This window comes from Phyllostomus discolor, chromosome 13 (genome assembly GCF_004126475.2).
Source record: "Phyllostomus discolor isolate MPI-MPIP mPhyDis1 chromosome 13, mPhyDis1.pri.v3, whole genome shotgun sequence".
Lineage (NCBI taxonomy): Eukaryota > Metazoa > Chordata > Mammalia > Chiroptera > Phyllostomidae > Phyllostomus > Phyllostomus discolor.
The window spans coordinates 1,024,737-1,167,460 of NC_040915.2; the positions used below are offsets into that span (position 1 = coordinate 1,024,737).

A 142,724-nucleotide genomic window follows, 5' to 3' on the forward strand; every position below is an offset into this window, starting at 1 on the left:
CATGCCTGGGCTCTAGCTGTCTTGGCTTCCTGAATTTGCCCCCATACTGCTTATTTTAAAAGACTCCCAAATTAGGCCTGGGCTAAAAAGAGAGAGCTCCTCCTGACCGAGGGGGCCTGACTCAGAGAGTAAAGGAAGAGTTGGGGTGGGGGTTTGAGGGAAGAGGGCTGTTGGGGAGCACTGGTGGCCCTGCGGGCACAGGGCGGTATGTCCCAAATGGGGAAGGCTTGGCTGCAAGTATCAGATGTCACACCCGCTGTGGGGGAGAATTCACTTGGTCAGTTATGAAAAGTCTAGGGTTGGGCTAACCCCAAGCACAAGAGAATCTAGAAGGTCAAACGACGCCCCAGAGCTGGGCCTCCTCTCATCCCCTCTCAACACTACTGTCTTCTCAGTCACCTTCGCTCTCCTCGGCAGGCTCATCCTCGGTGGGCACCCACACCCCAAGTGTGGGTGCGAGGGGACCTCCAGCAGGGCCGGGGAGCACATTCTGTTCTCTCAGAGGCCAGAGGGTGCAGCAGGAGAGCAGGACTCTCTGACCTGTGGTCCGAGGCTCATTGGTTTGTGTCACGGCCCTGAGCCAACTGCTGGTGTTGGTGGGCAAAACACCCTGACTGGCCAGACCTCCCCGCAGATTTGCCCCTGGAGGCAGACGGGCCCCCTGACCCAGCCCCATGGACTGAGAATGGAGGGTGCATATAATAAAAAATAAAGATCCTCTGGTCTCAGTCCCTGGATCCTGGCACACAGCTTCAGAAACCGTTGGCACTTGTGGAGTGATCGAGCATCTCTTGTACTCTCAGGAGACAAGGTGGCGGAGGGCCCCTCAGTAGCTTCAGGATGGGGGCTGATTGCCGGCAAGACCAGGCCTTGATTAGAGGGCTGAAGCTTTCAGCCCCACCTGTTCACCTCCAGCCTTCAGGGAGGAGATGAATTTAATCACCCGTGGTCAAGATTTCATGTCCATGTATTGGAGCCATCATGAACCCCCAAAACACCAGGGCTTGGAGAGCTCCCAGGCCAATGAACACACCCAGGTGCCGGGCAGGTGGTGCTTGCAGAGGGTGTGGATGCTCTGCACACCCGCCCTGGGCCTTTGCCCAGGTATCTCCTCCACGTGGCTGTTCCCGAGTTATGGCCTTTTGATAGTGATTGTGAGTAGTGTTTTCCTGAGTCTTCCGAAGCATTCTACCAGAATACTGAACCTGAAGACAGGGTTGTGGGCAACCCTGACTTTGTCACGGGGTTGGACAGATGTGTCCTGGGATCTGGTCCTTGTGACTGGCATTTGCAGTGGGGCAGACCTGTGGGACTGCGGGGTCCTGCGCTAAAGCCAGGTTGTTAGTGTCAGGTTAAGTTGGATTGTAGGATGGACACCCTATTGGTGTCAGAATTGGTTGGTGTCCGGAGAGTTGAAGAACTCATTGGTTGTTAATGTGAAAAACAGAAGCTGTGACAGAGGGTTTTCCCAAGGATGCTGACAGGTACAGGAGGCAGATCTGGGCAGCGACAGTAACAGATGCACCTGGAAGCAGTTCTCCAGCACCGGCCTGGGGCCAGGTGGCTCCTGGAACATGTCCAAGGGTGGTTCAGGCTGTGGCTCAGTCAGGATGCTTTGGGCTGCAGGTAACAGTAGCCCTGACCTCCATGGCTCGCTTGAGGAGGAAACCCAGGGGAAGGAGGCTGCAGGCAGGCCCTGCTTCCAGGGTCTCTTCTGTTGCAGGTGGATGCCAGCAAGTAGCTAGAGCAGAGTATTTCCTTGCTCCTATTGGGTGGGGGCATCTTCTCAACTGCAGAACAAAAATCCTCGTTGTCAGCCCACTGTGAGGACCTGCCCCGCCTGCCCTGGACATATAGGGCCAGGAGGGCTGACTGGCTCAGGGCCCCGATGGAGAAGGGGTAGGACCTCTTTGTCACTCATACTCACATCAGGGAGGATGGGTGGGGCTGGGGAGACAAGCTCAGTGCGGAGTCGGAGCTGTGCCCCCTGATGCTGCCCTGACCCCCTCGCCTTCCCTCCTCTCGCCTCCTCCTCAGCTGCCCCTTCTGTGTTCCTCCCTGTTGCACCCTCTCCCCACCACTCTGTCTCTCCGCTCCCTGTTTCCTTATTGCCTTTCCTGCCTTCCGACTCCATTCTGCACACCTGTTCCAGGAGCGAATTTTAATACTATTTTTACTCCAGCATCGGCTAATGGGTTTTGGTAGGTGACCACACCTCTGTAAGCCTCAAGCTTTTTTATCTTTAAAGTGGGAATGAATATTGATCTCACATGGTAAATGAGAACATTTAAAAAATATATTTATGGGCTCTGACTTCCAGACAAGATGGAAGCATAGGTAGATACACTGTGCCTCCTCACACAACCAAAAGAAGGACAACAACAACTTAGAAACAAAAAACAACCAGAACTGCCAGAAAATTGAACTGTATGGAAGTCTGACAACCAAGGAGTTACAGAAGAAACACTCACCCAGACCTGTAGGAAGGGCAGAGTCAGGTAGCTGGGTGGAGAGGACTCCGTGAGGGGCAGCTGGAGGACCGGGAGGTCCCATATTCACATGCAGATAAACTGGGAGGAACAACTGGGGAGCGACACAGACCCACAACCCAGGGTCCCAGAAGGGAAATAAAGCCTCAAACCTCTGACTGAAAATACCTGTGGGGGTTAAGGCCCAGGGAGAGACTCCCAGCCTCACAGGAAAGTCTGTTGGAGGGACCCACAGGGTCCTAGAATGTACACAAGCCCACCCACCCAGGAATCAGCACCAAAAGGGCCCACTTTGCTTGTGGGAAACAGGGGAAGTGACTGAAATCCAGCAGAGAGCTGAGCAAGCACCATTGCTCCCTCTTGGACCCCTGCCCCACATACAGCGTCACAACGCAGCCATATGGGTTGCCCCACCCTGGTGAATACCTAAGGCTCCGCCCCTCACTACGTAACAGGCACGACAAAACAACAACAACAAAAAAATGGTGTAAATGAAAGACCAGATCAAAGCTCCAGGAAAAATACAACTAAGCAATGAAGAGATAGCCAACCTATCAAATGCATAGTTCAAAACACTGGTAATCAGGATGCTCACAGAATTGGCTGAATATGGTTGCCAGTTAGATGGAAAAATGAAGGCTATGAAAAGTGAAATAAAGGTAAATGCACGAGAGTGAAGAGAAGGAAACTGGGACTCAAATCAATGGTGTGGACTAGAAGGAAGGAAGAAATATTCAACCAGAACAGAATGAAGAAATGAGAATTCAAACAAATGAGGAGAGGCTTAGGAAATTCCAGGACATCTTTAAACATTCCAACATCTGAATCATAGGGGTCCCAGAAGGAGAAGAGTCAGAACAAGAAGTTGAAAACTTATTTGAACAAATAATGAAGGAGAACTTCTCCCATTTGGCAAAGGAAATAGACTTCTAGGAAGCCCAAGAAGCTCAGCGAGCCCCGAAGAAGTTGGATGCAAGGAGGAACACACCAAGGCACATCATAATTACATTAGACAAAATTAAAGAGAAGGAGAGTATTTTAAAAACAGCAAGAGGAAAGGAGACAGTTACCTACAAAGGAGTGTCCATTAGACTGTCAACTAATTTCTCAAAAGACACCTCGCAGGCAAGAAGGGGCTGGAAAGAAGTATTCCAGGTCATGAAAGGCAAGGAGGAAAGCTTTCATTTAAAATGGAAGGGCAGATAAAGTGCTTCCCAGATAAGGCCAAGTTAAAGGAGTTCATCATCACCAAGCCCTTATTATGTGAAATGTTAAAGAAACTTATCTAAGAAAAAGAAGATAAAAAATATGAACAGTAAAATGACAACAAACTCAGTTATTAACAACCAAACCTAAAAACAAAAACAAACTAAGCAAACAACTAGAACAGGAACAGAATCACAGAAATGGAGATCATGTGGAGGGTTATCAGTGGGGCACTGGGAAGGGGAGGGGGAAGGTACAGGGAATAAGCAGCACAGATGGTAGGTAGGAAATAGAGCGGGGAGGTTAAGAATAGTATGGGAAATGTAGAAGCAAAGAACTTACATGTATGACCCATGGACATGAACTGAAGGGGGGGAATGCAGGTGGGAGGGGGTGTGCAGGGCAGAGAGGGATAAAGGGGGGGGAATGGGACAATCCTAATAGCATAATCAATAAAATATATCTTTAAAAATGCCGCTAACGGGCCTGCCAGCCTGGCTGTTCCACAGCGTCTCTCAGCAGCAGCAGGAGCTGTCCCCTCGTCATCCTGTCTATAGCTGACATTTTCTACTTTCCCAGTTCTTGACGCTTGCGTAGAAAGTGGTTTTTCACCTTGGTTTCCACGTACTTTCTCCTGATGTTTTAGGTTTCCTTCATGAAGGTGTCACTCTTCCAGGACTCATGTTTTTGCCATCTGCCTCTTCTGCTCACTGTTAAGTGGTGTTCTCTTATCTTTATACTGCTGATTTACAGATGCTTGCTGCGGAATCTAGGCATTGGGCCCTTGTGAATTTCAGGCTTCACAGATATTTTCTCCCAGTCCATTATCTGCCCACCGACTTTGCCATTGTCTACTTCTTTGAACGGAAATCCTTAATTTTATGCAGTCAAATTCAATGATTTTTTTTTTGCTGCATCCATTTAATTTCTATAGAGTTAAAAAATACAGCACAGCAGGATACACACACAATATTTTAGTCTCATTACAGTGAAAAAAAAAAACCTGGGCCACTTCCTGCTGGCCTCTCCCCCTAGTCCCATGTTATCAGTAGGAGAAAGGCTGAATAATACGTCAAGGGACACCCAGACTTGGTGTCATACAGCCATTTAAAAAGAAGAGTGAGACATACATGGATCTATTGCATTAACAGAAAAGAGCCAGTTGTAATATGCACAATAAGATCCAGTTTTGGGCCTTGGCTGGTGAGGCTCAGTGGATTGAGTGCCGGCCTTTGAACCAAAGGGTCACCAGTTCAATTCCCAGTCAGGGCACATGCCTGGGTTGCAGGCCAGGTCCACAGTGGAGGGGGCACATGAGAGGCAACCACACACTGATATTTTTCTCCCTCTCTTTCTCCATCCCTTCCCCTCTCTCTAAAAATAAATAAATAAAATCTTTAAAAAAATCTAAATTTGGTTTAAAACTCCTTTACCACTATCTTTTCATCTATATATGTTTATAAGAACAAGGAGAAAGATGAAAAAGGATACCTAGCAGGCTGTTAATATTGATTAACGAGGATATAAATGGGGTACACATGTAGGAGCAGAAGGGGTAGGCAGTCCTGGGAGGCTGTGTGTCAGAGCCCTGGGCTGCAGCACATGACTCCTACACATGCAGGTGGTCCCCAAGTCCTGTGCAGCCTACTTCCTTAACACTTTCTGTTCCCATCACTTTGCCCCATCTGTTCAACCATCCCTCTTTCTCTGCCTCCATTTCTCCCTCCCATCTTCCCTCCCTCCATCCATCTATCCATTCACTCATCCACCCATCCGTCTACCTGGATAAGCTTTGCCTCTAACTCTTTACTCACTGCCTCTTTTCCTTGATGGCCTGTCTACCTCCAGTGGTTCCCTCTTTCCCAACTGGCGGACTGACCACAGGGAAAAGAACGTGACCCTGTCAGGGACCATGACTCTTCAATGGCTTCCAAGGACCTAGAGAGTAAGTCAAAATCCTCTTCGTGCATTAGCCACCTACTTTGCCTTTCACCCCCTCATTCTTGCACCTATCGTTTAGTCACAAGAGCCTTCCCAGAGCTCGGCCTGGTCTTCTCGGCTGGTCTCTGCCACTCTGGGTCCTCACCCTGCTGGGGTGAGGGCGGCCGGGGTTTCTATGTCCTCTGACTGAAGCACCTAAGGCCGAGTTTCCACCCTACGAATGTGGGGGCCCGTGGAGAAAGGGGGCCCCAACCACTCATCTTGTACTTACTCAGGATTTACCTTTGGCCAGAAGGAGAGAGGGGGGTGGGCACTGAGACATGCTTGCACCTGTTCCTCTGGGGGAGACAGGGAGCCTTGTCTGGGCCTGCAGTGGCGGGGTGGGTGGCCCTGTGTGCTTGGCTGCACCTGCCTGGGGCACAGCCTCTGTCACTTGGAGGTGAGAGCCAAGAGTGGGAGAGTGGGCCATCCAGTCTGAGCTTTACTATATTTTCTTAATATTTCCTTCATTTACTCTGTGCTCCTAAGACAATCTCCAGAAGCTGTTTCTTTTTCAATCATTGTCAACCCTTACGCTTGTGTTGCTGGGAGCGTGTGGAGCTCCTCCTGCCTCCACTCTGAGGTTTCTGCTCCCAGTGCCTGCAGAGGCCCTGCATGGCCACTGCCCTGAGACACGTCCTTGTCCCTCCCCTGCTTGTGCCCCACCCACCCACCGTGTGCTGGGGTCACACTGATTTGGAAGCAGGCACCTTTGAGGGGTACATCACCTTCAGCGGCCCCTGCGCTTGCCTGTCACCTGGCTTGCCACGCTGGGTGCTGGACCTCCTGTGAAGCCACAGGCCCTCTTGGGTGCGGGAGCCCAGCCTGCCGCCCACAGCGATTCACTGCGATTTTTTGTTGTATGTTGGTTGCTTGAATGAAATTTTATGATTTGGCTTTAAAAGTTACTCTTTTAAATATTTTTTAAAGATTTTATTCATCCATTTTTAGGGAGGGAAGGGGGGAGAGAGAGAGAGAGAGAAACATCAATGTGCGGTTGCTGGGGGTTATGGCCTGCAACCCGGGAATGTACCCTGGCTGGGAATCGAACCTGGGACACATTAGTTCCCAGCCGGCGCTCAATCCACTGAGCTACGCCAGCCAGGGCTAAAAGTTACTTTTAAAGCCAGAGAATTGCTTGGAAATGATTTATAGTGTTAAAGGGCTTATAACAAATCCAGCCATTCCCTGTTTCCCTGCCCCTCCTGTGCTCCGTACCCGGGGCACCCTGGTCGGAACCCCAGGCTCTGCCCCTGCAGCCGCCCCCTGCCCCCACCCCAGGCCTGCCTCCCGCTCCCTGCAGTCTGCCCCGTCCACCCCTCCCCCACCCCCCAGGGTGTGCCTGTTCCTGCCCAGTGACACAGGCTGGGATTTCTGACCTCCGTCATCTTTCCTGACTTATGTCCTCATCTTGGCACATGCACCTCGCAGCAAGAACATGTCCTGATGACACTAAGTGCTGTCAAGGACCTGGAGGCCCCTGAACCCCGCTGGCGGGCACCTAGGCTGGCGCCAGCACTCTCTGGAGCAATATCCTGTGAAGCTCAGAGTATGCAGACCTTGTCTGGTCACCCATGCCAGGGAAGCCTCCCACAGCTGGAAACTGGCCGCAGTTTTCTCTCCCCTCAGATTCTGAGAGGTGTGTGTGTGTTAAATTTTAATTCACTAATTCAAATAGGTAATACATGGTATGATTCAAAAGCAGAAAGTCTTTCTCCATCCACCCAGTGCACATTTCGCAAATGTTCACTATCATGATTAGGCTTCTGTGTATTTTTTAATGTTTTAGTTTTGAAGAGATTTTTAATGTAACACAAGTGAGTGCAAATGCCCCTTCTTTCCTGTTCCTCTCACACCGATGCGCACGCACCTGCGGCGTGTCACAGACACGGTCCCTCATCTCAGCGGCGGTGCCCGTGCGCAGGGCTGCGGTGATGGGCTAATCCTGCTCCCTGCTTGCCGGCCCTGGCCCTGGGGGACGGTGACGGCATCAGTTTCATGGGGTTTGCTGGGCCAGGGCTGGGCTGGGCACTCACGACGGAGAGCTGCGTTTAGGGGCGAAACGGAGCTTCCAGCTGAGTGGCCCTGTGGCCGTGGCTCTTGGCCGTCGATGGGCTCATCAGCCGAGAGTTTGAGCCTGGGGAGGGCATTGCTGGCAGTGCTGTGGCGGGGGAGACCCTCGAGGACTGCGGATAAGTCCTGCAACAGGGTGGGATACAGAGGCCTGAGAGACCTGAGGGGCAGGGGCCCTGCTGGTGCTGTCCCCGAGTTGTCAGGGGCAGGGTCTGTGGCGTTGTGGGGACAACTTTGGCCACCTCTTTGAGGACTGCCCTGGGGTCACTTGGAGTCCTGCCCAGAGGTTTTCTGTGCAGAAGGGTCAGGCTTTCCCAGAGGCCTGGCTATGGCTGGGTTCCAGGGATTAGCCACTGGTCATAATGAGACACCTTCCCAGGGACCTGAAGGGCATGGGGGATGGCAGGCTTTGGGGGGGCTCTCCAAGGATGCCACAATGTGGGGCAGGGTCTCGAGGACCCCCAGTCACCCATGTGAGAAGAATCGATTCTGAACCCCAGCCAGGTCTGAGGCCTCTGAGACGAATCCCAGTTGGGAGGTCTTCCTGGCCCCACCCACCTGTTCCCTTCCCAGGAGGGGCTCAGAAGAAAGTGCCAGGCAGGAAGGAGAGGCCCCAGCCACAGCCCTTTCCTGGCCTCCTGGGCACAGCTGGGCTGCCAGCCAGCCTGTAGCCCTGAGGCCAGAGCACCTGCTGCATGGCCAAGTGGCAGCTTCACACTGGGGAGTGTGCTGGGCTCGTGTCCTCTGGCACTGAGCCGGGCCTCAGGGACATCAGTCTGGGGCCCTGCCTGTGTCTGCTCCAAAGTGTAGGCCCTGCTCGCTGGAGCCCCTGTGGGCCATCTGAGGTCTGAGCAGGATGGTGGAAGGATAGAGGGCCTCTGCCAGGAAGGGCCCTGAGTCCTGGATGTGGCTAAGGAACCACCTGTGTGGCTGTGAGTGGGGTACCACCTCCTCTGGCCTCCGAGACTGCACCCAGAGAAAGGGCACCCAGCCAGGGGCTGCTGAGCAGGTCCTCGGAGGGAAGGCCCTCCTCCTGGCTGCCCTGGGGCCTGGCACCTCATGGCTGTTCAGAGAGGTGGACAGCCTACCCAGGGCCCTTGCATAAACCTGAGACACAACTGTACTCAGTCCCTGTCACCCGACCCTGCCCCTGGACAGGGCTGGTCATACCCTCCCCCCATACTAGGGCTGAGCCCAGGCCTCCCCTCACCACCCCTGACACCCACCATCTGTGCCAGGCCACGCAGGGGCTGGTGGGAGCATGTCAGGACTCCTTCCCCAGTGGCTGGAGCTCCAACCAGATCCACAAAGTGGGGAACAACATGCCAGGCCGTGGGAAGAGCAGTGCAGCAGGAAATAGGAAAGGGCATTTCCTTGCTGTGGGGCCTGTAGGCCTGGGGCAGCGGTGCCGCCGCACCCTCTATTAGCACTGACAAGTGGGACTGACTGGCTGCCCTGGAGTTTCAGGTGCAGGCCCTGCACCTGTTTCCCCAGCATCCTTTCCCAGAGCTCCTCACAGCTGGGAGGAGGCTGCTGTGATCTCCTGCAGACTCAGCCGGCCGAGCTGGGCCTCGGCTGCAGGGAGCACGGCTGTGGGAGGCACCTGGGGGCTGGCCTTGGGGAAAGAGAGCTGTGATCCTGGGCCCGGGTGGGGGATTAGGGGAGGCAGGAAGGGACAGCTGCCATCTCCGGAGCTCAGCCTTCTGGGGTCTCCTCACAGGCCCTTGCACTTAGTTCCTCAGGAGTAAGAAAATGGGGCCAGGAGGTAGGTGACGCCTGGGCCCTTGGTGTGGGCTGGGAGGCTCCTTCTGAATGTCCCATCTCCTGGGGCTGGGGCAGAGTACAGCTCCCTCTGGAGGGGACTGTGTGGTGGGCAGGCCTCCCAGAGCCCAAGGCCCCCAGCCCTGCAGCTGCCACTGTGTGTCTGCAAGGCCACTCACCCTGCTCCTGAGAGGCCCCACTCAGTGTGACCAGGAGGCAGACAGTCCCTGCTGACGTAGCCCCAGGAAAGGCCAGACCCCGACAGTGCACGCTGGGTGGGGCTGAGGGGATGAGGGGTTTCTAGCCACCTCCAGGGACCCCCAGGACACTTCAGATTTGGCCCAAGGGCCTTGCCCAGGCCCCTGTCAGCAGCTAGATGCAGCTGAAGCCTGGTACCCGCTCTGCCGCCCATTCCCTGTAGACTTGGCTTCTCTGAGGTCTCAGCTGGAGCAGGGGGGCTGGTCAGGGCACAGAGCAGCCCCGTCTTCTTCCTTACATGCAGTGCCCCTCGCCTCTGCCAGGCTGCTGGCCCTCTGGGAATCTTGTCAAGGTCCCGAGGTCACCCTGTTGCCCAGATAGCTGAGCCTGGTCCTGGGTAGGGCCCAAGGTGGCTGGGAGCTGGCCAGGCTGTGTCAGTTCAGCCCTGACACACACTTCTCTGCCCGGGAATGGTGGTGTACAGCACACCCCTGGGCTTCCTGGCTGGGGAGCCTGGCCACACGCCAGGTGAGGGCTCAGCAGCCCCACAGCCTATCTGCTCCCGGGCCTAGAAGCTTGGCTCAGTGTGTACGGGGCTGTGTGGGAGCCCCATGGCTGGAGTCTCATGGTGGGTTGGGGGTGCCTCCCAGCTTCAGACTCCCCCTGCCACCCCACCCACGACAGAGAGGCACCTGGCTGTGCAAAGGGCTGTGGAATCTGCTTGTCCAAGGTTTGTCGAGCACTCACTTGGCAGCAGGCCCTGTCAGTCGGCACGGCCTGAGGGCCCTGGGGTGGAAGTGGCCCCCACGCCCGCACCTGCCCATGGTCACAGTGTTCCCTGGCCCGTGTGCCGGCAGATGCCCTTGGTGAGAGACGTGACATGGACATGGGGACGCATGGTGTGTGAATGTGTTTATACCAGTTCAACAGTTTACAAGGTGCTGTACAGGTTGCTAACTCTGTGACTCAAATCTGTCCTGCTGACCAGAGTCCCAGCTGTCACCAGAAAGCCCTCCCCTGACACCAAAAAGATCCAGAAAGGGGGTGCCCAGGGCTGCAGAAACCAGTCCATCTCAAGGGGCAGGGGAGGGGCCCTCTGTAGAGTGCGCCCCCCCACAGCACCCCTCTCACAGCACGCCAGTCTCTCAGGCCCCTGGCAGCAGAGCGGCGTCGGCCTCCACTCTGGAGTCTCCTGGTGAGAGTGGGTCCTCGTGGAGGATGGACAGACTGCTTGGCAATGTGGCCACCATGGTCCCACGGTCAGGGCCCCCGAGGCACGTGCTGCCCATGAGTCTGGAGGTCCTGGGCCCTGCCAGGGTCGAGGTCCCACCAAAGGAGGAGAAAAGTCTCCTGAGCCACGTGGTCAGCATGTCGGGCACCAGGTCACCGGGTCACTGTGTGCAGAGCAGTGAGGCACCCAGGCCTCCCCGACCTCTGGACCAGCCACGTCAGGGCTGCAGAGGGCTTCCTCTCCTCCTCCTCCTCCTCCTCCTCCTCCAGCTCCCCGATCCTCACGTCTTCCCCAAAATAGAAGACCTACAGATTTAAACAGGCCCGGCCCTTGGTTATTCTTCTCTTCAGTGTGTGACCTCCTCAGCAGGTGGCCTCCCACCCCAGGCGGCCTTGTGCCATGTCCTTGGCTCAGGCCCACCAATGTCGGTCACTTCAGCCTGCCACTTGGCTGTGCCAATGGGCTGAACAAGCAGGAGGTGGTACATGCCTCACTTCTGGCACAAGGATGGGGGCTAGGGGTTCTAAGCCCTGGGGACATACGTCTTGATCGCCTCCAGGGGCAGCCACCAGCCATGGTGAGGTCATGGTCCCAGCCTCCTTTTCTATCCAGCCCTTGAGTTCCACCCTCAACCCAGGGTCATGGCCTGATCTGCGCTCTGTCCTCAAGAGCTGGGGGCTCCCAGGAGGTGGATGAGCCAGGCCTGATGAAGCCTGGGAGCCCTGTCCAGGCTCCAAGCACCCACCCCCTCCCCCAGCCCACCCCCACTCCTGCCGGGGCACACAGACTCACCTGAGAGATTTCCACCTCTCTTTTTCTGTGTGGTTCTCTGGGCTCTCACTTTCATAAGAAGCCAAATAAAGACCTAGCCAGAAAATGAAGTGAAATTACCCAATTATGGTTGATGATAATAACCTGTTCTACATGGAGAGTGTTACAATTAAATTTGCGTTGGGAGATAATTGTGGACTCGCAGGCAGTTGTAGGAAGTAACACAGAGCCATGCACTGGGTGCCCAGTGTCTCAGAATGACAATCACTTGCAAAACCTCAGGGCAGGATGGCTGGGGGAGCTGACACCGACGCCCCCAAACCCCACCCACAGCAGAGCGTGCCTCCCACCAGGAGCCCTCCTGCGCCCTTTATAGCTGCGCCCACCTCCCTCCCATTTCCCTTTCCTAACCCCTGGCAACCACTAATCTGTCCTCTCCGTCCTTTCAACAATGTGACAGATGGAGTCGGACAGTATGTAACCTTTTGGGACTGGCTCTTCTAGAAGAATTCTCGGGAGCTTTGGACGTCGGCCACTGCCCCGTGCTGCGCAGCGCTCCGCTCGGCGGTGTGGGCGCCAGCGGCTGCCCGACCACCCCTTCGGTTTTGGGGGGTGGGGGGTCGTCCGCGCTGCTCCCGGGTCGGTGGACAAGCCGCGTCTGGGCTTATGTGTGAGCATAAGGATTGCTTTCTCTGGGATAAGTGTGCAAGAGTGCAGCTGCTGAGTCATGTTTAGTTGTGTATTTAGTGTTATAAGAAATTTTGTTTAGTTCTACATCCTAAAGATTTTCTCTGCTTTTTTCATAGTTTTACATTTGAGTCCGTGATCCTTTTGAGTTGATTTTTGTTTAAGTGTGACCCTTAGGTCAGGGTTCATTTTTGGGCCCGCGGAAGTCTAAACGCCCCGCACCGGGGGTTGGGAAGGCTGTCTTCCCCGGCCTGATCCGCTTTTTCGGCCCTGTCAACCCCGGGCCCGTCCTGCGGCTCTGTCGCGGTTCCCGCATCTGTCCTGCCACCGCCGCACTGTCTCTGTCGCTGTGGCCAGAGGATTTTGGCCTTGACACTGGGTAGAGTGATCCTTCCCACTTTATTCTTCCCCCCTCCAAAATTGTTTCATCTATTCTAGGTCTTTTGTTGCTTCATATAAATTTTAGAATAAACTTGTCTCTGTCTACAAAGATATCTTTCTGGGATTTTGGTACGAATTGCATGAAACCTGTGCTTAAATCTGAGAAGAAGAATTCGTATCTTTGCTACGTTCAGTCTTTCAATCCACGAAGAGCACATCTTTCCGTACATTCAGCTCTTCTCTGATTTTTCTCATCAGGATTGTGTCATTTTTAGTGTATGAATCTCATACATGTTTTCGTTAGATTCACGCCTACTTCATTTTTTGGAGCAATTATGAATGGTACTGTATTTTTAATTTTGGTGTCTTCATAGGTAGGCATTGCCAGCACACAGAAATACAGTAGACTTCTGCACTTTTATCTTGTATTCTACAACTTTTGCTGAACTCACTAAGCTCCAGGAGTTTTTGTAGATTCCTTGGGATACTTTTACTTCTGCAAATAGGGATGATGTTAATTCTTCCTTTCTGAGCTGTATGTCTTTTAAAAACTTTTATTGAATGTATTGGGGTGACATTAGCTAATAAAATTATATAGTCAGGTGTACGATTCTATAATGTATCATCCGATTATTGTAGTGTGTGTTTACCACCCCAAGTCTCCTTCCGTCACCATTTATCCCTACTTTACCATCTTCTGTCTCTCGCCCTCCCCTCCCCCCAGTCATCACCATACTATTGTCTGTGTTTCCCTTTCTTGCCTTACTTCCTTGTCTTTCCTTATTGTACACACTAGGTCTTCCATTACTATGTGGAATGATAGTGATGAGAGTAGATGTCCTTGCCTGTACTGATCCTAGTGAGAAGCATTCAGTCCTTCTCAACCGAATATAATGTTAGCTGAAGCAATTCTGCGGATGCAGTTTATTAAGTTGATCCATTTCCTTCTAGTCTTATTTTTCTGAGAGTTTTGTCCAGGCACGCATAATGGAAGTTGTGAAATGTGCCCTGTTTGGTGTGGCTCAGCTGCTGGAGCGTCGTCCCACAAACCAAAAGGTCACCAGTTTGATTCCGAGGTCAGGGCACATGCCTGGTTTGTGGGTTTGGTCCCCATTGGGGGCGTGTGAGAGAAAACCAATGGATGTTTCTATTGCACACTGATGTTTCTCTCCCTCTCCTCCCTCCCTTCCCCTCTCTCTAAAAATAAAGAAATAAAATAAAAAAAATCTGCGAAATGTTTTTCTATGATTGATATAATCAAGTGGTTCTCCTTCAGCTTGTTAATATGGTAGATTACACTGATGATTTTCAAATACCAAATAGCCTTGCATCTCTGGAAAAAACCCACTTTGTCATGATGATAATTATTTTTATATATTGCTAAATTATATATGCTAATATTTTATTAAGGAATGTTTCTACCTGTATTCATGAGGGGTATTGGTTTCTATTATTATTTTTATACAGTCTTTATCTGGTTTGGTATCAGGGTAACACTGACTTCATGAAATGGATTGGGAAGTTGCCTCTTCTATATTTTTAAAAGAGATTGTGCACAATTGGTATTAACTCTTCTTTAAGTGTTTAATAGAATTCTCCAGGGATTTCATTTTTGGCCATTTTGAAATTACAAGTTCAATTTCCTCCATAGTTACAGGGCTATTCAAATGATGCATTTCATGTCGAGCTGTGGTAGTGTGTGTTTTTCAAGGTGACCCGTTTCACTTCACCAGTCACATGTGTGTGCACGGCACTGTGCACAGCGCTGTTCATGGTGCTGCCCCACTAGCCTGTCAGTGTTGGCGGCATCTGCAGTGGTGCCCCGTTCATTCTTGATATTCGCAACTTCTGTCTTCTTTTTTTCTCTGTCAAGACGTTCTTTGCTAGAGGATGGCAATTTTACCCTTCTTTTCAAAGAACCAGCTCTTCGTTTAATTGACTTTCTTTATCGCTGTTTTGTTTCCGTTTTACTGACTTCTGCTCTCCTGTGCTCTCATTTCCTTCCTTCTGCTGGCTCTGGGTTCATTTCGCTCCTCTTTTTCTAGGTGCTAGAGATGGGAACGCGGATGATTGATTTGAGACTTCCCCTCTTTTTCCTAATATATGCATTCACTGCTGTCGACTTCCCTCTCAGTCCTGCATTAGCTGGGTTCACAAATTTTGACTGCATTTTCACTTAGTTCAATTTTTTTTATTTTTCTGGAAGCTTATTTGATGCATGGATTATTTAGAAATGTGCTGTTTAGATTCTACGTGTTTGGAGATTTTTCTGTTACATTATTTATTTCTAGTTTGATTCCACTGTGATCTGAGAACAAACTTTTTATGATTTCAATTATTTTAATTTGTTGTTTATTTTATGTACTCAGGATATGGCCTATCTTAGTATATGTCCTGTGCGCAATTGAAAAAAAATGTGTATTCTGTAAATGTATAGTATGGAATATTCTATAAATGTCAGTTATGTTATTTGATGTCATTGGTGAGCCCTTTGTTGATTTTCTGTCCAGCCGTTCCATCGATTGTTGAGAGGGGCACTGAAGTCTCCAACTGTAACTGTGCACTGTTTGTATCTCCTTTAGTTCTATCAGCGTTTGCTTCATAAATTTGCGACTCTGTTGTTTGGCAGATACACAGTTAGAATTGCAATGTCTTCTTGGCAGGTTGACCCTCTAAATAATACCCCTCTTTGTCTCTGGAAATTTTCTTTCCTCTGAAGTATACTTTATCTGATATTAATATTGCTATTCCTGCTTCCCTTTGGTTGCTTCTTCATTTTTAACCTTTTAACCTGTCCATATCATTATATTTGAAATGAACTTCTTGTAGGCAGCATAGCTGGGTCATGCTTTTTGATTTACTCTGCTGATCTCTGTGTTTTGCTTGGTGTAGTTAGACCATTTACATTTAGTATAATTACTGATCTGTTAAAGCTTGAGTTTGCTAGCTTATTTATTGTTTTGTTTTCTGTTTGTTCTCTTTGTGTTTTGTTTTCATCTTTGTCTTCCTGTGGGTTACCTGGCAATCTTGTAAAATTCCATCTTGATCTATCTATAGTAAATTCCTGAACAGCATTCCCACTGGACACAGGATTCTGGCTTGCTGGTTATTTTCTTTCAGCACTTGCACTTGAAAACTGTGCCACTGCCTCTGGCCATAGCCGTTTCTGACAAGGAATCTGATGTCATTTGGATTGTTTTCCCTTATGGTGAAATGTCATGTCTCTCCCAGTGCTATAGGATTTGTTTCTTTTTCTTAAGTTTCTGGAAATTTGGCTACAGTGTGTCTTGGCATGGTTTCTTTGGGTTTATCCTCTTTGGGTTTACTCAGCTTCTTGAATCTGTACGTTTATGACTTTTCCAAATCTGGGCAATTTCCAGCCATTATCTCTTCAAGTACTTTCCCACACCGTCCTCTTGTCCCCATGCCCCCAGACGCTGTGACAGGAGTGGCAGGTGCTCGGTTGCAGCCCCACGGGCCCCTGAGGCTGTGTTTCGTAATTTCCATGGTTTTACCTTCTCGCTCACTGATTCTTTCCTCTGTGCTCTTCATTCCGGAGTCGAGCCCATCCACCCGGGTTTTTATTGCACTTACTGTATTTCTCAGCCGTCAAATTTCCCTTTGGCTCTTATATTTTCTGTTTCTTTCCTGAGATTTTTTATATTTTCGTTTGTGTCAGAGAGCCTCAAGGCTGACTGGATTGCTAGGCAGCCCTGCCCGGGGAGGCTAGGAGCTGAAGGCAGGCAGAGCTTTTCTCAGAGGCTTTGCCCGACCCAGCTGGGGCTGAGTACCACTGAGTTCCCTTCTCTCGCTCTTCTTCACTTTTGTGGTACGGGAGGCACAGGAGAAAGAGAGGGTCAGAGGGAAGGTGCCACTTTTGTAAGGGAGCTTTAGGAGGCCCAGGCTCTTATCTGTGTGTTCACAGCCAAATCACTACCTGGCACGTAGCAGCCTCTCTAGAAACTCTGTTGTCTCCAGGAATGAATGGCATGCCCCTCCCTCACTCTCCTCCCTGCCCCTAGACCCCTCCTGCTCCTCTCCGAATGTGCCTTTGACATGCTCGCTTGCCCACTGTCTGCTGGCTGATGGCGACAATCACCATAATCACTGGTGTTGTAGGTGGAATACCGGCCCCCAGAGACTCCCAGGGGCTCATCCCCAAAACCTGTGAATATGTTCCCTTCTATGGCAAAAAGGGACTTCACAGGTGTGATTAAGGTAAGAATTGGGCACTGGCCTCATGGTTCGGTTAGTTAGAGTGTCGGCTCAATATGCTAAGGTTGTGGGTTCGCTCTGCCATCAGGGTGCACATAGGAATCAACTAATGAATGCACAGATAAGTGGAACAACAAATTCAATGTCTCTGTCTCTTTCAAAAAATGCAATAAATGAAAGAATCTGGAGATGGAAAGATAATCATGGATCATCACAAATGTCCTTCAAGAAGGAGACCGAGGGAGCCGTGGCCACAGGGGAGAGGAGACGGTGTGCTGGGGGAGGTTGGAGTGATGTGCCCTGTGGGTGGAGGAAGGGGTGTGAGCCCGGGGCCACAGGCAGCACTGGAGGCTGTAGGCGGCCAGGAGACAACTCTCCTCCCAGAGCCTCCACAAATAACCGATTCTGCCGACACCTTGATTTTTGCCCAGTGGAACCGATTTTGGACTTCTAACTTCCAGAACTGTATGAGGATCACCCTGTGCAGATCTGAGCCACCAGCTCTGTGGGGATTTGTTTCAGTGCCAACAGGAAACTGATACAGTCAGTGTCAGTGGATCGTGGTCCTATGGGCTTTGCTGTGCCAACTCAAGAAAATCTCCCAGTGGCCCCGGGAAGGATGTTCTCACATGACCCCACTTAATAGATGCAGCAGAAGAGGCTCAGAGAAGGTGAGGGATCTGCCCAGGGTCACAGAGCTTGCTGGGGTGGGAGCAGCCCAGTCTGGTTCACCCACCAGGCTATTGAGCTTCTTGTGTGAAGGGACTCCAAAAAGTTACTAGCTCCAAAATGTAAAAAAATAAAATGGCAAAGTGGAAAGTATTAACAATTAAAAAGCAAAGTCACTAAAAATTCCTTCTTTCTGATTTTTTGTTTTTGATAGAACATTTTCTCTGGGGCACAAGTGCTGAGCAGGAGGCTCCCAAGAGGGTTCACAGGTCCTGGATCCAGGGAGCATCTCACCATGGGGTCGCACCACCCCACCAGGAGGGGCAGCTCAGGCCCCGATGGCCACGTGGTTCTCTTCAGCACTTTCTCTTCCTGAACCAGGGAGTTCCTGGAGTTCCCTCACTGAGCAAACTCTCCCCCAAATCTGTTGTATCTAACAAATGACCAGGCAGGAATGCTGATTTTCTGGAGGGGACAGACATTTACAGCACTCTGGAGAAAAGATGTCTCTTCTGGTGCTGGTGTGTATCACACCCACACCCACACATGCATACCAGCTGCAGAACGACATCTTCACATGGGCCCTGGGAAGGCAGTTCTTATCGTCACTCCCAGTTTTCTGGTGTGTAAGTGGGTCAGACACAAGGTACTCCAGGCTTGTGGTGCCCAACTGCCCTCAAACTGTCTCCAGGGAGAAGCCTGGACCTGGGGAGTCCAGCCTGCAGCTCCTTGGCCCTGGCCAGTGCTCTGAGAGTGGCCAGCGCCCAGCCGGGGAGGAGGGCAGCCTTCTTGTTCCCTCCCAGATCCAGCAATGTGGGCATGGCGTGCTGTGCTCAGAGCAGGGGTCCTGACTGACAGTGTGACCCAGAGGCCACACAAGAGTCCCATTGCCCAGGAGTTGTAGGGCAGGGGCCACCTTACCGTCCTCGCTGAAGACAGGGGCAGTGTACAGGTAGTGGGTGATGCTGGGGTCTTGCTCGAAGGGACACTCCACTTGTTTCCATGTAATGAACTCCCCAACCTGCTTGGCCAGCTCCAGAAACTTCTGCCCGGGTCACAGAGACGAGATGGTTGCACTCCACTCCCAGGGACTCGGCAGCACCGGGGAGAGTGGGGCCGGCCCTGGCAGGCTTCACCGGTCCCCTCGGGGCGAGCAGGATGGGACAAGGGCAATAAATGGCAGCATCACGGGGCAGTAAGCTGGGTGTGTGTCACCTCTGCTCATGCCCTCCGAGGGATCAGCAGTGCCTGACACCGGGGACTCGCCACGTGTCGCAGAGACAGGGTGGGTCAGGTCACTGCCCTCAGCAGGCAGCGCCTCTAGCTACTTCAGCCTCATTCTGTTTGTGGATGTGGCTGTCCTACTGATGCCACTTTTGTTTGTTTAAAGAGCATGAAAATCAATTTAAATAAATGTATTTAAGGAAAATTTAAGTAAATGCATGGAAGTAAAATTTGTAAGAGAAATTTAAATACATTTATTTAGGTTGAAAAAAAGTAAGATTTTTAAATGAATAGCAGCATCTATTCATGACTGGGTGGAAGCCCCATTCCTGGCCTCCTCTGATGGGCCCTGGGCCGGCCCCGCCCCCTCTGAATCTCGCTGTATGGGCACCTTGCTGTCTTGCCTCTAGCCCCCAGCCTCAGGAAGGCAAAAAGGAAAATGCTCCCACATCTGGTGTGGCGGGGAGCTGGGGGGCTGCCTGGAGCTCCAGGCGCTGGAACCCCTGCAGCCTCTCTCAAGCCCCGCCTATTCCACGACACACCCAGCCTGGATGCTGCAGCTGGACTGCAAGTCCCCGCTGGCGCTCGGGGAGCCAGGCCTGCAGGGGTGGTTGTGTGAGGCAGAGGGGCCCAGGTGTCTGCTGGGCGCCCATCACCAGAGAACACCTGCAGAGCCCTTTCTGGACTCCCAGCACACCCACCTAGCTCCCTCATTCTACCGGTCCGGCTCTGGTCTCACAGGGACGGCCCAGGGTCAACTGCCTCAGGAGCTGGGGGTTAGGGGGCCTGTGGGTTGGGGCAGCTCTGCTGCAGGGTGAGTTCCCTCAGTGTGACTTCAGGTCGCCTGCCATCTGGGTCGCATGCCCTCGCCACTTGGAGCCCCAGGTGCTGGCTGGGTCCAGGAGCAGGTGGGGAGACAGAGCAGCACAGTCGCCTGGCTTCTGAGGAGCTGGGGACTGGAGCGCTGGGACCCAGGATGCCCAGCCTCTCGTGTGAGGGCCTCCCTCCGCCTGGGGGGTCGGGGGGGCTTCTGGGAGGAGAGGACCCTGCGCTGACAGAGGTGAGTTGTGGCTCAGGGAGATGTCGTTTTCCCGAGTGCCCACTTTGCCCTTTGTCCCACTGCTTCCTCCTGCTGCTCGGGTCCCTCCTTGGAGGGGCCTCCCCGACCACGCACGGCGCCCCTGGGCAGCGGCACGGCACCTGCCAGCTGTCGGCCTGGTGCCTGTCAAGGGCTGCACGTCACTCTGCTGCACCTGCGCTGGTGTGGAGACCCCGGAAGCCCGCCCTGTTCGCCTGGCAGTCAGCCCGCCCCCTGCCCTGGGGGCTGTGGTGCCGGCCTGCCCGCTGTGGCCCTACCTCAAAGTTGATGTGCCCGTTGGGGAGGCGGTTGGCACAGCCCTCGTTCAGGAAGTAGATGTCTTTGATGAGCAGGCTGAAGAAGGGGATGACGATCTGGAAGGGACAGGGTGCAGGTCAGCCCTGGCCAGTGGCACCAGCCCGGGGATGTCAGGTGCATCCTTAGGACACAGAGGCAGGAGAGGATTCCTGGGCACAGCTGGCCGGCCACACGGGGTCCCGGCTACGTGGTGTGTCCCACAGGGACAACATGGACGTCACATGGCCAGAGGCCCAGGCCCGCTCACTGGGCCCAGCCTGCTTCGCCAGCCCCTGCAGTGCCCCCCCCCACCCCTCTCGATGGCTGAGCCCCCACCACCAATGCTGCTCCACCCCAGGCTGGCGGAGTGGAAGGTGCACAGCCCCAATGCCCCTGAACCCTCCCTCCATTGCCTGTCGGGAGGGACAGTGCACGCGTTAAGTCCGAGTGCCATGGGGGCACCTGCTGTGACATTCTGCGGCCTCCTCTTTAACATACATTTAACAACTTATCATTTTCTGTCTTTTCTGATGCTGAAGACCCGAGCCTGCTGCACTGTGATGTGGCCAAGTGCTCCCTGCGCGGGCTCTTGAAGGGCCGGTGGCGGCGGGTAGAGCCCACGCTTCCGCCGGGGTCCTGCCTCTCCCTCCCTGCTCTGCCCGCCCTGGGGGTCTGAGAACACCACTCCAGCTCAGACCGCTCTGGGGAACCAGCTGGCCACACCCCGCGGTTGTGGGGTGAACTGTATCCCCCCCAACCCAACAGGTACATCGACGTCCCAAGCCCCGGTGCCCGTCAGTGGGACCGTATTTGGAGAGAGTTAAGATAAGGTCATGCTGGCGATGCTGGGTCCAGTCCAGGGACTAATGTCCTTGCAAAGAGAGGGGGATTTGCACACACATAGGAAAGACGGCCATGTGAAGACAGAGGCAGAGGTGGCAGCAATGTGGCCATTGGCTAGGGAACTCCTGAGCCACCAGAAGCCGGAAAGGCAAGGAAGGGTCGTCCCTGAGAGCCTCTGGAGGGAGTACAGGCCTGCCTGCCTTGCCCATGGCCTTGAGCGCTGAAAGAGGACACCCTTCTCTAAGCCACCCAGCTGCATGCTCAGCCCTAGCATGCTAGCGCGCCGGTCCACCACCAGGCACTAGGCCCTCACACTGTGGTTGGTGCAGTGCTGAGCCTTCCCCCGCCCCTGCTGCCACGTCCCAGGCCCACGTTGGTGTGTGAAGGCTGAGCTGGGCCCTGTGGGCAAAAACACTGGGACAGGGAGTGGGTTAAGGGCAGAGGGACTCTGAGGACACCAAGGGCTCCCTGAGGCCTTGATCCAGGCTTCCTGGAGGCACCAGGGCTGGTCCTCAGGGTGGCAGAGCTGTCCACAAGCGAGCACTTCTCACCACTCCCGCCTGTCCACGTGGGCCCGGGCCCACCCTACCCAGCTCTAATGTCCCAGCTGGTCTCCCTGCCTGGACTGCACTATAATCACACTGCCCTTGCTTTCTGAAGCTCAGCAGCTGCACCAGAAGCCCACTGAGCCTGCAGGTCACCCAGAGAAGTTGAGCAGAGAGGACCTGTGATGGAGACAGGAATGGGGGAGGTGGGGACAGGGCAGTGCAGACAGGAGCTGGCCACGGGCAGGAAGAAAGCACAGAGTGACTGCCGAGGCCTCCGAGCCTTAAGCTGCAGCTGCAGAGGCACTGGGAAGGGCTGTGAGAACATCTTGCAACCAACCTACCTTCCTTCCTTCCTTCCTTCCTTCCTCACTTCTTCCTTCCCAACATCATTCCTTCTCTCTATCCATCCCTCTGTCCTTCCTTCCATCCACTCCTCTACCTATGCATCCACACCTCTGTCCACTCTCCAGCTTTCCATCCATCTGGGAAGCACCTTCTGTGGGCCCCGTCCACAGTCTGCCCCTCTCCAAAGGTTAGAGGTGAATGCAGTGAGACTGAACACATGGCTCTGTAAGTCAGCCACCTCTAACACCAGACCTCAACGCACAGAGTCTCAGTGCCCCACCCAGAGCTAGAACAGGAGGTCCCAGTGCATCTGCTAGGCCAAGGCCACCGGCCTTGGTGCAGACTGAAGAGAAGCAGTGCAGAGCACAGTCTCAACTGATGCCGTGGATGCAAGGCTGCAGCCACCTCCCAGGCCCTGTGGCTACCTTGCGGAGCCTGTGCCCTGGGAATAGGAGGCACTGGTGCTGCGCAAAGACCACACAACTGGGAGCCGGAGCCACACAGATTAGAGTCTGGTGCCTGGCCCTGCTGCCTATCGCCTCATGACTGTGCTCCTCTCAGGGAAGTGGTGACGCTGAAATCTACCCCACAGAACAGTTGTTGGAATTAATGGGGCTGGGGGCCTGCAGCTCTCCTGGAATCGGTGCTCCGTGAAGTGAGGTTCCTGGTCCTGCTGCCCATTTCCGGCTTCCTGGCTGGGGGTAGGGGGTGGGCACAGGCTCCCTGTCCTGGGGTTGGGGCCCCCACCTGCTCAACTCTCCTGGGTCCATGCTGGTGAGTGCGCGCAGCTTGAGCAGGAAGGGCCAGTCGGCCGGGAGCGTGTGTGTCTTGGCCAGCACCCCAAGCCTGTCTACTTGTGTCCGCCCCATGCAGTTCCAGAGTGGCCGCGAATTCCGAGAATGGCAGCTTGTCCTATGGCCCCCCGGGGCTGGAAGCGGACCTCCACAAACCCTGCAGGGACCTGGCCCTGCCAGAGTTCTCACAGCCGGCCAGACCCCAGCCCCTGCCGGCGCTGGTGTGTGCTGTGCACAGCAATGAGCAAGGCTGGTCACCGGCTGGTGACAGGCTTTAACCCAGAGGATCCCCACAGTCCCAAGGCCTGTGGGTGGCTTCTTGTATCAGAGGCTACAGGAGAATTTGGAGCAACTGAATTGATCTGTGAAGAGGCTGTTTCAGCAGGAAGCTCAGGCCAGTCATGGCCAGAAATGCCGCTGGGACCTGAGGCTACATCTCTGAAGGTACTGAGGTTAGAATTAGGCGGTGTGAGACCCTAAGGACTTGGCACCACATTTTGATCGGAAACAGAAGAGACTCCAAGCAACAGAGCTGTTCAGGCCCCTGACCTACCTTCTCCCGGCTGCTGTGAGCGGTCAGTGAGCGGTGGGCGGCTCCGCGCAGGGCCGTCCTGTAGTTGCAGAAATTCCCAGTGGGATCCATCTGGTGCTGGAAGGAGACAGGGGCACAGTGGGTGGTTGTATCTGAGGGCAGCCAGTGTTTACGGGCTGCTCAGCAGCCTTACTTACCTCCAGGATGAAAAACTTGGCAGTCTTCACTTTGGCCCAGGTCTTCTTCAGCCTAGACACGGGGCTCATGTTCATGCCGGCTGGAGGAGGAAGGGCCACGCTGGGGAGGGCCGCACAGCCCAGGCGGAGCCTGGGCAGGAGGCCTCCGTGGGCCCCAGGTGGCCCAGCCCCTGGAGCTGCACCCTGACCGGGGCTGAGGTCTGCAGCGGCCTCAGCCGTCAGACAGCAGGGAGATGCTGTGCTGGGGTGGGCCTGGCTTCTGTGTGCGCAGGCCCTTGTCCCAGGCCCCAGCACGCTGGCCCCACTTGGTGGCCAGGTCCTGCTCTGGGCCCCTCTTCTCCCTGGATCTGGGGACATGCTGCCAAACCCTCTCCAAGCACCCTAAGGGGGCTGAGCTTGTCTCGACACGGGCACCTTCCCTGGACCTCTGGTGCTCACCTTCTGCACATAGGAGCACCCTGGTTTGCATCCCGCCTACCTCCCAGGAGCCCACCACTCACAGACGATGGCCATGAGAGAGTTGAAGTTGCCGATGTTGAAGCACTCTCGGGCCACATCGATGAGGAACTCGATCACCTGGGCTCTCCGCTTCTTCTTGGATGGCTGGGGACAGAGCACCTGAGCCTCAGTGATGACGGGTCCCCTTCCAACCCTGACCCTGACAATGCTCCCTGTTCCCCCAGCCAGTCCCCCCTAATGGCTGAGATGTGTGATCTGGCCAGCCTGTGGCCTGAGGGCGCAGGGTCTCAAGCACACCCTGGGCGAGCCAGCACCAGCGGGCACTGGGGGTGGGGCCACAGGAGCCATCTCCACAGGGAGGTCCCTCTCCCCCAGGCTCAGCTCCAGTGCCCCCTCCAGAAGTAGAGAGTACGCTCCTAGCCTTTCCTCCCTGCAAGGGGCCGGCTGTCCACAGGCAGGGCTGTGGGCGGGGCTTCACTCAGGTAAGCCCGCTGGGCTGGCTCGGGAACGCCAGGCCCCACATTGTGCTCTTCCCAAACTGACAGGAGCAGAAGTGGCCTGCCTCCCAGACACGCCCAACCCCTTCGGAGAGCCGCCTTTGCCCCACTCTGTCCTTCTCAGGGCAGCAGGGTGACAGTGCTGTTGGCCTTGGTGTGGGCCCTGGGACAGGAAACTGCCACAGGCAGAGGCATCACAGGACTTCACCTCCGACTAGTTCTGCCCCTGCCCTGTCCTCCGGGACAGGTGTTCACCCCATAAATACCTTGCACCCCAGGCTCTGTCGCAGCACCTGGTTCTGGAGAGCCCAGCCCAGCACATGTGCCACCTCCAATCCTCCCCTAGGAAAAACGGCCCCTGGGCTTCCCCTGATGGTGAAGATGGGGCTTGGAGGAGGGTCCCTCCACTGTACGGGACAGAAGAGGGCATGCAGGGCTGGCTGGAGGGACCAGCTACGTGACATGCATGACCAGTTCAGACTGGCCAGGTCTTCCTCCTTCCCAGAAGCCAGAGGCCTGGACTTTGATGGTGCAATCTCCCAGTTCTTACAGGTTGGGTTGTTTCTAATGCTAGACCCCGAGTGAGCCCAGCAGGACGGGCTGCGGCCCAGGCAGCCCAGGCACAGATCGGGGAGCAGAGAGGCCCTGAGCTCCTTCAGGGAGTGGTCTCCAACATCCTCTGTCAGAGACCAGCAGACCTGTGCCAGGCTCTGCCCAGAGGGGAAATGTCACTGTAGGCAAGCCAGGTGACACCTGGCATCCCAGAGGGGTGCCCAGCCTGGCCCTGGACTTTGGGATGGACGGGCTCCAGAAGCCCTTCTGGTCCCCCCAGCCCTGGCCATGCGCCACGCCACCTCATGCTGGGTCTCCACGCACCATGCAGATCTCGGTCGCCACGAGGTAGCACAGTCTGTTGAACCATTTCACGTACGCCTCCAGGTTCTTGGTCTTGTCGCTGAAGCAGGGCTGGGAAGACAGAAGGACTAGGTTCAGCCGCCTTGTCAGGGATTTTTGGGACATGAAATCAGTTCATGACCCTTGTAGGCAATTTGGAAAATGTTGAAACCCAAAATCATCCACCAATACAAATGATTTGATGGATATCTTCTAGTCTTTTTTCTGTGCACTCAAAGATGTAACTTAATATGACGTATTAATATGATATGTAATTGTCCATCCTCATCATCCACAGATTCTGTGTTTGTGAGTCTATCTGCTCCTTAAAAACTCTTTTGTAACCCCCAGATAACACTCGCCTTGTATCCACTGTCACTCATGGCCACATGCAGAGTGGCACCAAGTCTGAGTCACCCGACCCATGCTGACAGTAAGCTCAAAGACACCCTGCCTTCCTACTTCAGCACCCACACTGAAAACAAGAATCCTCTCGGCCACGCATGAGGTGCCGTGGAGGTCTCCCTGCCCTGGGGGGGCCTGTGCAGCGCCCAGGGCTGTCTCTGCATCCCTGTGCCCAGGAAGAGTGTGGTGTGCCCTAAGGAAGCACACGGGTGAGTGAGTTTTGTCCAGACGGGAGTCACAGTGCTGCTGACGATGAGCGCGACGTCATTGAATGACAAGGTTTATTAATTAAAGTGTCTTTACACAGAAACATGAGAGAGCAAGGCTGTGTGTTGACTGGCCGATGAAAACGTTGGTCTGCCCTTCAGAGCAAGGGTACATGCTGATTCCTTGCTCCCAGTGGGTTTCTGGGACACGGCTGTCACTATGAATGATGGGAATCAGCTGTGTTTTTCTATATCTAAACAGGATCTGGTAGAAGTAATGCCTGCCTGAGTGTGGCTGGTAGGGCAATAATATGTGTGTGATACTGTCTAGTTTCAGTTTGAACATTTCACCTAAAGTGTCATGCAATGTGCTTGGGTGTGATAGTGTTATGTTACAGAATTGCATCCTTATGCTTTTGTAATAAAGGGTTTGTAATAAAAAAGAGGCGTTCTTTGCGTCAGACACTGTGTGACTATATACGTACACAGTTACACAGGGTACCCTACAGCAGCAGTTCTTGGGGTGTAATGGGGTCCCCAAGGGCAAAGCTGGTTCCCCCTTTACTCAGGTACTTCACTAAGTGCCCCGCAGTAATGGTATTCCTTGACTGTCTGTATAGCCCTGCAGAGCCAGCGACTGTGTATCATGCACCTTCCCTTTTGTTGTCACAAATGGCCACATGCTCTTTGTCACTGACAATGCATATTGGTGATTATCCCATACTTACAGGTGCTTTTATTCTTTTATAATAGTTGCATAACATTTTACATATGGATATATTAAAATTTTTAGTCCAGTGCTTATGAACGATAAGGTAGTTTGCTTCTAGCCTTAGGACATAATAAACACTATCCCAATTCTTTGTGCATACATCTTTGTGCGCATGGGTGTGCATACATGTAGAATGAAGTATTAAGTACAGAAAGTTGGGGTCCAGGATGTTGATGCTATTGCCACACTGCCCTCCAAAGTGGCTGTGCCAATTTCCCCTGGCATGCAGGTATCCCTTCCCTAAACAGATACAATATTTAACCTTTGCTAATCCGAGAGGGGAAAATGCAAACTCCTGTTTAGTTTGCACTTCTTTTGTTAGGTTCAGGCCGAAGACACAATATTTCCAGTTCTGGCTAGCATATGACCCCACTGATCAGCACCAGGCGCCCTGCTGGCTGGGCTCTGAGAGGGGAGGGGTGGCCCCCCCGAATCGGTGTGCGGACTGTGTAGGGAGCGCTTGGCCCAGAGGCCACTCCAACCTCAGAGGAAAGAGCAAGCGGCTTGACCTTCCCAGAGCAGCACGCACCAGCTGCACTTCCCCGAGTGACCGCTGGAGGGCACCCGTGTCCACCGCAACGCACCAGACAGGCAAGTGGGGTCCTTCAGCAGCAGGGGGTGGAGGGCGCCCTCCACCCTCCTTCCCACCCAGGGCCTCTGCTAACGGCTCCTCCGCCTTCGCTGGGTGAGTGAGTCGGCCGGGCACACCCCACCCTCTAAAGCTTCTGGGGGACTCAGGGCTGTCGCTGTCTAGAGTCTTCCCGCTGGGGCATGGGTGGAGCATCCAAGACTGTTGCCTGCCCTGGGTCCCTGGGAAGCTGGCCCAGCTGATGCTTGGGGATCTACCAGAGGGGCTAGTGGGTCCCAGCTGTTCGAGGGCCTTCTACCTTTGTGCTGGCCAGAGGGTCCTTGTTCACAAAAGCCTGGACAAACTCCTCAGGCCCTATGTGTCGCAGCCGCGCCTGTACAGGGAGGGAGAAGAGGAGTTGGGAGAAGTTATGGGGAGAGGTGTGACCACTGGGGGGCCTGGCATGGTGCTCCTTTGGGCCCCCTGCATCCCAGCCCACCTCAGGAGGGCCCCGGGCACCCGCCCTTCTCCCTGGAGCTCTACAGCCCTGCTCTGGGCGTCACGGATCTCTGAGCGAGGCAGTCCTCCTGTCCCATGCCCAGGGGCTGCCAGCTCACAGGGAGTGCTTGTGGGAGGTGGTACCCCAGAAAGCCAGGCTCGAAATCAGGTGATTGGTGACCCACGCCCCCTCAGGGGTGGCCTGGTGTTTCAGAGTTGGGGTCAGAGTTGAATTCTGGCTCTGTCCCTTCTGCTGTGTGACTTCTGACATGCCCTTAACCTCTCTGGGCCTCAGTCTCCTCATCTGTGTTAAAGGGAGTAATAATAGCACCTGCCTGGCAGATGATGGGAAGAAGAAATGAGAGTGCATGCAAGCGTGGAGTACAGTGCCTTGAAAACAGCGGGGACTCACAAGTGGTGGAGGTTTAATAGGAAAGCCACCCACTCCAACCTCCCCTCCCAGGGGTGGAGAGCCCTTTGCATCTCCAGAAACCCAGAATGCTGGGGGCGTGGCTGAGGCACCCCCATCACAAGCAGGACAGACCATCTGGGCTCCTCTGGAAAGCAGGGGTGGGCAAAGTATGTCTGTGTGAGTTCTGGGTGGGGAAACCGAGGCCCGGGCAGAGAAGGCACTAGTTGTGGGAAGGTCACACAGCAGGTGGTGTCAGAGCCAGGATTTGAACCCAGTGCTTCTGTCCCAGCCTGGACTCTCACACTAGCTAGTGGTCAAAGCTGGGCAGGGCCGGCTGGCCCTCTTGTGCTCGCACCAGGGTTGGTGAGAGACTGCTTTGAAGCCAGGGATCTCTGAGGGTGCCTGGATGGCCCTGGGGGCCAGATAGGGGGTGCTCAGCTGTGCCTGGCTCTGGGTCAGGCTGAGAGTGGCATGGGCCTGCTCACCAGCTCCACGTGGGTCAGCTGTTGGGCCAGCACATAGGGGTCACTGCAGATGCTGAGGAGCTCCCTGTGGATGGAGGCCGGTGGCTTGGTCCTGTAGGAGATGGGCTTGTCGCTGCCCAGCAGGCTCTCTGGCACTGGGCCCAAGGCTGCTAGCTTCTGGTGTAGGGCCTGCAGGAGCTGGTGCAGCCGCCTTCTGTAGGTCTGCATGGTGGGGAGAAGGTGCACTGGCCTGAGCACCCAGCTCTGCCTCTGCAGTCAGAGGCTGGCAGGCCCCAGGCTGGCAAGGATGTGCCCACACCTGCCCCCACCGCCTCACTCACCCCCACTTGCCCCCACTCGCCCCCACAGGACCCGATCCAGGGCAGGTTGGGATTGGGGTCACAGTCAAGGCCAACGGGAGAGAAGGGTGCTGGTAGAAACTGGAAAGAGCAGACATTGGGGTGAGTGTCAGGGGTCCAAAGTCACCCCAACAGTCCGGGTGGTGGGGCAGTGCCAGGAAGCAAAGGGAGGGGAGCAAGGAGGTGTGGAGTGGCCCTGTCCCAGGCAGCTGGCCTCTTGCTCAGCTCAGCCTTCAGGCAGCGCTGGCTCCAGGCACAGAGCGGGCTGCCTGGGCCCATGGAGTCCCTCGCCATGCAGCTCGGCGGGTGGGCTTGTCTTTCAGCCACGCTGGACTGGGTGCAGGGACCAAAGGCTGTGGCCCCACCCTCCTGCCCAAGGGGAAACTGGTAATTTCCCTCTTGGAGACCCCTCCACGCCCAGGAAAGGTGCCATCAGCCTGGCCGGGTTCACTGAGTGAGATGCTCACATGTTCCCAAGAGTGTGGTCAGCAACCAACAAAAAGAGCCCCCGAGCTTGCCAACAAACAGCGTCCCCCCCGCCCCTCCCCAGGTGGACCAAGTCATCCGCAGGCCAAGGGGCTGGCAGGGAGTGGTGGTCCCGGCAGCACCAAGGTGGCAGGTAGCTCACATGGGCCCCGAGGCCTGGGAGGTGAACTGTGGGCACAGCCAGGTAAGTTCAGATCAGATGCGCGTTGGCCAGCTGTTTTGGAAGGCGGGGCATCTGGCTGGAGGGCCACATGTGTGGGACACCTGGACAGCTCCTCAAGTCTCTAATGGGGCTCAGAGGGCCACTGAGACCCAGCATTGCTGGTGCCCAGAGCTCCAGTGACGGAAATGGCGTCTGCTAGCCTCTGCAGGAAGTGCCTCTGCACTTCCTCTGAGTGAAACAGCCACAGGTGCCTGTGGCAGGGACCCCTGGACCCAAGGCACAGGCCAGGGGGCCGCCGACCCTGGACCTGAACCCCAACTCCCAGAGCCACGGGGTGCAGACCCAGAAGGCACCCACTGGTTAGCAGGGCGGCATGTGGGTAAACTGAGGTCCGACTCTCCTTGCCGTTGCCTGTGGAAGGCACGGCCCCTCTCATCTCTGCTGCATCCAAAAGCCCAGGCCTTCGTTGGAGTGCCGGGAAGACAGGGAGCCAGGTCCAGCCTCGGCAGCCTGGGGCAGCACCGTCGCTCACCTGGGAGCCCTGGTGCCTCCACAGCCGTCTCTCTCCTTCAAGCAGCCAGCTGTCTCTGGGGGGCTCCACTGGCCTTCCAGTCCACTCCCCCCACTGGCTCCATTTCTGCCAACCAGCGGGCGGACCCCCAGCCTCCCAGGATGCCTGGCGTGGAGCCAGGGGCCATTTCTCAGGCTGCATCAGTGTTAGGTGTATCGTCTTGGCTCCGGTGTCCCCACCTTGGGGTGTCTGCCGGCCTGTCTGCCCGCGCCGTGCCCAGATGTTGGGGTCCCTCCTGTCTCCCCCAGTCCTCTCTTCCCCTTGCTCTGGACATCACTCCAGGGAGCCTGTTCACGTTCGTGGAGCCATTCAGTGTTTGTGGATTTACATGTGCGGCTTCTCTTCTGGTCACCAGAGCCGCGTGGCCCAGGGCCCACCTCAGTCCGGCACACGCGAGCGGAAGTCACGCCGTCCTCAGTCCTCACCTCTGTCTCGAGGAAGAGCACCGGCCAGGCACACGGGCTTGCAGCTGTCTTCCAGGGCCCTCCCCGCCCTGCCACTGACCCTCTTGACTTTGCTTCCCTCCCTGTCCATGCTTCGTCCTCCTCCATGGCCTCAGGGTCCTGGCTGTGGGCATGTTCTTGGTGGCTGCAGTGACTTCCTCGGGGGGGAGGGGGGGAGGCCCCTGCGTCAGCCTCTCTCCCCTGAATCGTGCTGCCAGCGGTCTGCTCGAAGTGCACGTCTGACCCCTGCACCTCCTTCCTTACAACGTCTCCACCTTCCACAAAAGCAAAGCCCTGTCTGGCCTGGAGGCCCCAAGGTCAGCAAGGGCCCCACAGGATGGCCCCCCCTCACCTGTGCTCAGGACACAGGCCGCTGCTCCCGCCCTCTGACCCTGCCCCCATGCCCCCAGGGCCTGGGCAGCCTTCTCCCCTTGGCACATCCTTCTCGTCCTCTGGTCCAGGGGCAAGCGTGTCCCTTCTTCACAGCCTCCACCCATGACCTGCTTGCCCATGTCCTCCCCTCGCCTCTCTCGTCACTGTCCCCTGCACACCACACCAGCAGCGCTGCTCAGCCCCAGCATGAAGGGCAGGGCCTGGCTGGCGGAGGCGCCCGCACGTGGTTGCTGATGGGTGGACATGGCCTTCGCTTGCTCCCAGCCTGCCAGCCTCTCCAGGGTTGACCACAGAGTCCTCCTGGAGCCAAGGACACAGCAGGCCTGGGCCTGTGCTCAGACCCGACTGCACACTCACCAGCTTACAGAGACGCAGATCATTTAGCAGGACTTGTTTCTACTGAACTGACGCTCATTCCGAGTGACCCTTGTTTCCTACGTGCTGATTCCCTGAGAGTCCCTCCGGTGGTGCTGACCTCAAGCTTAGTGGTTACCTCTTTCCCAAATCTTCAAATCTGGCTCCACTTCGGAATGTAAGGACTGACTGCCCTTCACCGCGATCTCCTTTCATTTTCTCGCTGATTTCTGCACCCGGTGGATGGAGGCCAGCACAGCCCCAGGGCATACCTGGGCCCATGCAGAGGCCCACAGGGGAGCGGAGAGGCATTTCTTATCCCAGCAGCAGCCCCTGTTTCCCAGCGCCAGACCATGCCCAGCAAGGTGCAGTGACCCCTCGGGGCTCTCCTGCAGGCCTGGGAGGACAGGGTCTGGCCGTCTTCTCCATCCACGTGCACAGAGCAGCCTGCTTGCTGCATGCACACTGTCAGGTTCAAGTGCAGAGGATGCAGCTGCAGCTCCCCAGGTGCCTCTAAGTTCGCCTGGATTGGGTGTTAAACCCCTATTTCTGGCTGGACTGGGGGCCTCTGTTCTCTGAAGTTCTTGAAAGCCCCTCTCGCCCCACCCGAGCCACGCCAAGATCAGTGTCTGGGGGCTGACCACCCCTGGCCCTTCCGAGCAAGAGCTCTGGACCTCTCGCCCATCTGTTCTCCGAGTCAGCCTTCGGCCTCCTGTGCCCTGGGGAGCGGCAGGAGGGCAGCAGAGTCAGTCCAGCGGGCAGGCAGGGCTGTGTGAGCCGGGGGAAGTAAGGTCAGGCCCCAGGAGGGCGGTCCTGCACCGCAGCCTCCTCTGCAGGGGTCCAGGGGGTGTGACCAGGGCACTGCTTTCCTCTGGTCCCACCTCCCTTCCCTGGGCTCCCCCAGCCTCCCTCAGTTTTGGCACTGCATCCCTGAGCTAGAGCATACAGGGCTGGCTGCGACACACGCCTTGGTCCCCTGCCAGCATAGGGTAGCCCAGAGCACGAGTCTTGATGCAGTGGCCAGGTGCCAGAAAGGCCTCCATGGGCACCGCAGTGCCCACAGGCATGAAGAATGGCCTTCCCAGCTGCAGAGAGGCAGTGGGAGCACAGTGTGGAGGCGTCTCCAGGGAAGGGGGAGGGACGAGAGAACGGTGTCGCCCTTCTTGGCCGCTCTCATGGGGAAGCCCCACCGGCCTGGCCCTGTGCAAGGGTGCAGGGCCCTCACAGCCCTGCGCAGGAGGGACTGTCACCCTCCCTCTCACAGAAGTCGTTCAAGGCTCAGAGAAGTTAAGCCACTTGCTCAAAGGCCCGCAGCCCCAGAAGCACCCGAGCTCGCCTCACTGATGCATGCATGCATGGCGCTTCGTGTCTCGTGACTCCACCCCGTGTGAGAACCTATTTACAGGATAATGCTGAAACAATTTTGGAGCAAAAACATGTCTGTGTTTAAAAATAACTTGTCAGGGGAAGTGTGTGAGGGGACCAGGAACAAGGTGGGTGGATTGGTAGTTGTTGAAGTCGGGGCTGGGTGCTCGGGAGTTTACGGCTGCTGTTCTCTGCATTTGCATCTGTTTGAAAAGCTCCATGAGGTTAAAAATAATCCCTGTACACTTGACTTTTGGAAAAAATTTGTTCCTCATCAGAGCTCACCTTTACCAAGAGCTGAAATAAGAACACAAGCGACTTTAGGGGCTTTGCCTCAAAGCTGTGCGGTGGGGGTGGGGGAAATAGTGATCATCTCCGTTTTACTGATGACGCTCAGAGAGGGCAGGCGCCTGGCCTGAGGTCACAGAGCTGTGCTTCCCAAGCCTGTGTCTGGGCTCAGGTGGTCCTGAGGGCCTTTCCTCACCTAGGAAGGAGCAGAGCTCTCCTGCTCCCTTCTGAGATGAGCCCCTGCCCATGCTGGGAGGGGCGCCCCTGCAATCCATCTGCAGCAGCCAGGGAATGGGCCCTAGTGGGTCCACTAGCGGGCCCTAGCAGGTCTCCCCCTTGGAGCAGGGGTTTTCTGAGGATACACAACCTGGGGATCATAAAGATGCTCGGGCGCCCCTGGCCTGGGCCTGGGTGGTGGTGGGGGTGCTGGGTAACCCTGGTTCCAGCTCACACCACTGATCAAGGGAAGAGTCAAATTATGTCCCAAATGAGCCCTGACCAGCATGGTTCATTGGGTTGGGCGTTGTCCCACAAAGCAAAAGGTCGAGGGTCTGATTCCGAGTCAGGGCACCTGCCTGAGTTGCAAGTGTGGTCCGTGGATGGGGCGTGGAGGAGAGGCAACTAATCAATGTTTCTCTCTCACATTGATGTTTCTGTCCCTCGCTTCCCCCCCTTTCCTTTTCTCTACAGATAAATAAAATCTTTTTTTAAAGAGAAATTTGTTTCTTTCTTTTTAGTCTTTTTAAAAAAGATTTTATTTATTTATTTTTAGAGAGGGAAGGGAGGGAGAAAGAGAGAGAGAAACATCAATGTGTGGTTGCTGGGGGCTGTGGCCTGCAACCCAGGTGTGTACCCTTACTGGGAATCGAACCTGAGATGTTTTGGTTCGCAGCCCACGCTCAATCCACTGAGCTATGCCACCCAGGGCCAAATAAAATCTTTTTTTTAAAATGTCCTGAATGAGTCATTTCTGCTCCAAAACCCCACACCTGGGGGACGGCTGCTCTCAGCATAGGTCTCCAAACACAGGTCTCAGGTGCATCTGGTTCTTTCCACTGGGTGGTTGGAAAGATTCCTCAGCACAGCCAACAGCTTCCCAGGGGGCCAGTGAGGGGACATGGCTTCCCGAGGAGACTGGCAGAGGACCTGTCCTGGCCACTGCAGCCAGAGTCACAGGCCCTGCCTCTGAATGGCTGTGCCCATGGAAGAGGCAGGCCAGCCAAGGGCCAGCAGTTCTGTCTTGTCAATGGCTCAGACCTCACCCCTGCTGAAGACCTCCAGGGGGGAGGGTGAAGGTGCAGAAGACGGAGCTCTCGTCCCCTTCTGTAGCCTTTACTCCATCCACCCATACATTCACCCTTCCCGCACCCACTCCTTTCCCCCAGTCTGCTGTTGTCCACCACCCCTTGATGCAGTTGCCACCATAGACCCACCGCCTCCCTCACCCATCCCTCCTCCCTGGCATCGGCCCACTCACCTTTCCGCCCACCAGTCCCTCCATCCACCCATCCACATGCCCTCCCTCCCTCTGGTCACCCACCCTCCCAGCTGTCCATCAGTCCTCCCATGTCCACCCACCCCGCATCTCCACCTGCTTATCCAGCTACACCTCTCCATGTACACATCCGACAGCTCCCTTCCCCTCCACCCATCTGTCAAAGCAGCCACCTATTTTTCCAGACAGCCACCCAGTGCCTCTCCTTCCTGCTCCCCCCAGCCACCTCAACTCATCCAATCATCGAGCGTCCCCTGGCCCTGTTCCCGGCTGCTCCTAACCCAGCACCGTGACTCCCAGATGGACCAGGGGTGCAGAGGAGGAGGACATGACCCTCACTTGTCACCAGGCGCCTACAACAGTGAAGTCACTTGTCTGCTGTGAAGTGATTCCAGGGCACAGTCTCCCTCTCTGAGCCCGAGGTAAGCCTGGGCTTTGTGGCTGCCTATGGCCTAGCCTGCCCTAGCAGTTTTCCTTTGCGTCCCAGGGGCAGAGCCAGGGGCAGACCCACTCCAGGGCCCTTCCCTCGGTGCCACCTTGCCACAGGGTCTCCTTCCAGCGCACTGATGTGGTCGAGCCCTGACCTCTCCCTCCAGATGGAGTAACATCCATGCTACAATTCTTCAGAGGCCCATAAGTGCCCCATCTAGATGCGCCTGGATGCTCCACCCCCTTCTTTGCAGTCTCACCATACGCCTGGGGGATTTCTGTCCCCTTGTTGCCCATACTAAAAGTGAGGCTTGGAAACCTTTAATCGCCCTCCCCAGAGTAAGGCAGCTGGGAGGCCAGAGTGTGGGGTGCAGGCAGTTCCCAGGCTGCCTCCCAAGACATCAGAGTGCAAGAGTGGAGTCTCCTCTGGGTGTGGTCTGAGCTGCAGGGGCCTTCTCTCCTGCCTGCCCTGGAGGACAGCTTACTGCAGGGGCGCAGGGGACCCCAGAGAACTGCCCCGGCATGCTGTCTGTGGCTACTATTCCCACCAGTATTGTCTGCTCCGTTCACCCCGAGGAGCCCTCTCCCTGCCCTGGCTGCAGGTCTTGCAGGAGCACGGGCTGCTAGTCTGTCCTGCAAGGGGCACCAGCAGGAGGGAGGCCTCTGTGCCCCAGGCCCACAAGGTCCCTGCCAGGCGGGCCTCCCCTCACCTGGCATCCACTGGCAGTGAGGACAGCAGGGCAGGCCTGCGGACAAGAGGCAGACCAGTAGTGGAGGCCCGCTTTCTCTGCCAGCCTTGCAGTGCCTGATGGGGCTGGCGGGGCTGAGGTTCAGGTGAGTGAGCAGCTGGGAGACCAGGACCCTGAGGAGGGCCTGGAAGTGGGTTCAGGGCGGGGACTGAGGCGCGGGTGGGGTGATGCACCCCCCGGCTCACCCACCTCATCACAGGGGGCGATGCGGCCCACCACGTCCTTCACGGGCCCGATGGCTGACTCCTCCTGGAAGTCCCGTGGGAAGGTCTCCGTCCACTCAGCCAACAACTGGAGCAGTTTGGGGCCAAACTTCCGGACCCGGGCCTGCAAGGCAAGGCCGAGGGCTCCCACATGCTCTGAGGGCTGCTGGGGCCATGGCAGCCACCGCCCCAGCCACTCCCTGCCTGTCTGCGCTGCCCAGGCAGTGGCTGCCTGGGGTAGGCGATGATGGCAGGTGACCCGAGATGGGGGCTGACCACAGGGGGGACATGGACATTTGGGGGTGGAGCCATCTCCTGTTTTTGCCAGGAATCCCACCCTTTGTGGTGACACATCTTGGAGGCCTTTGGAGTCCCCCCATCCCCCACTCCCAGTCCGTGAGGTTCTGGGCAGCAGACCCCACCCCAGGGCTGCGGAGTGGACCTGGATCAGTGCTGGCCAATCAGAGCATGGTACGTGCCCATTACGCACAGTGATTGGCTGACAGTGATTGGTCTGGCGGCTTAGGCGAAGCCGCTGAGACCGCGGGCTACACGGGATAGGGGATAGAGAAGCATAGGCGTTGAGCCCAGAGCCGCGGGGCTGCCTTTCCTCATGCAAGTGGACCTGCCCGTGCAGAGTGAGGCTGGCTTGGCTGGGGGGGGGGGGGGGGGCTGCTGGCTTGACTGGGGGGGCCTTCTGGCTTGGATGGGGGGGCGGTGTCTGGCAGGGAAGGCTGGGCGGCAGCGGAGGGAAGGCTGGAGCAGAGTGTGCCGGGGGCAGGAAGCCCAGCCTGTGCTCAGGGCCATCCTAGGTGGCAGGGGTCCCAGGATGGGGCTCTGGGAGCCGGGTCTGGGCTTAGTGTGAGCTCCAGGGCCCCCAGACAAGTCAGAAACCTACACCGGGTTCCTCTGCAGGACAGTGGGGACAGTCACTGCCTCTCCAAGGGCTGGTGGCACGAGGGCACATCAGGGCAGTGCCGGCACAGGGCACGCGCAGAGGTCCCTGCTTCGCCCCGCCCTCACCTTGTCTAGCACCGGCTTGTCCAGCTGCTGTTGCTCGATGCACAGGCGGCAGACCCGGGCCAGGAGCTCCTGGGGCTCGATGAACAGGCGGGAGCTCAGCAGAAAGGTGAAGATGTAGGCTTTCTGGGGGTCACGGGAGAAAGGCCACGTGCATGCACCAGGGTGTGGAGGGCATGTGCTTCCCAGCCCCGCCCCCAAGGCCAGCCCCAGCTTTGCTGCCTCCCCCACGCCTGGTGGAGGAGAGCCCCTCCTATTGCTCCTTCCCTGCACTGAGCGGGCCACCTACCTCAGGGTAGTAGTCGGCCGTGGGCACCAGGTGCTGGATCAGGGTGTCCAGGGAGGCTGAGGATGGAGCCCCATCCAGGAGGGGCTGCTCGGCCTGCTTGCTGTCCGTGGGCTCGGTGGGGGGTGGGCCGGGGCTGCCGGGGGTGACCATGTCGGAGGCACTCAGCGTCCAGGGCATGCCTGCCTGCGAGGGTGAGGAGCAGGTAGACACACCTAAGCTGGGGCCTGCCCGTCCGCTGGGCTCCTGGCTGGGTGGGCCCTGCCCCCCACAGGCACTTCTGTGCCCACCTGGGCCCAGTGATCACTTCCTGGGAGTGTTGCCAGGGACCCCCAGCCCACAATACATCACCCCCCAGGAACCAGCTCTCCCACTCTCAGCCAAACAATGTGGGGCCTGCGCTCTCAAGAGTCCACTCCCGCCCCCGAGCCGGGGTCTGTGTCAGGCCCCACCCGGCCACAGATGGGATGAGGGATGGGCCTGATCCACACACTAGGGCCTCAGGTGCAACCCCAGAACTTCTGCGGCACTTGGAGGCCCGTTCACCCAGGGTCCCTGAGCTGGTGCAATGTCCCTGCTGGGACCATCCTGTCCCCATAAGGGGCCAGGAAAGCGAGCCCGTTTCTGAGGTCAGCGGGTGGGCCCTGGGTCCTGCTGTGCCTGAGCTGCTCTGTGGGCCCCCCACCCCCCGCTGTGTGGGCCCCTTGAAGGTGGGTCTCCAGTGCAGCCTGGCGCTCCAGGCTCTTCCCAATTAGGCCCCAGTGACCACCCGGCTGTTCCCTCCTGCAGGAGGCCCTGCCACCACCTTCTCTCCTTTATCCACTGGACACAGCTGAAACATCTCCTCACCGGACTTTCCCTGCTTGTCTGCAGCAGCGCCCGCACCCTTCCACCTAGAGTGGGCCTGACCTCTGGTGGGACCAGCAGCTCCTCCCTGTCACCATGTTGAGTGCTGGGGATACCGCTGGTGGCGCCTGCTGCGGAGAAGGCTCCCTGTGGTCATCACATGGCAACTTCTCACCAAACCTGCGCCAGGTGGAGGCCAGGGCAAGTCCTGGGCCTGGCCCTACCCTAACGCTGGGCCTGGCCTGCAGCAGGCACCCTCCCCGAGTATGCAGTGGCCTGGGCTTCCTCCCCAGGCTCCGCCACCAATCCTTGGGGTCCTCCCGAATGGGGCCTGCCCTAGCCTGCACAGCCACAGGCCCTGGCCCAGCCTGGGGCTGCTTAACTGTTGCCTACTCTGGGCATTTAAGTCGCTCTCATGTTCTTTTCTCTCTCCACACCTGAGGACATTTTTTTTTTCATAGCTTTTAGAGAGAGAGGCAGCAAGAGAGAAACATTGATGTGAGAGAGCACCATCCATTAGTTGCTTCCTGCGTGCGCCCAGACTGGGGATCGAACCTGCAACCTTTTAGTATATGGGATGATAGATACTCCAACCAACTGAGCCACATAGGCCAGAGCAAATCGCCCCCACATTCTTAACCGTGGAATCCTGCAGGCTCACCACAGGGGCCTTCCAGAGATCTGTGTCCCCATCGCCCAGCTCGCCTTGCCCAGCTGTCCCCCAGCAGACCCCATCCCAGGTCCGTTTCTGTCTTTCCCTGCCCCCTTGGTGGCCTGACCCTGAGACAGAGGGACACGGAGAGTTGGAGCTGACATTGGGGATCAGAGGGAGCCCACAGAAGGCTGGGAGGGCATGGGGACCAGTGTGGACAGCAGCCCGGACCATGCTGGCCCTGGGACAGCCACCACTTTATTTGCACTTCCCTGGCAAAGCACTAAGTATTCCATCTCAGCCGCTGAAACTGTAAAACTTCGTAAAACCACCTCCTGTCCATCTCGGTGGGTGGGGTGATGGTCAGCTCTGGGGAGGGCATGGCTGTGTCCTGTGCCCAGGGCCCATGTCCGAGCCTAGTTCCACAAGACAGAACACACTCAAGGCCAGCAAACTCTCCCTTGTCAGGTGGATGCCTGGAAGCTTCCCCCTGTGGCACCAGGCCAGTGTTCTCCAGGGCAGGCCAGTAGCAGGGGTGGAGATGATTCTGGAAACGTCTCTGCAGAGCAAGGTGGAATACAGAGGTGTGGGAGGGGACTTTCTCTGATGGCCAGATGCTACCCCTTTAGGGGCGAGCTGGGGAGTTCCTTGAGCATCTCTGGGTCCTGCCTGGAAGTGGGGTTGGGTGTGAGGTGCTGGGCACATGGGCGTGGGGACACAGACCCAGCTGTGCCCTGGAGCAATGAGCTCATGACAGAGGCTGGGGTGGGGGGGACCAGGCCCTCCTGATGCTCAGGGATGCCCAGAGAGTGGACGGGCTGCAGTGGGTCCCTCTGGCGTCCAGTCAGCCACTGTGTCCCCAGCCAGGCCCAGGCTCGCGTCTGCACAGGCAAGCGGGTGCCCCGGCTGCAGCCTCTGGCTTCCTACACTGTTGCTGAAGGATATTAGCTCCTGTGTGTGTGCAGGTGTGGAGTGACTGCTGGCACCGTTCAGGCCCTGGGGACCCAACAGGACCCTTGGAGCTGGCAGTGGAGGCAGGCAACCAGCTGAGGCATGCGGAGAGGCTGACCCCAGAGGCCTGTGCACTGCAGGTGGGTGCAGGGGAGGGGCAAGGGGGACAGCTCCCTGTGTTGGATGTGGTCTCAAGAGAGGGTGGGTGAGACCAGAGCCTGGTGGCGCCCCACCACGACTCTTCCCTCTCCCTTAGTGTGCTGGATGGCCTGGTGGGGATGGGGTGGGTCCGGGGCCCACCCCACCTCTGTGTGAGGGCTGCCAGGGGCTTGAGCCGGCCTCTTCCTTCTGAGCAGGGGCTCCAGCCTGCCTGGGACACAGAGAGGGGCTGGGGCGGGGGTATCTGTGCTGAGGACTGAGGGGAGGAGGCCCTGGTGTGATTACGGTCGCAGGTGGAGATGGAGGCCCCACACATTCGCCACGACCCTTCCAGAAGTCCCCGCCTTTAGGAGTTCTGGTCTTTCTGGAGCTGCTTTAGACAAGGACAAGCACATGCTGTCCGTATCTTCCCTCTTTTCTGTTTCTATCGCGTGAGCAAGCAGCACATGTACATCTTCTCATGCCTTCCACTCACATTGCATTTTGGAGCTGCTTCTGCGTCGGGACAGAGTGTCCTCGTTCCGCGTCAGTTTACCGCCTGGCAGCGTCCCGTGTCCGGGTGCCCAGGGGCAATTTTTAAAGCCACCAGTAAAGCAATCCGAGTGTCTGTCGGTGGATCCAGGAAATGTGAGCTACAGCATAACAGAATAATTCTGTCTTAAAAAGGCAGGACATTCTGCCCCCTGCTGCACCATGGGCAGACCTGGAGGACGTTGTGCGCAGCAACATAAGCTGGTCACAGCAGGACAGACACCGTGTGACCCCGTGAACAGGCAGCACCAGGAGCAGGCAGGGTCACAGACACAGACAGTGCATGAGGGACCTGGGGCCAGGGAGGAGGACGCCAGCTAGCATTTCGTGGGGACGGAATGTCAGTTGGGGAAGATGAGAGGGTCCTGGGGCCAGACGGAGTAGTGGCCGCACACCAGGGAGAATGCCCTTCATGCCGCTGACCTGCACGCTTCAGAATGGTGAAGGTGGTAGGATTCATGTTAGGCGTATTTTACCACGATTTTTAAAAAAAGGCCAGTGATGATGGAAAAAGTGTTTATTGTCACAACTGAAAATCCTTGAGATGGCCACTCCCCGGCCTGTGCTGCTGTGACCCAGGCCGCACGTGGTACCTGGGAGGGGCTGGGTGCCTGGGCCGTGCAGGAGGGGCCTGAGCTGAGGGCCACCTCTGCTCTGCCTGCCCCCTGGCAACCACCACCTCAAGGTCATGCCCTCTGTCCTGCCAGGGCCCGGGGCTCCGTGTGTGGACATGCCTGGCGTGACTTCAGTGGGTGTCCACTTTATACCCATTACATGAACAAGCCTCAATAAAATGTCAGTGCTGCTCGGCCCTTAAACGCTGGCGTGGTGGGTGTGCGTCCTCTCAGCCACCTTGAATGGTACAGGTCTGGCTCAGCGTGCCAGGAGGTGCCTTGCATTGGATCAGATCCTTGGAAATTTATCCCAAGAAAATAATCGAAGAGGAAAAGCTATGCAGAGGAGTTTGCTCGGGTGCTAACTGGAAGCAGTGAACGCGAACTCGGGGCACCCTGGGTGATGACCGAGGAGGGTGCAGGAGGACAATGTCACACCCACTGGCAGAGCCCCTGGTGCTGTGGAAATGACGGCCTTGAGGACTCTGGTCACACAGACAGGGCCGTGGCACAAGGAAGGGAGGCGGCACGGAGGAACTGCATCCACGATGCGAGGCGGACGCTTCCGTTGTTAAAGCGGCACTGGAGGCGCATCCTCAGCACGCAAGCTGCCCGGTGCCCAGGTGTTTTGGTGCCGTTGCTCTGGCAGAGGCAAAGATCCGTCCTGGCAGGTTTGTCCTCTGGGGAATTCGCCTGTTTCCTCTAGGTTATCGAGTTTGTTCTCATATAATTGTTCATAGTACTTTCTCATAATCCTTTTTATTTTTGTAGAATTGGAAGTATTGTCCCTGCTTTCATTTCGGAGTTTAGTAATTGAATCTCTCCTTGTTTTAATTGTCAATCTAGCCAAAGGTGTGCCAACTTTGTTAATCTTTTTGAAAAACTAATTTTAGTCTTCACTGATTTTCTCTGTTCTCTACTTATCTCTAATTTTTATTAGTTCTTTCCTTCTGCTAGATTTGGGTTTAATTTTTTTTGTAGTTCCTTAAAAGTTAGGTTGTTCAGCTCTGGATGGGTGGCCCAGTTGGTTGGAGCCTTGTTCTGTAAACCAAAAGGTTGTGGGTTTGATCCCTGGTGGGAGCATGTATGGGAGGCAGCTGATCGATGTTTCTCTCTCATATTGTTGTAAGGTTTTCTTAGACCCCACCGAGGAAATAAACAGCCTATCAGCCATTGAAACAGGCAGATGAGCTTTATTGTGGAAGTTTGTGGTCCCGGGCGATGTTTCCCCCCCGCCGCCCCCCCCCGCCCCCGGGCGATGTTTCCCCCCGCCCCCCCCCCGCCCCCCCCCCCCCCCCCCCCCCCCCCCCCCCCCCCGCGGAGAAGGGGCTAAGAAAAGACCACATGGGAGAAGGGAAAGGCTGGGAGTTTTATATGGCTGGACTTCCCGCGGGAGCCAAGGATTGGTTCTTGGTGAACAAAGAAGCAACTTAGCATTGGTGGCTCCTGGTCTGATGTCAGTCACCTCTTCTGGGTCAGAGTTCATTTGCCATATTACTTGTAGTCCAAATGGTGGCCGTATTTGTAGTCCAAAATGCTAATTGTAACTAGATTCCCACTTGTCCTACCCTGCCCATCCTGACAATTGTTTTTTTTTTTCTTTCCCTTCCTCTCTCTCTCAAAATGTCAATAATAAAAAATAGCCCCAGCTGAGGATAAAAAAGTTACGTTGTTCATCTGAGATCTTTTTACAGCTGTGAAATACCCTCTTGGCACTGCGTTCACGGCATCCCAGAGTTTTCGAATGCATGTCTTCATTTTCATCTGTCACTAAGGATTTCTCATTTCCCTTGGGATTTCTCCTGTGATGCCCTGTCTAAGAGAGCATTATTTAGTTCCTATGCATTTGTAAATTTTCCAGTTCCTAACTTCATTTGCTGTAGTTGGAGAAGTCGGTTTGCCTGGCATCTGTGTTTGTAAGTCTTCGGAGACTGGTTCGAGGCCCAGCACAACCCGGCTGACCCTAGAGAGTGTGCTCCGTGCTGCTACTGTCGTAAACTGCCCATGTGTGTCTCAGGCCTAGCTGGCATAGCATGTGGCTCAAACCTTCTGCTTCCTGCGTATCTTCTGCCTGGTGGTTCCGTCGCCATTGACAGCAGGGCACTGAAACCTCCACTATTATTGTAGAATTGTCCATTTATCCCTTCATAGCTCATAGTTTTGTTTCATGTATTTTGGATGGTCTGTTTTTAGTTATGTTAATGTTTATAGTTGTGTCTTCTTGCTGTAGTGAGCCTTAGTATATAATGTCCCGCTTTGTCACTTGTTAAACTTTCTGATTCAGAGTCTGTTTTCTGCTATTAGTTTAGCCACCACACTGTTCATATGGGATGTTATACTTCCTTTCACTTTTAACCTGTTTGTCTTTGGATCTAAAATGAGTTTCCTGTAGCATATAGTTGGGTAATTTTTTTGATATATTAAAAAATGTTTTTATTAATATTAGAGAGAGAGGAAGGGAAGGAGAGAGAAATATCGATGTGAGAGAGAAACATCAATCAGTTGTCTCCTTCATGCATCCCAACCAGGAATTGAACCCACAACCCAGATATGTGCCCTGACTGGGAATGAAATTGCAACCTTTTTGGTGTATGGGACAAAGCTACAACCAACTGAGCCACCCAGCCAGGGAAAGGTTATTTAAAAAAAAAAATCCATTCTGCCAATCTATGTCTTTTTGACTAGAGAGTTTAATCCATTCATATTTAAAATAATAACTGTTAAGGGGATTTTCTGCCATTTTGCTATTTTATTTCTATATGCTTTATAGATTTTTGTCCCTCATTCCCTGTGTTACTGCCTTCTTTTGTTGTTTAGTTTTTTGTTGAGAAAAGAATTTTTAAATTCTTTTCTCGTTTACCTTTGTGTATGTTCTGTAGCTGTTTTCTTCATTGTTGTCATGGGGATCACATTTCCCACCCAGAGGTTACAGCACTCCAGTATGAATGTATACTAGTTTGAGTTCAATAACATACAAAACCCTGCCCCTGTCCAGTTGTAGTTTCTGACATCACAGAATCATATCTTTATGCATTTGGTATTCAAAAACATAAACTAATAAGTACTTGCCTAAAAACACATTAGTCTCAAATTATATAGAAAACAAAAAGCGGAGTTACAAATCAAAGCTACTATAATACTTACTTTTATAATTGCCCACCCACCTATCTACCAGAGACCTTCATAGCTTCACACAGCTTTGAGTTACTGATTAGCGTTCTTTTATTTCAACCTGAAGGATTCCCTTTAGTATTTCTGTGTGACATACTAGTGGTGATGGACTCTGCTTCTGTATATCTGGGAATGTCTTCATTTGTCTCTCCTTTTTCCAAAGACATTTTTGCTGTACATAGGATTCTTGGTTGGCAACGTATTTATTTTCAGCACCTAGAATATATCAACCAGTCACTGCCTTCTGACCTCCAAGCTTTCTTCTGATGAGAAATCTGCCAACAATCTTATTGAGGGTCCCTTGTATGTGATGAGTTGCTGCTTTCAAGATTCTCTTTGTCTTTCAACAGCTTGATTATAATGTGTCTCGTCATGGATCTCTGAGTTTATCTTACTTGGAGTTTGTTGAGATTCTTGGGTGTTTATATTCAAGTATGCCATCAAATTTGGGAAGTGTTTGGCCATTACTTCTTCAGATAATCTCTCTGCCCATTTCTCTCTCTCTCTTCTCGTTCTGGAACTCTCACAATGTCCTTCACATTCCATCACTTCAATTGCTCTCTCTTCAAGTTCACTGATTCTTTCTTCCGTCTTCTCAAATCTCCTGGAATACATCCAGCGAATTTTTCATAACAACATTTCTTTTTGATTCTTTTTTAGGCTTTCCATCTCTTTATCACTGTTTCTGTTTTCATTCATGTGTAGTTTTCTGAACTGGCCAGCTGCCATGGTCTGATAGGTCCTTCATCCGGTTTTCCTCGGGGCGGTTCCTGTTTCTGTCTTCCCTTTTCAATGTACCACATTTTCCTGTTTCTTGGTGTGCCTGTGCTTTTCTTGTTGTTGAAAACTTGGTGCTTGAATCTCATAATGTGGTAACTCTGGAAATCAGATTTCCTCAGGATATACTTTTTAAAGTTGTTGTGTGATATCTTAGTGCTGGCATCAGCCTGAGGTGTCAGTGTAAGATCTTTGGGGTTCTTTCTTAGCTTGCACCTTTCCATGAACAATGGGCAGTGACTTTTAAACCCCTCTCCCATATGTGTTTGCTTTTGAATGTTCTAATCCTGGATCTTAAAAAGAGAAAATGGGGGAAAAGGAGGAGGACAAAACCAAGGCTCTGGCCCTTTAAGCCCCCCGAAGCCTCTTCAGCCAGTGCAGATCATAATTACAGTGGCCTGCCTCCACACCAGCAACCCCACAATCAGAACAGCAAAAAGCATCGGAGTCCAGGTCCCCAGTATTTGGAGAACAGGGTCATTATGGCCTACTGTGGCGCCTGCCAGCTGTGTGCATGGCTGCTTGCCACGAGGCTGAGTGGGGAGGATGGGTAGTTACTACCATACTAAGACTAAAGTCAACCGAGATTTCGGTCCAGGTTCTTCCCTGGAAACGGCACGCCTGTGGTGAGAGTCCAGAGTGCAAACACAGTTACAGCAGACTGACTCTGCCAGTTCGATTGTCGCCTGGCCAGAGACGGAGTCCTGGTGCTCCTACTCCTCTCTCTTACCCTGACGTTCTCTACTATATCCATAACTGGACACTGCTAATGGGTTTGTATGTGGATTTTCACATCTCATTAGTGTTAACAGTCCTGGGTTTTCTGGAGGCCAGTTTTGTCTACAACTAATTGTAATTTCATCTCTTCCTTCCTGGTGGTTAAACCTCATTCCCTTTTCTTGTCATAATGCATGGACAGAACTTCCCAGCAGAAATGATACTGGTGAGAATCAGCATCTCATATTGTACCATGTCTCCATCAGGACCAGGGCTCACTGGGGAATGGGCTGAGAACTCTCCTTGGATGCTGTTAGTTTACTGCAGCTTTTGGGAGGACTGGCACCACCGAGCTCGCAAATCTGTGTGTGTCCTGAAAGCCCCAGGCCTCCTCCTTCCTCCTTCCCCATTCCCTGGCCTTGACAGGCCTCCTCAGACCCCATGTTTCGGCCCCTGGTCAGTTTTACTGGCATCTGTGTAGGGCCTGCAGAAGTTCTGAGAAGAGGCCTGAATGCCAAGCTTTTCTCACCTTCTCCTCAGGAAGGCTGTCTGGAGCCTCAGCAGGCCCAGGGCTTGGTTGGGAGAGCCAAGTGGGCATGTTTGCTTGGATCTGCTTCTCTGGGTCCTTGAGGAATGGGGAGCTTAAATTGCAGTTGTTTCCAAGGGTTCTGGATGAAGCCCCTGCTCTACTCGACCCAGATAGGTCCTCAGCCCCAGAGTTTACAGTTCGGAGAAGAAACAGACTCTGCGTTATGCTTCCTGTGCCTTTTGTTTTTGTTGTCTTTTGTGGGAACAATATGGATATGGTCTCCCACCTCACAGGTGAATGAACCTGGACTGTAAAGCATACTGCGGGGGGACAGGGTGACCAGCTGAGGACTAGCACCCTGACCCCTGCGCTCCTGACTCCAGGCAGCTCCTGGCCTGGGGACAGGAAATTAAGAAGGCTGAGAGGAAGACAGATGTGGCCCAGAGGCTCAGCAGAGGAGCCTAGCTCAGGGTGTGGGAGCTTGGGGAGGGAAACTCAAATACTGGGAGCCCCAGTGTGTCCTGGCCTCCAGGAAGCAGGAAGCCCCCTGAGCGGTCCGTGATGGATTCAGTTGAAGGAGAGACCAATAGCCAAGCCCTTCCTGCTTTTGCAGGAACCTTGGGGAGGAGAGGTTCCACCTGTGTGGGGCCTGCCTCATGCCGGCTCAGGCCTGGCTACTGTGAACAGTGGCAGCTTCTTGTCCATATCCTGGTACACCCTGTAGTCCTCTTCCTCTACTTCTCTGGCAAAGCCTGGAGCTGACATACTCATTTCATTTCAGTTCGGGTCCCATGAAGGGCTCCTCCCTGTTCCCTGCTGTCTGAAGGGGTGCCGTGGGGGTGTTGGGGCCTCCCCCAGGCCTGAGCCCAGGGTTCTGCCTGCCTAGGCTGGGCATGCAGGTGGCCTTGCCTTCGGGATGCTACCCAACAGACTCGGCTGTGAGGTGAGGATGGGCCCAAGTTATTTTTGTGTTCCATCTGGCCCTCAGCTCTGGCTGCCAGAGCCTGCTGCTTCCAGGGCTCAGGGACTGCAGGTCCCTGCAGAGCTCTTGTAGACAATCTGTTGAGTGCAGGTTGGTGGCACCGAGACCCACCACAGGTGGTTGACTAAATATAGAGTTTTTCAAAGAGTGAAAAGTTGGCTTCCCTCCTGCTCCACAGGGAATCAGCTGCCTCAGTGTCCACACCCACGACTGTTTCCTGAGGACACATGTGGAAGGACAGGCACTAGTCCGAAGAACACCAGGCCCTAAAGGGAATCAAAAGATAGTGCCCAGCTGCTCCCCAGACCAGACCGCAGGATTTCATTTCAGCCTCCCAAATGCTATGATCCTTTGCTTCCCTGAACCACTTCTGCCCATTGGCTGGAGACCAATAGGGTGGGTGGGGGAAAATGGGTCTTGGCCAATGAGAACGCAGCATCCCCTCTTCCCATCTGGAGTAGGGGACCCAGACCATCCAATCAGAGTGAATCCTGGGCCTTGTTTGGAGAACATCATGGAGAGAGGTTTCCTTGGTATCTTTTCCTTTCTTTACTTTTCAAAAAATTAAAAAGAGTCTGTAATAGATCTACAAGTTAAATAATAGTGATTTTATTATTAAATCAACATGAACATCTGAGAACTGCTACTCAGGTTGTTACAAACAGCATTACCAGTACCTTAAAATGCTTTATGTACCTTACCCCCCTTAAGCTGACTCCTGAGTCCCTTCCCCTCTGGATGATGACCATCCTAACTTTGGTGTTAATCGTTTTCTTGCTTTTCTTTTTAGTTCTATCTGCGTGCCTGTCCCCAAATGAGAATCTGCCAGTCTTGAAGGGAGAGGGCAGCCCTGCACCCACCAGATGGAGGCTCCAGGAGGGGCGAGTAGAGCAGTCTCGGTAGCTCGGTCTCACTTCCGCTTCTTTGGGAGGCGACGAGGCCCCTTCTGGGGAAGTCGTGAGCAAGGTCACCAGAGAGTCTTGGGGAACAGGGTTCGCCCCCTTTGGGCACTGGGGGCACCTGGCAGGACTGCAGAGTGGACCAGGCGCTGGACGTGCAGCAGCGGGGCGGTCAGAGGGCGGGGGCTGCTCTGTGCTCCGTGTTCCTGGGCCCAAGGGCCCTCCCCCCTCAGCCCTCAGGGAAACTGAGGACTGCTGTGAGCGTCCTCAGCAGGATCTAGGCCAGGTTCTCCTGGGCATCTGTCCTTGGGCTAAGAAGATGGCCCGATGGAAGTGGGGGTCTTGGTGACAGTCTGTCTCTGAGGTGACAGGGCAGGGCTGCCATCCTGGGACCCCCTCTCACCATCTGCCAAGGGATCTGTTGTCATCTCCTTCCTTGCTTTAATCTTTCATTTTGTTGGAGCTCATCCTCTAGTAGCTTCGTGATAAGGGGTGCTTAGGAAACACATTTTTTGAGGCCTTATATGCCTGGATGTATTTTCATTTTACCATCATACTTGCTAGTATGATTGACAGTTCAGCAAGGTACAGAATTCTAAATTAGAAGTCATTTTTCTTCAGAATTTCAAAGGCTTGCTTTCTGGCTTCTTTCTGAACTGTGTGAAACTGTTTTTCTCCTGGTGGGGTGATCAACCATTCTGACTTGCCCAGGACTCTCCCGGGTTCAGACTCACGTCCCATGTCATGAGAAACCCCTCAGTCTCAGGCAGACTAAGACAGCTGGTCATCCCCACCCCGCGAGACCTGACATTTCCCAGTGCCGTGCTTGGAGGCGGGCCTCTTCCTTCCCTTGCTGGAGCGTTCCCTCCGAGGCTGGAAGCTGCCCCTCGGTGTTGGCTGACGGCGGCGCATCCTTTCCCTCACGACTCCTTTCCTTCCTTCTCTGGTTGGACTCTTACCTTCCCATCGGACCTCACGGACTTGGGCTCTGTTCTTCATCCTTTGTCTCCTATTAAAATCCTTCTGCTGTACTTTCTGGAGTTTTTCAGTGTTATCTTCCAGAGCTCTGCCGTTTGTTTTTGCTGTCATGTTTTTTAATTTCCATGAGTTATTTTCCCTTTGAACGTTCCTTTTTCAGTGGGTGACATTTGGTTCCTTTTTCTCAGATTCAGCATCTTCGCTTACCTCGCTGTGTATCTTGGTAACAACCTTCATTAGATGTTTTCTTCCTCCTGCATTGCCTTTCTTTCCTCCAGTTGGCTCCCCCTACTCGTCTTGGTCACCATCTGCCATGGTGGAAGCTTCCTCAGATGTCTGGAAACCACTGGCTGCCAGATAAGCACTAAGAAGCTGACCAGACACTCTGAGGGAGAGGACAGGGCTTGAGGGTAAGCTCACTGTGGGGAGACCTGGTGGGCTGCTGTTGGGAATGGGAAGAGGAGCTGTGGGTGTAACTTCTGACTGGAGCTACTCCCCTGAGGGAATCCAGTCTGGGGCACTCTGTCACCGTGTCCTCACCCACCTGCTTTCCAGCTTCCCACAGCCCCCTGCTGTTGTTGCTACTCCCACTCTCCCTGACCTCCTGGTTCTGCCTGCCCAGTTCTCTATTTCCAGACTGGGGGGTGAGCAGATGAATGAGTGGTGGCTATCCAGCCCCCTCCTGCCTCCTAGAGACGGGCAGGCCTGAGAGGGTGCAGAAGCACAGGCCTTGAACACAGGTTCGAGACCTAGATCCAGCTGCACCTGAAGTTAACCCTGCTGGTAGACTTCTTATTTACGTGAAACAGTGATTTCCCTTTTTTTGGGGGGGGGGGGGCAATTGGAGCTGTAGCTCCATAACTGTAAGTAGAAAGAATCTTGAAAGCAAAAAATCACCCCAGGTCACTGCTGCCTGCAGGACTCAGGGCTGGCCAACTATGGCTTCACGTGTCTCCTGGAGGGCACACAGGGACGCACCCGTGGGACGGTCTCTCCTGGCAACTTGGAGGTGTTTCCTGTAGACCCCCAGGTCTTGGTGGCTCAGCCCAGCACCCCTCCCAGGCCACTTCTGCGAGATGCCCTGGGCTCTGCCTGAGACAGGTCAGGGAGGGCGCCCGCTTCCTTCCATGTACAGGTGGCCCTGGGAGCCTCTGGCCTGGATCCCCCACCCTGGGCCCCTGCCCACATTGCTCTGTGAGCCGAGATACCCTTCTCCAGTCTGTGTCAAGGGTGGGCTCTGTCCTAGGGGGGCATCTCCTGTGTTGGTGTCACACACTGGCCGTCACTTTGTTGCCTGAAATCACTCCACCTGGCTCCCTACAGCAGAGCCCCCTGGGAAAGACCCCTGAGATGTCCTCACCCAGACCCCTCTCCTGACGCGACTCCAGCATCACCCCCTTCATTTTGTCAGCTTTGCCTTGGTGTGGAAACTGGCTGCTCTTCCAGAAAAGCCATTCACAGTGCGCCTGTAGCCCTCGACACAGGGTAAGGGAACCTTTTACGGTGTCTTTAAAGCTGACCTCTAGCTGGAAGCCTCAGGCCCATTCCTGATCCACACACAGCAGGGAGCCTGCCTGTGAACGCCCGGGGGGTCTCGTGCACAGCACACACACACTCCCTCCCGACATCTCACCCAGGCCCGTGGTGTGCTGACACTTACATATTTATAGCATGGCTATTTACAGCATCACACATTGTGGTGACATCACAGAATGTGCACACAGCAGCCCTACCCTGGAAGGTGGGCTACTGGGGGGAGAGTGCGTCCCTTGAGAGAGTCACCAGTTTCCTGCCACTGCGCCCTGGTCCCCACACCCACAGCCCTGGGGCTCAGAGCCCCAGGGGGGAGATAAGAGCAAACAGGCCTCTGGGCTCTATGGGCCTGGGAGACCTCCACAGCCCCGACTGGGAAGATGCCTCAGGTTTGGGGGAGGGAAGGGGCTGCAGAGAGAGGGATAGGGGTGGGAAGAGCATCTTTTGGGGAGGCAAAGACAGCCAGGTAGGTGAGGGGAGTCTCTGAAGGCAGAAGAGCCTGAGCCAGTTTGCAAGGGAGGTACCCAGGGAGGTGGGGAGTAGTGGCCTGGGTGGGGGTCTGCCGCCAGCCATCCTGGACCACCTTGCAGAGCTCCTGGTGTCATGAGGAGCAAGAGCAGCCAGGTGGGAACTGTCCCCGAGACCCCCAGGGCCAGGAACTGGTTCACCTGTGTGGGTCAAATGCACTGTGGGCCTCACCGTGGGAGCCTGGGGTGCCTGATCCTAGATGCTCACACTTGGTGCCCTGGACTTGGGGGGAGGCAGATGCACATACTGACCAGGACCTGGAATCAGGGAGGGTGGGGACTGCCTGGGCCCCAAAGACCAGCTGGAGGGCAGGAGAGCAGAACCGGGCGCAGTCCCACCTCCTCCGCACGGCTCTGCTCCTGGGACACGGCCTCGAGTCACCTCGGCGGGGCTGCCTGCCAGGACCACCCTTTCCCGCTGCACCTGGCGGGCTCCCTCACTCAGGGCTCGCTGGAACGCCCAGAGAGGACTTCTGTGATATTGGGATTCATAGTGAATATATTCATCCCCTCTCCTGGCACAGAGCTCCTAAAACCTTTGACATTTCCCAAGCGGTAAGAGTAATAAAGCTGGCTTGATATTTGTAACAAACTGCTTTCAACCACACCTGATTTATGGTAAGGGGATGACTTTTGGACACACCTGAGGATGGGGGCTGGTGGCCCGGGAACGCAACTAAGTGACTGAAGGGTAGAAACTTTCAGTCCCAGCCCCCTGACCTGGAGTGGTTTCATGAACCATGCCCCTGTTACAAAGCCTCTACAATGCCCAAAAGGACAGGCCCGGAGAGCCTCTGGGCTGGTGGCCAGGTGGAGGTGCTGGCAGAGGGGTGCCCCAGGAGAGGGCTCAGAGGCCCCCACACCCCCACCTTGTGCCTCGGCCAACATCCCTCTCCAGTGGGCCGTTCACCTGTGTGCTTCACGATAAACTGGTAACGTAAGCAAGCGTCTCCCCGAGTTCTGTGAGCTCTAGTGAATGAGTCGAACCCGAGGGGGAAACGGGAACCTCTGATTTAAAGCCAGTTGGCCAGAAGCACAGTGACCACCTGGGCGTCCGGTGGGAGTCCCAAGGCAGGAAGGGTCACCTTGTGGGACCGAGCCCGCAGCCTCACGGTGAGAAAACACACCTTGGGTTAGCACAATGCTTTATAAATGTTGAGGTATGTTTTGTGACCCCAGATATGGCCTGCCTTGGAGGCTATTCTATGTGCATTGGAAAAGGACACTGCCTCTGCTGTCCGGTGGAGTGGAGCCGTGTGCTGGTCAGTTAGAGCCGGCACTGGCGGCGGCATCCAGGCCTCCCACGTCCTTGCCGACTCGTCTGCCAGCTCTGATGGTTCGTGAGGGGCGTGTTTAAGTCTCTGCCTGTGATTGTGGATTTGTCTGGCCTTTCGGTTATGCCAGTTCTGCGTCATGTGTTTTGAAGTTCTCTGTCAGGTGCATGCACACCGAGGACCTTTACATCCTCATCGCAAATGACCCCTTTGTCGTGACGTGATGTCTGTCTGTAACCTGGTAATTTCCGAAGTTTACTGTGATTAGTGTAGGCACTCCAGGTTTCTTTTGATTAGTATTTATTTTCATGTTATATACTTTTTCTGTTCTGTTTTTGAACCTATCTATGTCATTGTACTTAAAATGAGTTTGTTTTAGGCAGCATAAATAAAGAAATAAAGAAAGATGGATCATTTAAAAAACACGTTCTGACAATTTTTGTCTTTGGTGTAGTTTAGACTATCTACAATTAATGAATTAATTGATGTGTTTGGATGAGAGTTAATATTTTATTGTTTTTTCAAAGTAGACTATCTTTTAGAGGAGTTCTAGGTTCACAGCAACCATTTTATTTTTTATTTTCATTGTCTGTTTTAAATTCTTCTGTTCCCCCTTTTCTGCTTTCTTTGAAATCACTTGAACATTTCTTAGCATTCTTTTTAAATATATCTATTTGATTTTTGACTATATCTCTTTGTGTGGTTCTTTTGAAGGCTGTGGCAGGCATTACAAACTACACAATTCACATACATAGTCCATTTCGAAAGCCTCGCCACCCGTGTGTCACGTCTGCACACACTGAAAAGACCGCCCAAGGACAGTGCCATATTTGGTTTCCACCATCAAATGAATTTTTAAATGTCATGAGGGAAGAGTCTGTTGTATTTATACAGACATGCGTCATTTCTGTGTCTCTTCCGCCCCATGGAGCCCGTCCAGGCGGTGTCCAGGTGTGCAGCTCGAAGATTTCCACGAGCTCTTCTTTATGCCTCTTACTTCTCTGCTGAGACTTTCTACCTGTCCGTCCGCTCTAGGACCATTTGCCTCCACGGGCTGCTGTGTTGTCATAACAGCTGCGCTGCAGTCCGTGCCGGGCACCTTGTTGGCACCAGCATCTGCTCACTCCTGTTCCCCACGAGAGCTGAGACTTTCCTAGTTCTTTCCATATCAAGAAATTCTGGGTGGTGTTCTGGGCATTTTGAAAACTATCTTTTCAAACTGGCTTTTGTTTAAATCCTATGGAAAGTATTTCTGTTTTTGCTTTTGCAGGCAACTGGCCCCACTCGGCTTGGGCTAGCTGTTCTGATGAAGTGTCTCTGAGTAGCGGTTGTGAGGCCAGCTCTGCTTCACAGCCACTGAGCTGCTGCGCAGATGTGTGCCTGCTCCTGGGGAACCTGGGGCCGGGCTGCTCGGGGCTTTGCTTACCAAAGCCTGTGGGTGCTGGTCAGGGTCAGACCCAGCCTCCTGCAGTCTGAGGATGAGCCGGCAGCCATGAATAGCCTTCCTGGGTTGCTTTCTTGGCCTTCTCTGTTTCTACAATTTCTACGGTATTTTTTTCAGTTTCCTGGGGTTCCTGTTTTCAGTCTTCCAGCCAGAAAACGAGGGCTTTCCTTATGCCGCTCTGCTGTGCACTTCCCACAGCTACGCCTGTATCCAGGGCACAGTGGTGGCAGGACAGAGAGAAGGAAGGGCAGCAGGCTGCCAGTCCTCTAGCGGGCGAGTGGGTGCAGCTCCCTGCTCAGAGGGGGCAGTTTCCTGCCTCAGGGCCCAGGAAGTGCCCCCTGGGAACTGCTTGCGGGCTGGGGTGTGAAAGAGCAGAAAGAAGATATTTTAAAATGGACGGGTTTTCTTCTGAGCAACGAGACCCCACTGGGGCTCCTTGAGCCAGAACCAGGGGTTCCTCCTGGAATTTTCCCTGTGTGTGCTGATGGCCGGCCCAGGTTTCAGGCTGCTCTGGGCTCAGGCTGAGAAACCACAGCAGGAGAAAAATTTGAAGCCATGGTTCCATCAAGTACTCCATCGGGTTGCAAGCTGCCTTCAGTGGGAGAGGGAGAGTGGGGCCCATTTGTATCAGCCTAGAAGCAGAATGCAGGTGCTTCTCCCTGATTTTGCAATGTTATTCTTGTTAAAAACCAACAGTGTTTGCTTTCATTACATACATTTTTATGGTCACTTTGTATTTGTGGGAGGTGATGCTACTGATTTAGGTGGGAATATAAAATTTCCTTAAAAATATATTTATTTTAGTAAATAATTTGGTTTCTTAAAAAACTGTACACAAGACCACGCCAGGCCCAGACACAGCCCATCCACACCCCCCCCCCCCTGGGGGCCAGGCTCTCACCACTCCCTCCCTTTAGGACATCCTTCTCTCCCTGCCCGTGAAGGTCCAGCTGCAGTGTCCCCTCCTGGGAGAAGCCTTCAAAAATGCGGGTGGCCACCAGAGGAAATATGTGACAAGGGTCCTCTGGGTAGTCAGGGTTAGAGACAGAGGCCAGGCGAGGGTAGGGTGGGTGATGGTAGATGTGAGTGGCAAGGCTGTGGTGTGTGTTCACCCTGAGCCTCAGTTTCCCCCTGTGCACAGCAGGGCTAATAGCCCCTGGGACCATGGAGAGGCTGTGAGGGAACACACCCAGCACAGCACTGGCACTCAGCTGTATCATCAGCTATGCCCCATGCCTGGCCCTTCCGAAAGCTGGGTCGGATGCCCCCAGGGCATTTGTGCTTGTTCCTGCCTAAGGCTCTGTGCCTGCTGGTCCCCACAGGGAGCACATGGTCCCTTCCTCCAGGGCTTCTCAGGGCTACCCCCCTCCTGCCTTCCCTCAGAGGCCTTCCCTGACCGCTGCTGCATGGACACTCACTGTCCAGACCCTGTCGTGTGTCCCTGTGGTGTCTGAGCCTGTTGCCGTTGTGTGCCTGGTTTACATGCCAGCCTCCCGTCCTCACCATGGGCTGTGAGCCCACCCAGGGCTCCCTCTGTCAGTCCTGCTCATGGCTGAACACCCCCCCCCCCCAACCCAGCACCTCGGCCAGGGCTCATTCCGCACTTGCAGAATCAATGCATGGATGGCTGGATGGATGACTGGCAGTCACAGGGGGTGACCACGTCAACAGCAGATGGAGGAGGCTGGAGGAAGTGCTGCGTGCGGGCTGGCCAGTGCCACAGCTGACACGGTGACCAGGCTGCCCTCCCGGCGGCCAGCCAGGCGGCAGCTGCTGGGAAGGAGTGTGGCCTGTTTTTTGAGGGGGAACAAGTCAGTTATTTATCACAGAGAATGAATATCTGACTGTGTGAAGAACGCATTTGCCACTGAGTCATGTGCAGGGAGGACCGGGGATGAAAGCGCTAACTGTTCGCTAACTGTTCGTCAGTGAGAGTCTCACCTCCCTCGACCCCCAGCTGAGAGGTGCAGCTCTGTCCCAGCGGCCTCAGCCCCTCTGGGGCCTCCCTGCCTTCCTGTGGCTGCCCCTGGCCTCCTCTCCCATCACACAGCCCCTCACTGAGCCACCTGGACCACCCCCCCGCCTGGCTTCCCACAGCCCTGGCCAGCCTGTGCTGCGGACAAGGGAGCCCGACCAGCACCTGGCCCTGTCCCACTTCTGCTCCTGTCCTCAGCGCCCGGTCCCCACTGCCTGGCAGCAGTGGGCTTTGCCCCTAGGGCAGGGGTCCCTGCTCTGGACCCCCCCCACCTTGGCTGTGGCATATGCCCCTCCCTCCTGCAGGTACAGTCCGGGTGACCCCATGGGGGCCCCTCCTCAGGGAGCACCTGGAGAGAGTGGGCTCTCATTAGCCACACAGGACTGCTGCAAATGGGGGCCTTGAGTCGTAGAGAGCAGGGACCACAGTGAGACACAGGCTGTGTCCCCCATTCTGGGCACCCTGTGACCCTTCCCAGCCCACGAGTGGGACCCCTGGCCCCTTAACCTCTTCAGGGAGGGAGTACCCAACACAGCACAGGGGAGAAAACCATTTGCAGCTGCAGCTTCTGCAGCTTCTGTGGGAGCCTGGGGTTCTCAGCTCCCACAGCTGAGCCCCTACAGTAAGGCTGGACCGCCAGGAGGTACGGCTGAGCTCCGGGGCGGGGCTGCCCGCTGGAGGGGCGGGGCCGGGGCGGAGCCTTGTGTTCAGACTCTGCAGACCGCAGGGTGGCAGGGCGGCAGGGCAGCATCAGTAACGGTCACTTTGCTGTCCCCCAGTGCCCCATTGCCCAAAGGCCCAACACACCGCGGAGAGGATGAGCAACGCAGGAGTCGAGGGGCACCGCGCACACACGGAGCCTGCCCTTTGGGCCAAGGGTTTGCTTTCAGCGGCGCTGTGCCCGCGCCCACTGCCCTCTCCAGCTGAGGGCCAGCCTGGGCCGCCAAGCGCCCCGCAGGGACGCCGCCCACACTGCCCTGGAATCTGAATCTGGGGCGGAAAGAGCCAGTTCCTCCCCCAAGTACTGCATGAGTCACTCACACCTCCTGACAAACACCTCCCAGGCTCTTGCAAGGACGGGGAACAGTCAGTAAAAATAAATGCTTTGTTTCTCCCTGAGCTTCTGGGAGTCATTTCAGAGTGATCTGGGGGTGGGGGAAGCCAGTGAGGCCCCAGGCCCTGCTTCGTGGGTGTGGGCAGGGTGCGGTTCACTGGGCACCCTCCTCAGCACTGGCTGTGGGACAGCCCTTTCACCTGCTTGAACCTCAGTTTCCACAGCTGTAAAGTGGGCTCCTGGCAGCCCGCCTGTCAGTGCATCTTTGGGGTTAGGGGCAGGGTTAGTGCTCCGTCTATGTGGCCCTGTCCACCCCACCCTGCCCTGTGCACGGCCCCTGAAGGTGGACTGAGGGGGCGAGTGGAGCCCCCTTCTCTGTGACAAGACATGTGCAGGCCTGCTGCCCAGATGGCCGGGTGGTCACCCCAGCCTGAGTTGCCCTGGCCTCTCACCAAGACCAGACCTAGGGCCCAGCCATGTGTGCCTGGGGCTGTCCCGGTCAGGGCCCCGGGACCTGAGGTGGCCAAGGAAGTGGAGGGCACACATGTGCAGGGTCCCCAGCGGTCACTGCTGTTTCCTTGTGACCAGAGATGTCTGTCGAGGGTCTGGAAAATCTCAAAGGGCAGGCATAATTTCACATCTCCCTGAATTTGGGGGATCGAGTTAAAACCTGCGCAGTTTTTGTGAGTGGTGACCTGTGACTGGGCTGCACAGGTACGGGGCCCAGACACGCAGGGGGGGTGGTAGAGAGAGGCAGGACCTGTGGCCAGGGCAGCTGGCTGGGCGTCCCCAGGCTTGCCTGTGCGGTGGTGGGGACGGGAGAATGGCTCGAGCCAGCGTGGGGCCTGAGTGACACCCAGAAGGGCTGCTTCTCTGAAAATAACTCCCAGAGCAGAAGCCGCTTTTAGATGCTTCTCATTCTTGCTCTGAGAGGAGGCTCTCAGAGCCGAACTTCAGCAAAGTCGTCATCGTCTTTTCTGGGAAAAACAAGGGACGATGAAGTCATTGGTGTTAAAATAAAACAAAGAAACACACTGTTTTTCTCTGGCTTCTCTCAGACACACCAGCAGACAGAGAAAGGGCCCTTGTCAGAATGATGGGGAGACGTGTGTGTCTGCACCGCCGGCCCGGCGGCTGTGCCCGGGGCTCTGGGTTTAGTCCCTGTCCTGGGCTGTGGCCTTTGGGACAGTGGGACATCATCCTTGGCCAACACCCGGGCGGTGGATGCACAAACATGCGACCACAAATCTCGTTTCCTTAAGACTTGCTGAAAAGCAGTTTGTTGTTATCTGCATTTCACAGAAGGGGAAACTGAGGCTCAGAGAATGCAAAGGCCTGGCCTGTGCTAGGTTGCCCAGCTGGAGTGCAGGGGGACAGGACCCACCCCCCCCCCCCCCCTCAGCCACCCCTTTCCGAGACTCAAACTGATATGGGGCAGGGACAGGCTCTGCCTTGAGAGGGTCTCCATGCAGAGACCCCAGGCAGCGTGGGTGGCAAGGCCCAGGTCAGTCTGCAGAGGCCATAATATGCGTAAGCACCGAGGCTGACAAAACCGGGGTGGTCGATTCCACGTCATCTGTCACAGTAGAGGCTGGGGCGTGGGCGGCTGGCCCCGGCGCTAAGACACAGAGCAGTGGCGGACACCCCTTTTGTAAAGCCGGTGCTGCTGTTACTGTCCCCCGAGAAGGGCTTCACGACCCAAAGCAGCTAGAAGACACGCTGTGAGTCTGAGGTTAGACTGGCAGGCTCACTGCACTTCACAGTTTGCAGAGGCCTGTCCTGGAGGGCACTGCTCTCGAGCACCAGCCCCCTGCTGCAGCCCAGGAGGGCCACTGGGGGGCAGCCCCATGTGGGGAGCCTGCCCCGGGGCCCTTTGGTTCTCAGTTGGCTTTAGCTGGTGCTGCAAGTTTCTTTCATTTAACTTTTTACTGAAGTGTAACACACGCCCTGAAGCACCCACACATTTGAAGTGTGAAGCTACCTAGGCTCCCCAGAAGTCCATCGTGGGCCCCTCAGCACTCACCAACTCTGAACTTCAACTGGGAAGGAGCGTAAAGACCGCCACATACCAAGCCACTGGTGTTCAAGCAGAGCCTGAGACTGTAGCACCCGGAGGGGCCTATGCACTGAACACAGGAGAGAGAGAGATGAGGGAGGCCCTGTGTGCCCAGCCCCGGGTGGCTGCAGGGGCCGCACACCCCGCTGGCCCGCTCTGGCCTGCCCCCTACTGGTGGTCAGGGCAGCTGCCCAGGGACACGTGCGCCAGGCCTGCTCAGCCTCAAGGCCACCTACGGTCTGCACAAAGGAATCAAGAGCACAGAAACTACATGGGTGAAAAGAAGGCCTTTTTTTTTCTATTTATATTTCTTTAAAATGTAATCAACTGTTGAAAGCAAAAATAATGTAGTGCGGGGGTCTGTAAATATAAAAAAAATATGACAACAATAGCATTATTATGGGTTGGACTGTGTCCCCCAAAAAGATATGTTGAATTCCTAGCCCCCAGCATCTCGGTATACGACATTATTTGGAAGTAGGGTCACTCCCAATGTAGTTAATTAAGACGTCATGCTGGAGGTGCTGGCTGGAGTGGCTTGGTGGATTGAGTGTCATGCTGTGAGCCAAAGGGTCGCTGGTTCGATTCCCAATCAGGGCATATGCCTGGGTTGCAGGCCAGGCTCCCAGTGGGGGGCATGCAAGGGGCAACCACACATTGACGTGTCTCTCCTTCCTTCCTCCCTCCCTCTCTCCCCCCTCTCTAAAAACAAATAAATAAATAGTCTTATTAAATAAAAAGATGTCAAGCTGGAGTAGGATGGGCCCCTAATCCTATGTGACTGGCGTCTTCCTAAGAAGATGGCCATTGGAAGCCAGATGCCCAGGGAACATCATGTGACCATGAAGGTAGAGCCTGGAGTTGCAAGCCAAGGGAGGTCGCAGACCTCTGGCCCGCCAGCAGAAGCCGGGAAGAGGCAAGGAAGGGTTCCCCCGGTGGTTTCGGGGGAGATGACCCCGTCACCTCTTTTAGTCTGGGCTTCTACTCTGTGACAGAATGAATTTCTGTTGTTATAAATCGTCCCAGCTTATGGTGCTTTCTTATGCTGCCTCGGAGATTAATACAGGCATCAAGCCTGAGCAGAATGGGAGTACCTGGGCACAAGGTCCTCACGCTGTGTGCGAAGTAGTAGCAGAATGCCGAGTAAAGGTAGACCGTGCTAAGTTAGGGATGCTGTGGCGGGACGAGTGCTAAGAGGGCCCCCAGATTCCTGCACGCCTTGTGTAATCCCTCCCCTTGAGTGTGGAAGGGACTCACGGATACGATGATGCCACTTGGGTAAAATGGCAAAGGTGACTTTTGCTAATTTAATTAAGGCCCTTAGTCAATGGACTTTGAGTTCGTCAAGAAGGAGCTTGTCCTGGATCAGCTGACTTCGTCCTGTGAGCTCTTTCAAAGAAGGTCTCGAGGCCAGAGACTCTCACAGGAGGCTCTGCAGTGACCCAGAGGAGGAGGCCACTGGGACGTCCTCCACCACCTGCAGGAACATGGCGGGGGGCCCTGAGACTCCAATGAAGGGCCAGGCCCGGGCTGTGAGACTGAGCAGAGGGCCCCGCTAAGCTGTCCTTGGAATCTGACTTGTGGGAAGTTGACAATAATAAATGTGTGTCGTGCTATGCTGCCAAGATCGTTGTAATGTTGTAGAAAGCAACAGAAAAGCAGCACAATGTACATGATACCACCTAAATCAAGCACTACAATAACACAACAAGGGGATATAGCTAATGTCAATGAAGGGGACAAAATGAGATAATAAAAAATACACAGTCGACAAAAAAACAGAAAAAGAAGATAAAAGGACCAAAGAACAAACAAAACAAATAAAAAAAGATAAATAGCAGAATGGTCAATTTAAGTCCAAAAAATATCTATAATCACATTAAATGTAAGTGGTCTAAATAACCCAACTAAAAGGCAGAGATTTTCAGACTGGGTAGGAACACGGGAGCCACACAGATGCTGTCTCCAAGAACCTCTCTTCACACATAAAGACAGGGACAGGGCAGCAGTGAAAGGATGAGAAACGGACAGCTGATCTGTCTGCATTAGGAGCAGACAGGAGATTGCAGAGCAAAGCGCATTTCAATGGATACAGAGGGCTGTTTCATCATAACAAAGGGGCCAATGTATCATGAGGACACAACTATCCTAAACATGTGCTCACCCAATAATAGAGCTTCAAAAATCTATGAAGCAAGAACTGCAAGAAGGAAATCCACAAGTGACAGCTGAGATTTTACTACTCCTTCTGTCCTACAATGAACAGAGAACATGAGACAAAAAATCAGGAAGGATAGTAAACACTCAAAAAACATCACCAAGCAACTTAACTTGATGGGTGTTTACAGAACCCTTCACACAACAACAGCAAAACATGCATTCGTTTCAAACACCTATTGGACATGCTAGACCATATACTGAGCCATAAAACAGTCTCGGTAAATATAAAAGGACTCAAGTCATAGCAAGTGTGTTCTCTGACCACAAAAGATTCAGATATTATTAACAGGTACCTGGAAAATCCCCAAATATCTAGAAACTAAATGATACACTTCTAAATAACTTATGGGTACATACAGTAAAATGTTTCTGAGTTAAAAAAAAACACAGCATATCAAAGTCTGTGGGATGCAGTTGAAGTGGCACTTGGAGGAAATTTTACGGCAGTTAGTACCTATTTCAGAAGAATAAAGATAGATGTCCAGTCATCTACTCACACCGATGACTTCTGTTCCCATTCCCACTGGACGAAGTTGGGAGAAGGGGACAACAAAACCTGCAGTGGTGGCAGGAGAACAAGCGAGACTCCCAGGGCAGAGGCCAGTGTGGTGCGCAGCAGAAAAGCGAGGGGACAAAAGGCTGGCCCTCTGAGAAGATAAAAAATTACACTAACCTCCTAAGCAGACTACTCAGGAAAAAGGGAGAATGCACAAGTCACCAACAACACAAACAAGAGAGGTGACACTACTGAGAGTTTTACAGCCATCGAAAGGACAACGAAAGTACCACGGACAGCTTCATGCCAGTCAACTGCCAATTTAGATGGCAAGGAAACATTTCTTGAAAGACACAAAATATAAACTATCAAATGTCATCAAAGAAGAAATAGACAACCTATTAAATAGTCCTATATCCCTCAAGGAAATCAAAATGTTGTTAAAAGCCTTCCCATCAGGAATAAGACTAGGATACCTGCTCATAACACTGCTACTCAATATTGCACTGGAAGTTGTAGCCAGAGTAGGTAATAATTAATAATAACAATAATGGACATCAAATTAAAAGGAAATAGTAAAACTATCTCTCTTCACAGTGACAGGGGCCTATATATAGAACATATCAAAGAATCCACAAAACAACTACTAGAGCAAATAAACAAACTCAGCAAAGTTTCAGGGTACAAGATCAACACACAAAAAAGAAAAAAAGAGAGAAAGAACTCATCTCTGGGGTAGATATTGAGCTAAAAAAGAAAAAAAAGAAGGATCGACACACAAAAATCAGTTTTGTGTTTCTATTGTGTTCACTAGCAATGAACACTGAGCTAAAAAAGAAAAAAAAGAAGGATCGACACACAAAAATCAGTTTTGTGTTCACTATTGTGTTCACTAGCAATGAACACTTTGAAAAAGAAATGGACAAAACAATATCACTTACAATAGCATCAAAAAGAAGACAATATCTAGGAACCAATTTAACCAAGAAGGTGAAAGACTTGTACACTAAAAACTCCAAAATACTGTTAAACAGAAATGAAGGAAAATTAAATAAATGGAAAGACATTCCATGTTCATGGATTAGAAGACTCACGATGGCAATACTACACAAAGTCATCTACAGATTAATGCAATGCCTACCAAAATTTGAATGCCTTTTTGTTTTTGGCAAAGATACTAGAATTCATATGGACATGCAAGGGCCCCAAGTAACCAAAATAATCTTAAAAAAGAATAAAGCTGAATGAGTCACGTGTCCTGATTTCAAAACTTAGTACAGAGCTACAATAATCAAAACAGTGTGGTACTGTCATAGAGCTAGATATACGTATCAATGGAAAAGAATCAAGGGCCCAGAAATAAACCCATACATCTATGCCCAGTTGATCTTTGAAAAGGCTACCAAGATCATTCAGTGGGAAAAAGCAGTCTTTCCAGCCAATGGTGTGGGGACGACCAGAGATCCACAAACAAAAGAATAAAGTTGGACTCTTACACCATATACAAAAATTAACTCAAAATCGATCAGCGACCTCTATATAAGAGCTAAAAGATAAACTCCTTAGAGGAAAACATAGGGGGATAAGTTTCATCATTGGATTTGGCAATGGATTCTTAGACATGGGTGTAAGCAACATACAAGGAAAATGGATAAATTAAACCTTATCAAAACTTGTTTGTATCCAAGGGCACCATACCAAATGTTGAAAGACAAACTACAGAATGGGAGAAAATATTTTCAAATCATATATCCGATATAGGTCTAGTATCTTGAATGTATAAAGAACTCCTATAACCCAACAATAAAAAAAAGACAAGCAACCTGATTTTTAAAAACAAGCCAAGGACTTGAATATCTATTTCCCCAAAGAAGATAGACAAATGGCTAACAAGCACTTGAACAGATGCTCAACATCATAGGTCACTGGGAAAATGTCAATTAAACCACACTGAGAGAGCACTTCACTCTCTCTAGGATGGCTAAGGTCGGTCGATGCAATGGGTGAAGCGGTCAGTTTTGGTGAGGATGTGGAGAAACTGGAGCCACTGTACATGGCCAGTGGGGATGTAAAATGGCCAGCTGCTACAGGAAACACTTGGGCAGTTCCTCACTCAGTCAGTCATGGGATTACCTTGTGACCCAGCAGCCCCGCCCCTAGTTGTACACCCAGAGGGCTGAAACCAGGGTGCTAACACACACGCACTGCAGGGCTATGCACAGGAGCCAAAAGATGGAAGTGGCCTAAGCTTCCAAACAGGTGACTGGCCAGACAACTGCGGCACATATGTCTAATGAAGTGTTGTTATTCAGCTAAACAAAGGAATGACATGCCAGTATGTGCCACAGCGTGGATGGATTTCCAAAAACATTAAGTGGAAGGAGCCAGACACGAAGGGCCACACACTGTGTGATTCCATTGACGTGGACTATCCAGAACACACCCCCAGAGTGAGATCACAGACTGGTGGTTGCAGGGGCTGCAGGGCTGGGGGAGGGGAGCAGCTCCTGAGTGGCTGTGGAGTTTCATACTGATGTGAAATGTTTGGGCCTAGATAGGTATGGTGGTTACACAATCTTGGTAACTGGACATATGAATAGACTAAAAAAAGAAAAACCATATGATCATCTTCTAGATGCAAAAAGGCATTTGACAAAATCTAAAATGCATTACTGATAACAACTCTCAGCCAAGTAGGAAGAGAAGAAAGATCCCCCAACCTGATAAAGGGCATCTATGAGAAACCCACGGCGGACGCCATCCTCCGTGGCGGAAAACTGAATGCTTCCCCCTGAAACCAGCAGACGACAGGCATGTCTGGTCCCATTCCCTCTATTCAACACTAGTTGAATAGTAGTGGAGCGTCTAGCTACTGCGGCGAGGCGAGGTGAGGCGAAGAATAAAAGTAATCCAGATTGAAAAGGAAAAAGTCAAACTGCCTTTGTTTGCAAATGGTGCCATCATCTATGTCGAAAATTCTAGAAAATCTGAAATAAGAGCTCTGCAACTGGTGAGTGGGTTCAGCAAGGTTGTAGGGTACCAGACCCCCATTCAGATGTCTACTGCATTTCTAACCCCAGGAACAAAGTGTTGGGAACTGAAATTTTAAAATACTAGTTACAGTACATATATATATATAAAACAAAGTACTTACGGCTGAATTTGAGGAACGATGTGCAAGAGCTCTATGAGGAAAATTACAAAACTTTGCCAAGAGCAATTAAAGACCCAAATAAATGTCTGTTAATAGACCAGAAAACTCAGTATTGTCAGGACAGCAATTCTCCCAAACTGCTCTGTAGATCAGAAACTGATAAGCTGATTTCAAAATTTATGTTGAAATATTAAGGAACTAGAAGAGCAAAAACTATTTAGAAGAAAGTAGAGCAAAGTTGGAGCACTTACACTCCCCAATTTCAAGCCTTCTTTTCTTTAAAGCGACAGTAACCAAGAGAGTTGGGGTAGGGGCACCAAGTCAGATGCAGACCAGTGAACTGTGGCAGAGTGGAGAAGCCCAGCCCTGCATCTAAGGCCAATTGCTTCCTTGAAAGGAGATGCAGATGCAAGTCTTCTGCAAATTAAGGTGGGCGTTTCAACAAACAGTGCTGTAACAACTGGTTATCTCACACAAACACACTGATTTGGATCCAATATTCCCATTATGGGCAAAAATCAACTCACAATGGATCACAGACTAATAGTAAAACCTATGACTATAAAATTTTTAGAAGAAAACATAGGAGAAACTCTTTCTAACTCTGGCTTAGGTAAAAATTTCTTAAACACCAAAACATGATGAAAAAAAATGATAATGTAGACTTCATCAAAATTAAAGGCATCTCTTTAAAAGGCACCATGAAAAGAATAAAATGACCTAGTAAGGGTGAGATTTATAAATCACTTATCTGATAAAGAACTTGTACCCAATATACAAGGAACTTGTAAGAAACAGCAAGAAAACAGCAAGACAATGAACCTGATAAAAATGTGCAAAATATTTGAACAGATACATCATCAGAGAAGATATGCAGGTGGCAGACAGACATAAGAAACGATACCCCAAATCACCAGCCACTAGGGAAATGAATGTGGAAGCCACGGCTTGATGAGACACCACTTCCCGCCCAGCAGAATGGCTGGAACAAAAACGCTGACCTCCCCTGGGGGCCCCGAGGAGGCTGAGCTCATGGGGCTCCCACACACTGCTGTGTGGTCAGCCACTTTGGAAAAGAATTTGGCAGTTTCTGAAAAAGTTAAGCAGGAACTTACCATATTACCTGGCCATTTCCCTCCCGTATATTTACCTAAGAAAAATGAAAACACATAACCATCCAGAGATGTGCATGTAGGTGTTCACAGCACTTTTATGTATAATAATCCCAAAGCGCAAACAACCCTCAACTCCGTCAGCAGGTGCAATGCACACACCTGTGAGCTTTTTTTTAAATCCTCTACTCCAGGACAGGTTCATTGATTTTAAAGAGAGAGGATGTGAGAAAGAAGCATCGGTCGCTTGCCTCCTGTATGTGCCCCGACCAGGGATCGAACCCACAACCTAGGTATGTGTCCTGACTGGGAACCAAACCTCATATATTAGTTATTTATTACTGCATAACAAATACCACAAACTTTGCACACAACCAAAAACTTAAACAAACATACACTTATCATCCCCCAATTTCTCTGGGTTAGATTTGGGACCATTTTGGCAGGGTCCTCTGCATAGGGGACCCCAGGCTGAAGTCAGTAGGAATGCCATCTCATCTGAGCCCCTGGACCCTCTTCCAGCTTCGCTGCTCCTTGACAGAATTTAGTGCCTTGCAGTGGAGATGAGACCAAGGCCCTCATCTCCAGGAGGCCACCTGCCTGCCACTGTGGGGCAGTTTGCTTCTGCAGGCCCAGAGGAGACTCTCTCAGGCTTTGACTCTGACTGACTGCAGGAAGGGCCTCCGCCTCCTTAGGGCCCGCCCACGCAGAATAATCACTCTTTTCATTAACTCCACGTCGCTGACCAGTACCCCTAACACAGCTGCAAATGCCCTTCTGTCCTACAATGGAACCTAGTGACCTGGAGTCCTGTCCTAGGCAGAGTCCTCCTCACACTCAAGGGGAGGGGACCATGCAGCCTGTGTTTTGCTCTGTGTGAGGGTGGGCCTCGGGGGCCACCTGAGAACCTGCCTCCCACCTAAACGCCTCCCGGGGTGCCCAACAGCACAGGTGAGCGCCGAGACAGTCATGCTGAGTGAAAGCGGCTGCGGGGATGTGTTTGTCATCCTGACCGCGGTGACGGTTTTACGAGTGCTTACGTATGTCACGAGTCTTTCCAGTATGTGAATTATATAGCTATTTAAAAAGTTTATAAAACCTAATATTCAATAGTTATTGAAAAATAAGTATGTTTGTCAACTGTTTAACTGTAATTTTTATGAAATTTATATGTGATGAAAATGTGATGTTCAAACTGAGATGTGTTGTAAGCCCAAAATGTGCCTCTGATTTGAAAATAGTATGAGAAAAGAATGTAAAATATATCAGTAACTTTTACACTGATGACAGGTTGGAATGATAACGTATTAAATAAGTTAATACAACAGATTATTCCTCTTAATTCCACCTTTTTAAATGTGGCTATGAGAACATTTCCCATCACTCACAGCACTGCTCGGCATTTCTACTGGCCAGTGCTGCTGTAGTTTGAGTCAGCTGGTCTGGGGCTACAGGGGGTGGGCACGTTCAGTGATGCCAGAAGGAGGCAAACAGCCAACTCCAGAACATGGGACACCCTACAGGACCAATGTCCCAGTTTCTCCAACAGATAAATGGAATGGAGATGGCATGCATAAAAAATAAAACAATGGGAAGAAGGACTACAACAGGACAAAAGTCACTTAAGAGTTAAAGGAATCAGTGCAACGTGGGCACTTGCTTGAATCCTGACTTGAATATTAATAAGTGAACTGTTAAAAGATATTTTTGAAGAATTGGGGCCTCTGATTATGGACTGGCTACTAGATGATATTAAGAGATTATTATTAACTTCGCCAGGGGCATCAGTGGCCGGTCAAGTCCCTGAGAGCAGAACTGCATGTCAGGGTCACGACAGGGGATATGGGGGGTCAGGGGTCAGCTCTAAGAACCTCAGGGAGTGGACAGGCTCAGTCAGAGTCGGGGGTCAGGGGGTGACTACCTGGTGGTTCACGTCCATCCGATCTATTCTCTGTGTGTTTATGGCTTTGAGGACTTCCTAAGGAGAAAAAGGGAAAGACGGTGACTTCCTCCTTTGAAGTCCCACCTGGTGCCGGGCGGCCTCTGGCAGGAAGCTGGCTCCGCAGAGGCCATGAGTGTCTGCAAACGCCTCTGTCCATGAACCTGGTGACAGCACGGTAACCCCATTTGTTCCTCCTTACACTCGCTGTTTGCAAAACAGAAAGGCATTTTCCCGGCAAGCATTTCAGAATGGTGACACGCAGGCACTTCAAGTCCTTTTCATCATCCAAAGTGCTAACACATATGGGCTGCGCTCTGCAGAAACATCTGTTTCAAATGCAGTCCCCTGCAACTCACAGCCCACGGCAGTAGCCATGCACTCGGCTACCTCAGCCTCCCTCGCCCTCCCGTGGTACCCCGAGCCGAGGTCACACACACCCCTGTGTGCCCCGAGCTTTATTCTAAGGGGCTTGTCAGGACAGGCGGGTTGTCAGACTGCTGAGCTGGGGAAAGCCCCTGGTGCACTTGGGGCTGAGTGCCTTCTAGGGGCTGGTGGGATAGCACCCTCACCAGCATCCCTAACACAGCTGCAAAGGATGGACAGTCAGCCATTTTCATGGGCCCAGGGGACAAGCGGATCACAGCTCCCGACAGGGTTCTGGAGTGTGGTTAACCTTCTCAGAGGATCTGAGCCAGCCACTCCCCGGCAAACCGCAGCCGCCGTGGCCCACCCCACACAGGGAGCTGCAGCCCCCACCCCTGCCTCCTCTGATCGCCTTTCTTGTGCTTCAGACCTGCTGAGGGTTGCCAGGGAAACCAGAAAACAGCTGGCCGAGAGAAGTCTCAGAGCCCTTCAGTGCATCACATGCCACGCACCCAGCCTGCATGCACACGGGTGGCAACAGTGTGGCCTGGTGCCTGTCCTCCAGCTGCTCACAGCCACGATGCAGAGGGCTGGGACTCAGTCGCTAGGGTCTGCAGGCTGGTGACCTGGACCCAAGCTCCTCCCACCCTCCTTCCTGATCACCCCCACTGTGCCTGACTCCTGGTTGACCTTTCTGAACAGCGGGGGGCATGGCTTTCTTCTCAGTTTCCTTTGCCCGAATTCAGCCCTCCTCACCCCAGCATGAGCTCAGGACACCCTGGGCCTCTCACCAGGGCCTGCTTTTGAGGGGTGCCCTGGTGGCCACATGGTCTGATGAATTCAGTGGTCTCCAAAGTGGGAGTGTGTCTCCAGAACACAGATCAATGGGAAGAGTATGGGAACTCCTTTTCTGAAAAGTAATTTGGTTATGTAATATTTGCAACATAAAAAGATGACCTGTCTCATGTATGTACATCATAATGCACAATAACAAATTAGACATCTGGAGGCCCCCCCAGATGGTGGGGCGCGACCAACTCCTCCATTTTCTCCACCTGCACCGTCTTCCGCCCCTACCCACTTCCATCATTCCCACTATCTGGAATTTTAAAAACGTTTACCTCTTAGAAGAACAAAGTGGGAAGGATCACATTACCTGATATCAAACTGAGGCAGGAGATAGTCAGGAAGGAAGCTCCAGAGGCCCCCCGCAGGGCTGAGGTAGAAAACATCTATACATGACAAAGACCCCCTAAGATGGGTTGTTCCTGTTTACTGGGATAACTCTGAATCATAGAATGCGCCTGCGCGCTACCCCTGATTCATTAGAATATCATTATAATGAAATAACATTGTGGGACTCCCTTCTCCAGTAGCCAATCAAGAAAATCATAGGAAACCACACATGCGCAGTAGCTTTGAAATCCAACTCCTTGTACCTGCGCAGGAAAAGCCCACCAAAGATTAGCAAGGGGGCTTCTGCCCTATAAGAATAGAATCCCCCAGCCCACGTGCCCCTTTTTCTCTGCTCAGAGCTGGCCCACTCCCGTGTCCTGTGGAGTGTACTATCACTTAATAAATCTTCCCTCTTTCTTTATGCTATAAACTTTGTGTGTTCGGTTCAATTCTTTGTCCTCGATCACTAAGAACCTGGTTACCTGTGCACACCTGTGACAAAAGGACCAGTCAGAAATGAAAAATACAGCATCTGAGATAAATAATACACTGGAAGGAATAAACAGTAGGTTGGATGAAGGAGAGGGTCAAATCAGTGATTTGGAAGACAAGGTAGAAAAAAACACACAGAGCAGCAATAAGAAAAAACAATTTAAAAAAATGAGGATAGTTTTAAGGGACCTTTGGGAGAACATGAAACACAATGATATCCGCATCACAGGGGCACCAGAAGGAGAGATGAGACAGCCAGGGATCGAGACCCTGTTTGAAGAATAGTGACAAAAAACTTCCCTAACTGGGGAAGAAAAAAGACACAAGTCCAGGAAGCACAGAGAGTCCCAAACACAATGGACCCAAAGAGGCCCACTCCAAGACATGTCATAATTAAAACAGCAAAGGCCAAAGACAAAGAGAGAATCTTGAAAGCCACAAGAGAAAGGCAGTTAACTACCTACCTACCTACAAAGAAGCTCCTATAAGACTGTGAGCTGATTTCTCAACAGACACATTTCAGGCCAGAAGAGACTGGAATGAAATATTCAAAGTGATGAAAAACAAGGACCTAAAACCAAGATTAGTTTACCCAGCAAGACTTCCATTTAGAGTTAGAGAAATAAAGAGCTTCCCAGACAAGAAAAGGAGTTTGTTACCACCAGATCAGTATTACAAGAAATGTTAAAGGGCTTGAAAGGAGGAGGAAGAGGAATATAGTTAAAAGGATAAAATGGCAATAAATACGTACTTATCAAAAATCACTTAAAATGTAAATGGCTTAAATGCATCAATCAAAAGACATAGGCAGCTGAATGGAGAAGAAAACAAGACCCACACATATGCTGCCTCCAAGAAACCCACCTCAGAACACAAGACACAGATGAAAAGTGAAGGGCTGGAAAAAGGTATTTCATGCGAATGGAAAGGGGAAAAAAACCTGGGGCAGCAATCTTACATCTGACAGAACAGACTTGAAAACAAAGGCGGTATAATAAGAGACAAGGAAGACACTTCATGGTGAAAAAGGGAGCAGTCCAACAAGAGGATATAACCCATGTAAACATATATGCACCCAACATTGGAGCATCTGAACATGTAAAGCAAATCTTGATGGACATAAATCTTGATGGACATGCATTCATAGCAGGGGATTTTAATGACCCATCGTCATCGATCGTAGATCTTCCAGACAGAAAACCAACAAGGGACAGCAGCATTAAATGACAGACTAGATCAAATGGATTGAATTGGTATCCTCAGAGCATTTCACCCCAGAGCAGCAGAATATGCATACTTTTCAAGTGTACATGGAATGTTTTCTAGGACAGACAAAACAATTCTCAATAAATTTAAGAAGACTGAAGTCATATCAAGCATCTTCTCTGACCACAGTGTTACAAAGCTAGAAGTCAATCACAAGAAGAAAACTGAAAAGTACAAAAACACATGGAGCCTGAATAACATGTTACTAAACTGTAGTAGACTGTTCTGCGTGGTGTGGGCCCAGCTCCCACTCAGAGATGCACAGGACCCATGCCCATGGATGGGTTGTCCTGTGGGGAATCAGGCCTGCCATGTACCCAGGCTGCTATGAGTCTTGCTTTTTGCTAAAACTCCCTCACCCTGAATTGAGAACATTTACTGCAAAGCAACTTCCTAAAAACCATGCTAAACCTTCTAAGGATGAGTGTAACTGGTTCAACTACTTTTGCCTTTTCATTTGCAAATATCCCTCTTCTGTGATGTGATTAAGCAGCATTGGCTCCTTTGTTTTCTGTAAAAGGTAACCACCTAAAGCTAGCCTGTGCATAGTTAATGAGGACCTTCTTGTATTGTGCCCAGTAAGACAATAAAAGCTCATTGGAGCAAGGGCTGAAGCTTTTGCTCCCCTTGAGAGAAAAGCCATGCTGTCCCTTTTCCTCCACCAGACTCGGTAGTCTGTCTGAATGTCTCATTTCATCCATAATGATGTGGACACTGTGGGCCGATGTCTGCGTCACTAAACACTGAATGGGTTAACAAAGAGATCAAGGAAGAAATCAAAAGATACCTTGAAAAAATGAAAAAGAACACAACAACCCAAAGTCGATCGGGCACAGTGAAAGCAGTCCTAAGAAGGAAATTCATAGCATTGCATACGGCCTATTTGAAGATACAAACAAAATATCTCAAATAAGCACTCTAACTTTAGACTTAAAGGAGCTGGAAAAAGAACAAAACAAAGCCCCTAGTGAATAGAAGAAAAGAAATAATAAAGATCAGAGCAGAAATAAAAGAGAGTCTTAAAAAACACAAAAGATCAATTAAACCAAGAGCTGGTTCTTTGAAAAGATAAACAAGATTGACAAATCTTTAACCAGAATCATCAAGAAAATAGAGAGAGGAGAGAGGACCAAATAAATAAAATCAGAAATGAAAGAGGAAAAGTAACAACTGACACCTAAGAAATACAAAGGATTTTAAGAAAATATTACAAACAACTACATGCCAGCAAATTAGACAATCTGGAAGAAATGGATAAATTCCTAAAAACATATAATCTTCCAAAACCAAATCAGGAAGAATCAGAGAATCTGAAAAGAGATCACACCTGGCAAAATTGAAGCAGTAATCAAAAAACTCCCAGTAAACAAAAGTCCTGGTCCAAATCTAGCTTCACAGGTGAATTTACCAAACATTCAAAGAACAACTAACACCTATCCTTCTCAAGCTATTCTAAGAAATTCATGAGAAGACTCCCGAGCTCATTTTACAAAGCCAGCATTATCCTAATTCCAGAACTAGATCAAGACACTACAAAAAAAAAAAAACAAGAAAAAAGAAGAAAAAGAAAATTATAGGTCAATGTCCCTGATGACTATAGATGCTCAAACCCTCAACAAAACATTAACAAATGGAATATAGCAATGCATCAAAAAGATCATATACCATGATCAAGTGGGATTTATTCCAGGGATGCAAGGTTGGTACAATATCTGCAAATCAATAAACACAATACACCACATAATTAAAATGAAGGATAAAAACCACATGATCATGTCAATAGATGCAGAAAAACCATTTGATAAAATCCAGCACCATTTGTGATAAAAACTCCCAGCAAAGTGGGAATAGAGGGAACTTACCTCAGTGTAATAAAGGCCATATATGACAAACTCACAGCCAATATCATACTCACTAGGAAAAACTACAAGTGTTTCCCTTAAGATGAGTAACAAGACAGGGATGTCTGCTTTTACCACTCATTCGACATAGTACTGGAAGTCCTAGGCACAGCAATCAGACAAGAAAAAGAAAGCGTCCAAATTGAAAAAGAGAGATTAAACTGTTATTATTCACAGTTGACATGATATTGTACATAGAAAACCCTGAAGAGTCTAAAAAAAGCTGCTAGATCTAATAAATGAATTCAGCAAAGTAGCAGGATACAAAGTTAATATTCAGAAATTGGTGGCACTTTTATACACTAATAATGAACTATCAGAAAGAGCAAATAAGAAAACAATCCCATTTACACTGCAAAAACAACATAAGGTACTTAATAGTAAATTTAATCAAGGGTGTAAAAGACCTGGACTTGGAAAATTATAAGACACTGAAGAAAGAAACTGAAGAATATAGAAATAACTGGAAAAATATATCATATTCATGGATAGGAAGAATTAACATCATTAAAATGTCCATACTACCCAGAGCAATCTACAGATTCAACACAATTCCTATCCAGATTCCAATGGTGTATTTCACAGATCAAGAATGAATATTCTAAAAACATATATGGACCCACAAGAGACTCTGAACAGCCACAGGAATCATGAGAAAGAAGAACAAAGTTGAGGGAATCATGTTACCTGATGTCAAACTATAGTACAAAGCCACAGTAACCAAAACAGCCTGGTACTGGCATAAAAACAGACACATAGATCCATGGAACAGAATAGAGACCCCATAAATAAAACCATGCCTTTATGGTCAATTAATATTTCACAAAGGAGGCAGAAACATACAATGGGCTAAAGACAGTCTATTCAATAAATGGTGTTGGGAAAACTGTACAGATAACATGCAAAAAATGAAACTAGACCACCTTCTTACACCATACATAAGAATAAACTCAAAATGGACTAAAAACTTAAATTCTAGACTCAAAACCACAAAAATCCTAAAAGAAAACATAGGCAATAAATTCTCAGACATTGCTCATGGCAGTTTTTTTCTGATATATCTCCTTGAGCTAGGGAAACAAAAGAAAAAAAAAATAGAACTATGTCAAACTGAAAAGTTTTTGTACAGCAAAAGAAACCATAAACAAAATGAAAAAAAAACCCTCCCTGAATGAGAGAATATGTTTCCCTATGATACATCTGATAAGGAGTTAATATCCCAAAATGTATTAAAAACTTATAAAACACAACAACAACAAAAAACAATTCAATTAAAAAGTGGGCAAGGATCTGAATAGACACTTCTCCAAAGAGGGCATACAGATGGTCAATAGACATGAAAAGATGCTCAACATCACTAGTCACCAGAGAGATGCAAATTAAAACCACAATGAGCTATTGACCTCACACCTGTCAGAATGGCTGAAATCAATAAATCAACAAACAACAAGTGCTGGTGAGAATGTGGAGGAAGGGAAGCCTTAGTGCACTTTGTTGAAATGCAGATGGGTGCATCCACTATGAAAAGTAGTATGAAAATACCTCAAAAAATTAAAAATTGAACCGTGATTCCACTTCTGGGGATATATCTGAAGAAACTTGAAACACCAATTTGAAAGAATATGTGCATCTTCATGTTCACTGCAGGGTTATTTACAATTGCCAAGATATGGAAGCAGCCCAAGTGCCCATCAGTAGATGAGTAGATAAAACCACTATGGGACATCTACACAGTTGAATTCTACTCGGCCGTAAAAAAGAAGGAAATCTTTTTTGATGGTTGCCAAATGGGAGGGGGTTATGGGTGAAGAGGTGAGGGGATCAAGAAGTACAAATAGGTAGTTACAGACTAGTCATGGGGATGTAAAGTACGGTACAGGAAATGGAGTAGCCAGAGAAATTATACGAATGGCCCACGAACATGAACAATGGTGGGGGGATTGCTTAGGGGAGTGGGGGATGCTGAGTGGAGGGGGGCAAAGAGGGAAAAGTTTGGATAACTGTAATAGCACAATCAATAAAATATCATTTTAAAAAAGAAGGAAATCTTACCATTCTCAACAGCATGGATGGGCCTGGAGAACATTATGCTGAGTGAAATAAGCCAGTCAGGGAAAGACAAATACCACATGATCTCACTCATATGAGGAATCTAATGAACAAACTGAACTAGCAAGGAAAGTAGAGAGGCACTCAGAGAGCAGGCTGACAGCTGCCGGGGGCGGGGGGGGGGGCAGTGAGGGGCTGAGGGTGGGAAGTGGAGAGACTGAGCCAAAAAGAAAACGGCCACAGACAGCAGTGTGCCGACTGCTGGGTGAGGGGGGAGGGTACAGGGGGATAAATGGTGATGAAAGAGACCTTATTTGGGGCGGTGACTGCACACTGCAGTGTACAGACATGTTGTGGAATTGTGCATTGAAACCTGTATATTTTGTTAGCTAGTATCACCCTGATACATTCAATAGAAACAAAAAATCTAGATATGATAAAAGACGAGTGTGATTAAATCAACTACATACAAATGGAAAGCTTTTAGTGGCAAAACCCACCATATGTAATGTGGAAAAAAAAACCCTGGGGGAAATATTTGCAATATAACAAAGATAAAACACTAATAATCTAATATGTATTTTAAACAAACTTAAATTCGAGGTGAAAAAGTGACCAAAATTCCAGTAGGAAATGGGCAAAGCACAAGGATAGGAAACTCACAGAAAAGGTAACGAAATGCCTTATAAACTTGTGAAAAGACGTTTGGTTTCAGTAACAAAGATAGAAATGTAAATTAAGATGCGTGGAACTTCCGGCCAAGATGGAGGTGTAGGTAGACACACTGGGCCTCCTTGCTCAACCAAAAGGAGGACAACAACAATTTAAAAACAAAAAAACAACCAGAAGTGACAAAACTGAACTGTATGGAAATCTGACAACCAAGGAGTTAAAGAAGTAGCACTCACCCAGACCAGCAGGAGAGGCGGAGACAGGCAGCCAGGAGGAGAGGACTCACCCTGAGGCAGTGGCTGGAGGACTGCGTGGTCCCATATTCATGCAGATCAACGGGGAGAAACAACTGGGGAGTGAGACAGACCTACAACCCAGGGTCTCAGCGGGGAAATAAAGCCTCATACCTCTGACTGAAAACACCTGTGGGGGTTGAGGAGCCAGGAGAGACTCCCAGCCTTACAGGGGAGTTCACTGGAGGGACCCACAGGGTCCTAGAATGTACACAAACCCATCCACCCAGGAATCAGCACCAGAAGGTCCCACTTTGCTTGTGGGAAGCAGGGGAAGTGACTGAGAGCCAGTGGAGGGCGGAGCAAGTGCCATTGTTACTTCTCGAACCCTCTTCCACCTACAGTACCACAATGCAGCAGCAACGCAGGTTGCCCTTCCCTGGTGAACACCGAAGGATCCACCCCTTACTATGTAACAGGTGTGCTGAGACAAAACAAAAATGGCCCAAATGAAAGAACAGATCAAAGCTCCAGAAAAAATTACAACTAAGCAATGAAGAGACAGCCAACCTAACAGATGCACAATTCAAAACACTGGTAATCAGGATGCTCATAGAATGGTTGAATATGGTCACAAAATAAAGGAAAAAGTGAAGGCTATGCAAAGTGAAATAAAGGAAAATGTACAGGGAACCAACAGTGATGGGAAGGAAACCAGGACTCAAATCAATGGTTTGGAGCACAAAGAAGAATAAATATTCAACCAGAACAGAATGAAGAAACAAGAATTCAAAACAATGAGGAGAGGCTTAGGAACCTCCAGAACAACTTTAAACGTTCCAACATCTGAATTATAGGGGTGCCAGAAGGAGAAGAAGAAGAGTAAAAAATTGAAAACTTGTTTGAAAAAACAATAAAGGAGAACTTCCCCAATCTGGCAAAGGAAATAGACTTCCATGAAGTCCAGGAAGCTCAGAGAATCCCAAAGAAGTTGGACCCAAGGAGGAACACACCAAGGCACATCATAATCACATCACCCAAGATTAAAGAGAAGGAAAGAATCTTAAAAGCAGCAAGAGAAAAGGAGACAGTTACCTACAAAGGAGTTCCCATAAGACTCTCAGCTGATTTCTCAAAAGAGACCTTACAGGCAAGAAGGGGCTGGGAAGAAGTATTCAAAGTCATGAAAGCCAAGGACCTACATCCAAGACAACTCTATCCAGTAAAGTTATCATTTAGAATGGAAGGGCAGATAACGTGCTTCCCAGATACAGTCAAGTTAAAGGAGTTCATCATCATCAGGCCCGTATTATATGAAATGTTAAAGGGACTTATCTGAGAAAAAGAAGAAGATCATAAATATGAACAGCAAAATGACAAATTCACAACTATCAACAACTGAACCTAAAAAAAACAAAAACAAAAATGAGCTAAGCAAACAACTAGAACAGGAACAGAATCACAGAAATGGAGATCACATGGAGGGTTATCAGCAGGGAGGGGGAGAGGAGAATGGGGGAAAAGGTACAGGGAATAGGAAGTATAAATGGTAGGTAGAAAATAGACAGGGAAGGTTAAGAATAGTATGGGAAATGGAGAAGCCAAAGAACTTGTATGTATGACCCATGGGCATGAAGCAAGGTGGGAAAAGATGGGGGGGGGGGTACAGGGCAGAGGGGAATAAAGGGGAGAAAAGGAACAACTGTAATAGCATAACTAATAAAATATATTAAAACAAAGATGTGTGGAGATGATCTTTTCTGGCTCTCAGAGGCGGCAGCAGGGAGGGAAGCAGGCACTGGCCCTTACCCTGGTAGGAGTATAGAATATGGGGCAAGGGAACTTGGGAACAGTGAACAAAATAAGTCTGTATTTACTTCTACTTTCAGGAATTAAAGAGACACTTCCAGAAATACAAACAACCTGTGTGCAAGGTTATCCATTGCTTTATGATTTTTAATAACAAAGGCCTGGAAGAAGCCGAACCTGCACGCCACAGCCGCACAGCAGCGGCGTGAGCAAAGGCCCTGTGAGCCGCTATGAAGGGAGTTTGAAGGGGAAACAGCAAAGTGCAAGGGAGATGTGTGTGCTACCTTTCATGATAGTGCAAATAAATGGCTTGTCTGGCAAAGAAAACCAGGGAAGATAAACCATATTTCAAATGGTTACCCACAGTGTGGGAACAAGGAGGAAGAGACAGAAACTTTTATTCAACAAATGAAGTTATAATAAAAAAATAAAAGGGGGGAAAAGCCAAACTGTGTGCGAAGAGAAACAGAGGAAGCTAATGGCATACGGAGCTGGTGACACACTATGCCGACTACCCCAGGAAATCCTGAACTTGATCTAGTCAGGTTTGGTTGGTGCTGATTTGGATGCAGAGATTCAGAAATCATTTTGGGTGCATTCTAAGACAAAGCAAATGATTAAATACATTGACGTTTTGGCGAACCAGGTTCTTACAGTGGGATAAAGAAAATGGGTGTATTAAACTTTTGATTAAAAAAAAGATTTCTGGCCTTGGTCCACTGAGAAGGCAAGAAGCACATGTAAGGTACAGACCCTGGCTTCTGAGTCCCACCCCACGGACAGGTGTGGGGGCTCTTCTGAGGAAGGGCTGCCTCCAGGTCGGGGTCAAAGTGCAAGTGAGGGCTGGAGCGATGGGGAAGACTGGTGGGAATGCGTCAAGAGGACACAGACCAGCCAAAACAGCCAGCCCCAAACACCCAGCACCCCAACTTTGCAAACTCTACAGAAGCTCTCCCTCCCCTGCTGGGCACTAGGAGGGTGCAGGGAAAGGGGGGCAGGGCTCCCCTGACCACCACCTCTGGCCACTGGACCCCTTGCAGGAGGCCCTGCCAGGACTGAGGGGGCCCTGTGGCTGCAGGCCCCCTGGGGTGGACCCCAAATAGGGACAGCCAGTTGGAGGCTCCCCTCCTCCCCCTGCACCCACCGCAGGGGCTTCCTTTCAGTTCTCAGATTCGAACCCCTCCGAAGGCTTCGCAGGGCACCCGAGGAAATCTACACCCCACAGCTCCACTCCCTGGCTTTCGCAGCTCTTCCCACCCAGCAGCCCGGCCTGCATCCGGGCCACGCAGCTGAGGTTCCCTCAGACCCTTCCAGCGAGCCCTGCCCTTCCAGTCACCTGGCATCCGGGGTCACTACTGCTCAGGGCCACCCTCCCGGGTTAGGCTAAGGTCCTGCCCCACCCCAGTCTCTCCCCACCCCAATTACCGTTTTATTTTCTCCCTGGCACTGACCCTCTGCCATGACCCCGGGTTTTCCCCTGATCGCTGGCCCGGCCCCGCCCCCCATCCCCACCTGTCAGCACCTACTGGGGCCCGTACTAGGGCCGGCAGCAGCCCGCGTACAGCCGCGGCTTCGCGACCAATTGCAGGCCTCTCCGGCCGCCAGTTCTGCCCCAGGCAAAGCCCCCTACCCGCCCCCCCCCACCCCCCCACGGCTTTGCCACGTCCTGGTCCTGAGACCTGGAACAAGTCCAGTCACCTCTCTAAGCCCCAGTCACTTCGCAGTAAGGGGTGGGGGGCACCACACCTCCCAGGCAGGTAAACCCTCCCGGGGCACTTCTTGGCTTCCGAAGCTCAGCAGAACACCTGCCTCACCGTGGCCAGGAGGAGGGGGGCGGGGGTGAGGCTCTCCATACCCCGAACTGCCCTGCCCCTTCGGCGCACGCCTCCCCAACACTGAGCAGGGGGCGGGGACGGGGCTTCCCTGTCCCCACCCAGACAGAGAGAAGGGGGACCAGGGTCTCCGACCCCGCCCGCTCTGGCTGCGTGGGGGACACGCCCAGAACCCGAGCTGGCCCCGGCTCCCCAGGCGCTCTGATGGCAGAATCGGTCCTTTCCTCCATCGGCTCCAGCTTCAGAGACAGCAGCTCCTGTCCCCCCGGCTGCCCGGACAAAGCCGTTCCCCTCCTTCACACGCACCTGGCAGGTCAGCCTGGCCGGTCCCATTTCAGAGACCGGGAAACTGAGGCCTAGGGCAGGGTGGAGGCCTTGGGTCCAGGCTGGCTTTTCCTGCCCGCGAGTTCCTAAGACGCTCGCCCCTGGCGCCCAGGGGCGCGTCCTCTCTCCGCGGGGCTGGGGGTGTGTCCTCCGCCGGTCCCGGGCCGCAGGCGCCAGGCTCCCTGCGCCCGCACCCACGCCGCGCAGCCCCGCCCCCCGCCGCCGACCCCGGGCCCGCGGGCGGGCGACCGCGCGCAAAACCGGCCGCGCGCACACCTGTGCCCGGAGTCAGGCCGCGCGCCCCCGGGCTCGCCGCCCGCACGGCGGCATCCCGACCTCCCGGCCCACACCCGCCGCCGCCCCTCCCGGCCTGCAGCGCCCGCGTCCCGCCCAGCCGCGTCCCCACTCACCGGCTCCCGGCGCTCCCGGACCCCGGGCCCGGCCCATGGGCAGCGCCCGCTGCTCCCGCTGCCAGGGAACCCGGGCCACCCGCCGCTGCGGCTCCCGGGCGCAGCCCGCTGGGCTCTGACCGCCGAGCGGCGCGACACGGCGCCCCCTGGCGGCCGCACGCGGGGGCGGTGCGGGGCGCGCCGGCGGGTGGGGCTGCGGTGCCCTTCCCGCGCCCCTTCTGCAGCTTGGGGAGCCCCAGAGGCCCTGCCCACCAGCCTCACCTCTGCTCCAGGGCAAGCCTCCTGTGTTTAGGGCCTTCGGCTGTGGCTCACCTCCCACCTCCGCGCCCTGAGCATGGCTCCTCCTTGACTTTGCACCCGCACTAATCCCCCACTGACTCTCCTCCCCAGCAACCCCCTGGCACCTCAATACCCGGTCCACCCTTTTTCCTCAGGGCTAGGCCCTGGCTGTTCCTCTTGGCTCGCGTCCTGACATGGTCATTCGACTGTGATTTGCAGGGACGACCACGACCCCGCCCCCACCCCAGCGCCCGGCCTGGGGGGTTGGGGGAGGGCAGGCCCAGGAACCGAGTTCCCCTGGGAGCTCGTTTACAGTACAGATGTCGAGGCTCTGAGACAACCTCGGAGTCAGGGGCCTAGGTGGGGCCCGGGAATCTTCATCTTGTGCATTGGTACCATCATCACCACCAACAACCCTCTACTGTTTAGAATCGACCAGCAGGAAAAGCAGAGTGTGGATGAGGTTCCAGATGTCTTAAGTGCGAGGCCCACTACCCTGATGATGTAAAAGTGAAGGTGTGTGTGACCAGTGTGCAGTATGCAGGTGTATGTGAGACATGGTGGTCACAGCTGCGTTCCAGGAGGCTCCTTCCCTGGTGGGATGAGGGCTGGCGGTAGCTGGATCAGCCAGGAGGCCTTTCTGGCCACTCCAGCCACTGTCCCCCAGCGAGAGGACCAGGGTGCAGGCAGGGGGATGATGGGTGAGGGGAGGAGGGACAGAGCTGACCCACCTTCTGGGGATGAAGTCTGCAGGGTTAGAGCCACCTTAACCCAGGCAACTTCTTGTCCTTACTTGTCAGCTCAGCTAGATTAAATTCTTGGTCACAGCCACAGAGGGAGGCCTCCAGAGGTGGGCACGTGCATCTTATTTATGGCACAGGAGCGCTCAGGGGCAGTAGAAAGTGAAGGAATGGCTTGCAGTTGGGTGAAAGAAAGAGAGGACAGGGGTGGTGCCTGCGAGTGGCCAGCAAGCATCACAGCCCAGCTGAGGGGTCCCAACAGGGTCCTCCTGCTCAAGAGTACATTCAGGTTTGCACGGTCTCCCCAGGCTGCTGGCTGTTCCTAGACCGGGGCTCCGCAGGCCAACGTGCCACATGCACTGTGTCCCTGGTGCCCAGCACCACTCAGCAGGGGCTCAGCGAAGGGGCCCCTGTGCCCTCTTGCTGCACGAAGCCACAGCCCTAGTGGCTCCAGGTCAGCTGCGTACCAGGTGGACTCACACATGCACACGTGTGCATGTACACGCACACACAAAAAGCAACCTTCCCCTGATCTGCCTGATCTCCAGCGGGCGCTAGCTTGGAGACATCTGACATTTGTGGCCTCCTCCTGCTCTTCCTGGAATAATCCTCGCCATTCCTGAAAGTAAGTTTCTTCTATTCAGAGTTTTCTGAGCATTTAAAAAAAAAAACCAAAAGGTTATTTATTGAAACAGTTGAGTCATCCTTGCATTTTGGAATAAACCTTACAATATTGGATTCAGTTAGCATCTGTCTTTATCCAATTTTGGAATAAAAATTACAGCAGCCTCGCCCTGGCTGCGTGGCTCAGTTAGCTGGAGCTTCGTCCCATATCCCAAAAGGTCGTCAGTTTGGCACCTGGTCAGGGCACGCACCTACATACCTGGGTTGCAGGTTTGATTCCTGGTTCGGGTGCGTACAAGAGGTGGCAGGTCAATGTCTCTCTCTCCCATCGATGCTTCTCTCCCACACCTCCCTCTCTAGCTATCTATCTAAAAATCAGTGAACATGTCCTCAGATGATAATTAAAAAGGAAAAAAAAATTGTAGCAGCCTCCTAAACTGGGTTGAGATTTGACAATCTTGGATGAGATGGGGTTTGTCTGTTTCTTGAAAGTTTAGTAAAAACTGACTCATAAGATTGATGTGCCCCAGAGAATGTCTGGGGGTAGGAGGACTTTGAATACCCCCACCCTTTCTCCGATGGCCATGGGTTCCTGCGGGTTGTCTGGAGGCCACCCAGAACACTCAGTAGCCCAGAGCATGGGGCTGGGCACTGGCCAGCTGGCCTCAGGGCTTGCCTCTGCCCACATGGCTGTGGGCACTTGTCTTCTCTTCTGCCTCATGTCCCCAGCCCCCCAGGGAGATGGTACCGGCCTCAGGAGAACTGTGGAGAGGACTAAGTAAGTGCATATGCACGATGTGCCTATATCATCATTTCTTCCTGAAGAATGTCAGGGCTTTGTAAGAACGTTCATCTGCTGCTTGCAGATCATCTCATTAGTTAGAATGTTGCACATTTTCTGCTCACAGTTTCTTTGCTTTCCTGCTTTGCCTGTGACATGCGTATTCTGTTTCTCGATCAGTGTTGCCAGAGGTTTGTGTGTCTTGTTAGTCTTTTGGTTTTGCTTGTTTTTTTCTCTATTTTCTCCTTCCTTGTCCATGTCCTTTTCTCTATTGTCCCTTCTTTGTTGTGTCTTGGGCTGGCTCTTGCTCTGATGTCAGCCTCCTGAGCTGAACACTGGACTCACTTTTAAAAAGCTGTCCTATTTTTTGTGTGTGTTTATGCCTTAGCTGGGTCCTACCAAATTTAACATGCAGCAGTTTTGACATCATGTGTTTTCAGGAATTTCATAATTTTCCTTATGACTGCCTCTTTCTTTCACTCAGATTCCTCATAGTGTGTTGCTTAGTCCCACTGTGTGAGATCTTTTCAAATGTTATGGACTTTATTGCATTGTCAAAGAAAAACAGTTTCACATTGGTGACTGGACTTTACGAAGGGTCCTCTGTGGCCAGGCACAAAGGCAGTTTCCCTTCTAGTTCTGGGTATGATCAGAAGGGATTTACCAGTTGGGTGTGACACTCTCTGTGAGTCCACATTCAACAGTGGTGGCATTCTACCCCGTCTCCTAGATCTTTGCTCTTCCCCATCCACCTGACCCTCCAGTTTCTGGGGGTGCATTCAGATTGCCACCACACCCCGCCTTTCTCTCCACGGGCCGTTAGTCATGTCATACACACACAGGCAGGTGCCCCCACATGCACGTCGACTCTTTAGTAGGTTTCTCCAAAGTCATGTGGGTACATTTACTCGCATGAGGGCTGCTTGGAAACACTAACATGCCACAGTTGATAAAGTATTTCTGTAAATGTCTTAATATACTCATGGCTTTGTCTATGAATGTATCCTACATGTGAGATACATGCACACTCATATGTGAGTGTGCAGACATGAAAAAATCTGGTTCCTTGTAAAAAATCCATGAGGGGAAATTTGTGACTCTGTGTGTTGTGAATGTAGTTATGTACAACCACAGGCATGTGAGTGCTCCTGCATGTATGCCATGCAGAGCTGGAGTGTCCCCATCCTGCAGGACAGACCAGCTAAGGACTTTGGGGACGTCCCAGGGCCTGGGCATCAGACCAGAGGAGAACTTACAGACACGCACAGTCGGATATCACTGACAAAAAAATGTAGATTACGAGAAGCCTGCATAGGGTGACTTCACTCGGGCAAAACGCCACCTAAGTGTGCGTACATCCACAGGAAACTGCCTGAGAGACAGACACTGAGGTATTAACAGTGCTCATCTCTGGACGGCGAAATATGGTGTGTTCAGTTTCTCATCCTTGATTTTACATACTAGGGCTGTCCATGAGGAATCCATCCATGTACTATGAAAACTAGAGACATTTATGGAAAATACAAGTTACAAAAAACACTGTACATAGGACAATGATGCCTCAGTCCCATTCAAAGCACACACCTTGGGCCCTCACACAGTTCTCCAATCACCATCAGCTTCCTCACCGTATTTTCCCGAATCTCATTGATGGTCTGAAATCTCTTCCCTTTCAAAGGTGATTTTAGTTTTGGGAAAAGCCAGAAGTTTCAGGGCACCAAATCTGGACTGTAGAGAGGCACCTGAGTGATTTGATGTTTTGCCAAAAAACCCTGCACAAGATGTGATGCATGAGCAGGCATATTGTTGTGATGGAGCTGCCAATCACCAGGTGCCCAGAGCTCCAGCTTTCTGAATCACCCAGATAGGTTACACAGGGTAAGTTCAAGGTTAACACAAAATTTGATGCAGATTTGTTGCTCTACTCAGTCATTTGGAATGCGATGGCCACACAGCACACATGCTCACTGAACGGTGTCTACCGCCCCCAGTGACTGGTACAGTGAAGTCGTCATTGCTCACACACGCGCCTTCCAGTCCACTCTCCTTGGCTGCCAGGTGACATCAATGTCGTGCAAATCGTTCTCATTATGTTAACAATGGCTGGAGGTTTTCTGGACAGACCTTGTATAAAATATAAAATATGTACATTGATTTTGTGTACATCTTTTTAAAAAATCGGGAGCAGACGGGAGAAGAGAAGGTTCGGAATGCAGAGACTGCTTTTGTTTTCTGTGGTGAAGCGGAGTAACTCCAGGGTGACGCTGGGTTGAGAGCTTTTCTTCTCTAACACAGTGACAGAAAAGGTGGGACACGGGGGCAGAGCGCCACGGCACAGGGTGAGAAGACTGTGGTAGGACTGAAGGTCCGGAGACGGCGAGCACGTGGGTCCCGAGCCTGGGATGGGGGCAGCAGTGCGGTCCCCTCACCATGAAGTGAGGAGTGAAGGGGGCTGGGGGGGCCGGGTGGGGGAGGGGAGGCCATTTTCAAGTCACTGCCCTGGGTTCCTGGGTCAAGTGTTTAGGGGGCCATCTTTGAGAATAAACACATACAGCTGAGTGTTGCTGCTCAAATATTTAGTTTTTATAGCATCTACAGGTACGATAACATACTGTTTAAAAACCTAAGGAATCGACTGTGAAATGGAAAGCTGCCCAAACTTAACTGTTAGTGCAAGTCTGTATGGAGAGGACAGATCTCTGAAGTTGTACCTACCGAGCCAGGCTCTGCCCGATGGGCACAGGTTGTCCAGCCCTTTGTGGGGCCATGGTCCACACTTCAGAACACACCACCTCTGTATTCCCTCGGAGACAAAATAAGGCCAGCGTACACCTGCTGCTCACACCTGCTCCCACTGAGAGGTGGCCAGGAAGGAAGTCTGGGAACCCATGCTCGCGCCGAACTGCACCCCTGAACTGCGTCTGGGAAGGGTGCCGGAGTGCAGGCTGGAGCGTGGTCACAATGTCTTCGATGCCCAGCTTCCCGACCTCTGGCAAGACCACGCTGCACACGGGCTGCACGACGTGCTGTGGAGCTGGGGGCCCGACGGGGGGCTGGCAGTGCTGGCCGCAGGTGTCCTGTCGCTGAGATGGCTGGGGTCAGCCTTAAGCCCTGTCTCGCCACTCAAGGCTGTTCCTCACCACTCGGGTGAGTCTTCAGAAGGGAGGTTCATGCTCACAAAACTGATGGAGGTCGCACGCCAGCCAAGAGGACACACGTGAAGGATGACAGAATCAGGATCAACCACAGCAGGGCCAAGTCCTGGAACCCGAGTGCGACGGCTGTGACAGTGAAGACCTGAGACTGTGTTAACTAGTTGGGGGTGTTTGGGGAACATGCTGGAATGTTGGGTTTACATCTAGACCCCTATTTTTATTTTTTTTTTTGTTGCCTTTTTAAATTAAAATTTGAAAAATTTTTCAATTGCAGTTGACATTCATTATTATACTACTTCCAGGTGTATGGCATGAGGATTAGATGTGAATGTAATTGACAGTGATGCCCCAGTAAGTGCAGGGCCCACCTGGCACCACACACCGCTGCTACGACATCATCGCCTCCGTTTTCTGTGCCGCACCGCACACCTCGTGGCTGTTCCGTGACCGCCAATCTGCACTTCCTGCTCCCTCCCCCTTTTCACCTACCCCCAACCCCAATCTGGCAACCATCTCTTTGTTCTCTGTACCTATGAGTTTGTTTTGTTTGTTCATTTATGCTGTTCTTTAGATTCACACATGTGAAATATGGTAGCTGTCTTTCTCTGACTGATTTATTTCATGTAGCATACTGCCCTCAGGTCCATCTGTGCCGTCACAAACGGTAGGATTTCATTCTCTTTTACGGCCAAGTTGCATTCAGCTGTATTGTGAGTATGCACCAAGCCTTCTCTACCCACCGCTCTCCTGATGGGCTGGCTCTTGGGTCTTCTTCCATTCAGCCATTCTATGTCTTTTGATTGGAGCATTTAATCCATTGACATTTAAAATGATTGTTGATAGGTATGTAGTTACACTACACCACACACAAAAATAAACTCAGGATGGATAAAAGCCTTAAATATGTCCTGACACCATAAAAGTCCTAGAGGAGAACACAGGCAGGAAAACCTCATATTCCACACAGCAAATTTTCACCAATATGTCCCCTAGAGCAGGGGACATAAAGGAAAGAATAAACAAATGGGATCTCATCAAAATAAAAAGATTCTGCGTGGCTAAAGAAAACAGTATTAAAATAAAGAGAACCAACCGTATGTGAAAACATATTTGCCCATGATACGTCAGACAAAAGTTTGATCTGCAAAATATATAAAGAAGTCACATAGCTCCACTCCAGGAAGACAAACAATCCAATTACAAAATGGGCAAAGGACTTGAAAAGACACTTCTCTAAGGAGGACATACAAAGGGCCCAGGGATATATGAAAAGATGCTCAGCATCACTAGCCATCAAAGAGATGCAAATTAAAACTACAGTGAGATACCATTTCATACCTGTCACAATGGCCATCATAAACAAATCAACAAACCACAAGTGCTGGAGAGGATGTGGAGAAAAGGGAACCCTAGTGCACTGTTGGTGGGAATGCAGACTGGTGCAGCCACTGTGGAAAACAGTATGGAATTTCCTCAAAAAATTAAAAATGGAACTGCCTTTTGACCCAGCAATTCCACTGCTGGGATTATACCCTAAGAACCCTGAAACACCAATTCAAGAGAACCTATGCACCACAATGTTCATAGCAGCAGAATTTACAATAGCCAAATGCTGAAAACAGCCTGAGTGCCCATCAGTAAATGAGTGAATCAAAAAACTGTGGTGCATTTACACAATGGAATTCTACACAGCAGAAAGAAAGAAGGAGCTCTGACCCTTCACAACAGCATGGATGGAACTGGAGAGCATTATGCTGAGTGAAATAAGGCAGGCGGTGAAAGACAAATACTGTATGATCTCACCTATAAGTGGAACCTAATCAACAAAACAAACAAGCGAGCAAAACAGAACCAGAGACATGGAAATAAAGAACAAACTGACAGTGTCAGAGGGGAGGAGGAAGTGGATAAAGGGGAAAGAAGGGGAAGGGCCAAGTCAAGGACCATGTATAAAGGACCTGTGGACAAAGACAACGGGGGAGGAGGGAGACTGAATGTGGGAGGTGGAGGTGGGTAGGGCAGGGAGAGTAATAGGGGAAAAATGAGGACAACTATAACTGAACAATACAAAAAAGTTAAAGAAATAAAATAGGGATTTAAATCGAGTTTATTTCAAAGCTTCATATGTGATGACTTCATTTAAAAAATTTTTTTTTGATTCTCACCTGAGGATAGTGATTTTAGAAAGAGGGGAAGAGAGAGGGGGATGTGAGAAACATTGATCAGTTACCTCCCAATATACCCCACTGGGGATTGAATGAGCAACCTCGGTATGTGCCTTGACGGGGAATTGAACCCACAACCTTTCGGTGTATGGGACTACGCTCCAGCCAACTGAGCCACCTGGACAGGGCCGTTAAGTACTTGTTGAAAAGAAGAGAATCATTTCATTCTGTGTTTCCAGGACTGTGAATTCAAGCCTCTATCATGTACTATGTTCCAGTAGGAAGGAATGATGGAAAGGACCCACATCACGACAGCTAAACCCTTACATCCTCTTTCTGACCAGTTCTGGGGCTCCAAGCGAGGATGCCCTGTTCACACCCAGCACCGGTGTGCAGCTGTTGGTGCTCGCATGCACAGAAAGGCCCCATGCCCTCCCGCAGGCTCTGCTCCTGCTCAGCACACAGGTCTTGGGCTGCCGCTTGTAGGAAGGCAGTCTAACCAGGCACCCCCCACGTGCCAGGATTCTTCAGGAAATTTGCCAAAGTTCTGTGCTCGTGGCATTGACCTAGGGAGTGGGTCTGAGTTTTCCACAGTGTCTCCAAGGTGTTTGTGCCTCAAGGAAGAGTGAGATGGACACTCAGGGCAAACCTGCAGCCCCCTCTCAGGGCTGTGGCCCTCTCAGGGCTGTGTGCTGCAGTGGGGTGGTGGGGGCAGGACGGTTAGAGAATGGATTCAGAATTTCCCCCAACTCTAGAGCACCAAGGCAGAGAAAGTGGGGTTACAGACACCCTTGCTCGTAAGGACTCTGGGCCCCGGAGCTCGGTCTTTCAGAATGTGAAGGGCTGTGTGGCCGAGGGCCTTGAGGGCAGAGCAAATGACAAGTTCCCAATGGCTTGGCAGGCCTGTTCCTCTAGAGCCTGGTTTTGTGAAGCCTCCAGCAGATGGGAGTGACCATTCTGTCACTATTATGATTAATTGACCAGGTTTCCTGATCAAAAACGAACAACATCAGAGAACTGCCTTACTGTCAAAGGTAGCCTCATGCTCAGATCACCCAAGTAGGCACTGGATGAACCTTCAGGCATGCATCCAGCTGTTGTGAAACACGGCCCCTCCCCTATCCCTGCCCCCCTGCCCCTGCTGACAGGTAGCATTTCAGTCAGTTAAGAAAAAGTATTTCAGTCCTGTCTACAATGAAAATGGGAAGGGGGTAAGATAGAGAACTAGATAGAACCCAGGCCAGTATCAAGAGCAGTGCTTGCCTTTTGCAGAGCCTATGAGAGTAAGATCGAGGCTGGCCTGTCTGGAAGGACCCCAGCCCTGTTAAGCAGAGGAAAGACAGTGAGTGGCGGAGGGCTGTTTTGCTCCTGTGGTTTTAAGCAGCGAACATCCTCCAGTGCCTTGGAACCCACGGTGAATCTGAGCACTCGCGCAGTGCATGGGCCACAGCACCCGGGTGCCAGGGCTGGTCCACGGTGTCTCCGGGCTCCACCTTGTGAGCAGACAAGCGCACCGTGGCTCTGAATGTTTGCTTCTGGAATGCCTGCTTTTGAAAACTCACACCAGGGAATCTGCGGGCTACTTCCAGTAAGACATCTAACAGAAATGTTTTATCTTTCAGTTTAAAAACAGTTGCTGGTGTGACTGAAATGTCGACACTCCATCATCCACCTGTGATCATATTAAATGTGTCGTCAGAGATGGCGACGTAGAAATGTGGTCAACTGCCATTTAAACACACGCAAAGTAGACATGCCATACGCTTCTCTTTTAAAATGTATCTGTATTATTTTCACCAATCAAAACACACATAACGCATTTCATTAGAAAACATCAGGCGACATTACTTTTGAGATATACTATCTGAAAGGTCACACTTGTATCTCCTGCTGGCGTGAAGCTTCGGAGGCGCTGACTGGGTGACAAAGCAGAAGACCCCTCCTCACCCCCACACTCAGCTTTTCCTTCACCCAGGCTCTCCTGGGCGGGGGGCCCCAGCTGCAGGCAAGGGCCCTGCTGAGGGTGCCTGGGCCCAGCTCTGCGGCTCTCGTTTGCATCCCAAAGAGAAGACCAGAGCTGGGTGAGCCTCTCCAGATCCCAGATGATCAGTCCTGAGTAGCATGTGTTTCTAGAATGTTCTCTGGAACCTGCACTGGAAGTCAAGACTCAACAAAGTCAAGGCAGGCATTTCCGTTTCGACTGAAAACAAACGAAACAAAACCTAGTCCAAATTCCAGGCTAGTGACAAATTACCAGGCTTATAAAAATATGGGTCCAAAATAGTTACTTCCAGGGTTGTGCACAATATAAATTATAAAAATGAATTGGAGAAGACTAAGCATGTTTCAGTTCTCATCCACATCAGTGCTCACCCTGAGCGCTGCCCGTGCCCCAGCCCACCTCGCTGGCTCACTTGGGAGTGAGGGCCCTGCCGTAGGGAGGCGCTCCCGCAGGACTCTGAGGTCCTCTCCGTGGTCTCAGCAGGAGACCCGTCCACACAGATGCGGGCCCCACCACGGAGCACACAGAGGAATGGATGCGTGAGCGGAAGCCTGTCTGCGGGGTGCCTGGTGAGGGGGGCCCCCTGCACCCTCAGCACAGGGAGCTGCATCAACATAGCTTAGGGCACACAGTACATTTAAAAACCTCTCCCCTCTCTTTGTTTTTCTTTTTCAAGATAGGTTTACTACAGCTTTTAAAAAGAATGTAGGTCACAAACAAGGCCATTTTAAGATGCTTTTATATGCGTAGTAATAACTTTCTTCACTATACCATCAGGCCTCCCAAAACAAAATCATCCCAAACCCCACAGAAGGGTTTTGTGCCTCGGTTGAAGCCACAGGTTGCTTCTGCCTCGGTTGAAATTAGTATTTCCTTCCTGTACCTGAATATGTCTAAATCCCAAAATATAAAACTATTATTTCAATATTACATTTGCTCATCAAAGGTTCCATTTCCCAGTGATGAGGCCAACCAATAAGATACAACTGGTGCAGAGAGAATCATATATTTTAGATAATATTTATAAGCTTTCTTACACAGTCCCTCCTCAAAACAATCCTACAGGATGTTGACCCAACAGCTTTCAAAATAACTGAACACAAGACATGAACCTGAAACAGAATAAGCTCAAGGGGAAGTACCAGGCACACAGGGAGCCGGCCGTGACCCCGGCAGCTCCACTTCTGCAGCGACACCTGGATCCTCAGCATCCCAGTGAACTGTCCTGCCCACACACACAGTCTGAAAGTATCCATTTCAGGTGAGCAGTTTAAATCGGGGATATTTAGCAGTTAACCACTACTCTTTCAGGCATCTGCCCCACACCCCCCTGAAGAGTTTTCCCAGAACACTTGGGATATCCCCGAGGGCAAGGCGTGGCCACCACGTGGGGAACCACCATCAGGCACCAGGTCCGTCTGGTTCCTCAGACAGACCTGGGGAGGCTGACTCTCACACACGGGTAAAGGAGAACACAGCCTGTGATGTCATGTACACCGGGAGTAACGACGTAGGCAGGGACCTGCCGGGCTGTGGGCAGAGCAAGCACTCCTGGAGGTGCCCGGGGTGGCCTTCAGGGATCACTGTAAAACTCTGCTCTAAGGCAGGCGATGGGTTCCCGGAGCTATCTGCCATCATATTATTGAAATGGTGGCTAATACAGTGAATTCCTAGGTAGCATTTTAAGTTAGTAGTAAGTCCAGAAGACCCAGAGAAGAGAGTTAGGGAGAGTAACATTTAAAGGTACACATGTCTTGCACAGCACAGAACAAAGCTTGAAACGTTATCATGCAGTCAAGCTGAAGGGCAGCCCCAGCCTCAGACACCTTGGCGAGAGCAGAGCAGAGTGCGCCCAGGTGTCATGGTTTCAGCAGAGATCACTCTGAGCCCCAAACATGATACACTTTTTAAAACTTCTATTTTTTATTTATTAAATAGATTTAATTATATTCCTTCTGAAATACAAAAGATAGAGTAAATCATACCATAAAAGGTGAGATATGATAATAAGATGGTGGCCAATTAATACATGTACATCTATTTTTTTTCTGGACAGAGTGCCAAGTACTTAAGAGGATTAAGAGATAATTCTAGAAGCAGCACTACCTGGAAGACTATTGGGCATTTAAATACTGATTTCCAAAGTGACAGATGGCAAGTCGGAGCAAGCATTTGTGGTCACATGCATAGAAGTCCCAACAGTGACTGAGGATGAGAAATTGTCACGATGATCACCATACGACTTAAAAAAAAATTCATCCACTCTAATGGCTCACCTGAAATGACCGTGAACAAAATCTCTTCAGACACAACCTGCTTCAACCCTAGGCAGGCGATGTTATGAGGACTGGACAGGGCAGGGCCCTGGGTTTCTCACATGCAGAACACGGACTGTGTCTATTTGGTTCCATCAGCTTCTGGGCACCACAGGCCCACGGAGGTGAGAGTTCCTCACGGACGACGGGCTCGCCGTGCCTTCCGCATCATCGACACCCTTCAAGGGGCCCCGTGGAGGCGTCGAGGCTGCTGTCGGTGTCGGAAGCCAGCGTCTGCTCGGTGGACATGGACGAGATGTCGTTGATGGAGGATGACTGGGAAGGCGTGGCGGCGCTGCTTACGGCTGCATCTGTGCTAAGAAAAGCACACGTAATGAAACCTGGCGCACGACCCTGCAGCAGAGCCAGGCAGTGCGGCCTGGGCACTCCCCGCTCTGTCTTGGGCGTCCGTGTCCATGGGAAGTCAGTCAGTCAGCTGCATGTCTGGAGCGTTTCCTGGAGTCTGTCCCGAGGCCCGGAATCTCAAACACTCCTGTCTTTCCCTGTGACATACCCCTTTTCTTTCTGGTGGTCAAGCATCATCTATGTCCTCCTGTGTAATCATGTTAACTACTTAACAGCACCTGCTGGTTTAAAGAGAATGTTAAAAAAAATCGCTGAATTTACTCTAAAATTATCAATATCTCAAAAGGCTTAAGCCCAAATAGGATTCAAACACAATCGGACATTTTAATAATAATTTCAAACACTTAATCCAAGGAAAACAGCATCAACCTTTGAAGAATTCTTCTGCAATAACAACACCTTCTAAAAGAAGGGCTATATACAAACAAAAAAGGAAAAATGCAATGGCCTCTTGTTCATTTTATTTTTGTTTTGGAAATCTGCAAAACTGACATTTCGAGGCACACGAAATGATCCCGTTTCCTCTCTCCACATTCTGGTCTGGTCTGGGCACAAGTAAAACTCCCAGGCTGCAGAGGCCGGTGTCTCCAGCCTGAAAAGTGGGCTCAGCTCACAGGAGGCTCCTAGCTCTGTGCTGGAGTTGCAGGACCACCGGAGGCCGGGTGGGTCAGGCTTAACGAAAGTGTCAGCGTGCAGAGCGCACGGCACACGTGGGCCAGGAGCAGGGTTGAGGGAGCAGCTCTGGCTGCGGAATCCCAGTGACCAAGCAGGCAGCGCCCTGTGCACAGGCATGAACACCACACACTCGCTGTCCCTGGAGCCACACAGTCACCTTGCTGCCTGTCAGCTGCTCCCACTGGGAAGCTCAAGGGCAAATGGGGTAACTGTGTGAACCATTTTCTCAAAAGAAAACCAATTCCACTGTACCTATGTTCACATTGATTTTCTTGTTTAGCTGTATGGGGCCAGTACAAAGTGGGCCATGCACACAGAAAAGGCTTTAAACTGTTTCCTCATCTACAAATGGAGGGGCGGCAGCTGCTGCGAGGATGAACAATAAGGTTTGTAACAAGGTTCGCTCACTGCCTGGCTGCTCAGAACAGTGTCAGCCGCCATCCCCAGGGCAAACCCAAATGGGGGAGCCTGACTCACAGAAGGAATTTTCAAGTCCAGTGCTGCTCAACCTGGCCTCCACACACTGCCGCTCTCTGCAGAAGCTGTCCAGGGGGAGGACAATGTGCTCACACTCTGAAAGCGAGGACTAACCTGAAGGCTGATCTTTGACAACACCATTCTTGCTTCTTTCTTCCCAGTCCATCACTTCTTTGTAAATCAGCTCTGCAAACACAAGTGCAAGAGAAAGGCTCTGTCAGCCTCCCCACATTGCTAAGCCCCGCCCCCAGGTCCCCGGGAGCCACTCCTGGGCACTGTGCAGTGCCACTTTTCATTGTGACACACAGTCCGTTCATAAAGGTAGTTCACCTGGACCAAACTATGCATGTTTTGATCAATTATATCTTTTCAACCAAACAATATTAAGGCCACCAAAAACGTAGGTGGTTCTGAATCCACAGAGGGGTTTTACATGGCAGGGGGAGGGAGAGAGAACTAGCAAGGTGGCTTTCAGAGAACATCTCTGAGTGTTGGATGTTCTCACCCCCATTTGCACGTTTCTCTCCATTGTTACCGTGGTTTCTTCTCCACCCGTGACCAGAATCCATAGGGGCTGGACGCCCTACAGACTGGCCAGAAATTAATCCAAATACCTAACTTTTTTCTTGGCTCCAACCTCAGTTTTCCTCAGTTTTCATTTATGAGAAAAACAATCACTAGTAAGTAAGCTATTAGGGGTCCTTGAAAGTTCAGTCTTCGTGAACTGACAGGAGCCAAGCTTCTGCACACAGCTCGGGGCACAGGCCCTGCTGAGAGTGGGTGCAGTCACGGGCCCCCTGGCCCCTGGGAGGGAGGCCCCAGGAGGGGCTGCTACTGCTTCTGTGAGACCACAGCTCTCAGTTACCCCTGACTCTCATCTTCAATGAAAAATTCTCTTTATTGCTGGTTTGCTTGGTTAATCTTATACTGGTAATAAAAATTATTTGCATATCTGTGATCCCCAATTTTGCCCAAATGTATTTTAAAACACGCATCCATAACGTAGGAACGCAGCAGAAGCTCCCATGGAGGCCCCAGGGAAGGCCCCCTCATCTGCCTCTCGGGGACATGTAAATTTGGGTTCCTCAACATTTTGCAACACGTTATCAAGGTAAGTGAGTTACCATTACTGCATTTAGTTTACAAACCAGGATTTGCTCATGTCAGGTCATGTGAAAAAGCCCTATTTTTCTCTTCTGAAGCCAATAATAAACAGCTCTTCTTTAACTCTGTTACTTTCAAGCTCTTTCTCCTGGGGAGTGGGGAGACAGAGGCTGGTGGTCTGAAAAGTGAAAGCTCCCCTTTCACAGGGCTTCAGGGCGTGTCCTAGGTAAGGGTCAAAATTAGTAAGCTCACCCTTACCTTTCCACTCTTCAATTGCATGTTCTCTTTCTTCCAACTGGGCATCATAAATTTGAGGTGGTGGCTAAAAATTAAATTACATGTAAAGTCAACAGTTTGCAAAATAATGAGGCATGAAGAAAAGGCAGAATCACTTGGAAGACTTCTCATATATTTATGACATGATATGTATTTTGCCGTGTATGATGTGCATTTTTTGCCCAAAATTTTGAGGGGGAAATAAGGATCCACATTATACGTGGGTAGTACTAATTCCCATAATTATGAATTATACATGGGAATCACCATATTTGACAGTGTATAATGCACACTCACATTTTTGGCCTGAACTTCCAGGGAAAATCTTTCATTTTAATTTTTTAACGTAATTATTTATTTATTTATATTTGGAAGCAAAACCATTATCATATTTTAGGGTATTATTTTGCATATGGATATTGCTACTGCTTCCTAGAATTATACTTTGAACATATTAGCATAAGTAAAAGAATTAAAACCATTTATATAGATACAGAATTAACACTAGCCATGTATAATGCACATCCTTATTTTTCCCCCAAAAATTTGGATAAAGAAGTGTGCATTATACATGGCAAAATATGGTAGTTTCTTTCAAACGTGGCTCATGATAGGTTTCTTCATAAGGGTGATATATAAGTTGTAGAATCAAAGTACCACATTTTGCTGTATATAATGAACTGATGCATATAACGTGAACCCGTGTGTTTGGCCCAAACTTTCGGGAAAAAAAAATTTTATTTTTAAAATTCAATTATTTATTTATTTATGTTTAGAAACAAAACCGATGATCATATTCCAGGGTGTACTTTGCATATGAATATCGTTATTGCTTTCTAGAGTTACACTTTTAATGCATATGAATAAATACAAGAATCAAAAACATCTAAAATTTTTTTTAGTTTATTTTATTTTTAGACAGAGGGGAAGGGAGAGAGAAAGAGAGGAGAGAGACATTAATGTATGGTTGCCTCTTGTGCACTCTTTCTGTGGACCTGGCCTGCCACTCAGGCGTGTGCCCTGACTGAGAATTGAACCAGTGACCCTTTGGTTCGCATGTCCATGTTCAATCCACTGAGCCACACCAGTCAGGGCTAAGAACATTTATATAGATATGGAATTAGTACTACCCATGTATAATGCTCATCCTTATTTTTCCCTCAAAAATTTGGGCAAAAAAGTATGCATTACATATAGCAAAATAATTTTTAAAAATTACCAAAAAAATGGAGTTATTATGGTCCTCTATATAATCACATGACCTAAAACACTCTAAATATAGCTGCCCCAATGCAGCTATAAAATGAGCCCTCACAGCTGCTTCCTGCCAACCGGCCGGGACAATGCTGCGCCGGGACACGTGGCAGGTGGAACGCACAGGCCAGACACACAGTCCTCCAGGCAGAACTCCGAGCTCAACCCCTGCCTATGCGCACTGCTCCAAAATGTGCTTAAAAGTCAGACGTTGATGTATCAGACTTTGTTCACATAAAACACTGTTTGAAATGGTGATTGGATCCGTAGGCCCAGACACACAAATGTGTACTACGTGACTCATAGTAACAAACCGCCCATAGCAGGGTGCCTCAGGGAGGGCACAGGAGCACCTATGCAGAACACAGCGCCCCCCCCCCCCCCCCGCCAGCCCCCACAGCGCCCCCTGCCCAGGAGCCCTGGGAGGGACAAGCACACCAGGACTTTCCACAGGTTTCCTAGCCTGACTGGGGCCTAAACTAGATGATGGGACCAAAGCCAGGTGCACAATGGAGGCTTAGAGATGGCGACGTGATGACCACATGTCAGCCCTGCAACCAAGAACACGATAGTACTGCCACAGCACAAGCTTGTGCGCTCCCAAGGAACTCGGAGCTGCGGCCCCAGAACGAGTGTCCCAAAGGGCTGTGGCCCCGGTCACATAGCCTCTTTGTGGTCCTCTGGAACCCAGGACTTGCCATCCTGACTTGGCCATTCCAGACTCTGCCTGCCCCCGCCACCCACAGTCGCTCGCTCACCGCTTCTGCTTCAGCGGGGTCGTACCACACGGCGATGTAGGGGTGGCGCAAGGCCTCATCCACAGAGATTCTCCTGTCAGGGTCTATCACGAGCATTTTTGACAGCAGATCTCTGGCTTGACTTGCTAGAGTGAAAGAGAGTGAAAACAAATGATAGGATTAGTAACTAATGCTATTTATCTGAAAACTGCACAATAAGGAACTTCACATGACAGCACAGATAGAACAAAGATACATTAACTCTGATAGTTTCTTGATTGGTTCAAGATCGACAGAGCCTTTTTCTTTAAGAAGAAGCGAAGCAGTCCTGGCTGGTGTGGCTCAGTGGACTGTTTGCCAGCCTGCAAACCAAACGGTTTTGGGTTCAATCCCCAGTCAGGGCACATGCCTGGGTTGTGGGCCAGGTCCCCAGCAGGGAGCACATGAGAGGGAACCACATACTGATGTTTCTTTCCCTCTCTCCAAAAATAAATAAACGAACTCTTAAAAAAAAAAAAAGGATAAGTGGAGTGGCCCCTTTCACTGGAAACTGGGCTTTCAAATTTGGTTTCAGCCACCGGACCTGGGCGAGGACAGGGCCCCACGCTGCGTGGCCCAGGCCAGGGCAGGGAGCGCCAGCGAGCACTTCCTTCCGATGTAGAACAGACCTTACAAGCCACACAATAACCTCACGCTCACACAGTACAGAACACTTCACAGATGCCTCTGCTCTGCCTACCTGTACACAATGTTGTCAATATTCACTTTTAAAAATATCTAGAGATTACTACAATAATTAGAAAAACCCAACAAGTCCAATAACTTAGTTACATTCGAGGCTCATGTAGGTTCTGGCCATTGAAGTTGACACAGGCAAAGGAGAGATGGGGGGCTTTTCTGGCTGAGGGGCAGGTAACCTTGATGTGGAGAGGAATACACCCATTCTCCCTTAAATCACATTTCAGTGATGGACACAGAAGGGAAGAGCTTTTTTTTATTGGAACTACTACCATATGGTTTCTGACTTTTCAACTGGGCTAGATCTTTAGTTGAGTATTCTGTAAACCCAAAAACTTGCAAAGTACCAATCGCTGTAATTAACATATGAACCTTTCAGGCTGGTGGGAGTATTTTTATTTTGGCCAAAGGCTTTAGTTAAACCATTTTATTGAGGACAAAACTGCTAGGTTGTGGAGCTTTCTCTCTGGAACACCCTTGTGCTGGCCTGTAAATGGTTTTTACTCGAGGGTTTCAACTACTGTGTCTCCCAATGTTCCTAGGTTTTAGAACACAAACATGGAAAATGAAAGCTTCACCCAGGTTACGAAAATTAGTACAAGAAAAGAGGATATCTTACTTTTAATTTTGTCTCGTTCCGATTCTGATGGGAATATCCAATCTGGGAAGAGTTCTTCAAATTTGATTCCTGGATACTTTGGTCTGTTTTCTACATAATTCCTCACTGTCGGCTGGAGTTTCTTCATGAAATCTGCAGATGGCGTTCCTAACTGCTCAATCACTTTATTCCACTGATCAATATCTGAGGAGTCTCTTGAGGAAAATACAACTGAAATGCTTTATATTCCCATTATATGAAGTAGCATCATTCAAAGAAAAATCAATTATATTTATACCCGCTAACAAGTAAGTAACTAGACCACCCCTACTGGGTCACTTTAAAGTAATATTCAAATAAGGTTTGAGTGTCCAAGTTGAGATCATTAAAAAAAAAAGAAACTCTCACACTCTGCATCTTTATTAAATCAACGTATTGAGGTCTACATGTCTTTCCATTCCAGGTCAAATTAGTTATCTTGTAACCGAAGAATAACTATGACAGAAATGCTTATACATGAAATTAGACTATAATTACATATGCAAGGTGAAATCAGTTTTCATACTAAAGGAGACCTATGGGATCCCTTGGGTCATAGCTGGAGAAGCAGAACCCTCAGACGCAGGGTTCACACCTGCTGCTTAGCTACCATTCCCACATGCACAAAAAAACAAACAAGCAAGAATTGTCTGTACCTGTATCTCTAACTCCCAGCCTTTTTCTCTCTTAAGAAAGTCCTCTTGTCAGCCTTTTCCCCCATCACTCCTTGAAAGTTAGCCCATCAAGGCTGCCAGTGACCACCCCTTACGCCTCACCTTTCTGCCTGCGTCACATGGCTCCCCTCAGTACATCTAACCCCCAACCACCTCTCAGGTCCCCTCTCTGGGAGGGGCCTGTGCTTCCTTTCCCACTCCTCTTCTTTTTGCTACCCCAGGGCACAGCCCCTTTCTTCTCTCTCTCAGCCCTCCTTCCACACCAGCATCTTGGCTTTACTCAGCACAGCAGACTGACCACCCCTGTTGATTACTCCATCCCTTGCCTCCTTCCTGAGCTCAACTCTTGACATCTCCAGGGTCTGACACATGTCTCAGACCCCAACAAGGCTCTCCCGAAGGGCTAACCTTCAAAATGCATGCAGTGTTTCAGCCCTCTCCATCCCCAACCCCCCGCCATCCTGGTGGTCTCCCTGCTTCAGCCCTTGACCTTGCAGGTCTCACCCTCAGCTCAGCAGTTGGGCCACCCTGTCCCACTGAAAGTCAGATGGAAGCCTAGGAATGGGCGGGCACTCAATACATAGCTACTGGACCTGTGGTCAGCAGTTGGAGCAGGGCAAGGACGATGGGCCAGGTGCAGAAGGTCACCAGGGTGGAAAGCCCTGGGTACCTAGCAACAGGCAAAACTGGGAAAGCAGGGACCTCACCCCCCACAGTGGCCTTTCCTCCCCTGGAATGTCACTGGTCCCCTGACCTCTCCTTCCCTGGCATGTTGCCAGTGATGCAGGTTAGACCCCTTAGTATGGAAATGAAGAAGGAGGCCAAAGAACAGCCCTTCAGCAGTGAGCCCCCAGGACGGTGAGGTTCTGACTCCCATCAAATGCATCAAATGCATTTTGGTCTCGGTTGTGTTTCAGCTCCAGCCCAGAAAAGCAGGAAACCAGACAAGTGACACCATCACTGCCTCAGGAGCCCCTGCCCTGGCACCAACCAGTCAGTGGAGACCATGACCCTGAAAGGACACACCTGGACACTGATGACTGTTGTATTGGCATCGTCCCCAGGACCTCCCCTAAAATCTCCACCCTTAAAAGCCCTGAGGATGGAGCACCCAGAATGCTTGCTGTCCCTCCTTGGAACTCCTGGCATCTCTCCCCTCCCCGCCTCTTCCCCCCAGGTGGCTACCTTTACTTTCTCTGGCCTAAGCTCCAAGGGCCCTTCTTTTGCCTCTGTAACTTGTTTCCTGAGTGCATTTCTTCTATTGCTTACTCCTTCTACCTCTGTGACTCTCAAACTACACGGTCTCTTACAGTTCAAGTTGTGGCTCTGAATTCTTTCCCAGCCAGAACTCAAGGACCGAGGATGCTGAACCAAGGTCAGGTCTGACCCCGCCGGTACAACACCTGAAGCTGCTCTCGCTGCTGCCAGCAGATTCATGATGAAGGGCCATGTCTACAGAGTTCAGGGGGCTGGATAACGGGAGGACAGTCCTGATTGGCCTGGCTGATGTCCTGGGTGTGTGAAGGCGCCACTGTGCTCTTGTTACACCACAGAGAGGCCAGGGCTCAGGGTCTTGACTCCTCAAGGATGCAGACAGCGCGTGGGAGCCTGGCTAAAGCTTCCTCTTTCTCACAGGCCATGTTAGCACAGGAGCTCCTTTTCGACCCCAAGTCACGAATATAAAATAATCTCGAAAATTGTAATCTGGTTTCCAGGATCTTTTTCTATCCTAGTAGTAATTCTTAATCTAATGTATGAAAAATTGGCAAAGTTATCTTTGGAAATTATGTCAATCTCCATGTATGTTCTGAGAATGACATTGAGTGACCTTACATATATAACTATTAATTGCTGGCACTGCAAGATATTGATGTGTAAAGCAAGAGTTTTAAATTATTAATGTACCCAAAAGTACCCATATTTTTCATTTTTATACTTTCTGAAAAGCACATTTCTTAATACTAAAAGAAAAGGCACAAAATGAATAAGAACTGAGACAACCTGAATGTTAAGTAGATACTTCCATATTATGTACCTTTAGAATATGTCAACTTTTCCCTTTTTAATTGACTTTATTTGCAAAATAAAGCCCTCCTTACAGTTTGAAACAAACAAGTGTAAGGTAGGCTATGGAAAACTGCTAGAAAATTTACTAGAACAAAATAAATTGTTGTATTTAATGTCACATAAAATCTGTGATGTGGAAAATGTAAAGGAAGGTAAATAAAATCACAGAAACAAAATCTTTTCATTCCAAATTTGTGTTGTGAAGAATTTATAATACAAGAAAACCACCCTCATGAAATTATAAAAAACTAAAATTACTTTAGCAAAATACAAACATTTACTACACAGCTTGATTTCCTTTAAAAATAACCATTAATTGGCATGAACTGAGATGCTTAAAGCTTTCATTAAAAAAAAAACCCAAAAAACCAAAGACTAATGAAAATAATAAGTGGTGAGAACACAAATAAAAAAGGACATATGTGAAGAACAATGTTTGAGTAAAAAATATTAACGATGGAAGAATATGAGGGATATGAGGAAAGAAAGCTATTACATTACCTACTCTACTTTATGCCATGTCATTAATACAATTTCCTGACCACAGAATAAGTTAATCTTTTGCATTTTATATTTATTTAGACTTCCCAGTATCTCACAAAATAACCTGCTAAAGGATCTTTAAAAAATTTCTATAAAATGTCAGCAAAGTCACAAACAAGAAAATTCACCACATATTGCTCCTCACAAACTTTTGCTTTAATCTTTTTCATTTAGGTTGTGGGTAGTGTGCTTCAGTTCTCTGGGGGAAAGTATTTTAAGTACATAGATAATTAACAAAATGGTATATTAATTTAATAACACAGTAATACTAGCCTATTAGATTTAGATAGCAACTTGCCTAGTTAAATTAATTGAATGAACCACATAAACAGTATTTGCATTTATATCAGGATACATTCATCAAACAATAAATAAGTTTCGAATAAGCTACTTTTGATAAAATTAAGAGCCAATTTTAACTGGTTTAACTTAACTCCAAACCTCAATAAAATCATTGGAGGTAGTCAAGTGAAAAAGGAAATGCCAAGGAGAGCCATTTGGTTTGTGATGCCAACTGAACAAGCACGATAAAGCCCCCATGAGCCCAGTCTGGACTTGGGACAGTGTCCTCCAAGCGCTGGCTGCCCGCGGGTTTAAGGGAAGCACGGCGGGGAGGTCCCAGGAAGGATACGGTCAGTGCCTTGGAATATCACACAACCTTTCACCAGCTCGCCCATGATGCACCCCACTGACCAGATGTCAACTGAAAATAAAATGAAATGATGAAATTATAAAGTGCCATGAACAAAGCAAAGGTGAGGAAAAGGAACTTGAACAGTGCGCTGAACATACAAATGTGGAAGAACCAATCACTAAGGGTGAACGTCACACAGCGGGAATGTCGTTGGCATCCAGTGGAGCCGCTGGTACGCAGCGACGTGGGGTTTCAGAGCCGAAGATTCCGAAACTTTATAGCTTAAAAAGCGACTGAGACCCTAGGAGCAAGCAGTGCTTGTCCACCCAAAGACGCTTCAGGCCACACCCGCGCTGCCCAGCCCTGCGGCCAAGGCAGGGTCTCTCCGTGAAGGATACAGTCTCTTCCTGGGAACAGGACTTTATGGAGGACCATTTCTGCCATGATGCACCCGACAGACCAGATGTCCACTACCAAACACCAGGTGATTAAAACCAGCAGCAGGCCCACACCTCTTTCCTCAGAGCCCCTCCCACACAAACACAGACCCCGCTGGTTAAGGGAGCTTTTGAAAACACCCCACACCTCCCAAAAGACCTTTTCTAAGTCGCCTGTTGGCGTCAGTGGGGCCTCACAGAGGCAGCCTTGCCTTCCTGGGGCCAGCTTTCCTCTGCCTGCCCAGGCCTTAGGCAGCGGGCAGAGGCTGTTTGGTGCCCCTGCTGCAGGCTGGGGTGGGGGGGAAGGTGTCCAGAAATCTTCTCTCCCTTTCACAGGAAACAAGAGAAGCCCACAGAGCAGGGTCTCTCACAGTGGGTATGCAGGTTACAGAACAGCTAAGTCAACCTGAAGCAAAACTCACTTCACGATTCAGGCAAACGTTCAGCTTTCTTTCTTTTCGACAAATTCATGAAAAGCTAGGTTTGAAAGAGATCTGATATTGCTAAAATAAGTTTTGATGTCAAAAACCCCATGATTTTATGCACAAAGAACATGTATTATTCTGTTTAGGTCAAGTTTGAAGATAAGCAAAACTGATCAATGGTGCTAGAAATTAGGGTGAAGGTTTCCCTTGGGGCTGAGACCTGGGGGACTTGGGGGGTGCTGCTGGCCTGTGACTGCATTCCCATGGAGCACATACGGGAAATCTGCAGACTTTCCTGTAAGTATGTTACACTTTGATAAACACTCAAAAGCACCAACTTCAAAAGTGAGTGACTTTAACTAATGGAAAAAAAAATTAATGATTTGTTACACGTGGACTATGATAATCTGTGGGTAACCCAGGCCCCACTTGGTATTTCACGCAGCTCACAGGGAAGAGACAGAACCAGGACAATCAGCCCAGTCTGGAGATGCCTTGGCCTCTTTCGGCTCCATGCGCACTCACCGTTCTCCTTGTAGCCCATGCCCAGGATGACTTCAGGTGCCCGGTAGTACCGCGTCACCACATAGGGGGTCATCATGAAGTTGGTGCATGCCGTCCGTGCCAGGCCGAAGTCCAAGATCTTCAGGGTGCAGTCTGACTTGACGACGATGTTGCTAGGTTTCAAGTCCTGGGACAGAAATGGTTTAAATGAATAAAGTGAATCAAAGCACATAAACAAACCACCTCACAATGGCACAGACCGAGGGGTTTCTGACTACTGAAGTGCCTGACGGTGCTGCTGGGAGGAGGGAAGCGGGACGGAACCCTGGCCTTTGGGAACAATTTGTGAAAACCCTACTCTCCAACTGAAACGAATACATGTACACCTAAAGAGGTCAGATGGTAGCCCTCACCCCCATGTGGAAACCTTAATGGTCTATCTTTGCTTAAAACCTTGTTAGGTGGAACTGGCTGGGCTGAGAGCCCAAGGTCCATAAGGCATGGGGCTGCCAGTGGGTAGGAGCTGTGCCACCCCGGTTCTGGACAGCAGGCACGGTGAACCTGGCAGCCATGGGGAGCACTGGCTCCTGAGCAGGAGGAGAAGAGGGCAGTGAGAGACGGGTATCTCCTCCAGTTCAAGACCGTGATCAGCCCATGTTGTGGAAAGTACAGTTTAACAGCAGGCCCAGTACCCAGTGCCAGAACTCCATTCAAGGGACGCCCCCAGCATGGACAGATGAGCTGGGAAGGATGTGCCAGTGGGCGGCTGCTGGACCGGCTACGCCCCAGCACCAAGCAGCAGTGCTGTGATGGCGGCTGGTCCAACAGCTGCTGCAGCACTGGTAAGCGCTGTGTTTCCTGCTGCTGAAGCTGACCGAGCAACTCATCAGCGAGTGCCTCCTCAGCCTCAGCTGGCAGCCTCAGCACCTCCTCGTGGTCAGTGAAGATCACCCTGAACTGCTTGGCTAAACGCAGGACCTCACCTCAGGGCGGGCAGCACAAACACCCCTACAGGGGCCCCACAGTGAAGAACTGCATGGAGAGAGGGCTCCCTGGCTCTCTTGTGCTGGGTGCAGACCTGCTGCATGCATGACCTGAGCCCTTGCAGCCTGAAGCCAGGCCTCAGCAGGCACTGGTCCCTTGGGAGAAGAGGGAGGCGTCATGTGGAGACCTTGGCTTTGGCCACTTCTTGGGTTGTACACTTTGGCTTCACTCCCTACCAGGCTTTCCCAGTTGGGACTGGCATGTAAAGCAGCTTGGAAACACAAGCGAGTGGATCACATTTGAAAAAAAAACTGCAGGCCAGGTGTGTGGAGGGGCCAGTACGCTGGGTGCCTCCACCATGCAGCTGCTTGGGGACCTGCGGTCACTTGTGTGCTCATCGGGGCCCTGCCCTGCAGAGTTACTCACTGGGCTTCTTTGGGGTGGTAGGGAGATGATGACGCTTTATACAGGAAAATGCCTCACCTTGCCAGTCGCCTATATTCAAGGCAACTGTCTTGTGTTCTTGAGGGTCATGAGTTCAGTCGTCCCTTCCCCCAGATACAATGTTTGGCCTCTTCAAATGTGCCTGTTCTCTCAAAGTAGCTGTTTTGGGTTTTGTTTTGAGTCTTCAGCAGTGGGCCCTGAACACTGTATGCTGACATCTACAACTGTCTAAAATCTCAAAGATACTGTTCCATTCTAACCCAGAGCCAAGCTTCCAGTAGCGGGCACCACATGCTCTCAGATTCTTTTCTGGGGGTATTGGGGACACTTGTAAATCTATATGTGAGCCCCATTTTAAACATAAATTCTGACTTAGTTGTCCTGGAAGATTTCATTCTTGTCACCTAGAAAAACTGAAATCAGCTGTCCAGATATGGGACTCAGACTCAAGACCTGTTGGTATGAGGCCCAGGGAGGGCATGAGTGAGGGGCACAGCCTGTGAAAAGCATTGACTGGTCACCATGATGAAAACCACAATGTGGGCTCTGATCCAAACCCAGCTACATTGTAACTACTGGGAGGTGGGGGGACCTGACTGGTAAGGGTTATGGTCAGTAAAAGAAAATCACATCAGTAACCTTAAGCTCCAAATTTTTAAAAAAGTCAACAAATAGAGATCTAATCATATTAGTTCAAGATATGGAGATAAACACTAAAACAACAGCTAAAAGAAGTGAAAGAGCTTGCTTCTGGGGACTCTGCTCTTTTTTTTTAAATAAACATTTGTAGAATTATTTGATCCTTGATTAAAATAAAAAACAAATCAACCAGGTAATTCAGCGAGTTGCAGGACAATTATGTACAAGATGAACCTGTTTTCGAAATATAAGCTAAGAAAGACATAAGTATAAACAGATACATTGGTTTCAGCTTTCACAGGAAGTCTGTATCCACAGGAAGTGAGGAAGGAAACACCCCACCTGGCACAGGTTACCTTCAGGTGGCAGTGGAGTGCTTAAGGATTCCCATTTCTTTTAATTTTTCAAATCATGTAAAGTAAAAAGTGGTGGGATTATGATTTATTTTTAAATAACTAAAATTTATGCAGAGTGTAAAGTCATCTTACTGACCAAAACTGAAAATGCATATCTGTGTGTGTGGAACTGATGGAAAGTGTGCATCTGTGTGTATGGTATTGACTGAAAGTGTGAGCCTGTGTGCCAGGTACTGACTGAGAGTGTGAGCCTGTGTGCATGGCACTGACTAAAAGTGTGAGCCTGTATGCACGGTACTGACTGAAAGTGTGAGACTGTGTGCATGGCACTGACTGAAAGTATGAGCCTGTATGCACAGTACTGACTGAAAGTGTGACACTGTGTGCATGGTACTGACTGAAAGTGTGAGCCTGTATGCACGGTACTGACTGAAAGTGTGAGACTGTGTGCATGGTACTGAAAGTGTGAGCCTGTATGCACGGTACTGACTGAAAGTGTGAGACTGTGCACGGTACTGACTGAAAGTGTGAGACTGAGTGCATTGTACTGACTAAAAGTGTGAGCCTGAGTGCCTGGTACTGTACCCAGACAAAGGATGGGGTGGGTTAGCAGTATAAAGATTAAACGCACTTTCTCCCCTCTCAGTACCTGGAAGAGGGGTGAGGTGGGCACACAGGGCGTTTCAGTTTTGTTTTATCTACCTTTCCCACGTGAGCATGGGGCACTTTTACAGGTGGGGAGCCTGGCAAGCGTCACAGAGTATGAGCAGGATGGAGAGCTGGCCCACAGAACCATCTGCTCAGGTCTTCTCAGGTTTCCGTGCACCACCTTTGGATTGTAGCTGCCCTCTGGCCAGCAGCTGTGGGCCTGAGCTACAGGGTCTGCACATCCCCTAACACCGGCCCCTGTTGGCTGTAGCTCTTACCAGGTCCCAGCACTGGACAATGGTGCTGTCCTACAAATCTCCAGGCTCGAGGGGGAGGAGACAAGGCAAACCCTTGCCCTTTATAAAATTAGTAAGACTTAACATAATAATTTGGGCACTTATTCCAAAGCATCAATTTAATATAAAATGTACTTAAGAGATATTAAGAATTCCTTAATTTGTATAAATGCCTATGAAAATTTTAGGAAGAGAAATACAAAGTACGTTGGGAAATCATTTTTAATTAAAAAAAATGTATTATTTTGAATGCAGATTCAACAGAATTTGTATTATTCTAACTGAACACTTGGTGGCAGCAGAGGCTTCATTTTACATAATGGTTCACCAGTCAGGAGCCAAGTGCTCATCAGTGAGTCTTCCAGGACTGGACAGGCCCTGGGAGGACCAGGGATGCCTCCCCAATGCTGGCCTCGTGCTGCAGACCTGAGGCTCATGACAAGGTCAAGGGCTAGGCCCTCTCTGAGTGGGTGGGCTCTGTCACCATGGAGACCTCCATTCAGCAGCTGTGATGGGACCAACCTTCCTGGCACCTAATGGACCTACTACACCATTGAAAATCTCTCTCTTTTTCTCTATATGGATAGGTTTCATTGTTCTTGTCTATCTTTCTCTGTATACAGATTTAGTTCCAAGAAATGACAATTTCTTGATGTTGAAACATAATATCTAAAGAATCCATGAACAAAATTAGTATGGTAATAATTTAGAGAAAGCTATATATGATTCCAATAAAATTACATTGTTTCCACCTTTAATCTCACTCAACATTTTATTTGTTTCAAACTTCTATCATGGTGCTCTGTTTCTACAGCAGTCCAAGTCAAAAAAATAAAAACTCATACAACCAGCTTAGAGAATTCCATTGTGTCTCCCTGGTTTTTAACTGTTACTTCCTGACAGTACAGGCAACTCTGTCATCCAACGCCAGTCTTAGTCCATTCAAGAGGCCCACCCAGGTGGATGCTGGAGTGGCAGAATGTTTCAATAGAAGAAACAGATATTTGGGCCATAATTTATGCAAGATTTCTCAAACACCTATATTATTTACTACTTGGCTTCTAAATTTCCCTATCCCAAATCTAATCCCTTGATTCATTAAAAATGGGATTTCAAATACAGCAAAAACAGTAATAGGTGAGTATGGGTAAACAGTATGTGGGAGTTCTTTGTCCTATTTTTCTGCAGTATGAAGATGAGCACCTGCCGCTGGTCTGCATTTAATGTGGCCCACATGGGCCCAGGCCAACCAGGTGAACGCAGATGTGTTCTGATCTCAACAATGTTTAACTCAACACAATCCTACAGTTTATGTGGCTTTTCAACACTGACATATTTTTTAAAAATATTAAGTTCTTTTGTACTTGGAAGATTCTGACAACAAAATGATTGTGATTAAAAAAAAAATGAATATGGCATCACTACTTACTCGATGAATGATACCGGCTGAATGGAGGTGTTTAATACCACAGAGCATCTGGTAAAGAAGGTAGGACATTCTTTCGTGGTCCAACTCCATATGAATAACCTGACATAAGTTAGCATCCATTAATTCCATAACCAGATACCTGAGGGGGAAAAAGGCCAGCCATGTACACATAAAAATCATCCAAAATTCCTTTATGGCTATTAAACCAGAATTTTTATGAAACAGTAATAGCTTACCTCCTAGTCAACACACTGGCTAAAGTAAAATAACTTTTCTCTAAACATTTCATAAGGTATCTTGAAAAGAAGAACTGTACAATGGAACTTCATAAAACTTAAAAACACAACTAGCAATGCAATGTCTTTCAAGTTAAAAACATTTTTTATGTCATAGTAAATTGAATCTCACACATCCAAATTCTCCTACACCTTAACTTTTTTTACTATGTAATCATTTTTACCAATATAGAAACCTGCTGTTATTTCTCTCATATTAAGAAAGCCTGATCCCTGGAGATGTAGAAGGAATAGTCAATAATGTTGTAACAGATATAGTGCCAGGTGGGTACTGGACTTAATCAGGGGATAACTTCCTAAGTTATGTAATGTCTAATCATGGTGTTGTACACCTGAAGCTAACATGATACTGTATATTATCAATAATTGGGAAATAAATTAATTTTAAAAAGCCTGACCTCACTTTCCCCAGAAGCTACTCTGCCCTACTTTTTTATTCCCTTTGTAAGCATAACTCCCCAAAGAGGTGTCTATGCTCACCATTTCCAATTCGCCTCCCATTTTCCCTTCATCCTGCTTTGATCAAACTTTTGCCCTTCACTCTGCTGAAACCTTCCTCAAGACCCTCAGTGACTTCCATGTTGCTAAGTCCTGGCTGGCAGCACCTTTTTCCTCCCCCACATCTTACTTGTGGCCTCCCTGTCTGTCACAGCCTCAGCAATCTCCTCTGGCCTCTGGTCTCAAGGTTTTAAATACCATCTACAGACCACCAACCACACATTCTTACCTTCAACTCACACCTCTCTCCAGGCTCATTTATCTAACTGCCCACTTCACGGTTCCACGTGAGTGTCCAACAGATACCTCGACGTCCTGTCCAGAGCTGAGCTCCTGAGTGCATCCTGAATGTGCTCTCCCTGCAGCCTTCCCCATCTCGGTTGAGAGCATTTTCATCCATTAGATCGGTCTGAAGCTCCAGGGGCCATCCCCAGCGCCTCTCGCTCTCTCACCACACGTCCTCTCTCTGAGTGAGTGCTGCAGTTCCACCTTCCGAACACTTTCAGCACCCAGTCTCGCCCCTTGATCCACATTAGTAACCCTCTGGTCTAAACGAAGCCACCATGGCCTCTCACCCAAATTGCTGCCCAACTGGTCACCTGTGTCCCTACAACTTATGGCGGGTTCTCAAAACCCAGAAACCAAAGTTATTCTTTAAAAACAGAAGTCAGATAAGCTCCTCCCTCTGCTGACAGTCTTACTTACTTGCCTTTGAATAAAAGGAAATCCTTCCAGGGGCCTAGAAGGCCAACAGTGCCTGGCTCCATCCCTTCTCATCCTCTCCTCTGCTCCCTGCGCTCCAGCCCACTGGCTGCCTGCTGTCCTCAGAACACATCAGGCATGCTCCTACTTCTGCTCCTTTGCACTGCCTATTCTCCCATCTCAAGTCCATCTTCCCGTAACTATCTGCAGGACTAACCTCTTTACCTTCTCCAAGGCTTTCTTCAAATGCCACCAATCCAGTGAGGTCTTTCCCCAAGCCCTCCTCCTTAAAACTCCAATCTGACTCTTAACACCCAGCACTCTGAATCCCCTGGCCCAGCTCCACCTTTTCCTCAGCACTGCCAGTCCCAGTGTGTGACATTGTGACATCGTCCCTGTCTCCATACTTCTTATGTTGATTGATTCTCTCTCTTCCTTTGCATTCCTGCATGCTTGAGGAAGGAGGGTGACCACCAGCAATTCTTAAGTACTAAAAGGGATTTTTTTCTTGTTTTGGTCACTAAAATATGCCAAGTCTAAGACAGTGCAAACACAGGGCTGGCCATCAAATATTTGTTGGATGAGTGAATACACCAATAACTTTAGAATAAATTCATATTTCATTTCATTGTTAGTAACTCTATTTCAGATTTTAGAGATGCACAATATTTAATGACTTAACCATTTTAAATAATAATTGTAAACACCTGAACCCTACAATCCTGGCTTTTGAGGAACTGGAGAAAAACATTTTTATATTTCAGTAAAGCAAATTAGTGGCATTAACAGTCATTGTCTGCTTTGAAGAATTGTTTCCAGTCATCCCTAATCTGTTAAGGAGATGATAACCATCCAGGTGCAGACAGTTGAAGATTATTATCCATTTCCCTAATTGTTCTCTTCAACAGAGAAAAGTGGCTAAGATAGCATTAGAAATGTACTGCTGTCCAAAGTAAAAAAAGAAAACAAGAGAAGTTACTTTCATAAGTAAAAAAAGCAGCTACTGTGTTTTCTAAATATTCAGTCTTTGACACTAGTGCATTACTGAAAAAAAAAAGGGATACTTACACATCTTGAAATTCTTCGAGAGTTTTTTGTGGTGTAAACACATTTAACAAACTAATTATCTGAAAAGAAAAAATTAGTTAAACCTCAGAATGTCTGAAGACTCTAAAAGTTAAGTTTAACATATCAAAACTGGAAAAATTACAGCAGGGCTCAGTATTTGTTATTATTGTCATTGTTTTTACCAAAAACATTCTATTACATGGTATTTGAAAAAACTTAGACAATCAGGATTCTTACCTTGGAAATAAGATGTACTTTTAATCAAATCACTTTTGTGTGTCCCTAGTTTATTATTTTATTATTAAGAATTTATTATTAAGAATTGTAACACTTAATGTCTTTCTAACTCTGAACATAAAGTAGAAATTATGGGCAGAAAACACAAAATAAAGCAATATGCTAACTCTGAAAATTTAAATACTATATGCAAATTTCTAAAAAGTTTTGAAATATGAAGGCTAAGCTTGCATCTCTGGTATGAGAAAGATGAAATGCCTCAGAGCATGCCAGAAGCGGCCCCAATGCAGGCTTTGGTGCCGACAGTGCGATGCTGCTTGGGCATCAAATGTGCATCCTCAGTCATTTCAAATGACCGTGGGAGAGAGAAATCATTCAGTACATAGAACTGGGGTGGCTGGCTAACCAAGGAAAAAGTATAACTGGATCTACACTTCAATCTTTCTTTACACCAAGATAAACTTGGAATGGAACAAAGATTTAAGCCTAAATCACAAAAGCATAAAATGTGATTAAACATTTCTGTAATCCTGGTATAGAAAAGCCTTTTGTCAGCATGACAGGAAACCTAAGAGATCTGATTCTATTAACCAACCCAACAAAAATAAAATTGGTAGGGCAAAAGCATCCTAAGTAAGGTCAAATGGGAAAGAAAAAGTGAGGGTCAATGAGTTGACCCACACAAAGATCTATAGTGCCTACGGAAGAGGCCAACAGCCCAAGAGAAAAATGGACGAAGGCCATGGAAAACAAATTCTCAAGAAATGAAAATAAATGGAAAGAAATTTAACCTCACAAATAAAACATGTCTTTGGTCATCTGGCAGACTGTTAAACCGTATGTGGTAACACTCTCAAGGAAAGCACACAGCTGACAGTCTTCCTTGAGGTGAATTTGCCAGCATGGATTGAAGTCAGAAGTGTGCGTACTCTTGGACTCAGCACTCTTGGTCAAGAAATTCAGCGGGATGAGTGTGTAAAGATGCATGTGAGGGGATGCTCACTGCAGCACTGTTTACAACAGGGAAAAACTGGACACGACCTACATCTCCAGTAACAGGTGATTGGTTAAATAAATGATTGTGCATCTGTACCAGGCAGCCATTTGAAAAATGGTTTCTGTCTATGTTCATTAATGTATGTGAGACCCAGTGGCATTCCATGGGGGAAGAGGCAGGATGCACAGTCACGGAGCTGGTCTTGTTCATGTGTGTGGGAGTTCACATGTGCACGAGGATGCTCACCGAAGTGTCAATGACAGGGGTCTGTGCGGGGTGGATGTCAAGGGTTTTGCTTTCTTGTTTACATGGTTTGAACTGTTAAAAAATAATAACCATATTTTTGTAACCTGAAAACAATTTTTTAAAAATAGATAAGTAAAATAAAACATGCTTCAGAGAAATTAAAAACAAACTGAAAGCACCGACTCAAAACAATGAACCTACCTCAGTTTGGTACACCACAAAGACCCAGCATAAATGTCAAAATGTTAAGAGCAATCTCAATCACCCTCCACAATAAAAAGAGGTCACATGGGAGGATCTTCAAGGGCCCTTCCTGGCTTGACATTTCACGACTTTATAACATGATAAGGTTATGAAAGAATGCTCAGAGACCAGAACATAAAGTGTGCTCAAGTACCTCATTTTCTATAGATACTTTTTCTCCTTGAAATGTACGGTGCTGCCCTGGCTGGTGGGGTTCAGTAGACTGTGAACTAAAGGCTCACCAGTTCAATTCCCAGTCAGGGTACATGCCTGGGTTGTGTGCCAGGTCCCCAGTAGGGGGCACTCGAGAGGCAGCCACACACTGACGTTTCTCTTTCTCCCTTCCTCTCTAAAAGTAAATAAATAACCTAAAAAAGACAATAAAGTATTTAAAACAAACAAACAAGCAAACAAACAAATAAAGCATACAGTGCTTTGATTTCTGCAGAGATGCCAAGCACAGCTATCTTGAATATAATGTCATCTAATAACATTTATATAAAACTGAAATATCTGTAGGTAAAAAGCTACTTACAAAATAATGCTTTTCTAAAAAAATATTTAGTTGTTTCTTAGTTTGCTAGGTCAACACTGATGCCATTTAATAGAAACAGAGCCAGAGACAGCCTAGTGGCTACAGGGCTGACTGACATTCCTATCCCTGCTGAGTGACCTAAATTCCTACAGACCATGGTGCCTCTTGCAGACTGCAATTTCCCCATTGGTGAGAAGAATTTTATCAATAAAATATAACCATTTAAATAGTTATTTTTAAAAAGATTTTATTTACTTATTTTCAGAGAGAGGAGAAGGTAGGGAGAGAAACATGATGTGTGAGAAAAACATTAATCTGTTGCCTCCTAGACTTCCCCCACTAGGGACGTGGCCTGAAACCCGGGCATGTGCCCTGACTGGGACTTAAACTGGTGACCTTTTGGTTTGCAGGCCAGTGCTCAATCTGCTAAGCCACACCAGCCAGGGCTAAATTGTTATTTTTATCACTAAGTTACCCTAGGTCTGGACTCAATGTGACCCACAGGATTATCACACCACTAACGACATTCACGGATATTGAAGAAGCACAGATGTAACTCACATTTTTATGATTGACACATTTTAGGAGCACGAGTTCACGATAAGCTCTCTTTGCATGAGTTTGATTTTGAAAAGGCCGGCTTAGCTTCTTGACTGCAACATTTATCCCAAGAACTGTATCAAAAGCAGCACTATAATTAGGAAATATAACAAGCAATCCATTAGAATGATTATGAAAATACAGCAATGCAATATGTACAAAGTATGATCTTTTTTAATGAGTAACAAATAAAGAAAAATCTTTCTGCTTGTTTCCACCCGAGGGACTCCTACTCATGGAGAGCCAGGTAAGCTGGCTCAGGGTGTGGGGCAGACTGGCGCGGGGCGTGGCAGCCACAGTTAGGACAGGGTTCGGCAATCCTGCGCGTGCTGGCTTCTCACTGTATTAGTTGGGATCACTATATTCAGAATCAAGTAATTTAATGCAGAGCATGTAAACAACAATCAAGAAATGAAATCTTCAGTTTAAATCTGCCAGTAAATTGGAACAAAGCTCCAGGTTATCACAGGATAAACTATATTTCAGAATATCACAGTGGAGGGAATGGTTAAGCTCATGGAAGAAAACAATAAATTTAAATTTTGACTGAGTGTGTTTTTCCCAGAAAGAATCTAAAAAGAAAACAGAGGCCAAAAATCTCAGCTCATGGTAAACTCCAAGATACAAAATCCCTAATGTAAGCAATTGCTACATATAAAATTCCACGAGAAACTGCCTCGTACTAGCATAATAAAAATAGAATCTTCTGGAACCTGTGTTTCTACCACCTCTAGTCCCTAGTTGAAACTGGCTCATTTTCCTCCAGAAAGAGGAAAGACAGACAGAAAAAAATGAGTGGACCAACTGCACATTTTGTTCTAAGTTCAAATGAGTTCTAATAGCACCATTCAAGTTACTTTACTATCTTTTGGCTACCCATCAGGGGCTGCAAGCTGCTAAAGACCACCTGAAAACATGAGCAACATTTAAAGTTCTGTTTCTATTTCTTTCTCCTATTCAGTTTACAACATGGCTCACACTTACTCAATTTTTGAATAGTGTGTTTTCCCCAGAATTCCCTAACTTAACTCAACCTGCTTTTAAATTGACGGCTGAAGCATTTGGTTAAGAATGGTTAGAAACTTCATGAACCTGGAATCATTTTTCCTCTAGTTCAGTTCACATTATGTGTACATGTTTACACATATGTAAATTCATATGCCCATATATAAATGCATCATTCACATGAATTATAAAATGTTAAAGAAAAATCTATTTGTGAAACAAATCCTTAATTAATGTACGTGTATACACATCTATTTGTACCTATATTTCTCAGGCTCAGGAATGTGACAAAAGACACATCTTTTTTTTGGTCTCAACAGTTTCTGTCCAAAATAAGCCAAATGGATCAACTCTGAGCAGCTGAGCAGACACATAACTTCCCTACTCCTCGCTTCCACTTCAGCAGCGACTACCATCCTGGTTTTACTTCTTGCAGTCACCTCTAAATTCCAAAGAACACACTTTATCACTATTTCCTCATCTATCAGTTTTAGAAATTGTCTACTCATTCCCCATTATAAAAACAGAGAATTCAGTTACTTACTGGAAACCTCAACTCCTCCCAGTTCTTTGCTGTCATGTCATTTTTAACTCTCCCTCAGTTACCCAGGTAACTTTAAATTACATGCCCAAACTTCTGTCCCATCAGCTTCCAAAGTACCCTCTTGACTCCCCAGTGTGCAAAACGAAACTTCTGTTCCATGTCCGTTTTCCTCCAGCCCCCTACTTCTTTCCTCCAAACTTCTGTCTTCCATGGTCAAGCCTGATAACTCTCTATAATTAAGCCTTTTTGTGTTTCTCACTTAGGACGTGACAATACTAATAAAAAAGTCATTTAAATGAAAATAGGAGTATGAAGAGTTAAGTAAAATTATTGCAAATATTCTGTCAATACATAACTTAAGCTACTACAAGAAAATCACATTATTTTATACATAATATAGCATGAAAATATCATTATATATAATAGTATAGTATTAGGAGTTATATAGCCATTAAAAATGACAAATATCCTTAGTTTAAGGTGTCTTCCAGTTTATTTTATTTTTTTAATAATTTTTATGGAGGTGAGATTCACACAGACATAAAATTAACCATTTTAAATTGAACAATTCAGTGCTGTTTGGTACATTCACAATCTTGTACAATTAATCACCATGTCAATGTGATTCCAAAAAAGTCTCACCACCCCAAATGGAAACCCCAAGCCCAGTAAGCAGCTGCTCCCCAGGACTCCTTCCCTCCTGCCCTCGTGGACTACCGGTCTGTGTCTGTCTCCACAGATTCCCTCCTTTGGATATTTTACACCAATGGACTCAGGCCACTTTCCGTGTCTGGCTCCTTTCACTTGGCAGGTTTTTGAGGACCACCCATGTTGTAGCATGGATCAGGGCTTCATTCCTTCCTGTGACTAATCTTCCATGTATGTATATTACACACTCTGTGTGTCCACTCATCCACTGATGGACACTTGGGCTTTTTTTCACCTTTCGGCTACTGCAAATAAACATCTGTGTAAAAGTCTTTGTTTAAACAATTGTTTTTAATTCTTTTGGATATTTATCTAGGAGTATTTAACAGGCCATATGGTAATTCTATGTTTAACCTGTCAAGGAACCTCAAAATGTTTTCCAAAAGTGGCTGCACCAGTCTACATTCTCACCAGCAATGTACAGGGTTCTAATTTCTTCCCATCTATGTCAACAGTTGTTATTTGGGTTTTGATTGTGGTCATTCTGGTGGGTGTGAAGCCATGTCCCATTGTGGTTTTGATTTGGATCTCCCAAATGACTAACGACTAGACACCTTTTGAGGTGTTTATTGGCTATTAGTGTGTCTTCTTCTCAGGGGAGCAGGGAAAGGCCTATTCAAATCCTTTGCCTTTTTTTTTTTTACTGTGTTTTTCTTTTTGTTGTTGAGTTGTGAAAGTTCTTTATGTATTCTGGATCCTAGACTCTCATGAGACACCCTATCTGTGAACACTCTCCCATGTTGTAGGTAGTTTTCTTGCTCTCCTGACAGTGTCCTTCGGTGCCCAATTTGATGAAGTCCCATGTGTTTCTTTCATTGCTCGTGCTTTTGGTGCCATTCCTAAGGATCCAAAGTCATGGAGTTTCCCCCTTATGTTTTCTTCTAAGAGTTTTAGGGGTTTTGCTCTGTGTTTAGGTGGCGGCCCATTTTGTGTTAACTTTACCCGCGATGTGAGACAGGAGTCCAGCTCCACTCTCTCCCATGTGGGTGTGCAGTTGTCCCGGCACGGTGGCCTGAGGAGACTGTTCTTCTCCCGCTGAATAATCTCAGGACCCTTTTTGAAAATAAAACCCATAGGTGTATGGGTTTATTTCTATACTCCTAGCTTTTAAATTTTTAAATAAATTCCTATCTTCCCATCCTATAATTCTACCACTGCTTTTACCAGAGGAGATACAATTTATAATGGCATATTAGGAACTTTTATGTCTAAATTAGAACTTTGAAATGAGAAATACACATCCATAATGAACACTCATAATTTCATTACTAAACATTCTTTTAAGAAGAAATTGTTTATTTCTTTAAAATGAAATAAAATTTCATTAAACATTCTTTAAAAAATAAAAATTCTTTAAAAAAGAGATGGCGCCTAGAAGTAGCAAATGCAAACTGAAAATCAAAACCAATCTGCAAAACAGCATTTTATAAAGTACCATGTGATTTTATTGTTACTGAAGTCATGCATTATGACCTCATCAATTTTAACTGCCTATCCTTTGTACAGCCTTTTGTTTTACAATTAATTATAAACTTGTAGTCAGCATCTCAGTGTAGGTGTTACATGAAATGTCCTTGATGTCAGTCTTGCAAAATTAGCTGTGTAAAATTACCATGCAATTCCAAATATGAGATGGATTTAAAACTGAAAGGACGTTTTACCATCTAGGACCTTTTATTAACATCAAACTGTCCTAACAGGAGCCACCCACTAACTGTACAACCTCTCAGGGCACACTGGGTTTAACATGCCAGGATGGCGTGTTATCACTCGAAAGTTAAGATCACCCCTATTTTGGACACAGGCTGGGCATTTCTTCCAAACAGCCTTTCTCCTGCATCAGTTTGCCCAGGGAGCTCTGCACTACCATCTCCTCTTGGCTCATAGGCCTCCAGCTGCCTAGGCCAAAGAAAACAGCCCGCTTCCCTGACCACATGTCACTACAATAGAGGCTCTCAGTTCCAACTCAGGTGAATAGTCTCTAAATGCAAGGTCTCTAAGGAAAACAAACCTCTGCTACAATATTCACCGAGTTCTCCTTCACAAGTTCTCTTTCACCTCAAACCCTCTGCTACCAACTGTAAATACTGGGTGTTTAGCTTCATCACAGTTTCTTTTAGCTGCAAAAACAATTTTGTTTTTATTGACCAAAAAAACCAAAAAAACAAAAAACAACAACACGTTTTGCCCAGAAAACTAAGGGAGAAGAAGTTTGGGAAGTGCTGATAATGGTAATCTAGAAAACAGGTGAAGACTTTACCTTTAGCTGGCCGGTGATGTCGCGGCAGCTGACTGTCTTACCATGCAAGAGACTAAGGTTCAGGGTCAGACCAAGGGTTCTGACGTCCTGGAGACACCAAGGAAGAGACGGCCAGCCCAACCCCTCACACAGCATCCCTTCCTGGTTAATCCATGGGTGACAATGACACTGACTGGCCTCATCCTGCCAATGAAGAGCAAGGCCCTGCAGTGACGGCGCCTAGAAATGAATAGGAGTGATTGGGGATAAAAGGGGGAGGGGAGAGGTGGCCAGGATGAAGAAATGAATAAAACTCCAAATTTCTGTTACAACTCACTGTCATACCTAGTGCTCTAATATCATAATGGCAGGGGGAATGGAAAAGAAAAGAAACAAAGAAAAACTGCTACCTATTAAATTTATGCAGCATTCTAAGAATTTGGGTCTGTGCCCTACAATCTGACTACACATAACTAGAGCAAGAGGTTGATTCAATTAGGCTCATAAACCTAGAGAAAAGAAAAGAAGATTTTCATCATCAGCCGTTCTAAATTCTGATGACTTAGTTTTACTTAGTTTTTATTACAAAAACAACTCAATGCACACTATTGAAACAGACAGTACTTACCAAACAATCCCTTGGGCTCCAGAGCCAATGGGTTTCAGCTGCTGGTAACGCTTGAGCACAGTGAAAGTTGAGTCTGCCACTTGCACACTGTAAAACTGACTATCACATTTACTGTCACTCATGATGTAGTGTCATGTGATATTCCAAAGTCTGTACGGTCGTCAGATTCCTTAAAAGAAAAAGAGAATGAATATACATTCTTCCTGAACTTAGACACATAGCTAGCTTAATAGTGTTTCAAATTTATTGGTATATAAAACCATTTGGCTTTATAAACTGAGTTCATAAACTCAGTTGGACCAAGTTCTGAACTTAAGCAACACATGAAAATTTCAAAGAGATTTCCCTAGTACAGGGCCATTATGAAAATTTGAGGCCCTTAATGACCACATTTCATGGAACTGGATTAGAAAATAACCCCCTTTGGAGAAAAGAAATTGCTCTTTAAAAAAAAGGTTTTATTTATTTATTTTTAGAGAGCAGGGAAAGGGGAGGAGAGAAACATCAATGTGTGGTCACCTCTTGTGTGCCCCCTACTGGGGGCCTGGCATGAAACCCAGGCATGTGCCCTGACTGAGAATTGAACTGGCAACCCTTTGGTTCACAGGCCCACACTCAATCCACTGAGCTACACTAGCCAGGGTGAAAATGCACATTTTTTCTAGTTACGAAGACTATGAGGTCTGTCTGGAAAAAGTCCAACCATTGTTAGTATACTTAGCACAACATCAATGTAACCTGGCAGCCAAGGAGAGTAGACCAAATGTGGGATGTGTGAACAATGACAACTTCACTGTACTAGTCTGTGGGGGTGGTGGACACCACTAAGTGAGCATGTCTGTGAGACTGTCATATTCAAAATGACTGAGCAAGTAGAGCGACAAATCTGCATTAAATTTTGCATTAAACTTGAACATCCCTCTACAGAAACTATTGGGATGAGAGTTTCAGAAGGCCGCAGCTAAGGGCAACTGGTGATTGGCAGCTTTATCACAACAATATGCCTGCTCATGCATTGTGTCTTGAGCAGAGTGTTTTGGCGAAATGTCAAATCACCCAGGTGACTTAACTCACCTATGGCCCAGACTTGGCACCCTGAGACTCCTGGCTTTTCCCCAAACTAAAATCACCTTTTAAAGGGAAGAGATTTCAGACCATCGGTGAGGTTCAGGAAAATACATTGGGGCAGCTGATGGCGATTGGAGAACTGTGTGAGGTCCCAAGGTGCCTGCTCTGAAGGGGACAGAGGCATCATTGTCCAATCTACAGTGTTTCTTGTTTCTTGTATCTTCTTCAGTGAATGTCTCTATTTTTCATACTATATGGATGGACACTTCCTGGACAGGCCTCGCATGTCACTATGTGATTCTCATCAGCTGGCTTCCTATGGGACCAGCTTACAAGAAGCTGTCTCAGCCAGAGAGGAGGCGCTGTTTCAAATAAACATGTCTACAATTCCTGCAGAAAAACAAATGGACCAGTCTTCTTTGAAGTCCACAAATGCAGGTTAAAGTGATGAACCAGAAAGCAAGTCCTACATCAGTGTGATGGAAAGGGGGAAGCTGGAGAAGAGCAGGCCGTCAGAGGCCTGGGGACGAGGGTATGTCTGGCCTGCTCACGGGAGTGCTCCTGTCTGGTAAGAGTGGTCAGGAGATTCCCATGTCCCTGCACCCACATCACTAGAGGGAGACCAGTAATATGGATGCCATGATATTCACTCATGCAGCCTGAGTATAACCTGGCAGCCTGGGAGCAGCCTTCCCAGACTTTGGGCAGAGGCTGAGAGGCTGAGATGCCCAGTCTGCAGGAGCCCACATGATTTTACATAGAAATCGTCAGGTCACTGCTCTTATTTTCACGGTTCCCTGGCTCTTGTTTGGTAATGTTTACTAAAATGTCAGGATGCTATTTAAGTTTATCCTTTTTTTAAAAAAAGGTCAAGAATTAAATCATATAGTTGAACATTCTATACTGTTTAAAATTATAGAATTTAAATTTTATTCTATTCCACCAGGAAATTCCTGCCTGTTTGCTGTAGGATCTAATATTTAATGTCTACCTACTGAGTAATTTAGAGTGATGTCTAGGATTTCCATTAAACATGAAAGTAAGCTGACTGATGACAAGTCTAAACAAGGAATTTGAATCAAGTGAACAGTCTCTCCAACTGACCACTGGTTCATGTTCTTACTGTCCTCAAGCAGCAGCTCAGACATAGCTGTCAGCACCACCAGCCTCTGCAAGTGAGAGCCTTGCACCCCGCCAGGTGCACCTTGGGGAGGCCAACCCTGCACACAATGCGATGAGCCACCACACCTCTCATGACACTGCAGTGGACCAAGTCGAGCTGCTATGGGGAGGGTCCCCGAGCTCCAGGAGGGCGGGGGCAGGCCTGTCTTGCTCACCCAGGCTTCCCACACTCACAGGACACTCAACAGACCTTTGTTGATCTAACCCCTAACATAGTACCTGATGGCTTCCTCATAATGTTGCTCCATTTTACTGGCATCTTGAAAGAATATCCTCTTCTAAAGATTCATTTATTCATATACAATCCCACTCAACATTTATGGGGTGCCTTTCACAACAAGGCATGTAGGAGATAGGCATACACGGTAGCAGATAGGAACCAGTCTTGAAGCAGCATGGAGCTCACAACGGGGAGGGAAGTGTGAGGAGTGCATCTGTTACCCATATTGTAATAAAAGCTACAATGAGGTGAGGCGAGGCCATCAGCAAAACGTAACCAAGTGAAGAGGCTCTACCCGCAGGTGGGAGTGTAGAAGACAAGGAAAGCTTCCCTGAGGAGGTGGCATCTGACCTGGACTGTCTCCCCAGAGGCAGACAGTGGAGGCACAGGGCTTGAGCTGACTGCTCAGACATGGTGAACTGCTCAGCTGAGCTAGTCGGGTACAAATACAAAGGTTCAGAGACAGACTTGGCAAAAAGGCGGGCAGCCACTTCAACCTGCTATTTCTCTGCCACACTGTAAGACATCAGTAACGCTGGTCATTCACGAAGCATGTCCTCTGTGGGCAAGGTCCCGTGCCAGAGCAGCTGGTGTGGCTACCCTCAGCGAGCTCACGGAGAGTGCACACTGTGGGCATGCTCAGAAAGAGACACGGGGCCAGAAAAGCCCTAAACCCAGGAGCGTGGAGCAGGAGTTTGGGGTACAGGAAGAAAAATAGCGTGTGCAGAGAGCTGGAGATGATGCCTCTGAGCATGACAAGTCATTTGAGATTTACTTTTGCTGGGTAGTGGGGGAAAGAAGCTGGAGAGAGAAAATGAGGCCTGGTCGCTAGGGGCCCAGCCGCTGCTGGGAGCTGCCTGGGCCTCGGCCTGGGCCTGAGGGCTGAGGGCTGAGGACTGAGGGCTGTGAAGCCTCCAAAGCACATGAGGCTCGTGATCTGACCTGCTCTTCAGGGAGCTCCTTTGGGAAGCTGAGCAAGGGGTGGATTTGAGTGGGCAGGACAGAAGACGAAGAGACCTGGCAAAAGTGACTGGGTCTTGGCAGGTGGCGGAAAACAGATGCATGGTCTGGAAGAAGAGTGTACACAGCTCACTGCCCTCAGAGGAGACCGGAGAAATGAGGAGATGCCTCTGGAGGTAGGCAGGAGACCCAGCAGAGCCTGCGAGTTCAGTCTTGGGGCCTGAAGCACCTGCGGAACAAGCAGCATGAGAGGCACGGGCTCCTAAGGCACTCCAGGACCCCTCCTCCTTTCTGTGCTTCACTGACAGAAGCTTTCCTGTCCCAGCTGTATAAATGGCTGCCTAGCGAGAGACAGCATCTGGCTGCTTTCCTGGTAGCCAGGTGTGGCCAGTCACTGACTTTTAGCCAATGAGATACAAGCAGAAGCAAAGTGTGCCACCTCCAGGCCCTTTTCTAGCAGATAGCTGTGTGCAGACCAGTCTGCCTCTCCCCCCTGCTGATGGCTGGGGGATGAGCGGTCACAGACTGGGAGGCAGAAGTCACAAGCTAGCGCCCCCACCAGCCAGTGTTCCACATGATCTGGTGGCATAGAGACATCCCCACTTCTGGTCTACCTGCCCACGCTGAGACTGGCACAAATAGATCCCAACCTTGTTGAGCAAGTGGGGGACTCTCTCTGCTATGGCTGTTGGAACAATATTAAGTTAGCTTTCATGAGTTGTGGAAATACATTACATCATTAGGTTCAAGAATTATTAAAATAATTTCATCTCAAGATTTAAAATAATTTTAAAATTAAAGTAAGTTGTCCTTCTTAGTCAGGAAGAAAAGCGCCTAAGAGAAAACCCATCAGAGCTACCTTCTCTGTCAAACTCCGGCCTCGTGAGCACAAGGGTAAGAACCTCCAGATGACCCAAGAAAATGTGTAATTTAGTTATTAATGAAATCAACTCTGCTGCGATTATATTTCAGCAAAATGGATATCAACAGGGTTTTAGAAAGCAGTTTACAAACTGCAAAGTGTAAGAATTCCTTATGCGACCTTGTTGAAACACACTGAAGCTACACTCGCTGCCTCCATGTCCCTCCCTGGGTGCTGGTTCTTTACCTCACTCCCAGCAGTGGGCCCTAAGGCCCACCAGGCCAGAAGCACCTCAAGAGCAGGGAGACCCTGTCTTCCCTTTCCTACAGCATCGCTTGATACACTTAAGGAAATGTCCAAGGCCCACAGATGATCCACTGACAAAGGCTTGGGGACATGCCCTGCTCCTGGGTCTCTCCAGACCTGAGTGCTGTAAGCGGATGCCCAGAGGGAAGGAGTTAGCATGGCCTTTGCTGAAGGCTCTGGCCCCTGCCTATGGCCCTCCCACTTTCCATGCTGCTTCCTAAATGCTTATTGAATGACCTGCTCTCATCTAAAATCTCTATTTCTCTAAGACTGGGGACTCTTGTAGAATCCCCTCCAACTAGAGGAGTAAACTCTACCCAGTCTATAAATACATACTGGTGGGGAGAGACATTCCTACCTGCTTAGAACCTAGAGTAAGAAATGCTATTAAAAAAAAACCAACAACTCTCCAGCTCTAATATTCTTCTGAGTATAAGCACTTTAGATACTAAAGTGATTCAACATAATATTGAATCTCTGGCTACTTTTTACAAATTAAAAAAATTGCTCTAACTATAGCTTGCAGAACATACAGTCCCAGTCTCATGGGAACATCGGCTCTACTCACTGAGTTCTCCCAATGCACATTTCCCAAGGGCCTCTTGGGTGCCAAGCAAGAGATGGGGGCTGTTGAGAGTGAGCACCAACCAGAAAGTCCCTTCCCTCATGTAGCTATCATACCACATCTAAAGTGCCCTCGGGTCCTGACAGGCTCATGGCAGGAGCCCAGCAGAGTAGTGTGAACAAGTGGATGGAGGTGTGAGTGAGAGGTGGATGTACAGGAAGGCCTCCTGGAGGAGGCAAGATCTGAAAGCAAGTTTGTTCACAGTGTCAACCCAGGCATGAAGATTCTGATACTTTTATAAATGCCAGTGAGAAGTATAAGTTGGTAAAAGATTTTTTTGGAAGGAAAATAGGTAGTATCTAATGAAAATTTCAAATGCATATGACTTTTAACCTGGCAACTACAATTCTGCACAGGTATTCAACAAATATGTATACAAATATTCAAAGATGTTTGTGCAAGGATGTTTGCAGCACTTCTTGTGACAAAATATCAGAAATAACCTAATATGTACACTTGGAAAGACTAAACAAATTATGGCATAAAAGTAAAATAAAGCCATTAAAAACAATGGAGGAAATTCAGGTACAGATAAGAAACGATGTCTAAAACACGTAAAAGAAATAAGGTAAGTTAAAGAAGAGCACACAAAGTATCGGTCTGTGGAGAAATACATGTGTGCACACACACACGACATGCCAGCAAGTACACAGACACAGTGGGAACGAGACTTTCACTCTTCCCATTATAACTTCCTGTTTGTTTGTTTTTTTTGGTAGCCATGCACATACTTCACATAAAAGAAAAAAATAATTAAACAAACACTTACAAATGAAAAGCTGCAGAGTGGCCACTCTGACCTCCACAGGGAGGATGGGCTGGCGCAGGGAGGATGGGCTGGTCAGCTCCTGGCCAGCAGTTGAAATGCTCCCTGCACGGCGGCGTGGGAGGTGTGCAGCACCACCCCACTCTGCAGGTGAGGGCACGGCCTGAGAGCTGGAGGGTGGTGGGGCCTCTGCTGCAACACTCACTCGTGCTCTTTCCAGCACACTGCTCTCATATTTCCAACTGTGGTTAGAAAGTAGAGCGATGTGCCCAAGGACCTGTCTGAACCAGGCTGAGGGACACAGGCTGTCACCTTTCATCCTGTTGGCTTCGCTACACTTCTGCTGCTGAAGATGACTCAGTCACTCAAAGGCTCGGTTAAACCTTTGATGGCACTAAGCCTTCAGAACACCCAGGACACACAATATTTAAATTAGCTGTTGTGATTGAAGGCAAATTTCCTCAATAACCCTGTTTCAATAATTGCTAACATTTTAATCAAATTATTCCTTTTTCCTACTTTAATTCTTCTTTAAAATTTTTATTTATTTTTTAGAGAAGGGAAGGGAGGGAGAGAAACATCAATGTGTGGTTGCCTCACACTGCCCCTCGCAACTGGGGACCTGGCACGCAACCCAGGCATGTGCCCCGACTGGGAATCGAACCAGCGACCCTTTGCTTCACAGGCCGGCATTCAATCCACTGAGCCACACCAGCTAGGGCCCTATTTTTATTCTTAGTAAAAATATAACAGTGCCCAAACCACTACATACACCATTTAGATAGACAAATCTGTCCATACAAAAACCTGTGCACAAATGCTCACAGCAGCTGCATTTGCAATTGCTCAGACTGGACATCATCCAGATGTCTGTCTGTGTGTGGGTGAATGAATGGTGGAGCGTCATTGCAAACTTCTGAAGGACGCAACAACTTGGGTGGATCTTAAGGGCTATCCATACTTAGTGAAAAAATCCAATCACAAAAGATCCATACTATATGATTCCATTTATACAACATTCTTGAAATGACAAAAGTAGAGCCGTAGAATAGATTAGCAGTTGCCAGGGGTGAGGGGTGGGGGAGGCAGGGAAGAGGGCAGTGTGGTTGCAAAGGGGCAGCACAAGGGGAACCTTTGGGTGATGAAATTGCTCTGTGTGTTGACTGTGGTGTGGTTATACAAATCTCCACGTGGGATGCAGGGATGGGACTGTAAGCGCTCACTGTGCCAATGCCACTTTCCTGGCTTTGGTGTTCATCTTGTGTAAATATACAACCATGGGGGAAACTGGGTGAAGGGACCTCTCTGCACTATTATTATTATTTTTTTTTTTTTTGCAATTTCTGGTGACTCTACATTTCAAGACAAGGAATAAAAAAAGAAAAAAATAGGTTTGTTAAAAATATGCAGTGATCACAGTGCTCTTCATGTAAGTTCCCTCAATACTGACCTTAAAAACAAAATTCTAATCCTTAGCACAGCAGAGGAATCCACAGGCCCTCTGGCCCTCTCTCACCCAGTATCAAACTATGTGGACCAGCAGACTCGCTGCCTTTTGTGCACCTTCGGGCCCCTGCCTGAGCTGTTCCATCAGCCTGAAATGACTCCCCACCACTTTGTTTTGGCCAATCTTCATCCTCCTTCACAATCTTGTGCAAGTACCTCCTTCTCCTACAAGTTTTCCCCTCCAGCCTTCCCTTCGGACTGTGCCCAGCACCACCAATGTGAATCTGACACTGCATTGCAAGTCTACTTCTACTCTGTGAGCTCCTTGAGGGGAGAAAATGTGTCTGATTCATTTTTCAGTCCCCTACTGACTATGCAATGGGTACCCAGTGAGCATTTATTAAAAGCAAAACAGTGAATAAATGGGTAAGGCAGCATGACACAGTGCTTCAGATCAGGATTCTGAAGTCAGAGGTGGATTCCTCCAAAAAAACTGTTATAACTAAAAAACAAATTTAGCACCACTGGAGGGTACAAAATCGATACATAAAAATCTGTTGTTTTCATATACAGTAATAATGAACTACCAGAAAGAGAAATTAACAAAACAATCCCATTTACAACCACATCAAAAAGAATAAAATACCTAGGAATAAATTTAACCAAAAAGGTTAAATAGCTATAGTATGTATTACATTAATGAAAGAAATGAAAGATGACACACAAAAATAAAAAGATATTCCATATTCATGAATTGGAAGAATCACTATTGTTAAGTAATATCCATACTACCCAAAGCAATCTACAGATTCAATGCAATTCCTATAAAAATTCCAATGGCATTTTTCATGGACATATAACAAATAATCCTAAAATTTGTATGGAACCACCAAAGGCCCTGAATAGCCAAAGCAGTCATGAGGAAGAACAAAGCTGGAGGTATCACGCTCCGATTTTAAAATACATTGCAAAGCTATAGTATTTAAAACAGTATGGTGTCCTGGCCAGTGTGGCTCAGCTGCCTGTAGCGTTGTCCCATAAACTAAAGGTTGCTGGTTTGATCCTGGGTCAGGGCACATAAGTGGCTCGCAGGCTCAGTCTCCAGGAGGGGCAACTAATCAATGTTTCTCTGTCACATTGATGTTCCTCCCCTACTCCAACCTTCTCTCTCAATGAGCAGTGAAAAAATGTCCTCAGGTGAGGAAAATCAATAAATCAACCAATAAAAACAGTATGGCATTGGCATAAAAAGACATATAAATCAATGGAACAGAATAGAGAGCCCAGAAATAAATCCACATACATATGGTCAATTAATTTACAACAAAGGAGCCAGGAACACACAATGGGAAAAGGACAGTTTCTTCAACAAATGGTGCTGAGAAAACTGGGCAGCCCCATGCAAAAAAATGAAAACCAATCATTATCTTATACCACACGCAAAAAGTAACTCAAAGTAGATAGAAGACTTGAATGTAAGACCTGAAACCATAAAAATGTTGTAAAAAAACATAGGCAGTAAGCTCCCTGACATAGGTCTTGGAAATAATTTTTGAACCTGACACCAAAACCAAAAAGGAACAAGTGACACTACATCAAATTGAAAAGCTTCTACACAGTAAAGCCATCAACAAATGGAAAAGGCAACCTACTGAATGGGAGGAAATATTTGCAAGTCATGTGTTTGACAAGTGGCTAATATCCTAAATATATAAAGAACTCATAAAATGCAACAGAAAAAACCAACACTCAGATTAAAAATGGGCAGAAGATCTGAACAGACATTTTTCCAGATGTAAAGATGACCAACGGGTATGTGAAATGATACTCAACATCATCAATTATCAAAAACTACAAATCAAAACCACCATGGGACATCAGATCACACCTGTCAGAGTCGCAAATATCAGAAAGACAAGAAATAACCAATGTTGGCAAGGATGTGGAGAAAAGGGAACCCTTCTGCATTGCCAGTGGAAATGCAAACTGGTCCAGCCACTAAGGAAAAGAATATGGAGGTTCCTCAAAAAAAAAATAGAACTACCCTATGATCAAGTAATTCCACTTCTGGGTATCTATCTAAATAAAATGAAACACTAATTTAAAGATATATGTACCCCATATTCACTGGAGCATTATTTACAATAGCCAAGACATGGAAACAACCAAAGTACACATCAGTGGATGAATGGATAAAGAAACAGTGGTATATTTACACAATGGAATACTATTCAGACATAAAAAAGAAGGAAGTCTTGCCATTTGTGACAACATGGACAGACCTCAAAGACATTGTGCTAAGTGAAATAAGTCAGACACAGAAAGACAAATACCATGTAATCTTATATGCATAATATGGAAACAAAAGAAATTAGCAAATAAAAAATCCAAGCTTACAGATACAGAGAACATTGGTACACACCAGAGATGAGGGCTAAGAGGTAGAAGAAACAGGTGGGACATCCGATCAAGACTGAGGCACAGGGAAACACGCTCGCGTCCTTGCACAACTGCATCAAAATTAAACTAACTATAGACCAACCATCACTTGAAACTGTCAGAAATCAAGTTGAATGGAAGTCCGACAACTACAGAATTAAAAAAATAACATCCATCCAGACTGGTAGGAGGGGCACAGATGTAAAATGCGCTGGTCCCACATCCACGTGTGATGGACAAAAATTCAAGAGGGATATCTTGTGAGCGAGGAGTCCTGGCCCCCAGCCCAGAGTTCCAGTGCCAGGGAGATAAGTCCCATGACTTCTGGCTGTAAAAATCAGCAGGGATTAGGCTGGTGGAAGAAACTTTTAGAGTCCCAAGTTATTCCCCTTAAAGAGCCCACACATGGACTTACTCAGACTCACTCCCTCTGAGCTCCAGCACCAGGGAAGCAGCTTGAAAGGCACCAGTGGCATATGGGGAGGAACTAAAGCATCTGGCATCCAGGTGAGAGCTGAGGGACAGACAGAAAGGTAGGCAGAGGCCACTGTCCCTTTTCTGAACCCTCCCCAAGCAGAGCCACAGAGCTGGCAGGCAGGTGCCATACCTGAGATACCATCAATCTGGCTAACTGTTCACCCCTCCCCAATATCCCCTAAGGCTCCATCTCACCCAATTTATGGTTCACCCAAGCTATTAACAGTGGCTTTTCTATGTGAATAGCTGGTCCTGGCTCATGCTTCACAATTCCCTAAATCCTCTCAAACAAGAACAGCAGGCCTCAGTGAGACCCCAGGCCTAGCACTAGCAGCAGCCAGCTGAGAGTCACAGCTTGGCTTTGCCTGGGAATCTCCAAGTCCAGCTCAAGTAGCAGCTATCTGCAAATTGCTTTATAGCCCATGCAGGGTGGCCTTGGGCAGAACACAGGTGGGGGCTGACCTTGGCCTACACCACCCAGGAAACCCCAGAGCCTGTGCACCAGTGAATGGCTACACACCATATCAAAGCACCACCACCTGCCCCTGCACAGCTGATCCTCCACAGAGGACAGAGGTTGGTGGTCAGTGGTCACTGCCAGTCCTTGCAGCTGACTGGTTTGGGTAAATCCCTCCCATTGTCCTGCCAGTAGCAATCAAGGCTCAACTACAAGAGGAGGGTGTACTCAGTCCACATGAAGTGTGCACCTAGAGAAAAAACAATGAAAGAAAACTTCCCTAATCTGGTGAAGGAAATAGCTGTGTAAGCCCAGGAAGCATAGAGAGTCCCAAACAAGACGGATGCAAAGAGGCCCACTCCAAGACACACCATAACTAAAATGCCAAAGGTTAAAGACAAGAAGAATAGAGATAGAATCCTGGATACAAAGAGCATTTTGATGGTTGCCAGATGGGAGAGGGGTGTGGGAGAATGGGTGAAGAGGTGAAGGGATTAAGAAGCACAAATAGGTAGTCACAGAATAGCTATGGGGATGTCAAGTACAGTGTAGGAAATGAAGTAGCCAAAGAACTTACTCGCATGACCCATGGACATGAACAGTAGTGGGGGGATTGCCTGAGGAAATGGGGGGTACTGAGTGGAGGGGGGAAGGGGAAAAACTGGGATAACTCTAATAGCATAATCAATAAAATATAATTAAAATTTTAAAAATTTAAAACAAATTTTAAAAATGAAACAGGTAAAGGGGTCAAAGGTAAAAAGACAAAAATGTACTACTCTCTTCTAAACTATAGTACACAGATGTAACATTTAGAGTGTACATTTCCTACAATAATTATCAAAACAGCTATCTAGATCAGAGTTTATATGTTCTGTAAAAAATTTTAATTGTAGTACATAATACAATAAAAGATATCTACATTAAAAAAAGATTAGTACTCCAGAGCTGGAGGGCAGTGGGTCTGCCACTTACCTGGGTGACCTTGAGCAAGTGGTTACACTCGTCTGTGAAACGGGGACACCTGCAGAATCAGCCTCGAAGGACAGCTGGCACGGGGCCTGGCACGGGCCACTGTCCCAGTGTCAGCTGACATTAGCACAGACATTACTACACCCATTACTGCTCCCCAGACACATGTTTGGGTTCTGAAAATGTGAACTAAAATCTGGGAGGTACAAAAGCTGGGGATGTGAATAATACTTGGTCAACACCGCAGAGAAAGACACAACAGATGAGCGGCCATGCACAGAATTCACTTTTCATTCCAGGGTATAGCAGGCGGATGATGCTTCAGGAGCATTTCTGAAGACATATGCTTCACAACATGTAATAGTGGGCATGTTTCTGACAGTATAGTTACAAGTTAGTGAAACAGATTTCGATTCCAGAATCAGGGCTGGTGGATTTGTTGCTGGGCTGCACTCTCTTGCCTAGATTCAAAAATCAAACTAGTAGCTTCAGTTGAGACACACAATATTTAAATAGCCTAACAAACTAAGTCACTTACAGTTCTGTAGAAATATATACAGGGTCTGGCACAAATAATGCCCCCTTTTTATTACAAAATCTTTTATTACAAAATCATAAGCATGCAATTCTGCAACATAACAACATCATACTCAAGCACACCATATGACATTTTAGGTGAAATGTTCAAATTTAAACTACAAATTATTACACCCGTATTATTACCCTACCGACCACACTCAAGTAAGTCTTAGTTCTGCTGGAATACACACACACACTTTTTTAGAAAAATAAGTTATTTTAAAAGCAATTTCAGAACCTATTTAACACATAAGAGTCAATATTAATGCCTCATTTTCAAGAAGAAATAATAACTATCTCATTTGTGATCCATTTATCCTTAGAATCTATTTTTACCTATGTTGAAACATTTTAGAGTATGTAGTCTTTGCTTAAGAAAGCTACTAAGGTAAAATTAGCTGGGGTGGTAGTTGGTGGTGGTGGAATATTTTACAGGATCAAAAAACAACAAACAAAAAAGCAAATTAAATAACATCAAATTTGTTGAATTTCACCTTCAAACATTTAGTAAACTTCCTTAGCTGTATGTAATTCTTATGTTAACATGGTGACTAACCTGTCTCAATATTTTTGTATCTACTACTAATTTATACCCAAACATTTTCTAAAGAGGATTGGAGGCATCAGTTAAAAGTATTTGAAGTGTCACTTCAAAGGCCAACATAAAACCAGAGACCCTTAGTTCTTCTTGTAAAAAATGAGTCCTTGATGAGCAAAAGGTATACGAACTCGCCTCCCAAATAATTCACCCTCCAGGGACCCACTGGGTCTAGGACTGAGTGTCGTCACCTGACAACACCCCAGGGAGCCCAGCAGGAGAGCGCACCCACCTAGGAAGGCACCCTGCATCTGGCCAGGCCTCCTCCAGATCCAACTATGAACTTTTGGGAGATACAGAGAAACACATCAAATTACATTGCAGAGACGCAATCAATAAAACCCAACTATGGAAATGCTACAGAATAACCAAATCACTTTACAAACATACTACAAGCAAAACAAACAAAAGAAACAGAGGGGGAATCTACAGGTTAAAAGACACGAAAAGACCTATTAACCAATCATAATGTATGGACCTTATCTGGACCCTGATTCCAAAAAACAAATATCAAAGAAACTAAAATGCATGGGACAATGGGAAATTTGAATTGACTGGTCATTTGGTTATATTAAGAAATTATTGTTTTTCCAAGCTTAAAATGACCTATTTAGAATTTGCTTGAAAATAATATGATGGGGTGAGGGAGGGTGTAAGTAGCTGAGGTTAGGGATGACACAAGATTGACTAGGAGTTGATAATTGTTGAAGGTGGATACTACTATGTTTTGTGTGTGTGTGTTTGAAAGTCCTCATAATAAACTGTTGAAATAAAGACTGATATTGAAATTAGTTCACACAATCATAAAAGGCCCAGTACAAATTTAATTACTCTCAAAATAAAAAGTAAAAATGTCATCTTCTTAACCAGGAATAAAGTATCACTACATATTTAGAACAAAAATAGCTGCCCTGCTGCGGAAACAATAGTGTTGAGAAAAAAACATTCTGCCTTAAGCATCATGAAAATAACTGCTTTACTCACTATGACTTGCTGCACCTGGTACTTTTCTTTATCTAGAAAATTAAGTTTATCTTAAATATACAAATTGAAGTGTGCCCTCTAACATTATTTCAGGGGAGGCAAATAAACACATTTTAATCTGCCAACAAGTTATTATTTAAAGTCCTAGCATCCTGAAAATTAAATCCTTAAAAAAAAAAGTCAAAGCTCTCCAGAGAATACTATGCCAAAATTTTTAACCCTGAAGGAAACAAACATGAAAACAAAAAAGGTTAAATGAAGGAAAACATTATGTAGATCAGATATTATTCTTTCAGAACAAATGAAAAGCCCAAAGAATACTCGGAGCTGAGGGACCCATGGAGGCTTGCCAATCTAGGGGAGACCTGGACTCAAATTCCACCTCCTAGTTGCTTGCTATGAAGCAGACTTCTGAGACCCTGGGAGCCCTCACTTCCTGTTCTGTAGAAATGGGTTTCATAGCTGCCACTCACAATGATAATGAAATGAGAGTACCTGGACAAACTTGCTCCCCTGGCCCCAGGCTACCTTTCCAGCTCACTGCACCTCTTCCCTCCTGGGTTGCCTGCCCTGGAGATCCACAATCCTGCAACCAAGCTGAATCAGGTCTGTATTTTGCTTGGCTCACAGTATTAAAAAAATGTTTTTAATTAGCTGCTGCCAACATTTAAACATCCAGAGTGGAGTTAACAAATTTAGAATTCAGACTTTTTTATAATTTTAAAAATTTACTTTCTTATGTATTAATTTTAGAGAGAAAGGGAGAAAGAAACCTTAATATGTTGTTCTACTTATTGACGCATCACAGGTATCTTCCTGTATGTGTCCTGACCAGGGATCAAATCCTTAACCTCGACGTATTGGGATGACACTCTGACCAGCTGAGCTACCCAGCCAGAACCAGAATTCTTCTTAAGAATTGCTGGGTGAGGTCTGGTTCTGCAGGGTTCCCACCCCCATCTCTCTTACCACCTGGTCCTGCAGGTTGACTCCCCAGCCCACATTGGCTAAGGTCTCGCCTTCACCCTGCCCTTTCCCACTCCTGTGCCTCTCCCATCCTGGCAAATTTCTCATGGCCCTTCGAGGTCCAACGCCGGCACCCAGTCCTCTTCTGCGAGTCTCCAGGGCACAGCCCCTCCCCTGAAGCGGGCATCACACTGCCCTGGCACTGTGTGTGTGCACGTCTGCCTTCAAGGCTGGATTCTCAGGCTCTCTGGAGGAAGGGGCCCTGTTGCTATTGTATTTCTGTCCCCAAGGTGGAGCAGAAAGCCTGACCTAAATAATGCACAATTCAGTAAATGTCTCCTGAATGTGTGAAAGGAAATTAGAGCTAAAACATTATACAAATGCAAGGTTTTTTTTATATCACAGCTTGTTCTGAATGTTACCAAATAAAGGGGTCAAGGACATTAAAATGTTTCACAAAATGAGAACAAGCATCCATCTGCTTCCATGTTTCACAAGTTAGTCAGGAGCTACTAAATGAGCAGATAAAGCAAAGACAAGAGGCAGGCAAGCTCATTCATTCATCCTCTAAACTGAAGTCCTGAGCACTTACTGTGTGCTTCTAGGCACCTCGAGGGGGGCAGGCAGAGCATTTTGGACAAACCAGACAACTACCTGCTACATCCTAGTATGGGAGACAATATAAATAGGCAAATAAAGAGTATCAGAGTGAATGCTGGGGGAAAAAATGAAACAAAATAACGATCGAACGACTAAGGGATGAAAGAGGGTGGTCGAGGAAGGCCTTGTGTTAAATGAGACACGTGACCAGAGGAAGAGACAGAAGCAGACAGCTGCGCAAGGAACCCGGAGGCAACTCCGAGCCCCGCAGACCGCAAGTGAGAAGGTCGGAAGGTAAACAAACGGGGGCTGCGTATTCCAGGCAGGTGAGAGGACGCAGGGCACACGGGAGCGGGGCTCCGGGCAAGGGAGCGGAGGGGAGGTGGGCAGGGCCGCTCTGGGCACTGGGTGAGCAATGCCGAGGTGCAGAAAGAGCGCGAAGGCCGGGGACCCTGGGCGGGTGCGCGCGGGGGCTTCCGCCACACTCAAGCCAGGTGGAGGCCGTCTCCCGCCCAGTTCTCCTCATGCGGGCACCAGCTCGCGCCCAGGCGCTTTCCCACACCTTCGTACAGCCCGACAACAGCCATATCCAAAAGGGCAGGCATTTCCCCGCTTTCCCGAGGGGGAAACCGAAGAACAGCGAGGGTCAGTGCCACGGCCAAGGTCGCGGGAACCCGACCCCCCAGTCGTGAGCATCCCAGCGTGGGGTGCCTCTGCGTGCCCACAATCCCGAGAGGTGGCGCCCACAGAACCCTGCAGGTCCGCGCGGCCAAGCCAGGCCAGGGAGCGGGCCCGCGGCCCCGGACTGCTGCCCGCCGGCGGGCGGGGGCGCCTGCGGCAGCCCTGAAGGCAGGGGCGTCGGCCCGGCCTCCCGCGCCCCCGGAGCCCGCTACCCCCAGAGCCCAGTCCCCAGGCGCGACACCCTCGGCACCCCGGCCGCGCGGCCCTCCCACCGCCCCTCCCCGGTGGGGCGGGGCGCTGCCCGAGCAGCCCCCGCCGGGCCTAGTTCGCCGCCGGGCTCACCTCGCCTCCAGCCGCTGCACCAGAGGAAAGGGAGGGAGGGCGGACTGGCGGCGCTGGCGGCTCCTGCCAGGAGCTCGGCCGGCCGCCCCGCCCGCTCCACCCCGCTGCCGCCGCAGCTCCCGCCGCCGCAGTGGGTGTGAGGGGCGCCGGGGCGCTTCGACCCTTCCGGTCCGGCTCCCTTCGCCGCCGCCGCCGCCGCGGTTCCCAGCCTGAGCGATCTGAATGCCGACCAATCAGCGCGCAGGAATCCGGCCTGGCGCGGCCAATAGCACCTGGGGGCGGGCCGCGACGGGGCAGTGGGCGGAGCCGTGGACTCGGTGCGGGTTGGGAGGCCGCGGGCACGGCTTGGAACTCCCGCTGAATTAGCGGTGCCCCACGGGTCCCGCGGCGCGGCTGCCCGATGTGGAGCTGGAGGAGGGGCGGACCGATGGGATGGACAGCGGGACCTCGAGGCTGCAGGTGCAAACTGGCAGCGGCGAGGCGGCCTGGACGGGGGCGGAGCCGGCCCGTTATAGGGGAGAGCCGGGAGTCTCGCAGCCCGGGACCCGGGCTAGCGCTGGTCCCCGGGAGGCGGAGGCTGGGCGGCGAGGGAGTGGGGAAGCAGAGGTGGGGCCCGGGACTCCGCTGCTCGCCCAGAATGGGCGTGTAGGAGTGCTGCCAGAAGTCGGGGAAGGGGAAGGGTTGCCAAGGAAATGGTCCTGTGCAGACGAATGTCCCCTGTCGGCCGGTGGCAGAGGGGAGGAGATGACAAGCTGGTGTGCTGCGACAAAGTCAAACCAGTCCCAGACAAGGACGGGGTCGTAACTGGGGGGAAGGGAGTGCAATACCGAGGGCCCCCTAGGATCTGGGGTCGGTTGACATTGACCTTTTGAGGCACCTCCCGCAGCCCTCCGGCCCCTCGGTCAGGTTCCAGCAGGCCTAGGGTCGTCTGAAATTGGGGAGAAGCCAGGGTGGTAGGTGTTGCCTGATCGTTTGGATAAGCACCGAAGGAAGAGAGGCTAGGAGGCTGGACACATAGCGGGGGGGGGGGGGGGGGGGGGGCAGGGAGCGGAGAGGTCCTTGAATGGGGAAGAGGGATGTGGGGCAGGAGCAGCTGTCACAGGGAGCCTGGGCCTGCAGGCTGGCCAGGGTGGCAGCCAAATGGGGGAAAGGGGCAGGACCCTGCTTACGGGGAGGTCAGAGGGCAAGAGAGTATGGAAGGTAGCGGCAAAATTTGGGGAGGGCGGCAAACCAGTGACCCAGAGCCAGGCTGTGAGGTTCCAGAGCTTCAGCTGAGGGGTGGGGCGGAGGAAGGGTTCCAGCGTGATGTTCCTCTTAGACTACCGGCCACCGGGCCACCGTGGCCACCAGAGGGAGTTTCCTGAAATTGAGTGTGGCCTCCTTCCTGCTTGAAATTGTAGCTCCTGAGTGTGGCCACCTGGTGGCCTCCTGCCCATACCAGTCCTCCCCTCAGTTTCATCTGCCACCTGCTCCAGGTACACAACAGAAAACAAGGAAGCAAAATTTCACCATCAAGGCTTATGAGTAACTCATGAAGTCTGGCTGTCAGGGGTGTGGTTTTACCAGGGAGCACACCCATTCCCAGATGTACTCCAGCCCTGAGCTTACAGCACTCACCCCATGCAGAGTGAGCACCAAAAATCATTTCACCCACACCCACACACACACCCACCCTGTACCTGTCTCATGTTGAGTTTTCTGAAAGGATTCCATTTTTTTTGTTTGACTTATGAAATGCAGTGAACAGAACTGAGGTGAAAAGATGGATCCTGGTCCGTGGTTGGAAGAGTGCACACAATTCTGTGTGAGTCTGACAAGTGAGTGGATCCTGTTGCAACTGTGATGTGAATTCGAGTAGGACACATGAGCACTACTGACAGCCAAGCTTGCCTGTTAGGTGAGGAGAAGCTGCTGAGGTGGCCTCAGGCAGGAGGAAGCCCCAGCTGAAGCTGGAAAGCTGACAGGAGAATGCTGGGCCAGTAGTTTAGGTGGGGAGGGCACTCAGACTCAAAGGTTCATAAGTGAGGACCTGCATGCTGTGTTTGGGGACCACGCATCATCTGGTCTTGCTGGAGATGGGAGAGTTACGAGGACCTGGAGTGGGGTGGATGGCACTGAGCTGGCTTTAGCTCCCTGATAGGCCTTGTTTAGCCCAGATAGTTTTTTACTTGCCAACTCTTAAAAATTGGGGGCTGTCACCTGAAAAGTCTCAATTTTTTTTTTCACTTGCATAGTTAGAATGGAACATGGGGCCTACGTCCCCAGAGGGCAGTAGTCAGCTGGAACTCAGTGGCTGCTGCCCTTGAGAAGCTCCCAGCTCACCACAGTCCCCATCACTCCTTATTACCTACCCCTAGCTGCAACTTGACTCATCACCTACCTGCTGGCCCTTGGGGCCCCTGGCTGTGGAGGTAAAGGACAGCTGTTGAGCAGTGTTAAGAAAGGAAGTGAGTGATGTGGGTTATTTTGGAAAGATTACTATGACACATGAAGTTACGGGTATAAGGAGCACACAACACCAGTTAGGGAGCTATTGCAACGGCACTTGTCAGACAAGGTGAGGCCGTGACAGCAGGTGTCAAGAGGAAGGAACTGATTTTAAAATGATTTCAAGACTTTAGGGAAATGCAAATCAAAATCACAGTGAGTGACACTACGTGACCACTAGTATGGCTGTAATAAAAAAGACAGATGCTATCAAGTGGTGGTGATGCAGAACCCTTGAAAGTCTCATACACTGTTGGTGGGAAAGCAAAATGGTATATCCACTTTGAAAAACTGTGGCAGTTTCATAATGTTGAACATACACCAATTATACCACCCAGCTATCCTGTTCCTGGGTGTGTATCTGAGAGAAAAGTGTCTGTGCAAAGAGTTATATGTGAATGTTCATAGCAGCTTTATTTAAAACAGTCAAAAACTAGAAATGACCTGTACATCCATAATCTAGTGAGTGGATGAACTGTGGTACAGCTGTCCAGTGGGCTGTTACCTAGCAACATGAGACACAGGCCTGCTGACAAGAATACAAATGGATAAGTAGCAGAAACATCATGCTAAGTGAAAGCAGCCAACATAAGGCTGCATGGTCTGTGAGTCCACTTATTTCTATGATGCTCTGGAAAAGCAAAATCAGATCAGTGGTTGCCAAAAGTCAAGTGAGGGGAGGGAAATGACTAGCAGGGGCCACATGGGAGTTTTCTGGGATGATAAGTACACTCTATATTCTAATTATAATGGTGGTAATACTTAGTTGTCAAAACTCAGTATTGTATACCTAAAAGGGTGACTTTTAATGCATGTAAATTATACTAAAATGATGTAAAGAAAAAATCTGTTTCAGAGGTGGAATTGTCAAGTGTTCGAGGTAGGGTGAGGGAGGAGGTGGGTGAGGAAGGGTGTCATGCCCCCTGGCTTCATTTCCAGAGTGGGAGCTCCGCCCTTGGCCTGCTCGCCCTCCTGCCCAGGTGAAGACTCTTTCAAGCCTGCATCCCAGCTGCCTACCCACCTCCCCCTTTCCCATCACCTTCAGCTCTGTGGTCCTGGCTGTGTACCCTATGGAATGAGGGCCACCAGCTCTTTCCTCCTCCTGATACCTCACTGTCTCTCCCCTGCCCTTGACTTGGCACCTCAATTGCCCAGTGTCAGACACTGCCCACCTCCCCACTCACATGGGTGTCCACCAGGGAGAAGAGAGTGCAGGGTGGAGGAAGGGCCCTATCTTGACTCTCGGGGAGGGGAGCACCAGGGCACCGGGGCTGATAGGTGTCCAAGGCTCCAGTCTCATCATCGCCCTGAACTGGCCTGGGTTCCCATGGAGCTTTCCACTCAGTTGTGCTCTTCTGGGCAAGGCATTCGCGTCTCCCAGACTTGGCTTTGTGGGCAGTGGTCTCAGCCTGAGGGGGATGCTGCAAGGGCTCCAGGGGAGGCACAGATCATGTATACAGTGGGGTGCCTTCCTGCTGGCCTTCCCCAGCCCCTTCCCCCTCAAGTCATGATTGTCAGTTGTGTTATAGAAGGGGCCACGCTGCACTTAGACCAATGGGGACAATTACTGAGAGGTTCCTTGCATAGGGTGGAGTGGGGTAGGGTGGGGGCAGGGGTGGAGCTGGCCTCAGGACTGCAGGCTAGAGGACCAGGCTGGGGCCTTGGAAGTCACTGGCAAACTATCTGTGACGTCCCACTCTTCTATGTGTTGTCTTCCTTCGCCCTGTGTCTTCAGCTCTTCTGCCACCCAAGGAGGTTGGGCCCACTGTCCCAAATTTCATTTGAAAACCCCTAGAGGAGAGCTCTTGTGGCTCTCCTGGGCAGGGCTCCCATTCCTGGGCCTGGCAGTCAGGCTCAGGTGAGGATGTGGCATGAGAAAGGGCAGAAACAGTTGGGAAAGGCAGAAGTCTGGGGGTTATTCTTTGTGATAAAAAAGGATGTCCAGACATTTATGAGAAACCTGGACATTGCAGTGGCTTTTTGTCAGGTGGCTGAGAAGGTAGTGGACATTCAGACTGAACTGAACGTGCTCACCATCCTTCAAAATAAGGAGAGGGTCAGGTTGGAGAAACTGGCAAAAAGAAGCTACCACGACTCTGCAAGAATCTCAGTCTGGGTTGTAAGACGCCCATGGAGGCCATCAAGGGCACCAGCATGGGCAAGGCATGTCCCTCGCTGGTCTGAGGGCACACCCTGCCTGGTGTGGTGACCACAGGAAGATGCAGAGGACCATGGTCACCTGCCAAGACGACTTCCACTGCATCCAAAAGTACAACCACTTCAAGAAGTGCCACAAGAACATGTCAGTCCACCTGCCTCAGAGATGCCCAGATCGGTGACATGGTCACAGTGGGTACGTGCCAGCTCCTGAGCCTAACCATGTGCATCAACATGCCCAAGGTCACCGGGGTGGCTGGCACCTAGAGGCAACTCCAGGAGTGCTGAGACTGGATACCTGGCCATGCCCCCAGACAAAGCAGTCATTTTCCCAGTCAAAAAGAGGGGGAGAGAGAGAGTGAGTCTGAACCAGGGGCACAGCCTAGGGCCTGGGGCTGGCAGTGGGCGGTCCTATGGCTGAATGCTGCCCACAGTGGCTCTCAGCCCCTCCTCCAGGCAGCTCACGGAGCACCAGTCCCTGGGCCCTTGCTCTTCTCTGGAAGTCAGACCGGCCTTAAAACCTACAGGAAAGTCGTGTTTCTCCCCGCCCCAACCCTCAAAAAAAAAAACCCAGGCTCTCCCAGATTGCCCAGCAGTGAATCTCAGTATCAACAGGCTGCACTGCATGCCCAGAACTACCCCACCACCTTGAATCTGACCAAACACCCCAAGGTCATGTGGCAAAGAAAACCAAAACAAATCTGGAAAACAGCATCTGTAAAGAAACAGACTATATGGAGAGGAAAATTCCCAAAGGAAAAAAATATATATCATTGCAGGCTTCAGGGAGAATGAAAAAATACTGCACCTTTGAAACAAGAAACAGCCATTGAAAAAATTATTCAGCACACAAATTATGTCCTTGCTGTCTCAGCTGAGATGGCCCAGAAGCAATGACACTCTAGTAGCAAAAGCTCGCCTCGAGCCCAGGTCTGGTCTCCAGTAAAGGAAACCGGGCTGGTCCCAGGGCCAGGGCCGGGCATGTATGAGATGAGCCTGCAGTATCTTGCAGTGCATGAAATAAGTAAGGGCATGCTTATCAAGGGCACGAGGGCACGTGCGGGGGGCATGTCATACGGGACCTGAGAGCGGACTGAAAGAGCGGGAACAATTGCAGCAACAAAATAAACAACACAGCATTGGGTTGCTACTCAAAGTACAAAGTAAATATCCATGAATTCATAGTAGTAGAAATAAAGGATTTCATAAATAAATGGGGGCAAACAAACATCTGTACCAAATAACACATAACTGACAAGAGATGCTCCCTCTCAGGGAGGTGAAGCACACCCCCTCCTCTGTACATGGGGGAAACGCAGAGTGACTTCCTCCCAAAGAGCACAGTGCGGGAAGGGGGGAAACAGAGCGTCTCAGGTGACCTCTTAACACAGCAATGAGAAGACACGTTGACATATGTGCCCTTGACATAAAGTGATGAGAAGGACGCTCTACTTCCAGGGTCTTCCTTCTGAAACCACATGACCCCTGTCTAACCACGAGAGAAGCATCAGACAAACCCAAATGTGGGGCCTTCCACAAAATGGCCACCGCTAATCCTGGAAGCTGTAAGGTCACTGAAGACGAGGAAAGCAAGAAACCGCCAGATCCAAGAGGAGCTCAAGGAGGCGTGCATGCACCATGGTGCGTGGGGGCAGAGAAGGGTCTTCAGTGCAAACCAAGGCAGCAGGAGTATAGTATGGACTTTGGTTCATTACAGATACTGTGTGTCTTACAAAATACATATTTATATATTTATAGTATAAAAAGAGCTCTTGGAAATTAGAGTGTGTTGGCAGAAATGAAAAAAAATGTTTGTAGAAGACAGGTTGGGAGAGAAAGTTGAAGACACCCCCATTCAGTAGAGCAAAAGGACAAGGTGTGCAGTAGAAAAGATGAGAAATAAAAGGCCAATCCAGTAGTGTTGACCTCTGAATAACGGTGAGGCAAAAAAAAAAAAAAAATAGGGAAAGAAATCCACAAGAAAAGTAACTGGAGGGATCTTGGCCAAGATGGTGAGGTGCCAGTAAATGCCATACTTGCCTCCTCCCACAACCACACCAAAGTCACAAGTAACCTTCAGAACAACCATCATTCAGAACTGCCTGAAGTCTAGCTGAACAGAAGTCCTACAACTAAAGATATAAAGAAGAAGCCACGCCAAGATTGGTAGGAGGGGCAGAG

General features: G+C 49.6%; 2 protein-coding genes and 1 long non-coding RNA gene across 6 annotated transcripts; 1 reads left to right on the top strand and 2 right to left on the bottom strand.

Moving 5' to 3' along the window:
- Positions 1–10,606: 10,606 nt before the first annotated feature.
- Positions 10,607–80,523, bottom strand: RASGEF1C (RasGEF domain family member 1C). The gene is made up of 14 exons (XM_028528448.2): positions 80,419–80,523; positions 37,302–37,484; positions 37,016–37,138; positions 35,979–36,116; positions 28,716–28,916; positions 27,640–27,714; positions 25,352–25,441; positions 24,020–24,122; positions 23,520–23,599; positions 23,344–23,439; positions 20,242–20,337; positions 18,583–18,706; positions 11,731–11,803; positions 10,607–11,243 (listed from the first exon to the last, which is right to left on the bottom strand). The coding sequence occupies exons 2-14, from the start codon at positions 37,476–37,478 to the stop codon at positions 11,219–11,221; spliced, it is 1,401 nt and encodes a 466-aa protein (XP_028384249.1). The 5' UTR covers positions 37,479–37,484; positions 80,419–80,523; the 3' UTR covers positions 10,607–11,218.
- Positions 80,524–92,068: 11,545 nt separating this feature from the next.
- MAPK9 (mitogen-activated protein kinase 9) lies at positions 92,069–136,052 on the bottom strand. 4 transcript variants are annotated; one of them, XM_028528057.2, is made up of 12 exons: positions 135,900–136,052; positions 119,370–119,538; positions 114,207–114,336; positions 111,388–111,446; positions 108,824–108,962; positions 104,049–104,214; positions 103,060–103,131; positions 98,726–98,908; positions 97,390–97,514; positions 95,360–95,423; positions 94,112–94,183; positions 92,069–92,790 (listed from the first exon to the last, which is right to left on the bottom strand). In XM_028528057.2, the coding sequence occupies exons 2-12, from the start codon at positions 119,489–119,491 to the stop codon at positions 92,648–92,650; spliced, it is 1,275 nt and encodes a 424-aa protein (XP_028383858.1). In that variant the 5' UTR covers positions 119,492–119,538; positions 135,900–136,052; the 3' UTR covers positions 92,069–92,647. The 4 variants fall into 4 exon arrangements, with proteins under 4 accessions (XP_028383858.1, XP_035870589.1, XP_035870591.1 ...); XM_036014696.1 differs by lacking the exon at positions 103,060–103,131 and adding an exon at positions 102,659–102,730 and having other exon boundaries at positions 135,900–136,048; XM_036014698.1 differs by lacking the exons at positions 103,060–103,131; positions 135,900–136,052 and adding exons at positions 102,659–102,730; positions 118,763–118,981 and having other exon boundaries at positions 119,370–119,511.
- Positions 136,053–140,002: 3,950 nt separating this feature from the next.
- Positions 140,003–140,467, top strand: LOC118497927. Its single transcript, XR_004900442.1, has 2 exons — positions 140,003–140,244; positions 140,374–140,467. It is a non-coding gene; the product is annotated as an uncharacterized LOC118497927 (long non-coding RNA).
- The last annotated feature ends 2,257 nt before the right edge of the window (positions 140,468–142,724 follow it).

Bases quoted from the DNA above. Each gene is read 5' to 3' on its own strand.
- MAPK9 (XM_028528057.2), bottom strand. From the start codon at position 119,491: ATGAGTGACAGTAAATGTGATAGTCAGTTTTACAGTGTGCAAGTGGCA. The intron at 103,132-104,048 runs GTGAGTGCGCAT...GGTGTTTGGTAG, and splicing joins CATGGGCTACAAGGAGAACG to TGGACATCTGGTCTGTCGGG. The intron at 94,184-95,359 runs GTAAGGGTGAGC...TTGTGTTTGCAG, and splicing joins TGCAATTGAAGAGTGGAAAG to AGCTGATTTACAAAGAAGTG.
- RASGEF1C (XM_028528448.2), bottom strand. From the start codon at position 37,478: ATGCCCTGGACGCTGAGTGCCTCCGACATGGTCACCCCCGGCAGCCCC. The intron at 23,440-23,519 runs GTAAGTAAGGCT...GTCTCCTTCCAG, and splicing joins CCAAGTTTTTCATCCTGGAG to CACCAGATGGATCCCACTGG. The intron at 18,707-20,241 runs GTAGGGCCACAG...TGACCCGGGCAG, and splicing joins ACGGGCACATCAACTTTGAG to AAGTTTCTGGAGCTGGCCAA.